The sequence below is a fragment of the Leptodactylus fuscus genome, chromosome 7 (genome assembly GCF_031893055.1).
Source record: "Leptodactylus fuscus isolate aLepFus1 chromosome 7, aLepFus1.hap2, whole genome shotgun sequence".
Classification (NCBI taxonomy): domain Eukaryota; kingdom Metazoa; phylum Chordata; class Amphibia; order Anura; family Leptodactylidae; genus Leptodactylus; species Leptodactylus fuscus.
In genome coordinates, this window is record NC_134271.1 from 76,974,902 (window position 1) to 77,091,810 (window position 116,909).

Here is a 116,909-nt window from a genome sequence, read left to right on the forward strand (position 1 = left end):
GGTTTCCTCCAACATTCAAAAGACATACTGAATGCAGATTGTGAGCCCAACTGACAATGTCTGTAAAATGCTGCGGAATATCTTGGCACTTTAAAAGTAAGCAAAATAAACACATGTATTGTGGACTGCAGAATCAAAACCTCCCTGCATAAGCCCCTCTCTAAATTACAATAAAGATAGGTAGTTTTGCCTTTCAGGAATCTGAGAAAGCTGGATGATTTGCACAAAGTAGATAAAAACAATATACAACATGCATTTAATCTTTATCCTCTGCCTGGTGTAACTCATGCCCTGCACTGTTTCTATTACACTCAATGGTACTGCATTACAGTGAAGGGAGGCAAAGCACTACTGCCTCCTGCAGAACTTCATGTGACAGTCTCCAGGCAGTAATAGCACTGCATAGGGGCAAGAAGCACTATTTGCCCACTGAGTTGCTGTAAAATTTCTGACAGACTGTTCAGGGCAGTTATCCTTAACCCTACAATGTGTGATACTGTCTTCTGAGCTGCCATATCAAAGCCTATCATGCCTGATACTGTCTGCTGATGCTGTTATCTGATCAGACCATTCCATGCAGCCTCTAATAATCTAATGTCATAAATCATCCCCATAATCTGTATATACTGAGACAGGAGGTGACCATGGGTAATTTGCGCCTGTTACACGCCTGTCGGACACACTTTAACACAATGATCGTCCTTTGTATAAGCATTTATTAAAGATAATTGGTCGTTATGACATTATGCCATCCATGCCATGAACATTATCAGTTACGCTAATTTAATACAAGAGAGATCAGTAAAATATTTGTGCCAGCACAGCGGCTCAGTTGTTGCCTTGCAGTCTTGGGTTCGAATCTGACCAAAGACAATATCTGCTTGGAGTTTTTCCCATGTGTCAGATGTATACTGAAAGGTAAATTGGCTTCCCATGAACAACTGACTCTAGGGGATGAGATGTCTGTATGGCAGCCACTGGCTCCCCTATAGCCAACAACAGACTTCAGTCTGCAGAACGAGATCTCTCAGGATACAAAATGATAGCCGTCGCCTGCTGAAGCAACATATTTATGGCGTGATCGTCCAAATTCGACTGATCATTTGTCATGTTGTGTAAGCTCCAGCACTGACTCCCTGATCAGCCACTTTAGTGTCTTCTGTTGCTGGAGGAATCATTCTCATGTGTATGGCGGCCAGTTTAAGAGAGTTAGAAGGTAGAATTTATAAAGGTTTCTCTGCCAGTGTTTTGGTGTAAAAAGATTTACATTTTTTTTGTACAAACCTGTTTTTCACAATTTCCTAACTTTTTACTGTTTTATTTTGTGCTTGACCTAATTGAAAAAATGGTTTGTGAAGAGGGTGACCGTCACAGCCCAACGCATCAGTACACTGGCATAAGTAACAGAAAATATACACCAGCTCCCAGCTGACATACATTTCACTTCTGGCACCTGGACCGCTAAAAAGTCACCTGAATTATCCTTAGAGGCTTGTGTCTCTTAATAATGGTGGTGCACTGTACAGTGGTGCAAATGCTAGCTGCATGGAAAGGAAATCCTTGGCTAGATTGTTCCTGTAGTGATACAAAAGATAGAAAAACACCGAGCACACTTTATAGTGTAGATAGTCGATTCACCTTTTTGGATAATTGTAATGAATGTATCAGACCTGGTGGCCTCTCACCTGGTTTGGTTGTGACAGCGTTCACAACTCCGTACTAAGGTGTATATGATACCAGGTATGGGGAGCAGCACGTCTCAAAGGCACCAGTTGTGTCAACCGGAGAAACAGCAGAGGAAAAGGGCAGAACGGCGCTCACAGGTCCAATAGATTTTATTAATAAGAAGAATTGCACAACGCAAACAATCACAGCGTTTCGGGCTGGACGCCCTTTCTCAAGTGCGTATCTAATTAAAAACACACAAATCCATATATAAGGTAACATATAGAATCTATAACATATAAAATCACAAACAGTTAAAATTGTAATGTTGCCAAACTCAGATATAACACTTCAAAGCTGATATACAACATAAAGATATATTAATTTATATTTATTTTTTTTAAACTGTGATTTTATATGTTATAGATTCTATATGTTACTTTATATATGGATTTGTGTGTTTTTAATTAGATACGCACTTGAGAAAGGGCGTCCAGCCCGAAACGCTGTGATTGTTTGCGTTGTGCAATTCTTCTTATTAATAAAATCTATTGGACCTGTGAGCGCCGTCCTGCCCTTTTCCTCTCCTGTAGTGATAGCGAGGCACAGGACAAGCAGAGTGACATTTGTTATTGTAGTGCATAATGCGAAATGTAGATATTGCATCAGGTATTGTATTATATACCTATATCACTTTAAATTAAAGGGATCTGATCCTGGAACCAAATTGCCCTGTAACAAAGCCATTCGTGCCCACAATAAAAAAAAAAATACCTTTATACTCACCCTGCCGTTGTACTCAACACACCAGCTTGGTCTTTTACAGAAGCCAGAGGAGTACACCTCGGGTTCAGTGTGTATGCCCTGTACCTCCAGCACTTGCGCAGGGAAGCCGGGGTTTACGTCCTTGGCTTCACTGAGGAACTGTGGAGACGTCAGGAGCACCAGAGATGAGTCTGATGAGAGTCATCAAAATTATTTCTAGGTGACCCAACTTTCAAAGGACAGAAAGAGAGATGGCAAATTTACCCCAACCCACTTCTACTTTGGCTCCACCCATTCTTATGTATTTCTCTTTGTGCACCAACACAGTATAATGCCGCTACAGTCACGCTAATTTGATATGCCCCCACATTATAATGTCCTTCTCCTGGTGCCTCCACAATGTAATGTCCCTCTCCAGCTAACCCCCCAGTTTAATGTCTTCCTCCATCTATCCCACAGTTTAATGTCCCCCTCCCTCTGCCCCAGTTTAATGCTCATCTGCCCCCCAGTTTATTGTCCCCTCTGACTGCCCCCACAGTTTAATGACCCCTGTAGATGCCACCAGTTTAATGTCCTCTTCCATCTGCCTCCAAAGTTTAATGTCCCACTCCATTTGCCCCCATTGTTTAATGTCCACCTATAACTTCCCCCACAGTTTAATGACCCCTTCATCTGCCCCTACAGTTTAATTTACCCTTCCATCAACCCCAAGTTTAATGTCCCCCCTCCAGCTTCCCCCACAGCTTAAAGTCCCTCTTCTGGTAACAAACACATAAATAACCTAATACTTAGTAAGCATCATTCCTTGCTGATCTTCTCAGAAGTCTCTTGTTCCCAGAGTCTTTAGAGAGCTGCAGACGAAATGTGAGTGACGTCATCATACCGTTCTTACTACTCCTGGACTAGAGACGGGGACTGAATGGTAAAGCAGGGAGTAGACATCTCTCTGCTTTACCATTCTTGTATTTAAGTCATCTGCGTCCTCCGAAGACGGGACATACCATCCATCAACCGAGACTGTCCTGCTGAATCCGGGATAGTTGGGAAGTATGATATAAAGGTTTATTTTTTTAATTGTGGGACACTAAACCCCAGGTTTTTAAAGACCTGTGGGTGGTTTTATATCCCAAATCAACCTACAAGGTTCTCTTTCATTTTTAAGAGGTGGAAAAAAATTGTGCCTATTGGTTGCACATTGATGCCAGGTGTTGCCCAGGTTACCCAGGGATAGAATGACACATCTCAGAAGCACTTGTGAGTATGAGAGTTGGTACTCTGGTGATAGGCATTGCATATTGGTCACAGAGGCCTGTAATCTTCTCAATGAGGCCTTTTCTTCTACTGTTGCTATTTTATCTGTGTTCTACCAAAGTATTTTATCAGCTATGTCTTCAACATCTACCTCAATACAGGTAACTTCAGTGAGGAGGCTTCAGGAGACTCGGTAATTTTGCTTACTTATTTAGCTCCATATTCCGCAGCGCTTCACAGACATTGTCATTCACTTTCCCATATAGGGTTCACAATCTAAATTCCTTATCAGTATGTCTTTGGAGTCAGTTTCTGGGCGACAGCCAGGCAGAGGACAGTTGGGTGCCACGACACATAGCTGTGGGAGAATGTGGTTCCGGCCACAGTGTAGAGGGGAAATTGCTACCGACCCAGCACTGGCGGCTGCTCCTCTGTGACTGTTTACACCAACAGGCCACAATTTGAGGATAGTCTACAAAATGCAGGTCTTAAGAAATGTCCCCTAGAGTGTTGAAACAAGTATCTCGGGTGAAGCAGATACTGAGCCGCTAATGAGCGCAGTCAGACCATGACACAGCAGAATCGCCATCTCACAGCGCAACACTCGCAGGGTGACAGTTTTTTAAATTAAGTCCTATGGGGTTCATTTCAGGTTTTGTTTTGTTGATTTATCACCAGTTACTGTGTAATAAAGTGCAGAATAAAACAAGGTATCATTTTCTACAATCACTGGTAATTTATCACCATGCCGCAGGTGATGGAGGCCATTGTTATAGAAGGATGGAAGCAGTGAGATGGGAATAACTTAAAAGATCAGGGCTACCAGTATAGACAGCGCAAAACAAAATCACTGTATAGGTTTAGACAATACTGGTACTCGGACAGCTTAGGATACCGTAAAGGACACCTTAAACAGGATACCTTAAAGATCAATAATAATAATCTCCTATGTACAAGAACAAGGCTGTTCCTTACTACAAAGCGATGATGCTAAGCTATGAAGAACGCCCCCAGTACTAGTCTATGGATGAGTACAGTCAGGGGGGGCATTCCTCACAGTTTAGCGTCATCGCTGGGTGGTAAGGAACGCCCCCTCTGACAGTACTGGGCTATGAACGAGTACTGGCGGGGTGGGGGTGGGGGCACTGATATCTCTAGCCCTGGGGCACATATCGGGAAAGCCGACACTGCACTGAATTGAGCGCACTGCCTGCTTTCTAGCGGTATATAAAACCGCATGTGCCTGAGGACATGAAAGGTACTCTTTAAGGTTGATTAGATATTACACTGCTTTTATTGAAATCAATATGCTGTTTGTATTATATGGAATATCTAGGTTTTCCAGTGACTCTCTACCTAATAGATGTAGGATCTACATGGGGGTCCGCTCTAAAACCTCTAGCAGAATATTTAATAATGGGTTTTCTAAGCCACATTGTCCCTTTCACATTATTTTCACACTGTACTGTCTCTTTAAACACATATATTTTCAGGTGATACTGAGGATTATGTTCTGTGTTAGCTTTATGTGGCACATCATTATATCAGATAACAGAACAAAAGATCAGACAGAAACAATGGTTGGTTTCTAACGTTTCTAACTCCTGAGTGTCTGCAGAGATCGACCCAGGATGAAAAAAAATCAGAACAATGGACACAAAAGATAGAGATGCCATCACTTCTTAGAGAAGACAATAAACCCATTGTGAACCATAATGATCACAATTCGAGGATTCTTGTCTGTGTCCTTGAAGTTGGTTGAGCATAGAACCTGCAATATCTGATGGAGGGCACCATAGCAAAAATTGCTATAGAGCTCCTAGTAGAGAATACTATCACACCCATCATCCCCAGGAAGAAGCTGTCACCTCTTCATGTTAATTTAGACTTTTACTATGACATGTTTTCAGCATGAAATCATTGCTAATAGGGGTGACAGGATACCGAATGTGCCTCCCTTCTGGCCACTGAGCTCTTCATCATGAAAGTGGCCCAAGGGTGACATGTTTATTAAACTTTGTAAATCTCTCCCAGAGCCGCTCACTAAAACCTGCACAAAGAAGGATCAAAGAACACTCAACATTTGCATCAGATATTATGAGCGCGCGTCAACTGCCGCTTCCAATTAACTTTATATCTGTAATATGCTCCAAACAATCTATCGCTGTGCGCTTCACAGATAATATGCAAATTGTTGAGGTCATACATATTGATGGCAGCCTCATCTCTATGTATGTTGCAAGGAGAGTCACCCCGCTGTGCTCAGAGTCCGCAGGCCCAAATCTGCTAAACAGTATTGATGGCCACAGTCAGGCTGATGTATAGGGACTGGACTAATCCATAGACAGTGTCCTGACCTACCACCTCTCCCACTATGGATACTATAGATCTGTCATGACTCTGAGTTTCAACCCTTATCTCATACTGACCTTTAGCTATATAATCTCTTATTCTCCAGTCACATCCAGAGATTCCCCCGCAATGTAGTTGGTTTTATGCTCGCTCTCTCGTGGCAGGCGACCTTCACATCTTCTATCTGCCCCTCCGGATTCACTGGCTGTACTCTGCTGGGCCATATAGTGTTTTACCTTTGCTATAGTAGACCAAGTTCTCAGAAATGCCTGCAGTGTATAGAGATGAGCAAGTACTGTTCGGATCAGCCGATCCGAACAACACACTCGCATAGAAATGAATGGATGTAGCTGGCACGTGGGGGGTTAAGCGGCCGGCCGCTGTCAAAGCGGAAGTACCAGGTGCATCCATTCATTTCTATGGAGCGTGCTGTTCGGATCGGTTGATCCGAACAGTACTCGCTCATCTCTAGTAGTGTACTATATTTCTGGGTGGGTTAGAGTATGTTCAGACGGCAGAATTTGAAGTTGATTTTAAGGTGAATTCTACCTAAAAATCAACACGAAATTCCGCCATCATTCTGCCTCCCATTGTTTTCAATGGGTTCCTTTTTCTGCTCCGTGTGAATGGACCCTTAGAATGTTCTTTCTCTTCTCATATAGGAGATTTTCGATGCAGTTTTTAACTTCTTCCTGTCCGTCACTTTTTGTGTTTTCATTTCATTTCATTCTCACTTTCCAAAAGCCGTAACATTTTAGTTTACAAGTTGACATAGATACCTGATGGCTTTTTTTATTTGTATTTTTTAATTATTTCTGGGATGTAATGGGAAAAAGCTTTTTTTGTTTAATTTTTTATGATATTCACTATGTGGTAAAAACTGTTAAAAAAAAGCACTCCAACAAAAACACTTTATCCATCCCTGCACCTCACCCCTGTCTGTCACTCTCCAGGGCTCTTTCATGTATTCTGCCCTCACATTCCTACAATCCAGCTTCTCCTCACTCCTGATCTGACTCCATCTTGACTTTTATATTTTTCTTTGCTATCAATCTGATGATGCCTCAGCACAGTATCAGATGGACAGCTGGAGGATTGTACTATATATACCCGCTGTATGTCAGTGTAATTATCCTTCACAATATATTCTCCTATATATAAGTATATAGTTATGGAGACTGAGCGGTGAACTCCTGTTGTGACAGGATCTCTCTGCTGTTCAGTAGTTAGGAACAGAAGTTTGTGTCTCGCCCTGTGTGGTACAATCCATCAAACAGGCGGTCACTAAGTTATTAATAATCAGACAGACAATGCTTATCATCTGTCAGTATATACAGAATTATATATATGTAGAGAGAGGAGATAATCCCCTGTCCTCCCAAACAGGCAGTGATGATACAGAGTCCACCTGCTGATGAAGTAGTGCTAAGGCATCACCATTGACCATTGGCATCTAAAAATCCTGATGGCAACTGATCTGATCTGCGTCAGGGTTTCCATTTGGGGGGTCCACTTGGGGACTCCCTGAATGGAAACCTAATCTGCTTAATAAAACGGTTACCCTCAGAAATCCGTGGACCCCATAGACTACAATGCATACCACCCAACTTTCAAAGAACAGAAAGAGGGACAAAATATCAGCGCGTCTCGGCAAGTTTAGCTCCACCTACTTCTAAATTGGCCCCGCCCATTCCAATCCCTTTCTCTTTGTGCTCCCCACACAGTATAATGCTCCTATAGTCACGCTAATATTATATGCCCCATATAATAATGTTCTTCTCAAATTCATCCCACAATATAAAGTCTCTCTCCCAGGGCACCCACAGTTTAATGTCCCCCTTCAGCTGCCCCCAGTTAAAACTAGGGGCAACTAGAGGGGGATATTAAACTGAAGAGGGACATTAAACTGAGGCAACTGGAGGAGGGAACATTAAACTGTGGGGGCAGCTGGTTGGAGACTTTAAATGTCCTCCTGCAGTTGCCCTCAGTTTACTGTCCTCCTCCAATTGCCTCCAGTTTAATGTCCTCCTCCATTTGCCCCCAGTTTAATGTCCTTCTTCATCGGTCCCCCAGGTTTAATGTCCTCTTCATATGCCCCTCTAGCTTGTCCCCCCTCCATCTGCCCCCACAGTTTAATGTCCTTCTTCATCTGCCAAATTTTAACATAAAAAACACTGATACTCACCTCTCCTCGTTCCCCTGCTGTGCAATCTGCAGTCTCTTGTCCCAGACTGTTCAGGGAGCTGCAATGATGTTACTCACATCGCACCTAGAGCTCCTGGATCTGAAGCATGCACAGGCACAGTGGTGAGGTGGGATCTGTCTGCTCCTGCTTCACCACTGTATGTCTGGATGCAGATGAGTTGAATCCAGGACATACCTTCCGCTGACACGGACCGCAGGACAGGACCCACAATCTGGGACTGTCCTGCTGAATCCAGGTCGGTTAGGCTATATGTATAATGGGGTGTGCAGGGTTTCCACCCAAACAGGGCATAAAAATGTGGACAGAAAAGCACTGCTTGCAGGACTTTTCTCTCTGCATTTTTAAAGCAAAGTGGGGAACGGAATCCTCCAGCAGAGTCTGGCGCAGGTGTGAACCTAGCCCAAGGCAGGCAGAAAGAGGGACTGCATATGAGTGCAATATACAGAATAGGAGGCAGCTTCTACAGGAGCCACAATGGTAAGGTTATTCCACAGGACTTCTGTCAGCATAGTCACAGCCAGAGCTGCATTAATAATCCTACTAGTTATCCCTTTACAGCTCACCTGAGATCCCATAATGCAATGTGCTCTGCTGCACTGCATTTTGTAATTTTTATTACTATCTACGTCAGTAAATAAGTACATTGTGCTATACATAAGGCAGCTACGAAGATCTGTGTCTATACTGAGCCAGCAGGGGACAGCAGGCCAGGGTGAAGTCCTGCAGTTTGAGAGCAGAACAGAGTGGATTGATCTCTGGATGAGTAAAACAGTTGTTAGAATATAAGGTGCGATTGCTGCTGCCATGTTAACGCACTAAGAACATATATATAGTGTGCTTACATTTCCTTATGGTTATAATGGAGATATCCATGGGATGCTGATTTCAGTGGAGGCTCCATGTTCTGTAGATTTCAGAAAAATCCATTCTAAGGGCAGATATCGTGATCTTCTTCCGTTCTCCTGCCACTCACGTCCTACATCATTAATCCAGTAATGAGCTGTTGCTGGTCTCTTACAGTAATTTTCTCTCTATGGAAATGGAAGACTGGCTGGGTCGATTTAACCGCCATTCAATCACAGTTATGACTTTAATATCTATCCTTAGTATCAGAGGCTTAGAGTTCACAATCTGTGTAAATATGATTACATATAATGTCAGTGTTGGCACACCTCCAGCTGCAACATGTGGTATTATAATAATGTCCACCGACCTCTGGATTTATTATACAATGTACTTTAACTCGGGAAATCTGACCCAAACATTACATAAGTTTGAAGATGTTACAAGAGTTTCCATGTATATTTCTTTTTGCTTCCATTTAACTATAGGAAAACTGCTGGCATTTCCATAGGTATACTTCAAGTGAAGCTATACATCTTCTTACCTGAAGAGCTAGCAGTCTATCCCTGTAGAGTCTGGATTGTCGAGTGTAGGGCCTGTAAGCCCACCATCACCTGCACATAATTATTATTCACAAATAACAATTAACATTCTCCAGTTACACGTTTAACGCTCTGGATGTTTTTCATTTGATTTTTGGCAGATTTTCGGATTTCTCAGAACCATCTGGAATCAGGAGGATGAGAGAAACGTGAGTCAGAGAACAAGAAGAAGCATCTGTGACCAACAGAAATATTTCTTATAATACAGATCAAACTCTATCTATCTAAAATAGGAAAAATTTGTATAACCAGCTAAAAAATACGGGTTCCATCCACTGGGAACAGGCAATAGTCCCACTATATAAAATATCAAAAATGTCAGGCAGCACTCCAGCAGATATGGGTTAATAAAGTGCCGTCACTATCTGCTGGAGAGCTGCCTGTCTATTCTTGCTATTCTATTTATCTATCTAGTGACAAAAAAGTTCAAAGCAGCACAGAAATGTAAACAGCGAGTGCAAATCCAAAGGATGACCGCCACATCCAAAAATATAGAAAAAGAAAAACAGCAGCACTCCAGCACATATCATATATATATATATATATATATATATATATATATAAAATTAAAATGAAAACATTCCCACTTACTATGACTTCATATGCTGCACATGTCGCTTGGTCTACTGAACACACTAGTGTGCATGCGCGGACTTCATAAGAATAGGAAGACTAAATTGCATCAATTGCGCATGCTCACACATGTGCATTGCTGCTAATTGTCATCAGAAGGACATACTCTTTACTAACACACAGTAACGCTAGGTTCACACCTGCATTCAGCTGTCCGTTCTGTGGTTTCCGTCTTCTGCATGCCAGAAGACGGAAACCACAGACCGGGTCCGGCCATGAGCGGCGGTGAGCGTTTTATGCTCTCCGCCGCAAAACCGTTTTTTAAAATCCAGACACAGAGTACTGCATGTCCGATTCTGTGTCCGGATTATAAAACCCAGTTTCGCGGCGGAGAGCATAAAACGCTCACCGCCGCACATCTTTCTCACCCATTCAAATGAATGGGTGAGAGAGAGTCCTGCAGGTTTCTGTCTCCTGCTCTGTTTTATGCAAGAAACGGAAACCTGAAGTACGGAGTGCCGGGCGCAGACGTAAACGAGCCCTAATGCGCATGATTAGGAGACACATCTTCTACTGGCATGCCCCATATAATGATATGTATGTTACCTAGAGCATGTGAGCGTTATTCTGAGCCATAGTTATCTGCACTAATCTGAACAGAGCCATAGCTAAACCATTAGCATTTAATTAAATGAAAAATGACTACAATAATTAAATGAACTCAAAATAATTACAATAATAAATAAATAAATAAATAAATAAAATACAAATAAAAGAAAGAAATATAACAAAACAAATTTAAACAAAGTAAAAAATGAAAAAGAAATAATAAAGGCAGTGGGCATAGGCACACCTCCATATTTAACAAAAAATTACTGACATATCAGCAAACAACGCACACCATATAAATTTAGGTAGGCACACCACAACCATATATCATGGGATACCTAGGTGTAGGTCATGTTCAACCAGGCCATATGACCGGATGTTTCCCTGATTGGGACACATCCTTATCATATAAGTTAACATATGCTACTTGATCCATACATAGCCAAAGAGCACATGTCCACCCATGGTCATTGGGAACAGAATAAACGAAGTTTACTACAAAAATACCCTTGGAAAGCTTTTATCTCAAACCTAAATCTAATAAATTAAATATACTCCAGAAATATAAACATAAAATATCTATCTATCTATCTATCTATCTATCTATCTATCTATCTATCTATCTATCTATCTCCTATCTATCCGTCCGTCCGTCTATCCATCCATCCAGTCAATGAAGCATCTGTCTAATTCATATCTTATATTTATATTGTACATCTCATTCTCGTATATATCTATCTCTTTTGTGCTATAAAACAGACTTCACACCAAGCTTTAAATCATATCTTTATTGAGTAGTCTTTGCACATCATATAAATACTACAGTGAATCTTGAATATTTTAGTTTCTAATATTTTCTGGATTTTTTATTACAGTTTGGCACATAAATAATTAACTAAAGTAATAAGAAAAATAGGGGGAAATTTATCAGTGCACCCATACCAGTTTTTTAGCGTAGATGTGAGATAATGTGACACATCTCTGGCGCAAGGCCCTTTCTTACACCGAAATTTGAGCCACATCTCCCATTCTACACAATGCACGCCTAAGCCCAACATATATATTATAACTCATGCCAGTTTTCTGGAGTGAGTTATACAGGAATTCTATGCCAGTTTCCTGACTGGTGTAAACTTCCATCCTGACGGACCTGTGTACACCTGATTTATTAAGAGGCCAGAATATCTTGATATATCATGAGTGCTTTGAATCCTTTGGAACCTTTATTAAGACAGGTGTATGAAATGCCAGTCTTAAGAAATCTGCCCCAATGTTTAGGGCAGAAATCAACAAGATCTCATAGTCTCACATCAAAGCTACACCCACCACTTGGCCCTTATAAAGTGTTAGTCTGGAAGATTAAGTCTGTCTCCGTACTGCAACACAGCGCAAAGGGGACTGAACTCACTTTTCCTGGCACTTCACTGTGGATGTCATTGAGGCCTTTAGTTTAGGCTTGTTGGGGCCATGTACGAGTGACCTGATCCGAGCGACATACACCATTTTATTTGCAGTATGTATTGTGCAGCTCCACAAACTCAAAGGGTATGTTCACACTGAGTTTTTTGCAGGCTGATTTGACACAGAATCCACCTCAAAATCCGCCTGCAAAAATGGCTTCAAAGGGAGCTGCTCGCTTTTTTTCCGGTAACTATTAGAGGAAAAAAGAAGGAACATGATCTATCTTGCTGCGGATTCCACGGCTGAGTTAACCGCGGCGACCACGGCTCGAGACACGCTCCTGTTTAGGCCCATTCATTCGGGTCTAATCAGGAGCGGGATGTTGTGATGGAATGCTGATGCACTGCATCGGCATCCCGTCGCAGATAGCTGCGCCAAAAAACCACACAGCGGAAAACTTTTTCGCCGTGTGAACGAACCCTGACACTGAGGGATATGCCCCAAGCCACTGGAGCGGCTTTCAGGAGGAGTAATGGATAACCAACTAGGATATCCTGTGAGTAGGACAGCCAAGTGTCCATTACCAGGATACTGCTATTCTGCCCTGGAAACAACATCAATAATGCAGTTTTGAGGCCACAGAGTAAAGCTTGAACCTATCTGAAGTAAGTTCATATAATTTCTGTTCATGTAATTTCCATATAGCAAATATAAGATAACATGGTATCGTATGTTCCTTATCTATAGTCAGGATAGAATCAAGCCACAATTCTGGATCAAATTGCACCAAAAAAATAGTGCACTTTCTGTGCTCCAGGTTTTTTACACATTTTAGACACTCAGGGCTAATGTATTAAATATTTCCATCAGTTTTCTGAAACAAAAATGTAACAAGTCACAACTAAATGTTTGTTCAGATCTAAGAAAAAGATGGTACAGCATTTTTCTATTACTAAGGGCTCGTTCACATCTGCGCCCGGCACTCCGTACTTCAGGTTTCCGTTTCCTGCATAAAACAGAGCAGGATACGAAAACCTGCAGGAGTCTTTCTCACCCATTCATTTGAATGGGTGAGAAAGCTGTCCGGCCATGAGCGTTTTGCGCTCTCCGCCACGAAACCGTTTTTTTTAAATCCAGACACAGAGTCGGCGATGCAGTACTCTGTGTCCGGATTACAAAATCCGGTTTCGCGGCGGAGAGCATAAAACGCTCACCACCGCTCACGGCCGGACCCGGTCTGTGCTTTCTGTCTTCTGGCATGCAGAAGACGGAAACCACAGAACGGAGACCAGAACGCAGGTGTGAACCTAGTGAACCTGGTCTATAGTCTCTCACTCTGCCAAATCAGTATCCCTGAGGATACTGAGGATGGCCCAATAGGCCGAAACAGCGCTGTCCATAGCTGGGAATCTGTTCCTTTTGGGACAGAAATACTGATTTGGCAATTAAATCCACATTATGATTAAAAAGACTTTATAACTGAGTCGTTCATGATGTTAAGGATGCTGCCCTCTATAGGGATCCTGGAGAACAGATTTGCATATTTTTTACCCAGAATCCCTAGTGGAGCAGGAATGAATTGTAAGTCTCCGTACTGCCTATGTAGGCAAACACTCTCCCTGATGTGTACGATTGTCCCCTGACCAAAATAAAATACAGTCACCCTGCACACGAGAGGATAAAACCGCATGGATAGTTCATCCAAAATGCCATAATATGTGGCAAGGGAGAGAAAAGTGACCCCAATGTCACTGGAAATTGCCATATTATACATATTATACAGTGTGGATGACTTTCTGGCCCTATTATACCTATATGGAAAATGCCAGGGTTTCCGTAGGTAGAATTGACATGCTGCATAACAGCTGCAGATATTTTTCTGCAATGTGTGGATGGGATTAGACAGAATCCCATCCAGTTTGCAGGTACTGTAAAATGCCACAGTTTTTGCCAAATCGCAGAGCTGTCTTAGACTAAGGCTCCACGTGGCATCCCGCAGCAAAAAAGCACTGTGGGAAAAACCACGGCGGCAACACATCATGGCTCTTCCTGCAGATCTTTAAACAGAAAGTTCACAGAGGTTTACTCCACGGACTTTCTGTTTCAATTATACATATGGGGAAACTGCTGGCGTTTCTATAGATATAATTGACATGTTGCGATTTCCAAAACCGTGCTGGCTTTGGAAATCACGGCATGTCCGCAGTGCAGTTTTTCTTGCAGCATTTCCGCCGTGAGCAAATTGCTGCATTTACGCCACGTGGGGTCCCGGCCTTAAGTAGGTTCCCTTTAATTGGGCTCACCTGGCAAACTAATTATTACAGGTGTCTGAGACTGAGTTCAGTGATCCAAAGAGCCCTGAGACACAAGACCAGCCAGGAGTTTCATTGAAAAAAAAAAAATTAAACCTTTATGACACTTAAATCTGATTTGAATAATAATTAGGAACACGGTGTGCAAGGTTTACCTAACAGCCTCAGCAGACCTTGTATTGGAGTGCTGCTCTATACTCTATATTACTGGATTTCCTTGAGAGGTTGGTCAGTCCCACTCCAAACCTGCACCCATTTACCAATTGATGTGAGACTGTACTGCCTGGTGTTCATATGTTGAGTTCAGATGTAAATTCCTAAAAGCAAAGAAATCCATATTTGGGAAAGCATTGTGGATAAAAACAATGGACATTTCTTGCTACACAGAACAAGTCCAGTATGTGGTTAGCGCCTAGATTGGTGGCAATCCACATGGGTTCATTGTGGCAAGCACTGGTCCAATGGGAGAAGTGGTCCCCATGCCGAACGCCTGTTCTCCTTTCTGACACATTTGGAAAACAATAGTAGTTTTCCTCATGAGGGAATCCAGGTTAATCCGACAAATCTTATCAAATTACCGAGTTTTCCACACTACATAATACAGTCATTTCACTGCTATTTTTCATCCACCTAGCTACACTATTGGGCATTTTGGATTGACTATCATCCCTTTTTATCCACTAGTAAGCAGGCTGTGGTTTGTGTGTTATTAGGACAGTATTTAGTCTCTTTGCAATAAGAATATGTAGGAGCACGGTATCGTCTTTTTGCCTTGCCTTTTCCTTTCTTCTCTTTTACTCTTTTAGGGGCCCGCGAAACGCAAAAATATTCACAAACTATTTGTGTAAAATAAGTTAGAGAAAAGGGTAGGAAAGTTAGTCTGTCATTTTCAGTATGATGCACCAAATTTACCATACATAATGTGCCACTGTGCTAAATGTAGTACAGATGCTCCCTATCTAGAACTGAGGTCTATGAGAGAGTCTATGATAGAGAAACTATGTAGGGAGGGGAGTAGATAAGTTGTGACATCATCTATTGTCAGTGGTGAATGTAATGATGTCACAATGGGTGTTAGCTGTGACATTCTATTGTGCTCATATCAGTTTTGTGTGTGTGATGTAAATGTCATTGAAATGAAAACCCCCTACAGAATTACCAAGTGTAAGGCTGCTATCAGGCTATAGAGGAAATAGTAGGATATTGTACAATTAAAAAAACAAAAAGATAGGCAGTGGCATGGAAAATGAAAAATACAATCATCAAACATTCTTAAAAAAATATGTTGGTTTAGGCCATTTTGGTGACACATTCATTTTCCCCATAGTGTGTGTGCCTGAATGGACGGTCCACCTCTGACACCAAATAACAGGGCATTACCTTTCTGTACAATACTGACATCCCTGGAACCGTCTGTTCACATTGTCTCCCAGGTGAATCCTGACTTTATCTAGATCTCTTGTTTTCGTGTATAAAATACCACAAGGCAAACACATGAAATAAAATTGCTGTAGCTGGTGTCTGTTATAGTAGCATAAGCCTTTATCCAGTCCGTGGAGTAGGCCGGTGTGGGTCAGAAATGGCTGTCTTAAAGAAGAAACCCCTTCTGCGTATCCAGGGTGCAAAGGGAGCAAGGGATGTATAAGATTACAAGTATCGATGTGTGGTGGGTAGTAGAGTGTATATCAGGGGCCCATTTTCATTTTTCTATATGGGCCCCTGCTCCTTCTTGTACTGCAAAGAATACAAGTCACCCAATGCAGCACTCTTTGGGCTCCAGCTTCAGTTCTTGTGGCCCTAGGCCATGTGTCCCATCCTTTGGAGATTGACAGCCTCTTAGCCAAACTTGACATGGGGTTGCTGGTTGTAGTACCAGACTTGGAAGAGAATGAGCATGTCCAGGCAGATCTGCAGGGCTCCACATAGCCAAAACTGAGCCGGGGTTGCCTTAATAATGAAGTACGAGGTCTTAAAGCAGTCGCCCGCCGTCCACAGCACGACCATCTTCACACTAATGAGAAGAGATACAAGACAGAAAGCATGAGATGAATGTCCATGGACCCACACTGATCTCTAATAAGAGGTAGGCACGACCCATTTCACCCGCTAAATGCCCATCCATCTCCTTGCTTAGGGCAGGTGCTGCCTTTACCATTCACCTTGACAAATAATAGTCCAATTTATTGTCTGTCAGCACCAAGGCTATCCAAGTGTGGGCCCCAGGGCCACTGCACTGCTCATAAGTACTGTAATGATCACTGAATCACAGTGTTCTATTAATAGCTATGGAGGCTGAAGCCATGAAACCTGGGAAAGGAATCAATCTCAGTTAGGCTAGATTCACACAAGTGAACCAGTTATTGAATGGGTGAATCAGGTCCATTTGCACTGCTGCACATACTTGAGAAACACAGTGAAATGAATAGAGCCTTAAAGCTCTCCTCCAGGACTCCACAGATCAGTCCACATTGCTAAGCATATTGTTATATTGTCTCCATGTACTGTATAAATACTGCACTGTAGCAATCCTTCCACCTGGAATGGAACTAAAGAACTGTTCATCCAGGGCTTCTGTTTCATGAATACAATGCAGGAGCTGCACTGAAGACAAACTCTTGTTCATCCTGAGCTGCTTGAATGATGAACAGGGTGAATACCATCACATGCACAATGTTGTCAGCTTATCTGTGCGTTCAGGTATAGACTGAATAAATATGGGATACGGTTCCTCAAGTCACTGTATTATAAAAATATAATAGAAGCTCAAAGCTGTTACTGTGCACACAGTGTTGGCCCAATAACACAAAGCATATGCTGCATCCATGCGGTGAAGAACACAATGTCAGAGCAGTCGCTTCCCGTAGTACGCTAAATCAAAGTGATGGTAATGGGCCTGTGCATATTCAGTGCGGCTCTCGCCCTCCAGAAATCATTAATGACTTTCTAAGTGTTCTGGAAAGACTTTATACTCAAGTTTTTAATGGTGGAGATCTATGATATAGCTGCGAGAGGGGGGTCCTGTAGATATGACTGCCTGTATTGATCACAAAAATTAATGTATAATGGTGTTGGGCAAACTGATCCTCCTGCAGCCTCAGCAGATGGCTGTGTTCTGAGGGGCCCTGGTTCTTAGAGAAGCTCTTCACAGTGTCATTACACCAAGTGACCACTGGGGCCTGTTCCAGAACCCAGGGGATGTGAGAAACGCAGTTTGTTATATTTACTGACATCTCCTCTATTATACTCAGAGAGTCTGAAGAGACCACTGATTCCTACTAGGGAGATATCAGTGTTCAAGTAGAAATCCTTTTCTACTTTTAAAGGAATTCTATCATTAAATCCAATATTTTACTACTAACATTTAGGAATAGCCTTAAGAAAGGCTATTCTTCTGCTACCTTTAGAAGTCTTCTCCATGCCGCTATTCAGTAGATATTTCTGGTTTTCGTTGTTATGCAAATGAGTTTTCTCGCAGCAATGGGGGCGCTCCCCTGTGCCTCTTGAAAACTCTCCATCGCCGCCTCCATCTTCTACTGGCATGCCTCTTCATCGCATCTTCTGCAATGTCTTCTTCTGGCGCTGGTGTCTTTGGGATCTAAATCCCAGGTATGCGCAATCCACTCTGCCATTGGGCAGAGCTGACTGCGCATGTTTGCAGCCATTTTCTTATGGCCGCTTATACGAGCGTATTGTGCATGCAGTATGCTCGAGTAAGCGGCCACAAGAAATTGGCCACACAAACATACGCAGTTGGCTCTGCCCAAAGCCAGATGGCAGAGTGGACTGCGCATATCTGGGATTTAGATCCCGAAGACACCAGCCCCGGAAGAAGACATTGCAGAGGACACGCCATGTGCAGTGTATGGGTCAGTAAAAGTGGCACAATATCCGTGTGTCATCACTGACCCAGACAGAGATTAATGGACCAAGCTGCAAATACAGACAGGTATAGGACCTACTCCATATTTTATGGCTTTTCAAATATGGCCCACAAAAACTACAGCTGTGTGTATAGATCCATGGAAATGAATGATCCGCAATTGCAGATAAAAATTATGGTCGTGCGCATCAGTGGTATGTGTATATACAAAGTGGAGCAGGTCAGGGAAAAATGCTCTCTGTCTGCCGGGAAACATCCAGTTTATGGTTTTATGAAATCTTCGTTGAACAGACAGAGGAAGGGGGTGTGATGACTATGAACTATCTGCAGTGTCCAGTAGAAACACAGCTTTAGGGTGCATTCACACTGAGTAAACGCTACTTGTAAATTTTGCTATCCCATTGACTTCAATGACATTTTACAGGCGTATTTTTACAGGCGTATTTTTTACAGGCGTATTTTTACACTTGTAAAAAAATATCATAGAAGTCAATGGGATAGCAAAATTTACAAGTGTAATTTTACTCTACAAAATAAGCTAGCGTTAACTCAGTTTGAATGCACCCTTACAAGGCAAAAAAAAAAAAGTGATCCCTCTTTCCCAGATAAAGATAAGGCCTGGCTCTCCCACCTCAGAGAGTAAGAGAAGGGGGCACCCTGGCAGAGTGGTGTTGCTAAACACAAGCCTTAAGAGACCATGATACCTTAATAACTGATATTACATTTGCGGATGCCAGCTGAGCGCTGGGTGTGTCCATTTCCATCTGAAGATTCTCCAAGTTATTGGGACAAAAGGCTCTTACGTATTTTTCTGCATTTCTCCAATTTATTTTAAGGCTGTTTGCAATTTTGTGTTATTTTGTTATAGTTTCTGGTGTATGGTTACTTTCTATTGCTCTATGAACCCATTATCCTTTGAAGTGTGTTTGTGTCTGACTGTTGGTGACCAACATGTATATGTGATGGCGGCATGTATTTAGGGTGCATATACTATGTTGAGGTGCAACTTACACTCAGTTTGCAGCCTGAGTGAGGGGTGAGTGCTAGATTGAGTGAGTGGAGTAAGTTGACCTCTGACAGACACATCTGCATCACATGCTAGGACGGCACGTACATGACAGAAACCTTAACCCGAACTTCTGCAATTGGTTAAACTGCTGCAGTGTAATATTTTAGGAGACAGGAGACAAGAAAAAACAATGACAAGATATCACTTTGCAGCAGTTTAACCAGTTGCATAAGTTTGGGTCAATTCTGCTATATCTGTTTGTATACCTGTAATCCTTTTTCTGAACTAATAACTTATAACTAATAGAGATGAGCGAGTACAGTTCGGATCAGCCGATCTGAACAGCACGCTTGCATAGAAATGAATGGACGTAGCCGGCACGCGGGGGGTTAAGCGGCCAGCCGCCATCAAAGCGGAAGTACCAGGTGCATCCATTCATTTCTATGGAACGTGCTGTTCGGATCGGCTGAACCGAACAGTACTCGCTCATCTCTAATAACTAAACTATTTACTCCAAATAGAATTTCTGTAGTACGTTCCTGCTACACTCTTGCCATATTACAGCTATACAAATTAGTTTAAAATCAGCTGCATGAACGCTTCCACATCAGGAGTTTCGGGTCCCTTGTCTATCCGACTTTTGGCAAGTAGGCTACATTCTCAGTGATGTCGCCACTACTCTCTTGTGAATGGTAAGTGCAACTCTCAGTAAGCTCCATTCACAACTACACCATGTGCAGAATTATTAGGCAAGTTGTATTTGAGAGGATTCTTTTTATTATTCTTCAACAACCATGTTCTCAATCAACTCAAAAGACTCATAAATATCAAAGCTTAATATTTTTGGAAGTTGGAGTGTTTTTTTTTTGTTTTTTTTTTAGATTTGGCTATCTTAGGAGGATATCTGTTTGTGTAGGTAACTATTACTGTGCAGAATTATTAGGCAACTTAATAAAAAACAAATCTATACCCATCTCACTTGTTTATAAACCAATATAACACCACAAAATTTAGAAATAAATATTTCTGACATTCAAAAACAAACAAACAAAAAATCAGTGACCAATATAGCCTCCTTTCTTTACGATGACACTCATAAGCCTTCCATCCATAGATTCTGTCAGTTACTTGATCTGTTTACGATCCACGTTGCGTGCAGCAGCCACCACAGCCTCCCAGACACTGTTCCGAGAGGTGGACTGTTTTCCCTCCCTGTAGATCTCACATTTTTTGAGGGACCACAGGTTCTCTATGGGGTTGAGCTCAGGTGAACAAGGGGGCCATGTCATTATTTTTTCTTCTTTTAGACCTTTACTGGCCAGCCATGCTGTGGAGTATTTGGATGCATGTGATGGAGCATTGTCTTGCATGAAAATCATGTTTTTCTTGAACGATACCGACTTCTTCCTGTACCACTGCTTGAAGAAGGTGTCTTCCAGAAACTGGCAGTAGGTCTGGGAGTTGAGCTTCATTCCATCCTCAACCCGAAAAGGTCCCACAAGTTCATCTTTGATGATACCAGCCCATACCAGAACCCCACCTCCACCTTGCTGGCATCTGAGTCAGAGTGGAGCTCTCTGCCCTTTACTGATCCAGCCTCAGGCCCATCCATCTGGCCCATCAAGAGTTACTCTCATTTCATCAGCCCATAAAACCTTAGAAAAATCAGTCTTAAGGGCCACATGGTGGCTCAGTGGTTAGCACTGCAGCTTTGCAGCGCTGGAGTCCTGGTGTTCAAATCCCACCAAGGGCAAAAAACCATCTGCAAGGAGTTTGTATGTTCTCCCCGTGTTTGCATGGATTTCCATCCCATATTCCAAAAAGACATACTGATAGGGAAAAAATGTACTTTGTGGGCTCACAATCTACATTTAAAAAAAAAATAAATCAGTCTTAAGATATTTCTTGGCCCAGTCTTGACGTTTTATCTTATGTTTCTTGTTCAAAAGTGGTCATTTTTCAGCCTTCCTTACCTTGGCCAGGTTCCTGAATATTGTATACCTTGTGTTTTTTGATACTCCAGTAACGTTGCAGCAAAACTGGTTGCAAATGGCATCTTGGCAGCTTCACGCTTGATTTTCCTCAATTCATGGGCAGTTATTTTGTGCCTTTTTTTTTTTTATCAACGCGCTTCTTGCAATCCTGTTGGCTATTTGCCATGAAACGCTTGATTGTTCGGTGATCACGCTTCAAAAGTTTTGTAATTTCAAGACTGCTGCATCCCTCTGCAAGACATCTCACAATTTTTGATTTTTCAGAGTCCGTCAAATCTCTCTTCTGACCCTTTTCGGCAAAGGAAAGGCAGTTGCCTAATAATTAAGCACACCTTATATAGGGTGTTGATGTAATTAAACCACACCCCTCCTTATTACAGAAATGCAAATCACCTGATTTACATAATTGGTAGTTGGCTTTCAAGCCTATACAGCTTGGAGTAGGACAACATGTATAAAAATACATGTGATCAAAATACTCATTTGCCTAATAATTCTGCACACAGTGTACGGGAGTTCCAAAACCGCCAAATATGTGTGCTGGGAGTTGTAGTTTCACAATAGCTGGTGTGCTGACCATTGTTTAGCCCTGCTTTAGTAAATGGACAGGCTGCATTCTCAGTGATGTAACTGCTGCTCTCTAGTCAATGGATAGGCTGCATTCTCGCTACTGTCACAGTCGCTCTCTAGTGAATGGATAGGCTGCATTCTCAGTGATGTCACTGTTGCTCTCTAGTGAATGGATAGGTGGCATTCTCGGTGACGTCACTGCTGCATTCTCGGTAATGTCACTGCCTCTCTCTAGTGAATGGATAGGCTGCATTTTCAGTGATGTCACTACTGCTCTCTAGTGAGTGGATAGGCTGCATTCTCAGTCAGGGCCGCCGATAGGCCAGTACTACTGCTACTGACGTCAGGGGCCCGGAAATTTTAAAATGGGGGGGGCCCGGGCCCCCTGGCGCCGGCAGCAGTCATTATATGTCCTGTTTCCTGTTTCTGAGTTGACGCGGCTGAAGCGAGGAGCTGACACAGGTCAGCTCCTCGCTTCGCCGCTGCCGCCTGTCTCGCTGACACATATGCGGCTGAAGCGAGGAGCTGACCTGTGTCAGCTCCTCACTTCGCCGCTGCCGCCTCTCTCGGTGACACATATGAGGCTGAGCCGGAACCCGGGTTCCGGCTCAGCCTCATATATGTCACCGAGAGAGGCGGCAGCGGCGAAGTGAGGAGCTGACACAGGTCAGCTCCTCGCTTCAGCCGCATACATGTCAGCGTCAGGGAGAGAGGCGGCAGCGGCGAGGCGAGGAGCTGACACATGTCAGCTCCTCGCTTCAGCCGCATATGTGTCAGCGAGAGAGACACCCAGCGGCGAAGCGTGGAGCTGACCCGTGTCAGCTCCTTCCTTCAGCCGCATGTGTCAGCGAGAGAGACGCGCAGAGAGCGGCGAGGGAGCGGAGGAGAAGGTAAGTTTAATGGGGAGGTGGAACGTGAATCTGGGGGCAGATGAAAGAGAGGACGGCATGACACTGTGGGGACATGAATCTGGGGGCAGATGAAAGAGAGGACGGAATGACACTGGGGCAGATGAAGGAGGGGACGGCATGACACTGTGGGGACATGAATCTCGGGGCAGAGATGGAGAGGACATGAATCTGGGGGCAGAGATGTGGGGACATGAATCTGGGGGCAGACATGGAGAGGACATGAATCTTGTGGCAGAGATGGAGGGACATGAATCGGGGCAGAGATGGAGGGGGGACATGAATCTGGGGGGACATGAATCTGGGGGCAGAGATGGAGCGGACATGAATCTGGGGGCAGAGATGTAGGGGGGACATGAATCTGGGGGGACATGAATCTGGGGGCAGAGATGGAGGGAACATAAAACTGGGGGCAGAGATGTGGGGACATGAATCTAGGGGCAGAGATGGAAGGGGGACATGAAACTGGGGGCAGATGAAGGGTGTATATGAAACTGGGGGAGAGATAGAGGGGGGACATATAATTTACAGGTGACTGTAGGAGGATTATACTGTGTGCGGGCACATGAAAAATTAACGAGTGGGCGAAGTCAACACAAAAGTGGGCGGGGCTAAATTTGCTGCGGCGCGCTAAGCGCGCCACACATTTTGTCCCTCTTTTAGTTCTTCAAAAGTTGGGAGGTATGGAGATGGGGGGACATGAATCTGGGGGCAGAGATGGAGGGACATGAATCTGTGGGCAGAAATGTGGGGACATGAATCTGGGGGCAGAGATGGAGGGGACATGAATCTGGGGGCAGAGATGGAGGGGACATGAATCTGGGGGCAGATGAAGCTAGGGGAGAGACGGAGGGGGACATATAATTTACGGGTGACTGTAGGAGGATTATACAGTGTGCGGGCAAATGGAAAATTAATGAGTGGGCGGAGTCAACATAACAGTGGGTGGGGCTAAATTTCCCGCGGCGCGCAAAGCAAAAATGGGAGGGGGGGCCCAGACACTTAGGCTGTATGGGGCCCCAAAATTCCTGATGGCGGCCCTGTTCTCAGTGATGTCATTGCTGCTCTCTAGTTAATGGATAGGCAGCATTCTCAGTGGTGTCACCACTACTCTCTAGTGAATAGACTCTCGTCCACTACAATTTTGAGTTCCCACTTAATACTGCAGAAGAAGTAAATAAAAACTACAGTGCATAGTCTCACGTGTCTTGTTTATCCATGTGGATCATACACAGATAGTCCTAGCGGTCACCATCAGTCACAGTCTAAATATTTCAGATATGTCTCTGAGACTGATAAACTCTGAGGTTAAAGGAGGTTTCCCAGTCTCGCCTTCCACAAAGTTTAATTATCCATGGGCTACATGGTTATACCCCCAGGCAGGGTTACAAATCAATGAGAAGTGCATGCAGCCAACATTAAAGAATGCCATCTGATTTTGTATGCCACATTTATTCCTTATTCATATTTATGTGCTAAAAAATGACATTTATTACTCTTCGCCTCGTAAATGTGTCAGTAGAGATCTGCCTGCAGCGAAAGCATAAAATAAATGATGTCATTTGTGTGTGCTCCCTACACAGTGTTTTGCTTTGGCACAATAGATGGCGAATGCCTGCATGACTTCATACAATTGTGTCCTTAATTCTCCTCGGCTGGTTGGAATAAGCGGCGTCTCATTACCCTAGGGACGACTGACATGAATGGACCCGAGTTCTGTGTTTTCAGGAGACGTTTAGAAGCAATTCACTGAAAATATATGTTTTATGTATGTCTCATTATGACCCTCCTAAAGGAACACGAGAACTAGAACTGAATGCCAAAAGTAAACAAGAAATCTAGTTGCCCTCACTCTTTGAAGGTATGGAGCATTTTCTACATGATCCTGAGATAGTCCTATAGCATGTATATAGGAGGACATGGCTGAGTAACTGGGAAACACAGAGATTTCCTTATATTTTTCTCAGTTTTATATGGTACTAGCAGGAGGACCCAGCTTTACACGGGTATGTTTCATTTTTTGTTTGTGTAGTGGCCCCATAAGAATTGTCCAGTTTTGCACTGGTGTATTTTGCATATTGTTTGTGTGTGTGTGTCCATAAGCATCTCATTTTGAATATCAGTGAAAAACCTGCGATCGGTTGTTATGGAGACCTGGAGTAAAGCTGTGTGTATGTGACCTTGAGTAACAGTGTCATCCACAGCGCCCTGCCCCTTTAATGCTGACATAAAGCACTGAAGAAAAATGGCTGGGTTGCTATGGAAACTTGGAGTAAAAGTCTAATATGTAGTACTCTGTGCAGAGCCGTGTATCTAATCTTCCAGTGTGTGGTATTGTGTGCAGTGGTGCTTATCTAATCCTCTGGCGTGTGGAATTGTGTGAAGGTGCGTGTATCTAATCCTCTGGCACTTGGTAATTTGTGCATAAGCGCGTATCTAATCCTCTGGCTTGTGGTACTGTGTGTAGTCATGCGTATTTAATCCTCTGGTGTGTGGTACTGTGTGCTGACTTGTGTATCTAATCCTCCAGTGTGAGGTATTGCGTGCATATGCGCGTATCTAATCCTCTGGCATGTTGTACTGTGTGCAGACGCGTGTATGTAACCTTCCCTGTGTGGTATTGTGCGCAATAGCATCTATCTAATCCTTTGGCGTGTGGTATTGTGTGCAGTGGCGCGTATCTAATCTTCCATTGTGTAGTATTGTGTAAAGACATACGTATCTAATCCTCCGGCGTGTGGAAGTGTGCACAGATGTGCGTATCTAATCCTCTGGCTTGTGGTACTGTGTGTAGTCATGCGTATTTAATCCTCTGGAGTGTGGTACTGTGTGCTGACTTGTGTATCTAATCCTCCAGTATGAGGTATTGTGTGCATATGTGCGTATCTAATCCTCTGGCATGTGATACTGTGTGCTGACTTACAGTCCTATGAAAAAGTTTGGGCACCCCTATTAATCTTAATCATTTTTAGTTCTAAATATTTTGGTATTTGCAACAGCCATTTCAGTTTGATATATCTAATAACTGATGGACACAGTAATATTTCAGGATTGAAATGAGGTTTATTGTACTAACAGAAAATGCGCAATATGCATTAAACCAAAATTTGACCGGTGCAAAAGTATGGGCACCTCAACAGAAAAGTGACATTAATATTTAGTACATCCTCCTTTTGCAAAGATAACAGCCTCTAGTCGCTTCCTGTAGCTTTTAATCAGTTCCTGGATCCTGGATAAAGGTATTTTGGACAAACAATTCAAGTTCAGTTAAGTTAGATGGTCGCCGAGCATGGACAGCCCGCTTCAAATCATCCCACAGATGTTCAATGATATTCAGGTCTGGGGACTGGGATGGCCATTCCAGAACATTGTAATTGTTCCTCTGCATGAATGCCTGAGGATTTGGAGCGGTGTTTTGGATCATTGTCTTGCTGAAATATCCATCCCCGGCGTAACTTCAACTTCGTCACTGATTCTTGAACATTATTCTCAAGAATCTGCTGATACTGAGTGAAATCCATGCGACCCTCAACTTTAACAAGATTCCCGATGCCGGCATTGGCCACACAGCCCCAAAGCATGATGGAACCTCCACCAAATTTTACAGTGGGTAGCATGTGTTTTTCTTGGAATGCTGTTTCTTTTTGGACGCCATGCATAACGCCTTTTTTTATAACCAAACAACTCAATTTTTGTTTCCAAAATGAAGCTGCCTTGTCCAAATGTGCTTTTTCATACCTCAGGCAACTCTATTTGTGGCGTACGTACAGAAACGGCTTCTTTCTCATCACTCTCCCATACAGCTTCTATTTGTGCAAAGTGCGCTGTATAGTTGACCGATGCACAGTGACACCATCTGCAGCAAGATGATGCTGCAGCTCTTTGGAGGTGGTCTGTGGATTGTCCTTGACTGTTCTCACCATTCTTCTTCTCTGCCTTTCTGATATTTTTCTTGGCCTGCCACTTCTGGGCTTAACAAGAACTGTCCCTGTGGTCTTCCATTTCCTTACTGTGTTCCTCACAGTGGAAACTGACAGGTTAAATCTCTGAGACAGCTTTTTGTATCCTTCCGCTGAACAACTATGTTGAACAATCTTTGTTTTCAGATCATTTGAGAGTTGTTTTGAGTAGCCCATGATGCCACTCTTCAGAGGAGATTCAAATAGTAGAACAACTTGCAATTGGCCACCTTAAATACCTTTTCTCATGATTGGATACACCTGGCTATGAAGTTCAAAGCTCACTGAGGTTACAAAACCAATTTTGTGCTTCAGTAAGTCAGTAAAACGTAGTTAGGAGTATTCAAATCAATAAAATGATAAGGGTGCCCATACTTTTGCACCAGTCAAATTTTGGTTTAATGCATATTGCGCATTTTCTGTTAGTACAATAAACCTCATTTCAATCCTGAAATATTACTGTGTCCATCAGTTATTAGATATATCAAACTGAAATGGCTGTTGCAAACACCAAAATATTTAGAACTAAAAATGATTAAGATTAATAGGGGTGCCCAAACTTTTTCATAGGACTGTATGTATCTAATCCTCCAGCGTGTGTTATTGTGTGCAGACACACGTATCTAATCCTTTGGCGTGTCGTACTGTGTGCAGACGCGTGTATGTAACCTTCCCTGTGTGGTATTGTGCGCAATAGCATCTATCTAATCCTTTGGCGTGTGGTATTGTGTGCAGTGGCGTGTATCTAATCTTCCATTGTGTGGTATTGTGTAAAGACATACGTATCTAATCCTCCGGCGTGTGGAAGTGTGCACAGATGTGCGTATCTAATCCTGCGGCATGTGTAACTGTGTATACACGTACGTATCTAAACCTCCGGCGTGTGGTGCTGTGTGCTGACATGCGTATCTAACGTGTATCTAACCTTCCCCGTGTTGTATTGTGTGCAGTAGTGCGTATCTAATCTTCCACCGTGTGGTATTGTTTACAGTGGCACATATCTAATCCTCCATTGTGTGGTATTGTGTAAAGACGTGTGTATCTAATCCTCCAGCGTGTGGAACTGTGTGCAGACATGTGTATCAAATCCTGCAGCATGTGGTATTGTGTAAAGACGTGCGCATCTAATCCTGTGGCATGTGGTATTGTGTGCAGTGGCGCATATCTAATCGTCTGGCGTGTGGTATTGTGTGCAGATGTGCGTATCTAATCCTCCGGCCGGCGTGTGGTACTGTGTGAAGATGCGCGTATCTAATCCTCTGGTGTGTAATACTATTTGCTGACTTGTGTACCTAATCCTCCAGTGTGTGGTATTTTGTGTAGACGCATGTATCTAATCCTCTGGCATGTGGTACAATGTATTGAGGTGCATATCTAATCTTGTGGCGTGTGTAAATGTGTGCATTGGCACGTATCCAATCCTCCGGCGTGTGATATTGTGTGCAGTAGTGAATATCTAATCCTGTGGCATGTGGAACTGTGTGCAGATGTGCTTATCTAATCCTACTGCATGTGGTATTGTGTGCAGTGGTGCATATCTAATCCTCTGGCATGTGGTATTGTGTAAATATGTGCGTATCTAATTCTCCAGCGTGTGGTGCTGTGTGCATACAAACATATCTAATCCTCTGGTCAGCGTGTGGTACTATGTGCAGACGTGCGTATCTAATTCTCCAGCATGTGGTATTGTGTGCTGTGGCGCGTATCTAATCCTGCGGCGTATGGTATTGTGTGCAGTGGCGCGTATCCAATCCTCCGGCCTGTGGTATTGTGTGCAGATGCACGTATCTAATCCTCCGTCCAGCGTGTGGTACTGTGTGAAGATGCGCATATCTAATCCTCTGGTGTGTAATACAATTTGCTGACTTGTGTATCTAATCCTCCAGTGTGTGGTATTTTGTGTAGATGCATGTATCTAATCCTCTGGCATGTGGAACTATGTGCAGACGCACGTATCTAATCTTTTGGCGCATGGTACTTTGTGCAGACACGTGTATCTAATCCTCTGGCATGTAGAAATGTGAGCAGACGCGCGTATCTAATCCTCTGGCATGTGGAACTGCGCGCAGACGTGTATATCTAATCCTTTGGCTTGTGGAACTGTGTGCAGACACGTGTATCTAATCCTCTGACATATGATATTGTGCGCTGACCTGTGTATCTAATCCTCTGATGCGTGTATCTCAGCTTGGTTATCAGTGTTGGATTGTACATGTACAGTGACTGTGTGTATTGCAGTTGGAATATGAGTGAAAGACTTGCAGGTTTGTTTTGGCTAATGGGGGGTCAGGGTCTTGGGAAAGCTGTATCTCCAGAACAGTACGTCCGAGTGAGTTGGGTTCTCATCTTAAACCTTCCCGGAGTATTCACCTGAAGTATCTGTGTGCCAAATTTGGTGAAGATCGGTCCAGTCGTTTGGTCGCGCATAAAGAACAGACAGACAGAAATTCATTTTTATAAGATAGAGAGATATAAAGCACAAACAGTCCATGGGAAGAGACGAGCTGAAGGACAAAAGAACCCGGAATATACATTTTTTTGCTAATTTTCTGTGTCTAATTTTCCTTTAACCCCTTCCCGACATCTGTTTTACAAATGACTGTTTGATGGTCGTTGCAAAAATGATCGTCACATGGCAGTTTTTGACATTCTTGTCAAAGGCCACTTTCGCACAACCAAGTCTTGCACATGACTCTCAGTGTGTGTGCTGGATTTACTGGCCTCAACAATATACAGAGAGACAAACTACTAGCATTATATTTACCTATGATGTAAGGTGTCTCTGCCTCCCCGTGACATAACATACAGTACATGGATAACAAACGGATGTAAAAATGGACAGGTTTACGGAAAATTGATTCTTCATCTGCTTTTAATGTCCATTTTCTTCAACGTTCATATGCATGAGGCCTAAGGCTCCGTTCCCATGGAGTAACGCGCCGCGCATTCAGACACGTATACACGTGTCAGAGTGTGAGCACTCAAAACAGATCCCATTCACTTCAATGTGTGCCAGCTCACGCGCACTACACATTGAAATTAATAGGTTAAAAAGCCTCCCATTGATTTCAATGAGTAGCGCCCGTAAGCCGGCACACATTGAAGTGAATGGAATCTGTTTTGAGCACTCATACTCTGACACGTGTATACATGTCTGAATGCGCGGCGCATTACTCCGTGGGAATGGAGCCTAAGTCTCCAGGCAGTACGGGAATAGTTTTGGATAGGGTTGAGCCGATCTTGAGATTTCAGGATCGTTTTTAAAATCCGATTTCCAATCATTTTCCATTCGATCCCAATGCAAGTCAATGGAATTTTTTTAATAATCTGAGATCAGAATTTAAAAACGATCCTATTCACTACACAGCATGGAGTCTAAAAATTGAACTCTTTAATTGCTAGAATCCACGCTGTGAATGATTTAAAAAAATCATCTGGCTACTTAGTCCCCCCTGCTGTCCACTTACCTGCACTGATCGCTGGTCCGGTTCCCGCTGTTCTCGGTCCTCCTCTCACCTCGCTGCCCCCGCCTCCCAGGTTACGCTAGGTTCACACTAGCGTTCTCCTGTCCGTTCTGAGCTTTCCGTCTTCTGCATGCCAGAAGTCGGAAAGCTCAGACCGGGTCCAGCCGTGAGCGGCGGTGAGCGTTTTAGGCTCTCCGCCGCGAAACCGGATTTTTTTATCCGGACACAGAGTACTGCATGTCCGACTCTGTGTCTGGATTATAAAACCCGGTTTCACGGCGGAGAGCCTAAAACGCTCACCGCCGCTCACGGCCGGACATCTCTCTCACCCATTCAAATGAATGGGTGAGAGAGAATCCTGCAGGTTTCCATCTCCTGCCTCTGTTTTAGGCAGGAAACGGAAACCTGAACTACGGAGACCCGAACGCTGATGTGAACGAGCCCTGAGTGTTACAGACCTAGGAAATAGGCGGGGCTTATGTCTTAGGAGAATGTGGGCGGGTACAAGGCCCTGCCTTCTTCCTAGGTCTGTAACACTAACCTGGAGGCAAGAAGAGGACTGAGAACAACGGGGACCGGACCAGCAATCTGTGCAGGTAAGTGTTAGCTACTAGAGATGTTAGCTAGTTTCCCATTAGAATGAATGGACGCAGCCGGCGCGCAGGGGGTTAAGCTGTGAAAAGGCTGTGTGCCGGCTGCATACTTTCATTCCTATGGGACCTAGCTAACATCGTTAGCGTTTCCCACAATGCTTGGCCAGTAGCAAAGCATTGTGGGAAATAACCTCCAACCTTGATCCCACCTAAAAAGGGACTGGAATTCCGATCGCGATCGTGAAATTTACTCGATCGCTGATTGGAATCTGATCTTTTCCGATCCCGATCGCTCAATCCTAGTATTGGATTTTCATAAATCTCCTTCTTTCAGGATGAAATTTGCTGGGACCAAATTCAGGACAAATTAAATGCAGCTGGCAGGTGTGGATACAGAGACTGGTTGTCAGCAGAAATAGATGGAAAGGCTATTACTGTAGTGTAAAGTGTGTGGATCTTATGTCTGATCACAGTGTGGTTATATCACTATTATATTCAGTGATGTCAATAACAGAAGGCAGGGCTATTACAACCTCTCAGACATGATATAGAGACAGGTTTTCATGAGTAATAGATGGGATATCCATTACTGCAGTATAAACGGTGTTGATATTAAGTCTAATCACAATGTAATTGTATTAGTATTTATTGATGTCACTAACAGATGGCAGGGCTGTGACAACCGCTCATACATGATATAGAGACTGGTTGTCAGTAGTAATAGACGGAATATCTGTTACTGTAGTATAAGGTGTGTGGATCTCATGTCTGATCCCAATGTAGTTATATCACTATTATAGTAAGTGATCGCAGTAACAGGAATTGGATATATGACCACCTGTCAACAATGATTCAGAGGCTGGTTGTTAGCAGTAATAAATGTAATAATGACATTATTGATAGATTTGACTAATCCATATGAAGAATAGAAAATCCACAGAGGTCGGTTGCCAGACATAAGAATGGTTTCCTTACATTTGCTATGTCTAACTATTAGTCTTAAATATTATGGGTTGGACCCATCACATTCCTGCTAAATCTAAGGTTAAAGAATCCATTTACTAAAAATAGTAATGCAGCAGCTCCCCCTAGTGGCCACTTCTCCATAGAAAAACAAAGGGAAATTTTATGCTGCGGTATTTACAATGAGGTTCAATGCAGATTCTCAGACATAACGTAGCAGTATTTGGACAATGTTTCTTACCTCATCCCCCGTGTGGACTTATTCCTGAGGTTCTGCAGCAGCTGAGGGATTCCTAACATTGCCTCAGTCAGGAGAGCAACTAAACCGAGACCCTCCACAAAGATGGGGAAATCTAGAAGGATGTAAGTGAAGAGAGCCCCTAGGATTGTCAGTGACAGGCAGAATTGCAGATAATCCTCAAAGTGGCTCCACTTCCAGAAGTAAGCAAGATCAAAATCTGTAAAAACAAGTGTGAAGGTTAGAACCTGGACTTGCCTAAGAACTGCTCCTATTTTGGCTATATTACCCCCTACCACACACAATGAGGGTCCTTGCAGCTCTGCACTGCCAAATAGCTGAAGCGATCATTCACAGTAAATAGTAAACGTACTTCCATGTTATTTATTGGCCGCCAGACATAGTGGAATGATTCAATTGCTGGACACAGTTCCTCTCCTAAAAGACCATATAGGAGCTAGCCATGCAAAATAACACAAGTCATGCTCTGTCTGTATCTATTATAGTATAGAATATTTTACTATAATAAAGTTTTTTTTTCCTTTCAGATTGGAGATCATTCTTTGGACCAGTAATTGGCCCATCCCTACAGTAATGGCCTCCCTGCGAGGAGGTAAAGCATGCCGTGTCCAGCAGTCGCTCGCGGGAGATGCAGATTTTGGCCAATTAAACCTGATTTGTGAGAATCATCAGGAAAGTAAAAACACAAAGAGGAAAACTGCTGAAAATATCCTTCACAGCGCAGAAAACTTCACCCCTAGAATATGGAGAGGGATGATCTTCCATGTTTCTAGGCACCTGAGAAAGAGCAGAAGCTGAATCCATATCTGCAAACGATATAACCTAAAACCCTATTGTCCAGTGTAACAGAAGTGCAAAGAAACTACAGCCTATGAAACTAACCGATGGGAACAACTGCACTCAGCAAACCTGCCCATCCAGGTGCAGTACATAGAGGCAGTATGAAAGTAGTACTAGTCTGGTGCATAGGGTGAGTATTATAGTAGCTATAATCTTCTACATAGGAATCCCTACATAGGCCCCACATTGCGGAAACGCAGCTATTTTTGTTGCAGATTTTGCTGGTTCTTTTGAGCCAAAGTCAGGAGTGGATTTAACAGCAGGGAAATGTCTAAGCGATTCCTTTATATTTTCCATTCCTTACACTCTTAACTTTGGCTCAAAACACTGAAGCAAAATTTGAAACAAAAATCTCTGGGCCTTTAGCCTTATAGCAGTTATATTGTTATAGGAAATATAGGAGACAGTATTATACCGTTTTCCTCTGACAATAAGATGGTGTTTCATATTTTTTTCTCCAACAAAAAAAAAAGTTAGGGCTCATTTTCAGGGTGGTCTTATTTTTTAGGCACCAGACAAATTTTGTAAAATGGTCAGGGTTAGTAACCCCAACCCTAATTTACATTCACATTTGATGGTGCAGGGTCAGTGGGTCTTAAACAAACTGGCACTCTCTCTAAACACTTTGTGTGGCAATGGCACCGTGCCGCTCTATCTTCAATCCTTTACGCTCTCCTTTACACTAAGGGGAAGGTGATGTAGTGGAGTGACTGCGTCTGTGGGAGTGAGCAGGGGTGGCACCTGGCAACTGGTCACATAGATAGCCAAGCCCACAATATAGAAGTGTCCAGGAAGCAGGACCCAGGTGGCGGCACTCAGAAGGTGGACTCTGGCGTGAGGTAGAAGGGCACTTGTCCAAGATGGTTGGGCTAATATTTCAAACCTAATCCAAAAACTCAAGTTTATTTTTGGGTACGGCTTATTTTGGAGCAACAAGGTAGTAGCTGGTAATGGTGAATAGTTAGATCACCATCTCTGCATATGTTGTTTTTTGGTTGTATGGTCAATCCCAGCACACATATCATATAAAATGCTGCAGTCAAGCAGGTCAAGAGCAGCTTTATTTGCGTTCAGGAAAAATCCGAACACAATGCAAAATGTTGACACGTTTCAAGTGAACACTGTCTTAGGCTGCGGGAAGAACCACTGCATGAACACATTGCGGTTCTTTCCACAGCGCCTTTAAGAGAAAGTTCACAGATTTTTCTTCTGCGGACTTTCTCTTAACATTATATCTACGGGAAAGCCGCCGGCGTTTCCGTAGAAATAATTGACATGCTGCGATTTGCAAAGCCGCAACGGCTGTGCAATTGCAGCGTGTCCGTGCTGCGATCTTTTCCGCAAAGTGGGGATGGGATTCACATGAATCCCATCCACTTTGCCTGCACTGTACAACGCCATGATTTTTCCCCGCAGCGTCTCCGCTATGGGCAAATCGCTGCGTTTCCGGTCCGTGGGGCCCCGGCCTAACACTGTGTTCAGCAGAATTTTGTGTTGTTATCATTTTATCCTGAAAATAAAATTGGCAAATAAAGCCAAGAGACCTGTTGAATATTTATATTCTTGTACATAGGAAGCAGTATTATAGTAGTTATACAATTGTACATACAGACAGTATTTTAATTGTTATATTGTTGTACATAGGAGGAAATATTATAGTAGTTTTATTCTTCTATATAGGTAGCAGTATTACCGTATATTGGTTATATTCTTGTATATAGGGGAAGGTAATATAGTATTTATATTTCTGTACATAGGAAGCAGTACTATAGTTGTTATATTCTTGAACATATGGAGCAGTATTATAGTAGTTAGATTCCTGTACACAGGGAACAGCAGCATAGCAGGTATATTGTTGTAGCTATCTTGATTTGTGGCAGAATGATGTATGTGTTTATAAATCAGATCATTTATCTTACAATCTTCCTTTTCTGAGTAAGACAAGTTGCAGACTGCACCATTTTCAGCATCCTTGGAATGAGCCTTTTCCTCCCACTGTGTAGCTGGAGCAGTAATTACAGGATCTCTGGACCAGTGCAGTAATGTACATGAAATATGAAAGCTTTAAGAGAGCTGATGGTAGGGAGGCCGAGCACATTGCTGATCTCCAGTGAATACGATTACAGGGAAAGATTTATAGAGCAGGTAAAATACTTCCAGTATCTATTTCTCATCTGGAGTAACTGGCACAAAAGATGAATCATTGTGTCATGAGTGTATAGGCGAGCAGTATATTCTGCAACCAGTTATATCATCAAATTACGAAATAAAGTATTTATGACTTTACATACAACAGAGTCCTGTACAGAATACAATGCCTGTCAGTTACCCAACTTCATTCTTCAGATCTTTTTATATGAATAGAATACCAGAAATCCAGTGAGGACTGACATTCAGGTAGTGTAGAGGGTGGTAGAAGCATAATGTCATAGAAGATTTCTATGACATTTAGGTTATAAGGAAATCTGAACTGAATAATAAAGGGGTTACTTTTGAGGGCAGTTGACTTTGAACACTGTATTTGTGTAAAGACACTGATCCCCCTCCTCAGTATATATTATTTTCACAGTATGACATTGATCAGGATACTTTAATGGTGCTTAATATAGGATGTGATCATTTTGCGGATGTTAATACTGCACAGTAATCCGGACTCATTATAATTCCTCATCTTGAAGGTTATTAAGGATCAGTTCACCTGTCAGTGATACATATGTTTATGTCTGTGACGTGAGAAGGAAGATGCATTTATATACTCCTTCACCCAGGGCTTTAAAATATTATTATTCAGAGATCAAGGTGTCACTATACTGCATGAGGACAGGCATGGGACATGGGATAAATAGAACTTGTATTCATTATCATTTAATATAAAGCTCTCCAGAAGACCGCTCATTTGAGGAGACTACACTCTTAAAGGGATCCTATCACTCACACACAATTTTATCTAGATACCACGTCAGAATAGCCTAAAGAAAGGCTATTCTTCTCCTACCTTTTGTCGACTTCTCCGCACCGCCGTTCACCTACAATCCCGGTTTCTCTTGGTATGCAAATTAGCTCTCTTGCAGCACTAGGGGCGGGCCCCAGAGCTCAAACAGAACTGGGGGCGTCCCCAATGCAGCCAGAGAACTATCTCCAGTGCCGCCTCCATCTTTGTCAGCAGCGTCCTCTTCATCCTCTTCTTCGGCGGTGGTTTGTAACTTCTAGGCCTCAGGCCTTGGGCAGAGCAGACTGCGCATGCCCATAGGCCACGAGAAAATGGTGCTTACAATGCTGTGCAAGCAGCCATTTTCTCGTGGCCTGTGGGCATACGCAGTCTGCTCTGCCTAAGGCCCGAGGCCTAGAAGTTACAAGCCACCACTGGAAGAAGAGGATGAAGAGGACGCTGCTGATGAAGATGGAGGTGGTGAGGGGCCACACGGTGGCTCAGTGTTTATCACTGCAGCCTTGCAGCGCTGGAGTCCTTGCAGCAAGGAGTTTGTATGTTCTCCCCGTATTTGCATAGATTTCCATCCCATATTCCAAAGACATACTGATAGGGAAAAATGTACATTGTGAGCTCTATGTGGGGCTCACAATCTACATAAAAAAAAAAAAAAAGAAAAAGATGGAGGCGGCGCTGGAGAGAGTTCTCTGGCAGCATTGGAGACGCCCCAGTGCTGTTTGAGTGCTGGGGCCCGCCCCCAGTGCTGCGAGAGAGCTAATTTGCATACAGAGAAAAACCGGGATTGTAGAATCTGATCCTCATACATGCACATTCTAGGCACTAAAATGCACTTTATATCTGTGCATACATAGATACAGGTGGGTAACTGGTTCATGCAAATATATATACAGTACCAGTGGTGTAACTAGGAATGGCGGGGCCCCCGTGGCAAACTTTTGACATGGGGGCCCCCCAACCGACACCGAAGAACTCGACCGACCCCTCCTCCGCATTCCTGCGTGCTCTATTATGTCCCTTAGTGGCCCCTGCACTTAGTATTATGTCCCTTAGTGGCCCCTGCACACAGTATTATGTCCCTTAGTGGCCCCTACACACAGTATTATGTCCCTCAGTGGCCCCTGCACACAGTATTATGCCCCTCAGTGGCCCCTGCACACAGTATTATGCCCCTTAGTGGCCCCTGCACACAGTATTATGTCCCTCAGTGGCCCCTGTACACAGTATTATGTCCCTTAGTGGCCCCTGCACACACTATTATGTCCCTTAGAGGCCCCTGCACACAGTATTATCCCCCATAGTGGCCCCTGCACACAGTATTATGTCCCACTGTGGCCAACCACAAACAATTATTATACTCTGGGGTCTTTACAGACCCCAGAGTATAATAATCGGAGACCCGGGGGAATAAAAACATTAAAAAAAACACTGTTGCTTACCTGTCCCCCGGCTCCTATGCTGTCGGCTGCCACTCTCGTCGGACGTCACATGACCCGGGACGCAGGCCGGGATCATGTGGCGTCAAACAACTACTGTAGGCCTGAGGCCTGCACAGATCGTGGAGAGGTAAGTAACACTGTTTGTTACATTCCCTTACCTCTCCCGGGCCTCCGATCATTATACTCGGGGGTCTGAAAAGTAACTTCAGCCAGTAACGGCCTATTAAAAAACAAAACAAAAAAAAAAACGCAGAAGTAGCGGCTGTCACCGGGGCCTCTAATGTCCCGGGCGCTGTGGCAGCTGCTCTGCGGTAGTTACGCCCCTGTACAGTACAGACCAAAAGTTTGGACACTCCTTCTCATTCAAAGAGTTTTCTGTATTTTCATGACTATGAAAATTGTAGATTCACACTGAAGGCTTCAAAACTATGAATTAACACGTGTGGAATTATATACTTGACAAAAAAGTGATAGATTCATTGAAAAAATATATTTAGAAAATAAATACATAAAATGTAACTTTTAGGGCAATACATATAGGTCAGACTATTTAGTTACATGTCTTCTATTAGATAAGCAGACGGTTAACTGCCACTCACTAAGCACCATCAGGCTTGCCAGATCCCGTTGGCGTGGCGTTAGGCCAGTAACCTTGGGGGAGACAAGTGCTGGAGTGCTTTACAGCACATAAGTGAGCTGGACACAACTTTAAACCATGCTGTTTGTCTATTAGGCATGCTTTTTATGGTTGAGGGAGGCAGAAAAGCAATTAGATATTGTGCTTTAGCCAACAATAGTATCGGTATCATACCCCCATGCCTGGTATTCATTATGTCTGACCTATAAAATATATCTCTTTATCACAATTAGTTCTACTAGTGTTTGGTACACATGGCTAAATCATAGTGTGTATTGTGACCAAGAACAGAGATCCACTGTTGTTTCCTGGCAGGAAACATGTCTTGATACTTTTTTAATCTAAGTTATTAATAAAAGTTACATTTTATGTATTTATTTTCTAGATATATTTTTTCAGTGAATCTATCATTTATCTAGATCAGCACATACTTTGCATACAGTGAATGGCTGACAAAAAAGTGAGAAACGATTGAAATTCTGTCTTATATTCTAGGTTCTTCAAAGTAGCCACCTTTTGCTTTGATTCCTGCTTTGCACACTCTTGGCATTCTCTTGATGAGCTTCAAGAGGTAGTCACCGGAAATGGTGTGCCCTGTCAGGTTTAATAAGTTGGATTTCTTGCCTTATAAATGGGGTTGGGACCATCAGTTGTGTTGTGCAGAAGTCAGGTGGATACACAGCTGATAGTCCTACTGAACAGACTGTTAGAATTTGTATTATGGCAAGAAACAAGCAGCTAAGTAAAGAAAAATGAGTGGCCATTATTACTTTAAGATATGAAGGTCAGTCAGTCCAAAAAATTGGGAAAACTCTGCAAGTGTCCCCAAGTGCAGTTGCAAAAACCATCAAGCGCTACAAAGAAACTGGCTCACATGAGGAACACCCCAGGAAAGGAAGACCAAGAGTCACCTCTGCTGCGGAGGATAAATTCATCCGAGTCACCAGCCTCAGAAATCGCAGGTTAACAGCAGCTCAGATTAGAGAACAGGTCAATGCCACCCAGAGTTCTAGCAGCAGACACATCTCTACAACAACTGTTAAGAGGAGACTTTGTGCAGCAGGCCTTCATGGTAAAATAGCTGCTAGAAAACCACTGCTAAGGATAGGCAACAAGCAGAAGAGACGTGTTTGGGCTAAAGAACACAAGGAATGGACATTAGACCAGTGGAAATCTGTGCTTTGGTCTAATGAGTCCAAATTTGAGATCTTTGGTTCCAACCACCATGTCTTTGTGCGACACAGAAAAGGTGAACGGATGGACTATACATGCCTGGTTCCCACCATGAAGCATGGAGGAGATGGTGTGGGGGTGCTTTGCTGGTGACACTGTTGGGGATTTATTCAAAATTGAAGGCATACTGAACCAGCATGGCTACCACAGCATCTTGCAGCGGCATGCTATTTCATCCGGTTTGTGGTTAGTTGGACCATCATTTATTTTTCAACAAAACAATGACCCCAAACACACCTGCAGGCTGTGTAAGGGCTATTTGACCAAGAAGGAGAGTGATGGAGTGCTACGCCAGATGACATGGCCTCCACAGTCACCAGACCTGAACCCAATCGAGATGGTTTGGGGTGAGCTAGACCGCAGAGTGAAGGCAAAAGGGCCAACAAGTGCTAAGCATCTCTGGGAACTCCTTCAAGACTGTTGGAAGGCCATTTCCGGTGACTACCTCTTGAAGCTCATCACAAGAATGCCAAGAGTGTGCGAAGCAGGAATCAAAGCAAAAGGTGGCTACTTTGAAGAACCGAGAATATAAGACAGATTTTCAGTTGTTTCACACTTTTTTGTTAAGTATATAATTCCACATGTGTTACTTCATAGTTTTGAAGCCTTCAGTGTGAATCTACAATTTTTATAGTCATGAAAATACAGAAAACTCTTTGAATGAGAAGGTGTGTCCAAACTTTTGGTCTGTACTATATATATATAGTCTACCTTGTTTTATAAAATAATGGCTGTACAAGACAAGCACTTTTACCTTAGCTTAGTCTCACCCCTATTTCTTCATAGATTGGTAGATTTTGTGTGCATATTGCTATAAATTAAGAATATACACACAAGAATGTACAATATATATATATATCTCCCTATATTATAAAAATGAATTTCTGTCTGTCTGTCTGTCTGTCTGTCTGTCTGTGCTCTAATGCGAACCAAACGACTGGACCGATCTTCACCAAATTTGGTACAGAGATACTTCAGGTATCCGGGAAGGTTTAAGACGAGACTCCAACTCGCTCGGACGCACCGTTGCTGAGATACAGCATTCCAAACACAGTGCCCCCCCTTAGCCAATACAAACCTGCAAGACTTTCACTCATATTCCAACTGCAATACACACGGTCACTCCACATGCACAATACAACACTGATATCCAAACTGAGATACATGCATCAGAGGATTAGATACACAGATCAGCACACAGTATCACACGCCAGAGGATTAGATACACACGTCTGCACACAGTCCCACAAACCAGAGGATTAAATACGCACTTCTGCACACGGTTCCACATGCCGAAGGATTAGATACAGGCGTCTACACACAGTTCCACACTCCAGAGGATTAGATACGCGCATCTGCACAAATTTGTACACACCATAGGATTAGATACACGCGTCTGCACAGAGTACCACATGCCGTAGGATTAGATACACACATCTACACATAGTTCCACACTCCAGAGGATTAGATACGCGCATCTGCACACAGTTGTACACACCATAGGATTAGATACACGTGTCTGCACACAGTACCACATGCAGTAGGATTAGATACACGCGTCTACACATAGTTCCACACGCCGAAGGATTAGATACGCGCCTCTTCACACAATACCACACAAGGGAGGATTAGATACGTGTGTGTGCACACAGTACCACACTTTGGAGGATTAGATACGTGTGTGTGCACACAGTACCACAAGCCAGAGAATTAGATACGCGTCTCAGCACACAGTATCACACGGGGGAGGATTAGATACGCGCGTCTACACACAGTACCACATGCCATAGGATTAGATACACGCGTCTACACATAGTTCCACACACAGAAGGATTAGATATGCGCCTCTTCACACAATACCACACAAGGGAGGATTAGATACGTGTGTGTGCACACAGTACCACACTTTGGAAGATTAGATACATGCCTCTGGACACAGTACCACAAGCCAGAGAATTAGATATGCGTTTCCGCACACAGTATCACACGGGGGAGGATTAGATACGCGTGTCTGCACACAGTACCACACGGGGGAGGATTAGATACGCGCGTCTACACACAGTACCACATGCCGGGGGATTGGATACGCGTGTCTACACACAGTACCACATGCCATAGGATTAGATACGCGCGTCTGCACACAGTACCACATGCCAGGGGATTGGATACGCGCGTCTACACACTGTTCCACACGCCATAGGATTAGATACGCACCTCTTCACACAATACCACACAGGGGAGGATTAGATACACGTGTCTTCACACAGTTGTACACGCCATAGGATTAGATACACACATCTGCACAGAGTACCACATGCCGTAGGATTAGATACACGCATCTACATACAGTTCCACACTCCAGAGGATTAGATACGCACGTCTGCACACAGTTATACACGCCATAAGATTAGATACACACATCTGCACACAGTACCACATGCTGTAGGATTAGATACGCGCATCTACACACAGTTCCACACGCCAAAGGATTAGATACGCGCCTCTTCACACAATACCACACAGGGGAGGATTAGATACATGCATCTGCACACAGTACCACATGCCAAATAATTAGATACGCATCTCAGCACACAGTACCACACGGGGGAGGATTAGATACGCGCATCTGCACACAGTACCTCACGCCAGGGATTAGATACACCTGTCTGCACACAGTACCACACGCCAGAGGATTAGATACACGTGTCTGCACATAGTACCACATGCTGTAAGATTAGATATGCACGTCTGCACACAGTTTCATTTACCGGAGGATTAGATACGTGCCTCTTCACACAATGCCACACGGGGGAGGATTAGATACACACATCTGTACACAGTACCACACCAACAAAGATTAGATACTTGCATCTAAACACAGTACTACACGGGGAAGGATTAGATACAGCTTTACTCCAGGTATCCATAACAACTGATCACAGGTTTTTCACTGATATCCAAAATGAGATACACATAATCACATGACACTTATGGACATACACACAAACCACATACAAAATACACCAGTGCAAAATTGGACAATTCTTATGAGGCCACTACACAAACATAACATGTAATTTACCCGTGCGAAGCCGGGTCATCCCTCTAGTATATATATATATATATATATGTTGGTTTTTTTTACAGTTTGAATTGTTTAATCTGTTACTCTGTAATGTTTGATCTTGCCTGTACATAAACCTTCTGATGTGTAAAATGCTGTGCAGTATGTTAGCACTATATAAATATATAATGCAATATATTTTGCAATACTTTACACATCAGAGGGTATATGTATTATTAATAATAATAATGACCCATGCTGCTAGGATTATGGATATCTAGATGTTCCAGACATTGTACTATCCACAAGAGAAGTCTCAACTGCAGATTCTAGTGCTGCAGTGTTTTTCCCTTAGACAGCCTATTGTCTAGTAATCCACAATATCAAACTAACAGGGTAGTGGTCCCGCATTCATCACTACTACATATAAGCTATCTGTATTCAGTTAATATTTACTCATTGACTTCTGGGGGTTTCAGCAATTAGGGATTAAAGGGGTTGTGGCACTATAGGTGCTAGTGGAATCAGAATGCTGGCGGTTCAACTACTGGGACCCCTGGCGAATGAGAGAATGGGGGATTGAAAGCCACAGGATAAAGAGTAGATGAACATCAATGGAAGTTGCATTTCCGTTTTTTAAACTTTTCAGCAGAGGTACAATAAAGAAGGGTACAATATCAAGATATCAAACGTTGTTTGAGAGCCTCGAGCATACCCTATTCACTGTTCTACCCAGCAAAGCTTAGGGTATGCTCACACGGCGGAATTTGCCACAGATAGTTTTCAAGTGTCCTGTTTGATCTTACCACGGATTCTGTGGCTGATTCAGCTATTGTGTCCAGAGCTCGAGACTCCCTGCTGATTAAGACCATTCATCTGGGTCTAATCAGCAGTGAAAAGCAACTGCACTGCACTGCATCAGCATCCGGTCACGGCCAACTGCAGGTGAAAATGCTGGCAGCAGAAAATGAAGAGGAATTCCTCTTTATTTTCCACCATGTGAACACAGCCTAAGGGCCCCTTCACACTACGGATACGCTGCCTGATTCTGAACGTTAAAACATGGTCAGAATCAGCGCGTATAAAGCAGATCCCATTCATTTCAAAGGGAGCCGGCATACGAGCGCTCCCCATTGAAATGAATGGGCTGCTTTTTACTCTACGAGTGCTCCCATTGAAGTGAATAGGAAGCGCTCGCGTGTACGGCTCGGACTCAGCCGAGCACTGGGCCCCTTCACACGGCGAGCCGACACATGAGCGCTTCCCATTCACTTCAATGGGAGCGCTCGTAGAGTAAAAAGCAGCCCATTCATTTCAATGGGGAGCGCTCGTATGCCGGCTCCCATTGAAATGAATGGGATCTGCTTTATATGTGCTGATTCTGACCGTGTTTTAACGTTCAGAATCAGGCAGCGTATCCGTAGTGTGAAGGGGCCCTTAGAGTGGTTGCTTGTGGCTCCACTTATTTTTAAGATTCCTCCATTTTCTTGTGGCCCGGGCATGCACAGTCAGCTTTGCCCAAGGACTAGAAGACTGAAACCCAGGACGGAAGAAGACACAGGGAGAGGGCATGTCTGGACAGAGTTCTTTATTTATTCATGGCTGTAATCTTACTGGACCCAGAGCCTTGTTCATGGTCAATTTGTTTAGCATGGCTTGGACCATTTCTATGTTTATCCAGTTTCGTATATTGGTTGATGTATTACCAGCTTTGGTAACACCTATATCAACTATTCACCATTCTTAACCAAGCTTAAAGGGATCCTATCATACAAACCCTTTTTTTTCTGAGTAACACGTCCGAATAGCATTAAGGAAGGCTATTCTTCTTCTACCTATCATTGTCTTCTCAGCGCCGCCATTCCGTAGGAATCCCGGTTCTTGTCGGTATGCAAATGAGTTCTCTCGTAGCACTGGGGGCGTGCCCCAGTGCCCAAACAGAACTGGGGGCGTCCCCAATGCTGTGAGAGAACTCTCTCCAGCGCCACCTCCATCTTCATCAGCAGTGTCCTCTTTATCCTCTTCTTCCGGCGGTGGCTTGTAACTTCTAGGCCTCAGGCCTTGGGCAGAGCAGACTGCGCATGCCCACAATACTGTGCAAGTGGCCATTTTCTTGTGGCCTGTGGGCATGCCCAGTCTGCTCTGCCCAAGGCCCGAGGCCTAGAAGTTACAAGCCACCTCTGGAAGAAGAGGATGAAGAGGATGCTGCTGACAAAGATGGAGGTGGAGCAGGAGAGAGTTCTCTCGCAGCATTGGGGGCACCCCCAGTGCTGTTTGAGCACTGGGGCTCGCCCCAGTGCTGTGAGAGAACTCATTTGCATACCGACAAGAACTGTGATTACTACGGAACAGCGGCACAGAGAAGACAACGAAAGGTAGAAGAACAATAGCCTTTCTTAAGGCTATTATGACGTGTTACCAACTTCCCATTACCAATATTAAGGAGACCTACCTGTTCTAAACTTGATTTTTTTATATATTAAAGATTTTTGGGCGTCAGTTTTGCTTTCTTAGGTCATCTACCTTTCATTATGTATTTTAGCTGATTTTATTTCCCTTTTACAGATTTTAGTAAGATGTTTATACTTTTTCCATATAGGTATTCATTTTGCTATATACTTGCTCAATGTAGATGGAAATGTCTCCCACTAAATCTCTGTATCACTATTTGACAATAGCAGCATCTAGTCTATGTCCTGAAGTCCAGCCCTTAACTTGGGATATTGGACTTTTTAAAATTGAGGTATTTCGCCCTCCCAAACTTTCTTTGTTTTTTACAATAGAGGTGTATTCAGATTAAGGTCACTATTACCAAGGTTTTTCCAACAGTGACATTTCCAACAATTTCCACATGTTTACAAATAATCAGATCCTGCAGAGAGTTGGAATTCCACAAAGTGGACCATAAAATTGTCCCGTAATAAGTTGAGAAATTTTCTCCCCTTTGCAGACAATGCAGAACCGTAGATTAATTTCCATATGACTTTTAACTTCACTTTGCTGCAACAGAAAGAATGCAGAGGGACAGAAATGGAAAGGTCTTTATGGACATTTTGGGGTCAGTTTATGGTGGAAAAACTACCTGACAAGATCCCTTTAAAGGTGCCCTCCATAGTGTAAAACAAAAGCTCTGATAAAACTCACCGGTGAAGGCATGACGCCTGGTTGACACCCGGTTCACAGTCTGCACAGCACAGCAGAGATGCAGGATGGATAACATGGTGATGATCATCAGGAAGCTTTGTAGAAGGAGGGGGAACTCAAAAAACTTCCCAAACCTGTAACAGAAAAGCACATCTTATGAGCGGTCATCATTGCCTGGATGTCTTTCTCAGAGAACAATATTACGGGTTCTGGATTCTAGATTTTAAGGACACGTTGATCCAGGGTATTATACTGACTGCCAGGTTGGAGTCGGGAAGGAATTTGTTTTCCCTGTAATGGGGCAATTGGCATAAGCCTCATGTGGTTTTTGCCTTCCTATGGATCAACAATGTAGGGAATTGTAGGATTATATAGATTGGACTTGATGGACTGATGTCTACATCCAACCTCATCTACTAGATAATTATGTAACTGTATCTCTACAGCTGAGAAAGTGATAGACTGTCCATACATGTATGATGGATGGAAAACAACAAGCTTGGACTCTGCAACCATCTCTGCACCTTTGACTGGAGAAGAGCCTTCATTAAGTGGTGAAACACATATGCATATGGAGGATGACTCATTTCGGCACCCTGTGCTAGTGATCTTACCCAGGGCCGCCACCAGGAATTTTGGGGCCCCATACACCCTAAGTGTCTGCCCCCCCCCCTGCCATTTTAACACTACTTTATTTTGTGACATACCAATTATGTATTACCTCCCAACTTTTGAAGAGTAGACAGAGGGAGAAAATGTGCGGCGCGCTCTGCCCCCTTCATCTGCCCCGGTGTCATGCCATTCTCCCCCCTTCATTTGCCCCAGTGTTCATGCCATTCTCTCCCCACCCCCTTCATCTGCCCCAGTGTCATGCCATTCTCCCACTTCATCTGCCCCAGTGTAATGCCATTCTCCCCCTTCATCTGCCCCAGTGTAATGCCATTCTCCCCCCCTCATCTGCCCCAGTGTCATGCCATTCTCTCCCCACCTCCTTCATCTTCCACAGTGTCATGCCGTTCCCCCCCTCCCCTTCATTTGCCCCCCAGTTTCATGGGCCCCCTTCATTATGTTAAACACAAAACAAACACTTATTTACACTCACCCTTCCTTCCATCACTCCCTCGCCGCTCTTCTCTCTGACGCTCCTCTCACTCCACTGACAGGTGTAAGCGCGATGTGACGTCATCACATCGCGCCTACACACGCCAAAGCCGGGCGCAGCATTAAAGCAGGAGCTGAGCTGAGCTCCTGCATTAATCGCCTTTGTATTCAGCTCATCGGCGTCCGACGGACGCCGATGAGCTGAAATCGGGACAGGCAAGTGCCGGGGGCCCCAAGAGGCTCTGTGGGCCCCGGCACTTGCCCGACTGTACTACAGTGACGCCGGCCCAGGGCACAATTGCTGCTGCGGGCGCCAGGGGGCTGGCCAAAACCGCCCCCCCCCCCCCCCATTTTTCAATTTGGCCGGGCCCCTGACACCAGTAGCAGTAATACTGGCCTATCGGCGGCCCTAATCTTACCCTTAAGACATGAATTATGGTGCATTGTGTTATTATAAGTGTATATGGGGGACTACTGCAATCTGTTTGTGTCTGGGATATAATTAGAAGAGGAGGATAATTAATAGCAAAATAATTTTCATCATGATAATATTTTGATACAAGCCACCAGCTGAGGTACCATGTTACCCTTTAACTAGGCAATGTTAATGATACATTGTAACAAGTTCTGCTGCCTTTGCACAGTCATCGCCATGACCTTGCTGAGAAACAATTAGTTACATTGGGTCGAGACATTATCTGTTCATTCACAGATCTGCAGCTTAGTTGAGCCCCGAAGATCAGACACGCTCATTAATATTTGCCCATTAATTCTGCGCACATTTCATGGGCTGAAGTCATTTGGTGAATTCAAATAGAAGCTGAAAGAAACCTGACAATTGCTTGGATCGGATTTAATTGCAGCCCTAAAACAAGGAGGATTCATCTTAACTGATTAGAAATGGAAGATTCCCCAGAGCAAGTGCCTGCCCAAGCCTCCGAAAAATAATGGAGACAGGGTTGTGGGACTCAGTCGGTGGTAATTAAAGGAATGGTGACACTAGTACAAAGTCACCCCAGTGTCGACTTATCTGAGGAGCTGCATTGCTGTAGGCAAAATTGTACACATTAAAGAGGACCTTTCATGTCCTCGGGCACCTATGGTTTTATATACCGCTGAAAACTGACAGTGAGCTGAACTCAGCGCACTATCGGCTTTCCCATTATGTGCCTTGGTGCAAGAAATACAGTCCTATGAAAAAGTTTGGGGACCCCTATTAATCTTAATCATTTTTAGTTCTAAATATTTTGGTGTTTGCAACAGCCATTTCAGTTTGATATATCTAATAACTGATGGACACAGTAATATTTCAGGATTGAAATGAGGTTTATTGTACTAACAGAAAATGCGCAATATGCATTAAACCAAAATTTGACCGGTGCAAAAGTATGGGCACCCTTATCATTTTATTGATTTGAATTCCCCTAACTACTTTTTACTGACTTACTGAAGCACAAAATTGGTTTTGTAACCTCAGTGAGCTTTGAACTTCATAGCCAGGTGTATCCAATCATGAGAAAAGGTATTTAAGGTGGCCAATTGCAAGTTGTTCTACTATTTGAATCTCCTCTGAAGAGTGGCATCATGGGCTACTCAAAACAACTCTCAAATGATCTGAAAACAAAGATTGTTCAACATAGTTGTTCAGCAGAAGGATACAAAAAGCTGTCTCAGAGATTTAACCTGTCAGTTTCCACTGTGAGGAACATAGTAAGGAAATGGAAGACCACAGGGACAGTTCTTGTTAAGCCCAGAAGTGGCAGGCCAAGAAAAATATCAGAAAGGCAGAGAAGAAGAATGGTGAGAACAGTCAAGGACAATCCACAGACCACCTCCAAAGAGCTGCAGCATCATCTTGCTGCAGATGGTGTCACTGTGCATCGGTCAACTATACAGCGCACTTTGCACAAATAGAAGCTGTATGGGAGAGTGATGAGAAAGAAGCCGTTTCTGTACGTACGCCACAAATAGAGTTGCCTGAGGTATGAAAAAGCACATTTGGACAAGGCAGCTTCATTTTGGAAACAAAAATTGAGTTGTTTGGTTATAAAAAAAGGCGTTATGCATGGCGTCCAAAAAGAAACAGCATTCCAAGAAAAACACATGCTACCCACTGTAAAATTTGGTGGAGGTTCCATCATGCTTTGGGGCTGTGTGGCCAATGCCGGCATCGGGAATCTTGTTAAAGTTGAGGGTCGCATGGATTCCACTCAGTATCAGCAGATTCTTGAGAATAATGTTCAAGAATCAGTGACGAAGTTGAAGTTACGCCGGGGATGGATATTTCAGCAAGACAATGATCCAAAACACCGCTCCAAATCCTCAGGCATTCATGCAGAGGAACAATTACAATGTTCTGGAATGGCCATCCCAGTCCCCAGACCTGAATATCATTGAACATCTGTGGGATGATTTGAAGCGGGCTGTCCATGCTCGGCGACCATCTAACTTAACTGAACTTGAATTGTTTGTCCAAAATACCTTTATCCAGGATCCAGGAACTGATTAAAAGCTACAGGAAGCGACTAGAGGCTGTTATCTTTGCAAAAGGAGGATGTACTAAATATTAATGTCACTTTTCTGTTGAGGTGCCCATACTTTTGCACCGGTCAAATTTTGGTTTAATGCATATTGCGCATTTTCTGTTAGTACAATAAACCTCATTTCAATCCTGAAATATTACTGTGTCCATCAGTTATTAGATATATCAAACTGAAATGGCTGTTGCAAATACCAAAATATTTAGAACTAAAAATGATTAAGATTAATAGGGGTGCCCAAACTTTTTCATAGGACTGTATTGGTGCCCTTACCGATATCTCCTCACCATCAGAAGGGCGTTCCTGACCAGGTGGGGGGGGTTCCTCATCACTCAGCGTCATCGCTGGGCAGTAAGGAACGTCCCCTCTGACAGTACAGCGCTATGGACAGTACTGTCAGGAGGAGCATTTCTCACAGCCTGGCTAGACTGTCAGGAACTCCCTTCTGACAGTGAAAAGCTATTGGTAAATGCACAGATATCTCCAGCCCCGGGGCACATAACGGGAAAGCCGACAGTGAGTTGAATTCAGTGTGCTGTCGGCTTTCTAGCGGTATATAAAACCGCAGGTGACCGAGGACATGAAAGGTCCTCTTTAAACAGACCCTTAAAGTGCCAATGGAGTTACAAATGTGGGCAGTCCTGCTCCCAAGACTCCATTTAAACAAATACTTTCCTATTTTCAATTAGTCTGGATGCAAAGAAGTGTCATGTCTCCCTTTCAGCATGCTACATGAGATTTGAGGCATGATAGTGACTTCTACAGATCAACAGCAATGTCAAGTACTGTATTAGTAACCCCAAAGCAGTCATGGTCTTGTGTTCACAGCTCTGATCTTACTCACCAAAATAATATTCTGAGGATATTTGCAATCAGCAGAACAAAACAGACCCAGGTAGAAAATCCTTCCGTGTTAGAAGTCCTCTTAATTTCCTGATATTGAGGAATGTATGGAATCACGCCACCAAACACCATAAAGCAGGAAGACATCCAGGACAAAACTGGCCACGTGTCCACAGAACCTTCTGAAAAATCCATCTTACTCCGTCCTAGTGATCACTATATATAGGCCTGAAAAAACAATGAAAGTCAAAAAAGAAAGAAGAGTAAAGATGTTCACACCTTGTCACTGTACACACTGTTCATATAGAATTTATTGAAATAAACATGTTACATTACCTTTGAGTTATAATTCTGCTGCTGGAAACACTGTGTACATACATTATATTGCTTATCCTTTACTGATCTTGAGTTACATCCTATATTATAATACAGAGCTTCAGATAAGAAATGTAATATATGTAACCTATGCACAGATATAAGAATTGTTCCTGGATTGGGGATTGGGTTTCGTGCGCTCTCATTGTGTCTTCTCTGACTCGGTAAACAATACATCAAATACCTGGACGCACAATCCTGGAATCAGGTCTTTCCATTCACCTCTCAGATACTGTGTCTACTCAGATCAACCTCAAATCTGTCAATTGTGAGCTAGTCAAAATTGTATGTAATGGAGGGCACCACCCAGAGCTGAATCTCCAGGCTGTGGTTATCACCCGCACACAGTGTACTCAGCGTACATACCAATGAATGGAATGAATCCAGAGCTGTGAATATAGGGGCAAGCTGGCCGGAGTCTGTCATATCTTGTCTCATATCCTATTCCAATACCATTTTTATATCTGGCACTGAATTTTATAAATGTGAATGAGTGAATAATGGTTGTTATATAGTGTACTCCATAGCAACTGAATATTAAACTGTAGCAACATGATATCAACTAATAGTGACGTGATGTTCCCCCATCACAGATCACTGTCTCTAAAGCAGCACTCCTTTAGAAACTCTTTCCAGTACAGAAAGTAAGACATAGAAGATATACCGGGCCTGGCGTGACTCATGCTTCTGTCACCATGTATACACAAGGAAAGCATACAGCTAGTGAGGTGGAGGATTTCAACACATGGTTGTGGTAAACAGCATACACACTACAGACAGGAGCTAGTAGGTATAGAAAGTTAATATTAAACACATTACACTGGACTTATAGACATTATAGAGTAAAACATTATTTCTGTACGTTAAAGCGTTATCTTCCTGCAGGGTCGCTTTATACATAGGTATGACCAGATTTACATCATCATCAGATTAGTCACCTTATAGAATTATATGACCCTTTATATCCATATAATGACCTTGCAACAGACAGTCCAACACACATCAAGCCATAGACCGGCTAATGTTCTTCTCTGCAAGTTTGGTCCAGAAACTGGAAAAGACATGACATAATTGTGTATGGGAGACTACTGCATCCATCAGATACATGGCTGGTGATCTTTCAGCTATTGGTTGTTTGGACAAAGGAACGCAACCAATTAACGTCCAATAATTGGGAAAAGTGATCAGAATCATCTGTCATGGATCCGCTATGCCCATTGATGAAGTCACATCTACTCCAATTATATCATCAATCCTGGTATTCCACACCCCCTGCTATTACATTCCTAGATTATTAACACCGGTCGTGAAGACAGAGCTCTGGCAGGAACAGGAACTTGTAATAATAATAATAATAATATAACTATCTCTTTTTCCAATTTATCATTAATGCTGATGCCTGTTGGTCTGTGTATTTCATGTGTGATGGGTCTACTGTATAATGGCTGCAGATGGGCCTACAGATTAAAGAGGACCTTTCATAGTCCGGGGCAAAGGCAGTTCTATATACTGCTAGAAAGCTGACAGTGCGCTGAATTCAGCGCACTGTCGGCTTTCCCGATCAGTGCCCCGGGTGAAAAGCTAGCAGTCCCGGTACCATAGCTCTTTACAGTCAGAAGGGCATTTCTGACACTCCGTCAGGACCGTCCTTCTGTACAAGCAGCGCCAATAGCGCTGTACAGTGTGAGCGGGGAGGAACGCTGAATTCAGCGCACTGTTGGCTTTCCAGCAGTATATAGAACTGCCTGTGTCCCAAACAATGAAAGGTCCTCTTTAAGTTTTAAGGCCTTATTTGTGCCAAATATGCACCACTTCCCTTGGCCAAACATGCCTCGGCCCAACAAATTTACTATAAATCAAGTGAGAAAACTGGTAGGAGTTATACAGGAAATCTATGCCAGTTCCTGACTGGCACAGATATATATTCTGGCACACGAGAATGCGCATAAAGGATAAAGAAGCCAGAGGATCTTGATAATTCAAATGCAGTTAACAATTTTCAGGAACTTCATTAAGCCCGGCGTATGGAATGCAAGTCTTATTAAATTCTGTCCAAAATAAAGTAAAGAACTTACTATAATTGACTTTATTTACCAAATGTGCTTGACCTGCAGATTATTATTATTATTATTATTATTATTATTATTATTATTATTTTCCATCAATTCCATTTTCCAGATAACCACTCTTATCCACAAGAAGTCTGATCTGCAGCGTGTAAAGTTAGGTTCACATCTGCTCAGTGAGCGCTAGGGGATTCTATTCCCTACTCCTCTTGAAAAATGCGGAGAGAAGAACAAAAACCCGAGCGCAATGTGAACCTTAGAGTAAAACAGTTTCTTCCTATTGCAATGATTGTAGCGTGTAAACATCATCTGATAGATGATCTGGCAGACATCTCCATTATAGGGAATAGGAAGGTTTTGTTATAGGCAGACTATCACAGATGACAGACAGTCAGACGCTGCAGCACGTCACTGATACCGCCTGTTTCACATCAAACACAGACGTGTATGTTTTGGGACCAAGGGAAAGGGTTTCAAATATGATGATCTGATGAGGAGATTTGGTAAATTATATTAGAAAGTTATTTTTTTACATTTTATAAAAAATAAACAGTTTTGTTCTCAACTGGACAAACTCTTTAAAACTGTTCACTTCTGTGTTGTGGTTTTTAGTTATAACATAGTGCTAGATTCGATATATGATACAAATCACCATTACCCCACTGATGTCCTGTCACGGGTTCACAAGCAGTTTTATCACTGACTGGGTCTCAAGGCATTAGTTTGGGTCTACTACCACCAGACTGGATACTTTTGGAAGGACTCTTTTCGGGCACAGCAGAGAACATGCACATACTATCCTACATCTAGGCACTGAAACAAGTTGTGACAGAGCTCAGGAGGGAAGGGCCGGGGCTCGCAGCTTCCTGAGTGTGATTATAGAAATCTTAAGACAGCCACATCTCTGTTCACACGACACGCCAGCACTTAAACTAGTGCTGAGATACAGTGAGGGACACCATGCTCACTATAGCAGTATATATATATATATATATATATATATATATATATATATATATATATATTGTATATATACAGTATATACACACAGACAGAGATGTAGCAGAGTTAAGCCGAACGTCTTCAATTGGTTACATTGCTGCAGTGTGATATCTTATCACAGAAGAGAACGAAAAGCAATTAAAAGCCATTGAAAATGTTTATCTAATAGGTTCACATGATAACATCCTGTATATATAGACACAAGACTCAGTGTCACACTCCAGCACAGTTTATATTTATATAGTTGTAGGACTAGGAAATCATTGTCCAGCATCCTGTATACCAATGCAAGACAGAGGGAGGGGTTACACTCCAGCACCCTGTATACAGATATATGTCTGGGGTTACACTCTAGCACCCCTTATACAAATACATGGCTGGGGTTAAACGGTAGCACCCTGAATATATATATATGTATGGGGTTAAGCTCTAGTACCCTGTATATAGATATATATCTGGGGTTACACTCTAACATCCTGTATACATATGTATGTCTGGGGTTACACTGTAGCACCCCTTATACACATATATGTCTGGGGTTACACTCTAGCACCCTGTATACAGATATATGTCTGGGGTTACGCTCTAGCACCCTGTATACAGATATATATCTGGAGTTACACTTTAGCACCCTGTATACAGATATATATCTGGAGTTACACTCTAGCACCCTGTATACAGATATACAGTATGTATGGGGTTACGCTCTAGCACCCTTTATACAGATATATGTCTGGGGTTACACTCTAGCACCCCTTATACACATATATGTCTGGGGTTACACTCTAGCACCCAGTATACAGATATATATGTCTGGGGTTACACTCTAGCACCCTGTATACACATATATGTCTGGGGTTACACTCTAGCACCCTGTTTACAGATATATGTCTGGGGTTTACGCTCTAGCACCCTGTATACACATATATGTCCGGGGTTACACTCTAGCACCCCTTATATACATATATGTCTGGGGTTACGCTCTAGCACCCTGTATACACATATATGTCTGGGGTTACACTCTAGCACCCTGTATACAGATATATGTCTGGGGTTACACTCTAGCACCCAGTATACAGATATATATGTCTGGGGTTACACTCTAGCACCCCTTATACGCATATATGTCTGGGGTTACACTCTAGCACCCTGTATACACATATATGTCTGGGGTTACACTCTAGCACCCTGTTTACAGATATATGTCTGGGGTTTACGCTCTAGCACCCTGTATACACATATATGCTGGGGTTACACTCTAGCACCCAGTATACAGATATATATGTCTGGGGTTACACTCTAGCACCCTGTATACACATATATGTCTGGGGTTACACTCTAGCACCCTGTATACAGATATATGTCTGGGGTTACACTCTAGCGCCCTGTATACACATATATATCTGGGGTTACACTCTAGCGCCCTGTATACACATATATGTCTGGGGTTACGCTCTAGCACCCTGTATACACATATATGTCTGGGGTTACGCTCTAGCACCCTGTATACAGATATATGTCTGTGATTATGATCTAGCACCCTATATACAGATATATATCTGGGGTTACACTCTAGCACCCTGTATACAGATATATGTCTGGGGTTACACTCTAGCACCCTGTTTACAGATATATGTCTGGGGTTTACGCTCTAGCACCCTGTATACACATATATGCTGGGGTTACACTCTAGCACCCAGTATACAGATATATATGTCTGGGGTTACACTCTAGCACCCTGTATACACATATATGTCTGGGGTTACACTCTAGCACCCTGTATACAGATATATGTCTGGGGTTACACTCTAGCACCCTGTATACAGATATATGTCTGGGGTTACGCTCTAGCACCCTGTATACACATATATGTCTGGGGTTACGCTCTAGCACCCTGTATACACATATATGTCTGGGGTTACGCTCTAGCACCCTGTATACAGATATATGTCTGTGATTATGATCTAGCACCCTATATACAGATATATATCTGGGGTTACACTCTAGCGCCCTGTATACACATATATGTCTGGGGTTACGCTCTAGCACCCTGTATACACATATATGTCTGGGGTTACATTCTAGAACCCTGTATACAGATAGCACCCTGTATACAGATACATGTCTGGGGTTACGCTCTAGCACCCTCTATACAGATATATGTCTGGGGTTACACTCTAGCACCCCTTATACACATATATGTCTGGGGTTACACTCTAGCACCCAGTATACAGATATATATGTCTGGGGTTACACTCTAGCACCCCTTATACACATATATGTCTGGGGTTACACTCTAGCACCCTGTATACACATATATGTCTGGGGTTACACTCTAGCACCCTGTTTACAGATATATGTCTGGGGTTTACGCTCTAGCACCCTGTATACACATATATGTCTGGGGTTACACTCTAGCACCCCTTATATACATATATGTCTGGGGTTACGCTCTAGCACCCTGTATACACATATATGTCTGGGGTTACACTCTAGCACCCTGTATACAGATATATGTCTGGGGTTACACTCTAGCGCCCTGTATACACATATATATCTGGGGTTACACTCTAGCGCCCTGTATACACATATATGTCTGGGGTTACGCTCTAGCACCCTGTATACACATATATGTCTGGGGTTACGCTCTAGCACCCTGTATACAGATATATGTCTGTGATTATGATCTAGCACCCTATATACAGATATATATCTGGGGTTACACTCTAGCGCCCTGTATACACATATATGTCTGGGGTTACTCTTTAGCACCCTGTATACACATATATGTCTGGGGTTACACTTTAGCACCCTGAATATACCCTGAATATACAGCCAGCGGTCCCACTCTAGCACCCTGTTTAGAGATACAGGACTTGGGGGTTACATTCTTGTATTTATAGATGCAGAATTAAGATGAAACCTCTTCATGAAACATTCATAAGAACCGCAGCAAGATAACACTGTGCTCAGATGATTTCTAAGAGGAAGTATTATTTACAAAGACGCCACTATGCTCCATAAGAAGCCAGTAACATAATGTACCATATACACCACAGCAGCTCAAGACCAGCGCCTGCCCAAGTAAAGGGGTATATTAAACTTGTATCCTATATCTACAGTGTGTGTGAGTCTGTTGTTCCCTGTTATCAGCCACACCAGACTTGGAAGACTCTGGTGAGAACATCTATGGTTCCCTGTTATCAGCCATTTCAGTCTGGGGAGTGACTGGCCACAGTGTTCCTCAATTGGAGGAGTTTATGTGAAACATCTCCATTTGTGAGAACCTCCAGAGACCTTTACCCTGCATGTGAGACTGGTATCAGTTTCTTCAAGGCTTTCCCCCAACTACTGATAGTCAGTCAGCTGGTGACATCAGAAGGATGACAGGTGTGACGTCATGGCCACCTCAGCTGTGCAGGCTGGATATATAGTGTATTCCCTATAAGCACTCTGCTTGCTGTCAGTGGAGGGTAGGCTGACTCTCTGTGGGGAGGGGGTACTCACCGCAGAGCTGCCTCCTGCAGGGTGCCGGGGTGGAGATGTTGGACAGGTCTGAGCTGGAGACAAGGAGGAGGAGGAGAAGGCTGCACTGAATATGTAAACAGCTGGAGAGAACTTCCTGCACAGGATGGAATTACCGGCTCCTGTACCGAACGGACTGCAGCTGGAGGACACGACTGCAACTCCTGCCCCCTGGGGACAGCCCATTGTACAGCAGGAGACAGTGGGGCAGAAATGAGTAGTGCAGAGGGTACAGACCACCATGTGGTATTATAGGGGATGTGAATGATGTCATAAGTGTGTGATAATGTAATTAGACTGAGCACAGCTATTACATTAGTGACTACATCATTATCACTCTGATCCTGAGGAGGCAGTAAGGTAACAGCCCCTGCGACCCCATTATACTTCCCACCTGTCTATGTAGAAGGGTCCAGCCTCAGAGCCAAGTGCGCTAGGTTCACACTAGCATTCAGGTTTCCCTCCTTTGGATCCACTTTACCCCAAAAGACAGAAATCCTGTCCACCAAGGCTTCGTTCACACTTGCGCCTGGTATCCGTCTGTCGTGAATCTGCCTTAAGATCAGAAAAACAGCTTGTTTAAAAACCCATTCATTTCAATAGGGCTCACAATGTACATTTTTTTTCCTATCAGTATGTCTTTGTAGTATGGGAGGAAATACACGCAAGCACAGGGAGAACATACAAACTCCTTGCAGATGTTGCTCCTGGCGGGATTCAAACCCAGGACCCTAGCGCTGCTAACCACTGAGCTACCATGCTGCCCCATTTCAATGGGTTTTTCAAACAATCCACAGGTGTACGTTTTGAGCCTTTCCACCATGTCTCTGCTCTTTTGAGCGGAGACCAAAGTCAGACTTGCAGGACTTTGTGTCTGTACAAAAAATAAGGATACACGATGGACCGCCTCAAAACCGTTTTTTTAAATAGTGCGGTCTATGGAAGGAGAACTACAAACGGATTACAACGGATAGTCAAATGTTTGAATGCATTTTGCAATCTATTTTTCCTTCTGAGCATGCTCAGAATGAAGAAGGAAAAAGAAGAAAAAACCGGATTGGTCAAAAACAGACAAAAACTGAACAAAACTAACAGCAAACTGACACAAACACTCCGTTTTTAGGATGGGCACCTAAAAAATACAGATTTGTGTATTCGCTGATTTGTGTACTGAACCATTTTTTATTTTTTATACTTAAACGGGTTTTATTAAAGATTTTTCAATAAAATACAGAACAAACTAAAGAAATACAGTCGAGCAATAATGCAGGAGCATACAAATCAGCGGGCAGGGAAGCCAAAAAGACCCCCCTCCGTACATACCAAATACTGCCCAACAAGAGAAAGAAGAGGGGAATAAGAGAGGGACACAAAACAAGCAAACAAACACAAGACAAGGACGGAGAGACCACAAATAAGACAAGAAAAGCAAGGAGAAGAAGGAAAAAGAAAAGAAACGGCCAAGCGTCACTCATGAGAAGGCAGTAGAGAAGGCAGACGATTCCCGGAACATAACCCAGGGACGCCATCGAAGTTCAAACTTGGGATAAGCGGGAGAGTCCTCCGCCACCAAAGTCTCTATCCGCTGAATAAGAAGGAACTCCTGGAGGAAATCAAGCATGGAAGGGGGAGTAGGGCTGCGCCAGCGTCTAGGAATAACAGCCCTGGCGGCCGTGAGAAAGTGCCCCAGAAGGTCCTTCTTAATCTCCGACAGGCGGCCAGGGATGACCGACAGAAGTGCCAGCTGAGGAGAGACAGCCACCGAACGCCCACTGACCCTGGAATATAAAGAAAACACCGCACCGCGTCACAATCCCACCAAATGTGCAGCATAGTACCCCTAGCGGAACCACAGCGCCAACATGAGTCCGAAACAGCAGGAAAGATCCTATGAAGAAGCACTGGACACCTATACCACCGGGACAGAATTTTATAGTTCCTCTCCTGAGCGCTACACGGGAGGGCCATCTTATGAGAGAGCAGGAAGGACCTGTCCCAATCCGCAGATGACAGACTCGCAGGAAGATCGGCATTCCAGGCGGCAACGTATGAAGGGAGTTCCGCAGTAACATCTGAGAGGAGAACGTCATACAACAGTGAAAGGGCACGAGGAGGAGAGGTTCGTCGCCTGACATGGGATTCTAAAGCCAAGGCAGGAGAAGAGAGGCGAGAGGTGAGCGAGAACCGCTGCAGAAAGGACTGAAGTTGGGCGTACTCCAACCAGGAGAGGCGCAAATCAGGGTGAGAGCTACATAGCTGGGCAAAAGGAAGAAGCAGGGAATCGCCCGCCACCTCCTGAAGACAGGTACAATCCAATCTGTTCCAACAAAGGAACCGATCAGCCGAACAGCCAGGGGGGAACATAGGATTGTCAAAGAGGGGAGTCAACGGGCCCGGGACACGGGCCAAGCGGCCAGATGAACAAACCAGATCCCACACTTTCAGGAAATGCGAAGGGAGAATGTAAAGACCAGGGGATTTAGGACGAAAGTGCGGTGGAATCCACGGCCAAGAGGACAGCGAGGACGAGATCAGATCGAATTCAATGGAGACCCACTGCTTATCACGGCGACGGAACTGCCAATCAAACAAACGAAGCAAGACCGAGGCCCGATAGTAAAGGCGCACATCCGGGAGGCCAACGCCTCCCCTGCACTTACGCCGGACCAGGGTACTAAACCCAAGTCTGCTCCGGGAGGAACCCCACACAAACTTCCCAAACAGAGATTGTACCCGAGCTAAAAAAGCGCGTGGGAGAGGGATGGGAAGGGCCTGGAATAAATACAGGAACCGAGGGAGGACATCCATCTTAAGGGCATGAATTCGGCTAAACCAGGAGGGGAGACGGGCGCCATAAGAACGTAGATCAGCAGCAATGGTATCCAAAAGCGGAATATAATTAAGTTGGAACAGGGAAGAAGGATCAGGGGAAATGCGAATCCCTAAGTATGTGAAGGAGGAAGGTTGCCACCTGAAAGGGAAAGACTGTGCCAAGAATTCAGCCTCGGGAGAGGGAAGCGAAACATTAAGGGCCTCACTCTTAGATAAGTTGACCTTAAAGTTACTAAGGGCACCAAAACGGGAAAATTCACGCAAGACCGCCGGAAACGATACCCGCGGTTCCGAGACGTACAGCAAAAGGTCGTCCGCATACAGGGCCGCTTTAACCATGCGGGATCCTAGCTGTATACCATGAACATCGGGGCAACGGCGCAGTGCAACCGCCAGATGTTCCATCACCAAAGCAAAAAGCAACGGCGAGAGGGGGCAACCTTGGCGGGTACCGTTACGAACCGGAAAGGGATCTGAAATAACGCCATTCACCCAAACACGCGCCGACGCAGTCCCATAGAGAGCCAAGATCTTGCCCAAAAAACCCGAGCCAACCCCGATCTGTGCGAGGGTCTCCCTAAGAAATCCCCAGTGGATGCGATCGAACGCCTTTTTGGCATCAAGCGAAAGCAGACAAAGAGGAACCCCAGAGGAGCGGGCGACCGAAATGGCCAAAACAGTTTTGCACACATTATCGCGCGCCTCCCGACCCGGGATGAAGCCAACCTGATCACTGTGAACCAAAGCGGGCATGAAGGGAGAAAGACGATTTGCCAACAATTTCGCATATAATTTCACATCAATGTTAATTAAGGAGATAGGCCGGTAACTCCCCGGACATACAGGATCCTTACCAGGCTTAGGGATCACAGTGATCAGAGCAGACAGGGATTGTGCGGAGAACGGAGATGAGTCCCCCACACTATTGAACACCCGCGTCAGATCCGGGGAAAGGAGAGAACTGAAGCATTTAAAAAAACGAGCGGTGAACCCGTCGGGACCCGGCGCCTTACCCGCAGGTGTGGACTGGATTACCGCGGCAACTTCCTTCAACGAAAATGGTGTCTCAAGAGCCTCCGCGTCAGAACAAGAGAGGGAAGGGAGAGCAGTGTCAGAAACATATTGACGGATCTTATCTCTAAGCACGGACGGATCCAGATCGGCGTAATGGCCACGAATATTATACAAGTCCGAATAAAACAAGCGGAACCCCGCGGCAATGTCAGAGGGATTATGAACAAGACCACCCGAATCCGCACGCAAACGCGGAACGTACGCAGGGGAATCTCGCGGATGAAGACGACGAGCCAACGACCGACCACATTTATCAGCAAACTCATAATAATGTTTTTTAACACGGTCCCGGAAGCGCAGATATTTCCCGTCTAAGAGGGCGCGAAGTTCCTCCCTAGCATTAAGAAGCTCCGTATAGGTGGAGCGGGAGCCGGACTGTTTATGAGACAACTCCAGATCATGGATCCGGTTCAGAAGGGTGGCAACCCCAACGGCTCGCTCTCTCTTGAGACGAGCGCCATGCTGGATAAGAACCCCCCTCACCACGCACTTCAAAGCTTCCCATTGCATAGGGAGGGAAGTAGGATCAGAAGCATGATCCAGCCAAAAATTCCGGATGGTCTCCCCGACAGCCTCCTTACAAGGGATATCTTTCAACAGGCCCTCGTTCAAGCGCCAGTTGAAAGGGCGCCGCAACAAACCAGGGATGTCCAAAGTTAAATGGACAGGGGCGTGGTCTGACCAAAGAGCCGAGTCAATACGGACTGTCGGGGACCAAGACAGGGCGTGATGGCTGGTCAAAAAAAAGTCAATGCGACTATGCGAGTTATGAGCCGGGGAAAAGTAAGTATAATCCCGACCCTGAGGGTGTAGGATACGCCAAACATCAACCAATTGGGAATTATGAAGGGCCGACAATAAGCGGCGCAATTGTGAGGGAGCGTGGGAGGGACGCGGGGGGGAGGAGTCAACCTGAGGGTCCAGGACGAAGTTAAAATCACCACCCAAAACCACAACCCCTTCACTGAAGTCTGCCAATCTGCGGATAAGGGATCTACAAAACGCCAGCTGACCCTGATTCGGGAGATAACAACCGGCCACGGAGAGAACCGTACCGCCCGTACGCAATTTCAAGAAGAGGAACCTACCCTCGGGGTCAATACAGGTGTCCAGGACCTCGCGCTGCAAGGAACGGTGGATAGCAATCGAGACTCCCTTGGACTTAGCAACTGGATTGACGCTGTGGAACCACTTAGGGAAGTGATGACTGCGGATATCCGGGACGTGATCCTTCTTAAAATGGGTCTCTTGTAAAATAAGGACATGTGAGCGCTGTTTATGCAACTGATACAAAATCTGATTACGCTTCTGGGGGACATTTAGGCCCCTAGCATTAAGGGTGCAAAAGTTGACTGAGGACATGGCCAAGAGAAAGGAGAAGAAAGAGGAGAGGGACGAGACAACCAGAAGACCAACAGAGAACAATCAAGGGGTACAAACAAGAAAGGAAAAGGGGGAAAAGAAGCAAACTGGAGGGAGACACAAAAGAAAGAAAAACAAGAAAGACAAAACCAACTAAGTGGGGTGGAGGGAAGAACTCCACACAAAAAGGTGGGGAGACGGCAAAGAAAAGAGTTGCCAAAGACCACGCAACAGAAAGCGTGGAGACCCCGGTGGGAAACGGGCTTTTCCAAATAAAGAAGCCGGCACCCCATCCCGGGCCCCCAGGTGAAAACTCCAGTACCATGAACAATCTAACACAAAATAAAATGCTGACCAACAAAATATCACATCAGGGGTCCGCACAACGCCGCCCAGGGCATCTTAGCAAAAAGGAGAGAAAAATGCAGGCGGACCAAACAAAACAACTAATCCTTAGAGAGGGTAGGAACCCACAAGCGAAACATGTCCCGGAACCCTCCCACAAATGTCCCAAAAGGAAGAGAGTCCACTTCAGGCAAACAGGAATGACAGCGGACACTGCGGCAATCAGGTGGGGGTGCCAGAAGCAGCCAGAGACAGGTCCGCCCCCTCCGGGGAGCGGATCTTACGACGCCTCCCAGGGCGCCTTTGAGGACGAGCAGGAGGAGCCGACAGAAGATCACCCGGGAACGGAGGCCAAGAAAGAGCAGGAACCGACGGCAGGCCCAAAGCAGAAGCAAAATGGTAGAGTTCATCCGGATGAGACATGGAAACGACACGACCGCCATGGCGAACCTGCAGACGGAAGGGGAAGCCCCAGGTATACGGTACTTGATGCTGGTTGAGAACTTCCAAGAGGGGCTTCAATGCCCTCCGCTTAGCAAGAGTGAGGCGAGACAAGTCCGGAAGTAGCTGAATCTCAGTGTCCTGAAACAGAACCTTCGGGATTCCCGGATTTTGCGCATAATTGCCTCCTTCAGCTGATAGCGGTGGACCCTGCAAATGACATCTCGAGGCCTATTGTCATCCGGGGGGCGCGCACCCAGAGAACGGTGTGCGCGGTCAAGTTCAATGGGTGAATCCGGGGGGGCCCCCAGAACGGAATTGAAAATGGTGCGCAGGGTAGTATCCAGGTGTTGCGACTCAACGGATTCAGGAAGGCCCCGCACTCTAATGTTATTACGTCGGTTCCGATTCTCCAGATCATCCAACATATCGGACAGGAACCGCAGCTGTCGAGTGTGAGAAGCAATGGTCGCCTCATGAGTGGAAAGCTGAGAAACGTGGGAAGCAGAGGCCGCCTCAAGGGAATCCACTTTAGTTTTCAGTTGTTGCACAGAAGACCGGACAGCGGAGAGGTCCGACTTGTAAGACTGCTCCAACCGCACCACATAGTCCTCCATATCCGATTTAGTGGGAACTGCTGACAAGTGGGTGATAAGGCGGCGTAGCTCAATAAGGGTATCAGCAATGGAGGCAGAGGAAGCGCCAGCAAAGTCATTAGCAATACAAAAACGGGGCCCACAATCCACCACAGCAGGAGACAAACCAGGAGGGACCGGCACGGAGGCACCAGAAGCATCATGACCCTGGAGAGGCCGGGAGGGATCAACAGAAGAGGGGCCAGAACCCCTAGGCTCAGCAAGCAGGGGGGATAGTCCACAGTCCTTAACAGGGGCACAGTCCGGGGCCAAATGAGGCAGGGGTACCGTCCCAGGATCCAGGGACACAACAGCAGGACCCAGTAGGGAAGCAGGGGCCAAATGCGGGGGGGAGGATCCAGCAGAAAGCCAAGCAGGCCTTTCTTCACCCCAAGCCTGAGCCCCAGGGGCGACTATCATAGGCTCTAGAGAGGGGGATAGCAGGGGAGCTGCAGGAGAGGGCGGCAGAGACGGCCAGGAGATGTCCGATCCTTGTGTAGGCAGGAGGGAGGGTAGGGGAGAGACACGGCCTACCTGACCCGCAACAGACACTCCAGGGGAGAGGAGGGCAGAGCTGCTGGGAAGAAGCACCGGAGGGCTGGACTCAGGCAGAGGCGAGGCAACCATGTCTGCGCAGGAGGCAGGAGAGCGGCCGCCAGCAGCATCGGAGGCACCCGGTGAGCGAGTCGGCGATGCGGAAGGCCGGCCGCGTGGAGCAGCTGCAGTGACGGGCACCATTTTGGATCCGGCCGAGGAAGAGGCCTCTTCACCGCGCGGCACCCGGAGGAAGCGGGCAAGGGACGAGGGTCCAGGAGAGGTAGAAGAGGACCGCTGGGAAGGCCTTCGGTTCTTCCCCATCTCCAGGTAAGTGAAATCCGTGTAGGTCAGCAGAAAGACGGCGTTTCACCGAGGGCCAGGGACGGAGCAGAGGCAACACGCGTCCTCACTCCTCCATGGCCAAGCCACGCCCCCCCATTTTTTATTTTTAAATGTGTTCTGTCCCTACATGAAGGCGAATGAAGGTGTAACTGATAGTGGCCGTGTGACTTTCGAGCAGATTGGACAGGCAGGAGCTCAGAGTAGATGGATTCAAATGTAGACATAATGATATGATGAACCAACGTGGGTTTATTTGACCCAAGAACAGCGACAAGCGATAGCACGATACTGTAATAGCCTTGGTAGTAGTGGTATTGAATGCAGTCCTGTTGGTGTCTTTCGTGAGGCTAACTGCTGGTCAAAAACTGAAGCCTTCACAAGCCCAAGTATAAGCGAGTCCTGTCGCACAGCTATGAAAAACTAAAATGGCTGCAGGGAGTGACATGGACCAGGGCTTGCCTAAAACCACGCCCAGAGAGAAAAACTTTATTAATAAGAACAAGGGCGTGCAGCATGCAAATTCTGGTCAGCAATTGGCAGCAACAACAATACATAGAAATAACCTGAGAAGGACATTAATAATACAGGACATTTAACTAATAAATATGAGGAGAACAGCACAAAACGGTTTGCAAGCAGGCGGATACCAGGCGCAAGTGTGAATGAAGCATTCATTTGCGGTTACCACCAATAGTTTCCGCCAATTTTATACTGAAACCGAATATGGGACGGAGTCTCAGAGACTCGAATATTAGTGTGTACCTAGCATAAGACTGCTGGGACCTACAACTAAATACCTTAACTTAACCAGATGTAGAAAACCCGCCCCCCACCATAAAGAAATGGACGGACACCGTCATATTGGGTTAGTGGGGATTGGCCACAGCTTTATTATGAAAAATAACAATAAAGGGAAAACACATACTCCATGTCCCGAAACACCGATCTTCGTCGTTATGACAACGGCTGACCATCCGTTGCCATGTAATACCCTTGGATGACTTCCTGGGACATGGACCATACCCCCGCCAAGGAGGGGGCAGTGTACCCCTACACTTGACCCCGACCAACCCCACCCACCAGCACCAAAGCACGCTCCAACCCATCATGAAGGCCAGACAAAAATATATCAAGACCAATGGGATTCAGGTGAACCCCATCAGCAAGAAGAAGATCCCTGTTATCATCCTCCAATTCAGTGTGCCTAACGGTCACACCACCCAGAGACCGAACAAATCTAGACACACGGACATTCAAAACGCGCCGGGCCCGCTCAATGGCCGCCGGCACACGGGCGCCCCTCCAACGCACCCGGGGGATCATCTCAGACCACACCACGACAACCTTTTGGAAGAACTCAGGAAAACGAGCAAAATCCTGCTTAATGATGGAAATGAGGTCAGCAAGTTTAACCTTGCCAAGGTCGTTCCCACCGGCATGTATCAGCAAAACAACCGCGCCAGAAACCGACCTGCTAAATTTCGCCACTTCAGCAAGAACCCGATTCCACCGCAGTCCTCTAATACCGAGCCAATGCACGTCCACGCCGGAGAAACCCAAAGACACCCCACCCGGGCGCACAGCCGCTCTCCTTTCTGCCCAGAAAACGTACGAGTGACCGAGAATCCAGACGGACACAACCGAACCTGCAAGAAAACAAGAACAACAAGAAACAAAATAACACTCAACAAGTAAGCAAATCAGGGCGAATATAGGAACGGTAACTATCAGACTTCCAACGCCCAAGACGCTTAACCCCCTCATCACCCAAACCCGCCGTGTGCGCAGTAGTCGCGGCGCCAATTCGGAAAGAATGAGTCCCAAAATCCCTGGGCTCCAAGCCCACGCTCAACAAACACAAACGAAAGACCGAATTAAACTGGTAACGAGTAAGGGGCAGACCTGACCTATGCAGCAAAAAATGAACCCCAGCAGGGCGAGAACGAACAAAATCTCCAACAACCTTCACCGGACAAAAGGGGGAATCAGTAGGGCGGACCACCAACCAGGACCCACGGCCGTACAAATCGGTCTTAGACTTGCGCACGCAAACCCTGATCTCAGCTTCCGACCACAACACATCACGCTCCCCTAGACCACCACCACCCCCCCCCCCCACCCCCCGAACACTGGACGGGACCAACTCACCGATGCGAAGGGCACAGAAAAAGGCGAGGGAAAAAGCAGCACGAAACAAACAAACTTCACTTTCATCCGTACACACAACAGGTAAAATAAACAACAAACGATCCAACAACACAAGGGACACTGGGCGACGCATATCCTGACGGGCACTACCCTTTTTCCAGCCCTTCAAAATCTGACGAACCACAAAACGCTTGGTAACGTCCGGACGACCATTCAATTTCAACATGAAAGCGACCCCAGAAAGATCTTTAGAAACCGCCGATGCTTACAAACCCCTGCTCCGAAGCCGATCCAGATAAGTCAACGTAACGTCAAGCAACGCGTCATCCTCTGCGGGTACACTTCCGCCAGAGCAGGACAACCAACTCTCCCAAGCCTTGGAATGACGTCTCCAAGTAGCCGGCGCAACAGACTGTCGTAGAAGGGCCCTCAGCTCCTCTCTATCAGGTCCCACAAGAAACTCGGGCAAGGATAGCCCTCCTCCTCCGCTGTCGGATGCAGAGACCTGAATAACTGAAATTGGGAACGGGACAAAGCATCAGCAATAGTATTCTCTACGCCCGGAACGTGCCTAGCGCGAAACCATATATTCGCCTGCAAGCAGCGCAAAACCAAATGACGCAATAAGGACAGAACCTCCAGTGAAGAGGAAGACTGACTATTTATCGCTTGCACTACCGCCATATTATCTGTCCAAAAACAAATCCTGCTATTGCTGAAACGTTGCCCCCACAACTCAACCGCAACTATGATGGGAAATAGCTCCAGGAGGGCCAAATTCTTAACTAAACCCGAAAGAAACCACTCAGCAGGCCAACTCGCCCTGCACCAAGCATTACCAAAAACGGCCCCAAAACCATCGCTGCCAGCCGCATCGGTATACAACGACCACTCGGCACTGGATACCTCCGCAGACTGACAAACCGCCTTCCCATTAAAAGAGGACAAGAAACACCGCCAGACCCGAAGGTCCTCCCGCAGTGCCCTCATGACCCTAATAAAATGGTGCGGCAGAAGAACCCCTTTGGTGGCTAAAGAAAGACGCCTACAAAAAACACGACCCATAGGGATGACCCTGCAGGCGAAATTAAGCAACCCGAGAAGCACCTGCATCTGATGCAGGGTGACCTTCCGTGCCCGAAAAACCTCCTCAACAGCCCCAACCAAGCGCTCCAACTTATCACTAGGCAAACGGCAAACCATATCCGCCGAATCAATCTCAATACCCAGAAAAGACAGGCGGGTCAATGGACCCACCGTCTTTTCTGCAGAGAGGGGAACCCCAAAACGCTCCATCAATAACTGAAAAGAACGCAAAACATAACTGCAAACCGGGGAGTCGGCCGGACCGACGATCAGGAAATCGTCCAAGTAATGCAAAATCGCCTGATGGCCGGTCTCAAAACGAACAACCCATTCTAAAAAGGAACTAAAAACCTCAAAATAATAACAGGAAATTGAACACCCCATTGGCAAACACATGTCGACAAAAAACTTGCCGTCAAAAGCGCAGCCAAGGAGGTGAAAACAATCCGGATGAATCGGCAGTAAACGAAAAGCCGATTCGACATCGGATTTGGCCAGGAGAGCCCCGGGACCCGCCCGACGAACCGCGTCCACTGCCCTATCAAAAGAGGTGTAGGATACCGCCGCCACCTCCTTTGATATGCCATCGTTGACGGATTCCCCTCTGGGAAAGGACAAGTGATGTATCAAACGAAATTTACCTGCCTCCTTCTTGGGAACCAAACCCAAAGGAGACACACGCAAATTGGGATAGGGCGGCTCGTCAAAAGGGCCAGCCATCCTACCCAACTCAACCTCTTTCATCACCTTATCCCAAGCCAGAGCCGGATCGTCAACGACCGATTTCAAATTACCCGAAATAACCGAAACTGGAGACTCAACAAATGGAATGCGAAAACCTACCCTGAAACCTTCCTCAATTAGCCTTGCCTCCTGCTTCCGCGGATAGAACTCTAGCCACGGACGAAGGAGGTCCCCTCTCACCGGCGTTCTCAGTGCCGCCGGCCGTACCCACTCTGGGCTGTTGCTTACCCTTTCTGGAACACTTGAGCGCGGGATGCGTCCCCCCGCAAATTGAGCAATTGTGCCTAAATTTGCAGGAGGAAAAGAACCTACAATGGCCCTCGTTGTAGAGCCAGCAAGAGCCTGTAGGTTTGTGAGGACCGGAGGACAAAGAGGGAGCTCCTCCCCCAACGCTGGTAGGAAAAGGCCTCTGAGGCCTCTGTGACAAGATAAGCTGTGTCCAGACGTCCAAAGCCTTGGTTGCCCAGCTAACCGCCGGAGCCAAAGCCAAGCGACGCCTGAACTCCTCGTCATAGCGCCACCAAGCCGCACCTCCGTGCAGCTTGGAGGCGCTATAAATGGTGTCCAGGTATACAAAAAGTTCCGGACCCCGAGAAGGACAATGTTGGCAAAGAATATGCACCAACACCGAAAATGCCTGAACCCAATTGCCGAACGTTTTAGCCATTTTCGGCTTGCGATCGGCCCCACGCTCAAAAGTCCGCTCCTTGTCCACCGACACCTGGTCAGGAGACAGGAGGGACCAAATATCTACATATTCCCCTTTAACAATTTTTTCCCGGGTCTCTCCCGGCACGTGCGTGCCCAAAGGAGCGACCCCGCAAAAAATCGAATCCCTAAAGGCTAAACCCTGAATGGGGGCAGAGGGGGGGAGGGAACCTCCCGCCTCAACAGCCCCAGAGGAAGAAAGAACGGACCTATTCTCTACCTGCGCAAGCGCACGCCTAAGGACAGCAGCAAAATCTTCGCCAGGGAGCGGGTTACAAAGGGCAGCCCAAGAGGGGAAACAAGTCAACTCACCGGCTCTCGTGCTCCCGGTATCCGTTCCCGGCAGTGCAGGTGGAGGGACTTCAGGCGGTGGGTCATCCAAGGGGCGCCGATCCGCTCCCGGAGCATCCGCGACTTGGCTTTGAGACGTCGAGCGACGTAGGTCCCGGACTGAAGAACGGCTTGACTCGCGACGAGGCGAAGAGGTGGCTCCACGGTGAGACGACTGGGAGGGAGAGCGCGGTCGACCAGCCGCTCTGGAGGAATGGCGGCTAACAGCACGAGAGGGCTCCCGATGACCATGACGATGGCGATGACAGCGACGGACCCCGCGAGGGGACCGATCGCGATGGTCTCTCCGGCTACGGCAGTGACGACCTCGATGGCAGCTCCGACCTGAGGAGGAAGGAGAATCGGACAAGTACCGCATTCTTGAAGAACGGGGTGACAGCACCGGGGACCCCCCGGCCCGGTGACCCAACCTCCCATCCCTCCTGGCAGACCGGACAGTGGCGGAAACCCGAGTGCTAGATGAAGAAGCCCGACTTCCCCTCGAGCGGTACCGGCCATCGCGGGCTCCCGAAGACGGGCGGGAAGACAGGGAAGGACCCCGCGAAATGAAATCCCTACCGGTCCCAGCTGCCCCGACGGCATGTGCGGCAAGAGATTGACCCTGCGGGAGATTACTGAACAGGGAGGCGCTAGTCGCCGGGGAAACTGGGAGTGGGGCATCCCTAACGTTGCCAACTGAAACAGAACCCCTACCAGCTACCTGGGGACTAGCTCCACCCACCCGAGGGCTGGTACCGCCCACCCGAGGCCTAGCTCCACCCCCACTCCCCCCCCCCAACAGGAGGCAACACCATCTGCTGAGATAACCCGCTCCCCCCCTCCACTATACCACCAACATCCCCCCCCTCCCCCCCACAGACAGGCAAAGCTGCCCTGACCTCCCCACCCCCCGCTACGGTCCCCACAAAAGAAGAAGAGCCCCGTGCTGGAAGCGGGGGAGCGAACCCACCCGCCCCAGGTGCGAGGCACTCACCGCTGGGACCGCAGGCACCGCGTCCATCTTCACCTCCCGCTCCGGCGGGAGGCCCGGCGGCCATCTTGGGCGCGTGGTGAGCCGCGCGCGCGCTCCTCCCGGCAGATGCGCGCCGGCTGCTGCACGCCGGGCTGCTCCCCTCAGACGCCCGGCTCCGGCCTCCAGGCCGGCTCACACGTCCGGCAGAAGATCCCTCGGCCTGCGTCCCTCCCGAAATCCTCCTCTTCATCCCCCTGGCCGGGGGACTCGGGCTAAGGCGCCGGGGAGGCCTGCTGACGCGCTGCGGCCTGCAGGCAGCCCGACCTCCATCCTCCTGCTCCCAGGGACCGTGGACAGCTTCCTCCGGCACAGTCTTCAGCAAGTCCTCCAGCCAGCGACAGCCTCCAGCACGGACCCGCTCCAGAATCTGCCTCTCCAGGTTCGCCATAATGCGGTCACAGGGAGCGTACTTTCAGTCACTTCAGGACCAAAGGTATGAGACCCTGACTACGTGCCCCTAAATTTATAACTTAGTAAAATTGCTACATTACTTAGAAATGGGGGGCGGGCTTAGATTTGAAACATCACAGACCCTGGCAACCGTGCAACCTGTAAACCCAGGCCCAACAGTCCTAGCCCTTTTCCCTAAACGGTGCAAGGGCCACATGACTGTGTGTGGTGCTCTTTTACCTAGCATAAGACTGGCACAGAAGATATAGCAATATTAGGGTAAGTTCACACAGGGTTTTTTGGGCTTTTGGGACGGAGGCTGCCTCAGAATCCAGTCCAATAAACGGCTAGCCGCGACTGGATGCCAATGCTGTGTACCGGCATCCAGTCGCGGCATTCTGCTCTGGATTACGCCCAAATGAATGGACCTAATCGGGAGGTGTCGTGCTGCGGATGCAGTGGCAGTTTCCGCAGCAAAAAGGGCAGGTCGATTTTTTTTCCATGAGCGGCACAAAACCGCTAGTGGAAAAAAGAAGTGAACGGCTCCCATTGAAGCCAAAGGAAGGCGTTAATTGTACCCGGATTCTGACGCAGATTCCGCATAAAATCTGGCCCAAAATTCCTGTGTGAACTTACCCTAAATTAATTGGTGGAGGTTGGGAGTAGACCATGGCCATGTGTTACATATCTTAGAATTGTGTCCATATAGTTATAAAGACTGATCAGTTGTGTAGGTTCCACAAACCTGACATCGTAAATGAATGAAAAGTTGTGTGCCTTATTTTTCATCAATTTGTTGGTCTTTTTTTTTCTTACCAAACTCACTCGTCTGTTATTTAAAGTCCATCCAAAAATCAGATGCTAATAATTGACCCATAGACTTGTATCAGTCCGAAAAAAATGGACAAAGATTGGACTTGCCCTATTTTTCAGTGACCTTTTTCATTGCCAGAAAAAAACCCAAAAAACTTCTATTTGTGTATTTGCACATTGTCTTCCATTTTTCTAAAAACAGATATGTAACAGATGTTAAAAAATGAGTTTTTCCGTTATGAACCTTATTGGTACTGAATAAGACCTCTAGCTGAGAAGAGAAACAGCCGTGCAGCTGCAGGAACAGTGACAGGGTTAGGGCAGCACAGATTTGGGTGATGTACTTAAAGAGGACCTTTCACCACTTTTGGGCACATGCAGTGTTATATACTGCTGGAAAGCTGACAGTGCGCTGAATTCAGCGCACTGTCGGCTTTCCCGATCTGTGCCCGGTGTAAAGAGCTTACGGTGCCGGTACCGTAGTGCTCTATGGTCAGAAGGGCGTTTCTGACCATTAGCCAGGAATGTCCTTCTGCCTCGCGGCGCCTATCACGCTGTGCTGTGGAGCGGGGAGGAACTCCCCCCTCCCGCTCCTGATAATGCTCGTCTATGTACGAGCTGTGTGAGCAGAGGGAGGGGGCGTTCCTCCCGGCTCCACAGCACAGCGCAATAGGCGCCGCGAGGCAGAAGGACGTCTCTGGCTAATGGTCAGAAACGCCCTTCTGACCATAGAAGAGCTACGGTACCGGCACCGTAAGCTCTTTACACCGGGCACAGATCGGGAAAGCCGACAGTGCGCTGAATTCAGCGCACTGTCAGCTTTCCAGCAGTATATAACACTGCATGTGCCCAAAAGTGGTGAAAGGTCCTCTTTAAAGGGATATTCCCACGTCACATACTCACCAGTCTTCACTGCTGTAAAATCTTCTTTCTTCCTGGTTTCTTGCATCATTTGGTGGGCGGGGTTTCACAGGCAGGAGCAACTCCATTCTGTGTTACATATGGAGACTGCCTGTCTCTGCCATAATGAACACAATTGAATTAGCTAGCCTGATAACTGGGAGAACAGAATACGAGCTCAGAAATGCAAGCGACTCCTCTCCCCTATCTGATAGCAGGAAGCTAGGTCACGTGTGTAGACACAGGATTAGCTAGATACACAGGCTCGCTCCCTGCACTTAGCCCCTCCTCCCTCCCCCCTGAGAGCAGCAGATACATCACTTGACTTTTGAGCAGATAAGTCAAGGGATGTATCAACAAAGAATTGAATAAAGTAAGATAGTGGACAAACAAAGCAGTTTTTCTGAAGCAGTGTATTTAGGAAAAGTCTTACATCCACATTAACAAGCAGTATAGATAGGATCCTTGTGATGGGACAACCCCTTAAACCTCTCACAGCAATCCATATGTCGGTGGAGTATTTTATGCTTCCATGGTTTAGTTCTTGTATGACTGTGCTGTTTTAGTACATTTTTCTTGTCTGTCGAAGGACAAGAAGAATGGAAAAACGAACAAAAACTGATGTGTTCTATGATAGACACACAGAGCCCAAGGTACAACATAGACTATAATGAGGTCTGTCGGGTTTCAATTTTTTTAAAACTGAATTTGCCCGATGATAAAATACAGCACTTTTCATCTGAAGATTTATGAAGCATCTACAGAAGATGGACAATCGACAGAGATGTATACTAAGCCCCAAGCAGTAAGGGTAAAGATACACAATTTATCAATCCCTCCACACCATATTACTGGCATGGATGAGTGATATAGATATTATTATGCCAAACAATCACCACATCTGCCATTCTACGCGTCACTCCCCACTCCTGAGTCCAACATTTATGTACCTGGATGTAGTTATACCTGCAGTCAGTTTTAGGGTCACAGGAAACATCACTAATAAGTAAGTGACACAATGATTAATTCCAGGCTATTTCTCATTATTGAGGATGTGACACACTATGTACCTGGATGTAGTTATAACTGCGCTCAGAAATGAGGTCACAGAGGCCATCACTAATAAGTAAGTGACACTGATTACTTACAGGTTATTTCTCATTACTGAGGAGGTGACATACTATGTACCTGGATATAGTTATAACTGCACTCAGTTCTGGGGTCACAGATGATGTCACTAATAAGTAAGTGCCTTATTTTTCATCAATTTGTTGGTCTTTTTTTTCTTACCAAACTCACCCGTCCATTATTTAAAGTCCATCCAAAAAACAGATGCTAATAATTGACCCATAAACTTGTATGAGTCTGAAAAAATGGATAAAGATTGGACATGCCCTATTTTTCAGTGACCTTTTTCATTGTCAGGGAAAAAAAACAACTTCCATTTGTGTATTTACACATTGTCTTCCATTTTTCTAAAAACGGATATGTAACAGATGTTAAAAAAATGTCAGTTTTTCAGTTGTGTGCATGGAGCCTTATTGGTACTGAATAAGACATGGACAAACATACTATTGGTGCAACCTATGCAGTTTCACAGGGGCTGAGTAAGTCAGGGGCCCTATCACCTTGCCAGCAACTTTCTAGCTGAGAAGAGAAACAGCCGTGCAGCTGCAGGAACAGTGACAGGGTTAGCACAGATTTGGGTGATGTACTTAACCTCTCACAGCAGTCTGTATGTTAGTGGAGTATTTTATACTTCCATGGTTTAGTTCTTGTATGACTGTGCTGTTTAGTACATTTTATTTGTCTGTTGAAGGACATACTAAGTACCTGGATGTAGGACACACTATGTACCTGGATGTAGTTATAACTGCACTCAGTCCCGGGGTCACAGATGACGTCACTAATAAGTAAGTGACATACTGATTAATTCCAGGCTATTTCTTATTAATGAGGAGGTGACACACTATGTACCTGTATGTAGTTATAACTGCTCTCAGTTCTGGGGTCACAGATGATGTCATAAATAAGTAAGTGACACACAGATAATTCCAAGCTATTTCTCTCCCTAGTCAGTTCATATGAATATTAGAAATAAAAAGTGCAAGTGGCTTGATAAATGTGCCCCATAGTGTGTCACTTCCCTGGGATGTGATGACAGGTGATGTCATCTACAGGCATGTTGCAGGTCAGGTGTAACATCTGCACCAGCGTAAGGAACTCTTGCTCATTTGTGTTGACATGTCATGCTGGAAATATCCTGCAACCATGGAGGATTACACTAGGTTCACATTAGTGTTTGTGTTTCCGATGTTTGGGGTCCGAAAGACAGAGACCCTGTCCTCTTAAAAAGAAGTTACCCATGGAAATCCTTGCAGGACTTTTCTCCATCGATCTAAGGTGGATGCTGTGGCAGAGCTCAACGCAGATGTGAATCCAGCCTAACTCAACTATTTCTTAGCATTTGCTTAAGAAAACAAGATGTTTACTTGGCCTATCCTTTCCCATGTTTATGAAAGGATCTCAGGAAGAATAATCATAAAGAAGCCACCTCCACCCATGAATGAAATTATAATGCCACTACCCATTAATCTCGGGGGGTCAGGGCAGACAGATGGGGACATCACAAATCAGATCTGTGTTTGCAAACTAAAACAGGATCCGGATCTTCTCTCCGTTCTGGATTAAAGGATTAAATTCTGTGAAATACAGTTCATCCTGCTGTGTAGTTTGCTTTAGTCTGTGGATAAATCACAATGAGACAGAGAGTGCTCATTACCCCGAGCAACATAAGGCAAGTGGGCGATATCATAGGGTCACAGCATGACCCAAGACACAAGAACACTTCCAGATATTAAACAGCTTGTCCAGTCATCCAAGCATTGTATAGTAAAAAATCAAACCTCCTGGAACTGTCCCGTATCAGCAGCCAAACGTTATCCCTTGTGCTGAACTGTATGATGACAGCAGATATCTAAACTGATACATTGTGACAAGTCTTCAGCTGTATGAGAAGCTCATATCAGGAGAGGACAGGCAGAGATCTTGAAAATGGTGAGACATTGGAGTCTCAGGGCAATTGGAGAGCTTTATTTGCAGGCCTGACCCTTAGTAAGAGTTTCTTATTGTCAGGGTTATGTGGTCATTTTCAACAATTTATTGCATTTAGTGGTTTCAGCAATTTATACATTCCTTTTTGACACTTCTCTGGCCTTGACCTCCACAGACATTCCCAAGTGGCAAATCTGTTGCAAACTAAAAAGGAATTTCATTCATTTAAATAGGGTTGATTGTGCAAAGCATATATGAAAACCCTATTAAGATTAATAAGGCGCTTGCAGATACTTAAGCAAAAATGAGCCATACATGAATACTAAATGGTGTCACTAAAGATTGCATGTGCCGCAACGCAAGAAACTTCCTTCCTCGCTCTTCCGCTGCCACCCAGTGGTTGTTATTTTGCTGCCTCTGATGCCGCATAATCAAACCACACTGCTGCCATCTAGTGTCCACTATGTGTATAGCAGGAACATGAGTACAGAATCAGCTTGTGACCCCTAGACCACAACTTTCTGGCTGAACCCATACTACAGCAAACAGAACCATTTTTACAATTCATGTTCATACAAACAGTGAGGCACATAGTCATGTATTTCCCTATCATCTGTCCAGCATTTTATCTCAGTTACTTCAATGGAAATAGCATAGCACCTGAAAAGGGCTTACAGAGATCCAAGTGCTTCTCACCAAAATAACTCCTTTCAGAGGACTGGAGCTAATGTTTAGTGTCAGAAATTTCTCCAATGAAATCTGCTATGTGTGACGGCACCTTAAAGGGGTTGTCCCATAACAAGGATCCTATCTATACTGCTAGTTTATGTGGATATAAGACTTTTCCTAAATACATTGGTTTATCAAAACTGCTTTGTTTGGCCGCTATCTTAATTTATTCACTTCATTGTTGATACTGGCCCTTAGGATTATCTGCTCATTTATCAAGTGACTAGCTGCCTGCTCTCAGGGGGGGGGAGGGGCTGACAAGCAATGGAGCTCCTCATATAGGGGAGGGGGGAGGTGAGAGCTCCGGGATTACTGTGCTGTCTATCTTCAGCTTTTCCACTTATTAGTCGGTTTAATTGAATTTGGCTGATAAGGTCTGAGATAAGGAGTCCATTACCTCTGTATGTAATGCAAGCTGACTCAAATCCAGCTCTGCTACATCAGTTTCCACATCAGTGTCATACTGTGGATCATAGCAGATAGAGCAAGTGAAACCCTGCCCACCAATGTGCGATAAATCCAGGAAGTGAAGAGAGTACAGAGCCTTCAGGCTGCAGAACAAGAGTTATGGGAATACCCCATTAAGGCTGAGGCCCCACGTTGCAGAAAAGCCGTTTAGTCTGTTGCAGATTTTGTGGCTTTTTTTTTCAGCCAAAGCCAGAAGTGGATTAAACAAAAGTTAGAAGTGTAAGTATTTCCTATATATTTCCCATTCCTTTTTGTAGCCTGGGTTTGGCTCAATAAATCGCAACAAAATCTGCAACCAAACAAGCAGCTTTTCCGTAACGTAGGGCCTTAGCCTACAAGTACTTAACAGTCTGTGGACATTGCTGTCATGAATTATTAATGAGTTGTCCACCCTGATGGGACATATTTTTTTAATTAGGTCCTCAGCGCTAAGGCCCCTGTCTAGGATAATGTGTGGGTGCAGGGTACACTGTATGTCAATGGTCGTGGTAATATAAATCTGCTATTTACAAGTCGCTTATTTATGAAGTGCTTGAAAATTTACAGAGGATTATACTGAGAGAGTCAACCCTGCAGCAGCCTGAGCTATCCGTGGGCGTCAAAGAATTTAATGGTCGCCTTAATTGGGTACAGGCAGCAGAGATGTGTAATACACAATATGGAGGACGGGATGTACTCCACAGTACTTGGAGCTGTTGACACATCCCAGTGAAGAGGTAAAAGCTACGATTTGTAAAAGAGCAACGCGTGGGATGAAAGAACGAGTGGCTCAGACTCGAGGGTGGGGGTGAGGCTGTGCTATAAAGAAGGAATGAACTTGAGCCCCCAGTACACATGCAGGTAAACCAGAAAAGGTGGTATACAGAAGTTTCAGGCTGAACACAGCTCCCCCTGTAACTACCCATACATGTTTCCTTAAAGTACACCTCCACTTTACAACGTCACTCTACAGTACACATCTCCAAAATCAGCAAATCATTAATTCTTAGTCTGCAGAAGTTCAGATACCAATGTTACCCCCTGTTATCACCCTGTCGGTAACGTCTATGGTTGTGGTGTATTAAGAAACATTTAGGGTCCAGTAAAGTACTGCAGAGAAAACACTTCTGCCACAATGCAATGAGAGTGCAGTGCATTATGGGATTTCAGCTGTTAAACAAGGTCATATATACTACAATTTAGTAATTCTAGTAATAAACATGGAACTTTCAAAGTCTGAAGGCTATCTACACCCTCACCTGCTAGCATAGCAGCTATAAGGGTCTACAAACTAATTCCTAATAGAATTTTATTATCTCAGTTTCTTTGCTTCTGCACTTTTTCGTAGATAGTCCAGACTGCTGGGTTCCAGTCAGTGAAGCTACGACAAATGGAATATCAGACAGTCCAGTGATTTTACTAAAAGGATGGCGATCTTTCGCAGGTGCCCCATTCCCACGGAGTAATGCGCCGCTCATTCTGACACGTAAACACGTGTCAGAGTGAGCGCTTCAAAACAGAATCCCATTCACTTCAATGGGTTCCGTTTATCGCGTATAACACATTGAAATCAATGGGTTAAAAAGCCTCCCATTGATTTCAATGTGTAGCGCGCGTAAGACGGCACCCATTGAAGTCAATGTTTACGTGTCAGAATGAGCGGCGTGTTACTCCATGGGAACGGGGCCTTAATGGCATTTTAACTATTACATCGTACCTATTAGAGTACCAATTGATGGTCATCTGGTAGGACATAAGTAAAGTACTTCCAAATAATGTTCCAAAGTAGTCCATGATCCAATAACAGGTTTTTATTTGGTCATAATAGGGACCGCGCTTCTGAGTAAAACCCTGCTCATCTCTTAGACAGCTGGGATGCTAGGACGACTTTCAGGGATGGATGAATGGTCTTTTATTGCTGTATATGTTTCATGTGACTATTCTCTCTTTTGTTATTATCTCTCATCCTGTTTGCTCAAACTGATTATTGATATAGCCATTTACAGTTATCATCATATTGATCTATGAGACAGACTTATTGGCCTATGTTCTACCGTGGCAGTGATTGTATTGAAATTTACTGCCCATTCCCGAGCTATTTGTAAGGCTGGTTGTTACTGAGCTGGTATTATATATTATAAGCTGTAGAAGTGACAGTTGTTTTGTGTTTCCCACACTAGTAAGTGACCTACCATAATATCATATCATATTTGTGTGAATATTGATCTTTCATATGGTAATATATAATAATTAATATGACCCAATGAAGCATCCCTTTTTTCAACTGAGTACTGTTATCTAGATCACTAGTTGAGTGATACCGAGTATTGTTATGAACACATTTCCTTTTATTTGCTGGATATTGTCTCCTGATGAGAAATAAAGGTGTCAAGTTATATTATTTTTCTAGTAATATATATATATATATATATATATATATATATATATATATATATATTACACTTGGGAGCGTTTTTGTTACTAATATTTGGTTAGCACTAGTGCCTATATTTTATATTATGTATTAAAGGTTATCTTTTAAAGAGAACTTTATCATTTGTAAATAGGCCCTGTTCCACTGATTCCAGTGAAGTTGGAATTTTTTCTCTAGCTTCCACTATTCCTGAGCAACAAGTGCAGGTAGTTTTGATGCCTGATGTGCTACTTAATCTTTGTAACGTCAAAAGGGTGGTGTCAGGCAGGGGGTGTGATTTAGAGCTCCAATCAGAGGCAGCCAGTGTCCTGCCTGCCTCTACCTGACACCACCCTCCGAACAGTACAGACACGAAATAGCATATCAGACATTAAAACTAACAGCATTGATTGCTCAGGATCAGTGAGAACTAGAGAAAAAAATGTTTAACTGCATCAGTCTTTTCCAGCTATTAATTGCTGAAAAGATCTGAACTTTTTGGTAAACAAAAAAACCTCATTAAAGGGAGGTATTCTGTGAATTAGCAGCCCATGAAACAGTGTTACAAAAAATGACTAGCCCTAATGTACCCACCCACTGCCTATTTTTGAAGAAGTTGGTTTTCCTACTTTGCATGGGTTGGATGGACATATCCCAGACAATTAAGGGTTGTTTTGGACTATCCACCTGTTTTCTCGAGCAGTCATCTTCCCCAACTTCCCCATCGTTTAACCATCTTGTATCCCCTTGATTGATCTCTGCCACATCCCTTGCTATTTTCTGTACTAGAGGTGGTTCTCCGGCAGTGGCTAAGGTCTCCATGACCTCTCCCCTCTCCAATCGCACTTAGCTACTAATAAAATGTGGTCTTATTGTTATCTAAATCACATTTATAGGTAAACTGAATCTAATTAACTGATGACACACAGAAAACTAGACCTATTAAAGCAGTTTATATAATATAATTAAAGGGGTTGTTCAGGAATTAGAGGAACTACCAAAATGGCCCAGGGCAGGTATAACATAAAACAAACACATAGTCACCTGTCCCTTGCTCCACATTGTATGTCGCTGCAGTCTGTTCGGTCATGGGCTGTCCCTTGGTACACAGAAACACTGCACCCCACATGACCATTGAGACCAGTGACCACAGCGGTCACAGGATATGTGACCACTAAGGACACTAGGGCACTGATGGTGAACCTCTGACATGTGTGTTAAAGGTGACATGCCAAGACATTTTGGGTAACACACACTGTTCAAAGTAAGTGGCAGCTGTATGGGCACACCTTTTATGAGGAAGGGGCGGCCATAACTGTCCACACTCCTGTCCTGGCCGCCCTCCACTTCCACCTTTAGGCGGCGCTACACTTACTTCATGACGCTGATGAAAGCTGGTACGCTATGTACAGCGTCTTGGCATTCTTTAGCATCGGCTACAGCGCACCCTAGAGGTAGCAGTGGATGGCGTCCTAAACAGCTTGACATGAGCGTGAAAAGGTGAATAAAAATTATTGTCCACAACTCTGTGTGGGGTTGGGGGGAAAAAAGGGGGTCATATACTGCAGGTGAGATTCAAGAAAGGGGTTGTATACTGTTTGTGTGAGTTTTAAAAGGGGGTCATAAACTGTGTGGAACCCATGAATAGGGGACTCATATGTTGTGGGAGGAGGAGGTGTAAAAAAAATGGGATCATATACTGTGTGGGGTCCATAAAAAGGGTTCAGATACTCGGTGGGGGCCATAAAAAGATGTGACTAGGATGCAGTGATATCCAGAGATTGTTCTGGAGACCACACGGGCAATGTCCTGAAAAGGCCAAGCAAACATTACACTGGACCTACTCCTGGGATTATGGTGTGGGGTGGTATAATGGTAGCCAGACATCTTTAGTCTTCATTACAGGTACACTGACAGCTAGACGTTACATAGATTTGATATTGAAGCCAATGGCGCAGCCATTTCTCCAAAGTGTCCCATATTATTATGATAACAATATTTTATTTCTATTTTTATTATTTATTTATTCTTATTAATTTTGTTTAATCCATTTTCATATCATTAATATGTCTAGCAGTCCTTTGATTCCAAGACTTCTCCTTCTTGGTGTTGCAATTTCAGAGTTAAGGATTATATTTACGACTCATGCAGACGATAGGTCATCAATATTAAATCAGTTTGGGTCGGATGCTTGTGATACCCATCTATTTAAAGTGGCAGCCTTGCTTCAGTAAGTGTTACTTCCACTTCACAGGTGACGTCATGTTATAAGTCACTTGTTCAGCTCTCAGGCTTTGACCCATCTACCATTATCGCCATAGCGAACCCATTGAGAAAAGTCAGGGTGACCAAAACGTTTGGGAACTAATTCTACTAATATTTAAGCTTAAAGTATATCTCATTTACAGCCAGATAAATATGAAGTGTCAACTGGATAAAAATTCTCACTAAAATCAATACAAAAAACACAAAGGTAAGGAAAAAAAAACCCTCTAGTGTTGTGTTTTTCAAACCTATCCAGCATTAATTCTTAAAGGGCTTGTCACCTTCATTCACCCTATATGATTATATAGCTAGACAGATTTATCATTCAGTCTGAAAAGGTTAGGTATCATCCAATATGACTATTGTGCAGGTTGTATCACTGATGTTGTCACAAAGTTTCCTGAGATTCATGAATAACAAATCTACCTAATTATACATGGTCAAGACCTTGCACAAGATCCTATTACAAGTCAGGGCTATAGGTGCAAGTTGTTGCTCCCGGGAATCTGCCCTTAGGCCTAGTTCACATTTGCCTTTGGTATTCCATTTGGGGAGTCTGCTTGGGGACCCCCTGAACGGAATACCGAATTCATTAAAAAGCGATGAGCAATGAAACCACACAGACCCCATAGACTATAATGGGGGTCCATGTGCTTTCAACACGGTTTCCACATGAATCACATGGAGAGAAAAGTGCTGCTTGAAGTACTTTTCGCTCCGCATGTTTCATGCAGACACTGCGTGGAAAACACACAGACCCCATTATAGTCTATGGGGTCTGTGTGGTTTCATTGCTCACCGCTTTTTAATGCGTTCGATATTCTGTTCAGGGGGTCCTCAAGCGGACTCCTCAAACGCAGATGTGAACCAGACCTTAGCTTTCGGTCCTAACATTTATTGTTACTGATAAAGCTGCCATAACTCACATTCGCTGCAGACAACAATCATCGCCCGTCCATCTTCTCCACTGTAACCTATTTCTAGGACATAACACCCTGCAAGAAAACAGAATGAGAAGTGGGAGGAAGACTCGTAGCTAAATATAGTAATAAAGACGGATCAGGACAGGTGACTACAAGACGCAACTTTATTACAGGATACATGACATATGTTTAATATGGGAACCAGTGGAGGTCACAGGAGTACGGTACTGGCATCTTCTCAGAAGAACCACAAGCAGTCAGTGGATCCTCAGATGTAATGCCTTGCTGGACATCTGCCAAATAACAAGACAGAGTCAGGGGGAAGCAGCATGCTAATAACAAGCAGTGGCCATGACTATGCTGTTCTGTTAATTCTGAGACTGCAGCAGGGCTGGTACCTTGGGTAGTTGACAGTCTAGGGCACCACTTTGCCACAGATGACTGGGGGGGTGCATTTTTGTTCATACAAATCTAATGAATTGTAACTAATGAGTGGACGACCTATTCCTCTATATTACTCAACCTTGTGCTACCTCCCTGTCGATCCTGAATGAGTTCTGAAGCTTCAGCTATACGAGCAATTTTAAGGTGAACCTTTCTACAGTGAGGATCTTAATGTAACCCTGTCCCCGGCTGAGGCTGCACACCTCGCTGCTCAATTTCCCTTTAAACGGCAATTCGATTAAGTACTTAGGGATACATATTCCCTCTGGTTCGGCTGGCCTCTTCCACTGTACTTTTCTCCCCTTATTGGAGAAGACTGCAGCGGACTTGAGGAGACACAGTGTCATAAATTTGTCCTGGTTTAGCTGTGTTAGTGTCTTGAAAATAGACATTGTTCCCTGCCTTCTTGTCTTCTCTCTGTCTTTCAGACCCTGCCCATTTATATTCTGCACTACTTCTTCTTTCGCTTACAGTGAGCTTTTGGTCAGTTTGTATGGGAGTCGGCCCGTAGCAGGCTGAAGTTTTGCACACTTACGCATCATAAATATGATGGGGGGTCAAGACCCTTACCTGTACTATAAATGTGCAGTCCTCCTGCGTTTATCTGATTGGTGTTATGGGTGCTTAATCAAACAATTGGTTTCTAGTGAGGAGGAATTGCTTTCGGTCCATCTGCCTTCCTTACTATGGATCCCAACCCAATTTCATCCAAAATTAATTTGGCACACATTCCTGACTATCTGGGGGTGTGCCAGGGTTTGGTAGGCAGGGCTCCGGGACTCTTAAGCCCACTCTTTCAGAACCCTATTTTGGATGGACTGTGACAATGTTAGGTTGGGTAGAGTTGCTGGGACCGTAACCCTTTCCCTGCCTTGATCAGTTGTGTGCTTCCAATCCAGACCATCCCTTATCCTGGGTAGGATACCAGCTTCTCTGCTTCCTCTGTATAGGCTCCCTGCTACCACTTTTCTTTTCTAGCCCTAGTGTATTGGAAAGCATCTTCCTACTGTACATGCAGAGGCCCCCCTGTGTGCTCTCTCTCTACTCTATGCATGCTCCTTGGGTTGACGACACCAGGTATTTCCCCTTATATCAGGTCTTGAGAGAATGATCTCCACCTCCACCTTTCTTCTGATGATTGGTTTAGGACCTTTTTGTTTGCCCACAAATCACCATTATTGTGCAGTGCTTAGGAGAAAAATTGTATGATACTAACCCATTGGTATCTCTGTCCAGACCTCTTCCATAAGTTGTATCCTAGTGTCCCTGATCACTACTGGCACTGTGGTTCTGAGAGAGGATCCCTCTATCATATATGGTAGGATTGTAAGGAGATATGAGCCTTCTGAGCCTCTGTGTTTGCCTTGTACTCCAATGTTAGCGGTTGCTTGCTTGTGCCTTCTCTCCAGCTTGTTTTCCTCTTGGTTATCCCTGGAAGGATCTCAAACGTGAAGGGCGACCACCTGCCTCACTTCCTCACGGCTGCCAAAGAGGATTTCCTAGACACTAGTGTAGTGTGAGTACTCCTTCGTTAATTGCAGAAGACTCTGTTGATTCCTCCAAGTTTGGCACCCTCTGGCATCCATGGGTGTTGTACCGGGAGTCTGTGGAATTTTGCAACCTCTTCTCTTGAGCTTCAATGCCCTGGTCGTGACCCCCTCACTCTTTGTGCACTTCACTGATACCCTGTTCCTCTTCCTCCCTCCTACTGTTACCTGCCTCTCCTCATTCTGTGTTGTTGTTCTTATTTGTCATCTTACCTTTTGATTATACTGTTCCCTGATTTCTCCAGTGAGGTCATTGTTGACAGTCACTTCCCTATTTTTGTTTTTCTGTATGCTTTCTGCCGAGACTTGAGCATGATCTTTGAATACTGTTACGCGGTGACACCTCAGTGGTTTTATATTATGAGGATGTACTATGGGCTGTTTCCTTCTTGTAGCTGCGTCCTGGTACCTGATTATTTAAGCCTTTTGCCACTAATATACCTTACTCACCTTTTTGGGCTGATTGGTCTACAATTTTTCAATTGTTCTTTTTGTTATGTTTGTTGTATCTGTTACATGAAAATCTTCTCATAAACATTGATTAAAGATAACTAATGAGTGGTTCCATTAGTACATGGGGGATCGGGGTACTCATTGATATCAGAGGGACAGGGGCAGATACAGGCAAAACTGCAAATGGGCTGAATTCACTGCACTGTCAGCTTTGCAACAGTATGTAACACTTTCAATTTTAGAGGCTATGAAAGATCCTCTTTAACGCCCATAGAGATAAATAGGAGGGTTTTTTTCATTGACGTACATCAAGAGCCATAAATTTTTTGACTATTACAGTTAAATTAGTTTTTTTTGGTGGTAGAAATATAATTTTTGACAGCACCATTAAAAGGGGCTACACATATTAATTTTGGTTAACTTCTTCTTGGGGGCACAGAAAAAAAACCCTGTAATTTTGCCATTGCCTTTTTCAAACTTTTCATCCTTCACCAAGTGACATAAATGACATGAAAACTTTATTCTTTGGGACGAAACCATTACAGCAATACAATTTTTGTTTAATGCATTTATTGTGCACAATAAATATTGTCGTGGGTGCATAGGTTGGGTTATTACAGATATCAGTGTATGTTTCATGACAAAATATTTTTTGGAGGAAAAGTTCAGTTTTAACGTTATGAAGCATCAAACAGATTACATAGGGAGCAAGCATCTTTAGATTACAACGACCATTGTAATACAATGGCTTTTTTAGGGCCCAAAAACCTGTGATATGTTGTTTTTATCACTACTTCATGCACTGCAAATAGCTGATTGACTAAGGTGCCTGATGCCTGTTCCACACCCATCTGACTACTATATACAGGAGATAAACTGCCTAGGGTACCTAAATACCTTGTTCTGGCCCTGGGCTGTAGACAATCACTGCAGATGTGTAACTTGAGGGGGTGCAGGGATTGCTGTTGCAGTCAGGCCCAGGAGCCTAAGGGGTCCTAAAGTGTCTCTTCCCAATATGAGAATACCAACACTATAAATGATACATCATATTTGGGGGCCAGAAGAGATCCCAGTCCTTCAGAAAAGATCCTTTAAACGCCATGGAAACAAAAGGACTCAGGTTATCAGGCTTAGGGCGGGTTCACACCTGCGCCTTCAGCTGAGAGAAACTGAACAGGAGACGGAAATCCGGCAGTCAGTTTTCAAACCCATTCACTAGAATAGGTTTGCAAAGTGACTGCACATGAGAGTCTTCTGGTCTCCGCGGCGAAACCATTTTTTTTTATCGGACACAAAGTCAGACATGCAGGACTTTGTGTCTGGTTAAAAAAAACAGTTTTGCTACGGAGAATCAGAAGATGCTCATAGGTGGTCACCTTGCAAACCGATTCTAGTGAATGTGTTTGAAAACTGACCACCGGGTTTCCGTCTCCCGTCCAGTTTCTCTTGGCAGAAACGAAAACCCGAAAGCGGAGACCGGGCGCACGTGTGAACCCAACTTTACTGTTTTCTCCTTTTATTTTAAAAAACTGTTTTGCTTCTTGTTATCTCTTGTCTTTTTCATTTACAGCAATGAACCCTTCCGGCATTAAATCATTAAATTTGATGGCATATTGTTTGTGCTCTAAGAACCCGTTACCTTTATCAAGTATATCAGGGACGTAACTACTGGGTTAGCAGCTGCCACAGGGCTCGGGACATTAAGGGTCCGGCGACAGCCACTACTGTTGTTTTTTAGGGTTTTTTTTAATAAGCCGTTACCGGCTGGAGTTACTCTAGATGGTTACGGGCCCTATTCACTTATTGATCCTGGCAGGGACTGCGATCGGTAAGACACACACAGACACTATTATTATACTCGGGTGGTTTTTTAGAGCCGAGAGTATAATGATCGGAGCTCTAGGAGAGGTAACAGAACATAAAAAACACTGTTTCTTATCTCTCCGGGCTCAAGACAGGCTTCGGGTCTACTTGTGTGATGTCCCTTACGTCACATGACCAGGACCTGCTTTCCGGGTCATGTGACATCCCAGACGTCATTGAAGGTGGCCGACACCACCAAGGAGTGCAGCTGAGCCAGGGAGAGGTAAGTAACAGTAGTTTTTATGTTGGTATCCCCCTCAGTCTCTGATTATTATATTCTGGGGTCTGAAAAGACCCCAGAGTATAATAATTGTTCATTTGTGTCCACAGTGGGACATAATACTGTGTGCAGGGGCCACTATGGGGCATAAAACTGTGTGTAGGGGCAACTATGATGCATAATACTGTGTGCAGGGGTCACTATGGGACATAATACTGTGTGCAGGGGCCACTATGGGGCATAATACTGTGTGCAGGGGACACTATGGGGCATAAAACTGTGTGTAGGGGCAACTATGATGCATAATACTGTGTGCAGGGGCCACTATGGGGGATAATACTGTGTGCAGGGGCCACTATGGGGCATAATACTGTGTGCAGGGGCCACTATGGGGGATAATACTGTGTGCAGGGGTCACTATGGGGGATAATACTGTGTGCAGGGGTCACTATGGGGCATAATACTGTGTGCAGGGGCCACTATGGGGCATAATACTGTGTGCAGGGGCCACTATGGGGCATAATACTGTGTGCAGAGGCCACTATGGGGGATAATATTGTGTGCAGAGGCCACTATGGGGGATAAAACTGTGTGCAGGGGCCACTATGGGGCATAATACTGTGTGCAGGGGCCACTATGGGGCATAATACTGTGTGCAGGGGCCACTATGGGGCATAATACTGTGTGCAGGGGCCACTATGGGGCATAATACTGTGTGCAGGGGTCACTATGGGGCATAATACTGTGTGCAGGGTCCACTATGGGACATAATACTGTGTGCAGGGGTCACTATGGGGCATAATACTGTGTGCAGGGACCTCTATGGGGGATAATACTGTGTGTAGGGGCAACTATGATGCATAATACTGTATGCAGGGGCCACTATGGGGCATAATACTGTGTGCAGGGGCCACTATGGGGCATAATACTGTGTGCAGAGGCCACTATGGGGGATAATATTGTGTGCAGAGGCCACTATGGGGGATAAAACTGTGTGCAGGGGCCACTATGGGGCATAATACTGTGTGCAGGGGCCACTATGGGGCATAATACTGTGTGCAGGGGCCACTATGGGGCATAATACTGTGTGCAGGGGCCACTATGGGGCATAATACTGTGTGCAGGGGTCACTATGGGGCATAATACTGTGTGCAGGGTCCACTATGGGACATAATACTGTGTGCAGGGGTCACTATGGGGCATAATACTGTGTGCAGGGACCTCTATGGGGGATAATACTGTGTGTAGGGGCAACTATGATGCATAATACTGTATGCAGGGGCCACTATGGGGCATAATACTGTGTGCAGGGGCCACTATGGGGCATAATACTGTGTGCAGGGGCCACTATGGGGCATAATACTGTGTGCAGGGGTCACTATGGGGCATAATACTGTGTGCAGGGGCCACTATGGGGCATAATACTGTGTGCAGGGGCCACTATGGGGCATAATACTGTGTGCAGGGGTCACTATGGGGCATAATACTGTGTGCAGGGTCCACTATGGGACATAATACTGTGTGCAGGGGTCACTATGGGGCATAATACTGTGTGCAGGGACCTCTATGGGGGATAATACTGTGTGTAGGGGCAACTATGATGCATAATACTGTATGCAGGGGCCACTATGGGGCATAATACTGTGTGCAGGGGCCACTATGGGGCATAATACTGTGTGCAGGGGCCACTATGGGGCATAATACTGTGTGCAGGGGCCACTATGGGGCATAATACTGTGTGTAGGGGCAACTATGATGCATAATACTGTGTGCAGGGGTCACTATGGGGGATAATAGTGTGCACAGGAATGTGGAGGGGGAGGGCGGTCAGTTGGGGTCTTTGGCGTCGGTCAGGGGGGGCCCATGTCAAAAGTTTGCCACGGGGCCCCGCCATTCCTAGTGGCAAAAATCTGTAGTTCCTGGACAACCCCCTTTAATGAACTTGTATTTATAGTGATGGCTAAATAAAAATGTAACCAATAAAATATGGAATGACATATATTTAGTTGTGCCACTTTTTCCATTCGCGAGTCATCCTGTGACGGGGTCTCCAAGGTTGTTGTCTCTGACACACAGATTTCCTTTTGTACCTATATTTCTAGGATTTTACACATTGCTCTTATTTGAGCGTTTTCTTACAAAGACGCTGCTGTATGAATATAGCTAAAGACACTAAGAACTAAGACGATGAAACCCGGCATAGGACCCCCCTTCATGTTCATACATCTGGATCTTCAGTGATCGGTTTATAACAACACCGTTTGTATACAGCAAACTCCATAGCAATGACGGTTGTCGCCAATCGCTATGACAGAGTTCTGTCTCCATGGCAACTAAAGAGTCGTTTCCACGCAAGGAAATCAGTTTGCGTTTCTGGCCTCTTCCTAGAGCCGCCGCCTCCGCTGATTGGTGGAGCTGTCGGGGCCTGTGGGCGAGGTCTGCAGCGGCGCTTCCGGTGAGATTTCTGTGAGGCAGCGGCCGAGGAGGCGGTGTCGTTATTACCGGAGGTGACCGGAGATTCGCGATGTCAGAGACCGACCCGAAAACCGTGCAGGACCTCACAGAGGTGGTGAGTGCGCCAACTAGCGGCCACAGAGGGCGGGGCGCCGAGGAACCTAACACCGGTGTCTCCTCATAACCTCAGCTTCGAGCTTTCAGGTCACATCCACATTATTGCACCTCCCCCCCCCCCATTTTCTCCTGTTTACAGCCACATATCTCTTTTCTGTTGCAGGGGCTTCTTCCCCTCCTGTCTTCTGTTATTGTGGGACCGCCTGGCTCCACCAATCCCCTCAATTTGGGATCACACGTTATGGGGGTTGTGTAGGGATTCACTTCATTGTGTAATCCTGCCTACTGTATAGATGGTGGTCTATGGGTGACTAGATTATTTGCTTTGCAGATGGTGGAGACTCCCCTGCTGCTGCTCTGGCTCCCTGTCATGTCACCAGCTCTGCTTTACGTCCTTATAGTAGAGTGATGTGGGTCATGTGACCAGGAGTCAGTGTAAGGGGGAGGGAGACTTCTGACCCACTACTGTGGGTAAGGCTCTGGTCACACTAGTGTTTGGGGACTTAAAATACTTTTCTCTCTGCCGATTTCAGGCTCTTTTTAAGCAGATAGGGTTTCTGTTTTTTTTTTTTCGGGTTCCCAAGCAGACCCAATGAACGCAAACCCGAAAGCTAGTGTACACATAATTATACAGCGCTCTGGAAAAAGTTTTGTATCCCCATACAATGACTTTCACTGCAGGCCCAGGTCAGGGGAGGGTCACACTATTGTTGCGTATCATAATTTAGGCTTAGTGTGTCCTGTTCTGTAATTCTGTGATTATTGGATCGGTTCTCTGTATAATCCCTTTATTTTCTGTGTGATTTGTGGACATTAAAGGTAACATTAATATGAGGGGAATTTCAGTTTTTTCTTGAGTCTATATTGGTGTAGTGTGACTCAAGTTTATCCAATATTTCATGTTTGAGACATTTGGTTTATCTATAAGTCTAACACCTCTGCCCTGAGATGTAACTCCACTTTCTATGCCACTTCCTTACTGGAGTGAGATTGCAATATATTTTGCACATTTTTAAAAGCTTGCATTTGATAAATGTGCCGTGCAGACCAGCAATGCCTCTGGTGTCTGATATCCATTATCTTTCCTGATGGCATAGAGGCTTCTCACAATCAGTCACATCATAGTGATGTTATAATCCTCTGACCATGCTGTACTGGCACTGCTGATCATAGTCAGTGGAAGACTTCTGATTTTTACTTTTATGTCTCTTCAGGTCCAGAATCTGCTGCAACAAATGCAGGACAAGTTCCAGACCATGTCTGATCAGATCATCGGGAGAAATATCCTGGAAGGAAGTATGGTGGACAGAGGTCTAGAGGGTGACCTACATGTAGCAGAGGGTTAAAGGGAGTGCAGGTGCAAGAAGTTCAAATGTATCCCCTCCATTTGAACATTAGCCTGTGTGTAATGTAATGTTAATATCTTTCCAACGGCTTTATTGTACAGTTATGTGCTCTCCTGCAGAGCACTTACATTCTCTCTACTTCTCTGAAGCGTAGATACAGTGACGTGTTGACTCAGTACAGTGTTTCCTGCATGCACGTCTATTAGAGCCTCTATCTGACTCCTGACCCACATTGATAGTTTAACCTCCTGCTCATACATGGAACACTGTGTGCACTAGAGGAGCACATAACTTCACAATGGAGCTGTCAGTAAGTCAATCAATAACATTACACTGCACCACTCCAACTTCCATCACACGCCATTTACTTCTATGGGTACCTTCAGGAAGAGTAGAGTGAGTAGGCATGTTACGGCTTGCGTTCCCACAACAGTTGGAGCAGCCAAGGTTGCCTGCCCCTCTAACAAATGGAGGGGACAAAATAATAATTTGGTCAATGAAAAGTTCTTGCTGACAGTGAATTTGGGAGTATATTGTATGTATGTGTATGTACATACATAATTTTTTATTTCCAACTTTCCATGAATTAACAGTGCAAGTGAACATATGAAACATTTATACTAAAGAAATGTTTCCTCCTCAATATATCAAGCTGAGCTACTTTTTACATATTAGTCTATGCAGAAAAGATGGAGAGGAGGCGGCGCATGCACATTACTGCCGCTGCTACTCTGTGAGTGGTGGATCTGCCCTAAGTATAACTCTCTGTCACAGTTATAGTTCTATAAAAAAAAATTTAACTTATTTATCCTGTTCAGTGTATTAATTAATGTATTCTCCTAAAAATTGACGTAACGCTAAACCCACCCCAAAAGAGTACAGATGAAAACTACCTCTTTTTTTTTTTTTTTTTTGTTATTCCCCCACACACCACCCTCACAACTAAAAAAAAAAATTAAAAAAAAAATATTTTAATGCATTATATGCACTCCAAAATTATTCCATGTAAAAATACAACTTATCTTGGCAAAATCAAACTGTTATGTGGATACATTATTCTGAAAACAAGATATTTATGGCTCTCAGAAGACAGGGATGAAGAAGAGAAGGGGGGGGGGGGGGCAAAATGTATTCCGAAATAGCCTGTGTCACTAAGGGGGTAAAGGTCAGAGCAAATTTTCTGGAAGTAAATATGAACGGTCCTATTCACTGTTCACAAGGTGAGGTCTTGACAATGGTGATGAGCAGAAAAAAAGTCTTAAAGGGGTTGTGCCTCTGTGGCCATTTATCATTTATATAAGTGTCCGATCACTGAATCACCCAGGGTTCAGGAGGATGGGGAAACAAAATTTCCCCTAAGGCCTCCTTATGAATGGAGCACAGGTGCGGGCATGGGGCTGTCACTATTGTAATGCGGGCATTTAACAGAATGCTTGCTCTGAGTCTGCTTAACTTTCATGAGAATTCACCTTCATGATAAGTTTTCAGGTGTTGCGGTTATATCACAGGAAGTAAGTGTTCTGACTTTTGTTACTATAGTAACTTCAGAGCAAGCTTATCCTTTCTGCAACCATGAGGAGAAGAATATGACCAGTTCAATGTGAAAAAGATATGGAGTGGGGGCAACATGGTGGCTCTTTGGTTAGCACTGCAGTCTTGCAGCGCTGGAGTCCTGAGTTCAAATCCTGCCCGGAACAACATCTGCAAGGAGTTTGTATGTTCTCTCTGTGTTTGCGTGACTTACTGTTAGGGAAAAATGTACATTGTGATCCCTATATGGGGCTCACAATCTACATAAGAAAAAAGATATGGAATGATACTTCTCTGGCACTATTAGGTATGCACTTTAACTACTCTTCACTTTCATGTCTTGTCTTGCTGTATGTGAATTGTTAATTTTTCTTTAACTGACTCCATCACTTGATGACATGAGCACTCGCATTGATGATCTGGAGAAAAATATTGCCGACCTCATGACACAAGCGGGTGTAGAGGAAGAGGACTGTGCTAACAAGGTTTGTGTGCATTGTGGTGTAATAATGTACTACAGTGTAAGGGAAAAGGGGATAAATTACAATATAGACTGCACACGATATTGTGCATCTTGTCTTAAATCTATAGCTGCATGCACTGTTCTGGTGGTTTCTTGTTCCAGATTGCAGTACATTATACGGTCACAGTTATGCATTCATAGCTAAGTCTGACGGTCAAACAGTTAACAGCTGTTTTACACAGTCAGCATCATTATGAATGCAGCTCTGGCAGTAACTGGTAGAGTTCTTATGACTGACATTTTTTCTTACCTTTTATTAGCAGGCTGCCAAACACTGAGCGGAGTGTCTCGGATTTTCTACCAGCAGCGCACAGGAAGACCAGATCATTGTCCTCAGTGTTTTGTGTCATTTCTTAGCCGTGTTGTATATTTAGATGGTTCGTTTTGTATTTTATCCTTTTTTGTGAATTTTTCTTATTTTTTGTTTTCACATCTGCAGGAAAATAAATTGGAAAATGTCACTGTTCTTTCTGTTTCCTCTGCAGCAGTAGCTCACTGTTATGGGGTTTGGAGGTTCTTTTGGGACATCACAGTATCAGGGGCTATGTCATATTAAATGGGTTTTTCCTGAACTACAGTAAAACTAAATCCTATGAGAACAGAAACAGACTGATCATATGACATCACTACAATGTCAGATTACTTATATATACCGTAACTTATATATGACATATATTATTATTGTTACAAATGGAATCGCATCTAGGGGTGTTTGCGTCTTTATTATATTACATTGTTAACAAGGCCCTGGAAACCCCTGTATGATTTAACCCCTAATGGTAATCGCCATGTTTGTCAATTCTGTTGCATCCTCCGGATTGTTCATGATCATTATTAGTAATTATGTCAGTATCTTTAAAGGAACTGTCTGGTTTCCAACCAATATTAAGAGACAAATGTTATCATTTGTATAATGAAAAGTTATACAATTTTCTTGTATACTCGCAGTTTTCTAGGTCTCTTCAAAGTCATCCATTCTGCTTATTCCCAGTGGATAACCATCAGTCCATGGTCATGTGATTCACACACAGATGCCCGGCTCGTGATATTTACAGCTGAGTAATGAGACATCTGCCTGATTACTGTATAACGTTTCATTATATAAACAGCTACGTTTCACTCTCAATATTGGTTGGAAACTGGACATCCCCTGTAAGAGGAGATTCGTGAGGTGATGTTGGGGCATTGTGTATGCCTCTGCTCTTGTCCTGGGTGTGACACCTGTAACAACACTTTTGGTACTCGCTGTTATATTGTCCTGTATGTAGCCTCTGGATTATCCCATAGATGTGGCTTCCATGGTGCTGATTTCTAGGGCAGACTAAAGGTGACCTGTACTATCTGTATCAGCTGGACACCCCTTGGGTGGTTAACTAGACAGTAGTATACTACAATGTGCTAGTTGATGTTTAACAGGCAGCTACATCGCTATCTCACCTTTACTATGTTCCTGTCAATGTACCCAATGCTGTAAACCTGCCATAACCGGGCATTTATATTATGGGATGTATGAGTAGAGCTGTGGAGTCTGGGTTGTGTTTCTGCAGCAGCTAAAAAACACTGTTCTGTGTTTCCTGACCTATGTTTCTGGCACTGTTTCTCTACATTGTCAATCATTTCTGAATAGTTTCCTGATCTAAGTTAAAAGGATTCTTTGGCCCCAAATCTAATTTTCATGCTGTTGACCTGTCCACAGGGTGCTGGAAACTGATAGTGGACAGGCATGAAATGCAGCACCACTCCCTTATAAGTAATAGGAGTGGTACTGCAGTTCACTGGAATCTGCTATGCAGCTGAGCAACTGCTGCACTGCTCCTATTGCTTGGATAGGAACAATGCTGCATAGACCACTTGTCCACAAGCAACTTCCAGCACCCGGAGTTGAACTGTGTGTGGTCGGTGTTGTAGACCTTGTCATGTGGGTCTAAACATCCATCACACACGTTTCTGCTGTCTGTTCAGCAAATCCTTTGATCGAATATGCTTTTTTTTAATAGTAAAAATGGATCCAAATATACGTCTTTTTGGTTGAACAGGGCCATGGATATGTGACCGCTGAGGCATAATCACAGGTCTCTGGTGACCAGGGGCCGGGATTGCGGTTTATTTTCACTCACCTTTCCTGGGCCTCCACTTAATATACTCTGGGGTTTTAGCAGATGCAATGGATTATAATGTCATAGAGGTAAAACTTTTGACATCTGTTTATATAAAAAGAAGTCTATGGAGATCTTGGACAACATATTTTAACACGTTTTTTTCTGTGTCTAAAGGTGTCTGCTCAAAGGAAATAAAATTTTTTGATGTGAACAGCCCCTAACTGGCACAATTCTTTCTCATTTTTAACCACTTTGACAAGAATAGATTGGTGGGAAGTCTTCTTGCTTTGCTGTAGATGAGAATTTATCAGAAAAAGTTAGCCATTTATGAAATAGTTGGAGTTTGAGGCAAAAATAATGGAGCCTAATGATGGGTTCATACCCCCGAACAGAAACCTAAACTGCTAAGGGCCACACGGTGGCTCAGTGGTTAGCACAGCAGCCTTGCAGCGTTGGAGTCCTGGTGGTCAAATCCCAGCAAGGGCAAAAAAAAACATCTGCAAGGAGTTTGTATGTTCTCCCCGTATTTTCATGGATTTCCATCCCATATTCCAAAGACATACTGATAGGGAAAAATTTACATTGTGCTGTGGGGCTCACAATCTACATAAAAACAAACAAGCAAAAAAACCTAAACTGCTTTAAATAAGCGTTTAACCGCAGAAACCCACAGACCCCATAGCCTATAATGGAGTCTGCTGGGTTTCCACCGGAAAAGGGCGGAAAATGCAGAGAGAAAAGTCATGCATACAGCGCTTTTCTCTCTGCGGTTTTTTAAGCAGGTTCGGGAAGGAAACCCAAACTGAGTTCAAGCACTGGTACAAACCTAGTCTTAGTGATTTTGCTTACTAACTTAAAGAGGACCTTTCACCATTTTGCCCACAGGCAGTTCTATGTACTGCCGGAAAGCTGAGTTCAGCACACTGTCGGCTTTCCCAACCTGGGCCCGATGTGAAGAGCTTACGGTCCGGTACCATAGCTCTTCTATGGTCAGAAGAGCGTTTCTGACAGTTAGCCAGAGACGTCCTTCTTCACAGCACAGCCAGTCGCGCTGTGCTGTGAGAGCCGGGAGGAACGCCTCCTCCATCTGCTCACAGTACTCGTCCATAGACGAGCATTATCAGGGAGGGAGGGGGGCGCTCCTCCCCGCTCCACAGTACAGCGCGATTGGCTGTGCTGTGAAGAAGGACGTCTCTGACCGACTGTCAGAAACGCCCTTCTGAGCATAGAAGAGCTACGGTACCGGACCGTAAGCTCTTCACACCGGGCCCAGATCGGGAAAGCCGACAGTGCGCTGAACTCAGCGCACTGTCAGCTTTCCGGCAGTATATAGAACTGCCTATGGGCAAAATGGTGAAAGGTCCTCTTTAAGAACTCTGGTTATATAGACCAGGGGTCCCCAACTGCCGGTCTGCAGACCAGTACCGGGATGCGGAGCATGTTGTACTGGCGGCAAGGAGTCAGCAACTGCCACAACACTGACACTTGGTTGTTGCTCATTGGGATAAGGTGAGCAAAGTGCAGGGTTGAGCCGGGACCTGCTGTATGTCCGGGATTCTACTAATATGCAGGGTTTTCTGCAATGACGGCAACCAAAACGAGATTACAGAGTAGACTGAACATAAGGAACACAATTCGTGTGTCATTGTCTCCTATATGGGACCATCTCGTTGCAGGGAAACAAGCTCAGTGCTCCCACTGATTCTGCCTTATGGTGTCTTGAGTCACATTAAATATAATAAAAATTATATAGTTTGCACTTTCTCTTGTATTTTCATATGTACATGATTCTAATCTACACCCCCATGTTTAACCCCGCCCCCATCCACACCCCTTCCTGCCCCCACCGGGCCATAGAAAAATTGTTTTGCTGAAACTGGTCCCTGGTGGGAAAAAGGTTGGGGACCACTGATATGTCTGGATGTCTCTACTTAAAATATGACATTGGGGTCATATTTTTCAATTTCCAGCCACCACTGTTATATACTACTTATGTGACACCAGCACTAGCAGCATTGATTGAGAGTAGTGGGAACTAGAGAAAATATCCTAACTGTGACAGAATCAGGGGAGTAGCAGCTATTAATTGATGTAATGAGCTGGACTTGCTGGAGCTGGTAACATTAATTGTCCTGAAAAGTCAGGCATGTCACTCTGGTCTCCTACAACTGTATCTAACCCCTTTCAAGCTCTTTAATGTGAAGACATGTTTTTTAACTGAGATGAACGAATTTATTCATGTAGAATTCGACCCAAAGGTACACACATACTGAATAAAATGGTAGCATCCCTGTGAATCATATGGCCTCGAAGACCACATAGATTTTTCCATAATGCCTTACATGGTAGACCCTCGCCCAATCATGAGGCATAGATGCATAGGAGTTATAAAACCCAAGCAGGAGGATGAAGTGTCCTTTTTCTGCAGATTAGAAAGTAGTAGTAGTTAGTAGTATCCTATTTTGCGACCCTGCTTCCGTTGTTCCTTTTCATTTAACAAAAGGGGCCACAGAAACACAGGCAGCACCTGAGACATCCACTTGTCCTCTGTGCACTACCCGTGCCGATAATTCACAGTCGTCTGCAAGCGGCCTAAGCCAGTGTTTAGCAACCTCAGTCCATTGCTCCAATGCCCCTGCCTCCGTAAATTTTCATAGCAGCATTTTTGTTTCACTGTCTCCTACTTTACGGACCCCTAGAGAAGGGCTTTTCATTCCACCCCTCAGAATAGACAGCAAGATACAGTAGATGAAAGAAGGAGGGTCAGCCAAAGATGGATGGCCATGACTGTTGCTGGTAGTATTGGTGTTTGGGCTCCTAACAATACCACTACCACGGTTACATTCTTCATCTGCGACTCATAAACTCAATGGAATTCCACTTTGTTTATGCTGGACCATATGTACAAGCTTCAGAATGGGGTTAATGAAACTGTAAGAAACAGACAACAGCGACAATATGTTTGAGGTCCTTCGAGGAGACAACTGCATTAGTGATGGCATCCTGCTGATAGTTGTTAGAGGAAGCACTTACACTCCTAAAAGAAGGGAATGAGGAAGAACATCTTTTGCATTTTACCACCTTAGGGCTGTTGGATGAGTAACTGGGTTTGGACTTGAGGAAGAGTCAGATGTAGAGGAGGAATTTTCTTATGGCAATAATGACTCTGGCCAAGGCCATCCATGGCAGCGCTGGACAGAGAACCAAACAACTGGGTCTTTGGACAAACTGGTGAGTACAATTCACACTCTATTGCTTATGTTGGTACCAAGCATAGGGATGACTATTTGATAACCATTAGACCCTTGCTATAAAGAAAAAAAGGGCAATTTTTCCTGCTTTTGAAAGGGAGGCAAAGCTGACGTATAACAAGGAAATCCTAGAGTTGTGGCGAAAGGTTTTGAGACTGATGTGAATTTTGGTTTTCACAATTTTCTGCTGTATTTACATCTTTCAGTGAGATGTTTCCATTAAATATGGAAGAACAGTTCTAAGTATATGATACCTACATAAATACGTCAAGTTTATTCAAAGATTCAATATTTACAGTGTTGAGCCTGATTTTTCTCCCTGCCATGCTGGATATCAACTTCTGGGCCAAATCCTGACTGATAACTCACTTTTGCTTGATCAGTGTTTGGAGTTTATCACAATTTCTATATTTCTATTTGTTTACTAGCTGTTTGAAGATTGCCTACAGGTTCTTAATGGGATTGAGATCTGGGACATATCCTGCCCATGGACCTAACATTTCAATGCTCTGTTTGCCGAGCCACTTTTGCCTTGTGACTTGGTGCTCCATCATGCTGGCAAAATAATAATTCATCACCAAACTACTCCAGGTTAAGAGGATGGGGTCAGTAACGCTTACTCAGGAAAGGAATAGCAGCAAAGCAGGTGTCAGTGCATCTGCAAGCAAAGGCAAAGATTTATGGAGGCTGGACTGGTGTCAAGAAGCAAAGAATCCACTTTTCTTCTAGAAAAATATTAAGGGTAGACTGACATTCTGCATGAAGTACAAGGATTGGACTGCAGAGGAGTGGGGTGAAGTTATGTTCTCTGATGAAGCCCCCTTCAGACTGTACGGGACATCTGGAAGAATGATTGTCAAGAACAGAAAAGGTGAGCGCTAAGTCATGTCATACCAATAGTGAGACATCCTGAGACCATTAATGTATGGGGTTGCTTGTCATCCAAGGAACTGGGCTCACTCATAGTTTTCCTTTAAAACACTGCTGTGTATATAGAATGGTATCTGGACATCCGGTAAGAGCAACTTCTTCCAATGATCCAGATGCGATTTGGTGATGAACAATGTTTTTTCCAGCATCATGGAGCACCATGAACTAAACGCTGTCAGGAAATGTCACAGATCTCAATCCCACTGAGAACCTCTGGTAAAAACCTCAAACAACGTATAGAGAAATTTCAAGGTTATTAACTCAGTTTTTGCAGGATGCAGCCAGGCCTTGTTATGTTGATGTAGGGAAAATGGAGTGCTGGTACTAGGGGTGTAAATATATAGGTGCTGGGCAGACCATGTCATCTAAAAGTATGGGTGTTGTAATAAATTGTTGATTATGTAGATAGTCCTAACAGCAGCACAATATGTGGTATTTCTGCCCCTGTGTGCTGGCAGGACAGAATATGAATATGCATGAATACAACCCTATAAGAGGGTACAGAGACCTGCGTGTTTTTTCTGCCCTGTGTGGTAAGAACTATCGCAGGATTAGGGAACATTTTCAGGTCCTGGTGTTCGGACCATGGCATGGATTCCTCTGATCCCCACCACCTACCCCCACCCACCCCTACCCCCACCTATCTTCAGGATGGTCTAGACTAAGGGTTGTCCCCTGCCACCTTGAGGGTGCATGTTGCCACTTTGTCCGCCTGTCTGTGGAGGCATCTGTCTCAACTCTCTCTGGTGAGTAATTTTTTTCAACTTTTCTCATTCCCCTGCCCCATATTTTATATCTTAAATACCTGAAACTAGTTGTTGGTGCCCCCTGACAACTAGCACATGCCCCAGTTGCCCTCTTCCCCAGCTATACCCCTGGTTTACCAATATGGCGCAGTGTGTAACCCCTTTAATGTTATCATTCTCACTGATTCAATATCTTGTTATTTATATGTTGCATAAAGCGATGAGTTTGGTTTTTTAGTCATTTTGCTTCTAAGGATGTATATATGTGTGCAGCCACTAGAGGGAGGCAGTGTCACATAAAAACTTATTAAGCAGTAAGATGCTTAGAGATGCTAAAAGTGAAGTCCTACTGTGCAGTCTCTATACAGTAACATGACAGGAGAAGTGGTATACGTGAACAGGAGAAGTCATATAGTACAGTGCCGATGCGTACAGGAATGGAGAGGTGATGCTGCGTGGTGCCCAAATATACAGGACTGAAAAAGTCGTAATATAAGGTGCTCATAGGTTCAGAAATGGAGAAAAAGTGCTTTGCGATGTGCATACATACACCTGGCTCCAGTTAGTTTTTAATTTTTCCATAAACCACTTTGATATTAAAAAATCACTTGGGTTATTATGGTTGTTCATACCAAACTGTCCCAGTGCCTTCATTTTTAGGATCAATTCAACTTGTTTGTGAAAAAGCATTTCCCTCCCAGCTGGGGTTGTTTCAGAAAATTGCATGGTATATGTATTGTTTTAATGTCATTTGAGTATATGGACAATTCCTGTACCAACACACCTCTAAATCATGTGTCCATTACAGTCTGTATTCAACAGATATGAAAATGACAATACAGTAATCCCATTTCCATGCAGTTTGCTTGATTTATAACTATAAACCATCCAGCACTGCACAGCTTCCCCAGTCTTGTAGGTATGGGCACCAGTGTAGGATTGGGATGTCTAGGACTCACCAGTGGAATTGTTTCTAGGGGCCCGCCGCCAGGACACCTGCAGATCAGCTGTACTAAGACAGCTCAGCTACAGTTAATAACATCGGGAGCCATGCTGATCACTCACCATACAGACCCCTGTAATACTGGTGGCTTGTTCTTAGGAGAGACCATCAATGTTAGAAAGATGCATAAATCCTTTAAAGAGGACCTTTCATCACTTGGGGCACATGCGGTTTTATAAACCGCTAGAAAGCCGACTGCGCTGAATTAAACCCACTATCGGCTTTCACGATCTGTGCCCCAGGTGAAGAGCTATCGGTGCCGGTACAGTAGTTCTTCACTGTCAGAAGGGCGTTCCTGACAGTCAAACTCTTCACCTGGGGCACAGATCGTGAAAGCCGATAGTGCGCTGAATTTAAAACTGCATGTGCCCCAAGTGATGAAAGGTCCTCTTTAAAGAGGTTGTCCAGGAATTGGAGCAACTCGTGTGGTGGGCAGGAGGTATAAAAATTTAAAAAAGCATACTCTCTTGTGCCTAAACTCTGTTGTCCACTGTCAGTATCCATTCACTCGTGACCGCTAAGACCAATTAGGTACAAGAGGTACAGGATTTCCAGAAATGAGGAACCGCCATAAGACCGAACATACACTGGTGAAGGAGAACAGGGTAATGGGGACAGTTTTTTTTTAATTTTTTAAATCTTTACACATCACTGGCCACCTCAGTGGTCACTCCAATTTATGATAACCTCTTTAAAGAAGCTAAAGTGTGTGGGGCATTAGGGTAAGTATTAAAGGGGTTGTCAGACTCAATTTTTTTATGGTCAATCTTAAGGATAGGCCATAAATACCTGATCAGTAGGGGCCGATATCCAGCCCCATCAGCTGTACGGAGCCACATCCAATGCCCAAACCGTATACAATACAGTAGCACCTTCACTGGTCCTCCATATAGCAATATTAGGTCATTACCAGTCCACTCCCTGGTCCTGCTCTTTCTTGCTCTGGGCACACTGTTGTGACATCAAGTGCACCCATTGTAGGAAGGAGCGGGAGTGGCCGGAGAGCAGGCAGGTAAGTACTGGCACTCAGCTTGTTGGGAAGTGGTAGAGCAGGAAGCCTGTGGCCTGAAGCCCGATAAACACCACGTAGCATGTTTAGACTAGGTTCACACTAGTGATGAGCATTCTGACGTTCGGTTCTGCTGGGGGGCCAGAACGACAAGAGTAAAACATGAAAAGTCCTCCATGCAGGAGACTCTGACACAGATGTGAACCTAGTCAGTGGCGTAACTACCACCATAGCAGCAGAGGCAGCTGCCAAAGGGCCTGGGACATTAGGGGCCTGGGACATTAGGGGCCTGGGACATTAGGGGCCTGGGACATTAGGGGCCCGGCGACAGCTACCCCCGCTCTTATCACAGACAAACTGTTCTAACTGCGATAAGAGCGGGGAAAGCTTGTAGGACCTGTTGCTGAAGGATCTTGTGTGACGTCAGCCGTCACATGACTAGGTGGGCGTGTCTTTATAGCCCGTGCAGTCAGTCCTGGAAGAGATGAAGAGAAGGAGAGATGTGCTGCTAGGTACTGAAGGGAAATGGAATGTGAGATGCAGGATGGAGTGTATGTGTGTATGGTCTGGAGGAGGGGAGAGGACAGTGTCCTGATATCTGTGTATGAGGAGGGGGGGAGAGGACAGTGTCCTGATATCTGTGTATTAGGAGGAGGGGAAGGTCAGTGTCAGTAGATGGATCAGTAATCTACACATTGTTTGTATTCAGACTTGCTTGCAATTGCTGTTACTAGTGACTGTCTAATAGTAGTCAGGGGGCGCTCTGTGTATTGTATTGTATTGTACTGAAGGGGAGGGGGATGTGAGATGCAGAATGGAGAGTGTGTGTCTGTGCGTATGTGTGTATGTATGTGTGGTGTGGAGCAATTGAGGAGCAACAGTAACCTAGGGGCAGAGATGGAGGGGAGGACATGAAAATGGGGGTAGAGATGAGGGGTGCATGAAACTGGGGGCAGATGGAAGGAGGGCATGAAATGTCATGTGACATCTGTGCGTTATTAAAGATGGCCAACACCACCAAAGACTGCAGCGGAGCCGGAGACAGGTGAGTAACTTTTTTTTATGTCTGAATCTCCCCTCGGTCTCCGATTATTATACTCTGGGGTCTGAAAATACCCCAGAGTATAATAATTGTTCATGGGTGTTCATTATGGGGCATAATCCCGTGTGCAGGGGCCACAATGGGGTGTAATACTGTGTGCAGGGGCCACTGAGGGACATAATAGAGCGCGAAGGAATGTGTGTGTGTGTGTGTGGGGGGGGGGGGTCGGTTGGTCAAGGTCTTCGCTGTTGGTCAGGAAGGGGGGGGGGGGGCATGTCAAAAGTTCGCCACGGGGCCCCGCCATTCCTAGTTACGCCACTGAACCTAGTCTTACTGTGCTGTATATTTGAGCACTCCATTTTATCCTGGAAAACCCCTCCAAGCTATAGCACTGACCATGCTGTTGAATGTGCCTTAGTTTTCCCGAAACATTTTCTTTAATATTAATTGTGATGTTTTTTGCTCAATAAAGCTTCATATACCTTATGTATTAGGGACAGGACCTGTAGCAGTGGCGTAACTACCGGGGTAGCAGCTGCCACAGCGCCTGGGATATTAGGGGCCCAGCGACAGCCTCTACCGCTGCAGGTTTTTTTTTTCTTAATAGGCCATTAACGGCCTCCTCCTCTTTTTAGACCCCCGAGTATAATGATCGGAGGCCCAGAAGAGGTAAGGGAACATAAAAAAAACACTGTTCCTTACCTCTCCGTGCTCCATACAGGCATCGGGCCTAGTTGTGTGATGTCCCTGATGTCACTTGGCTGGGATCTGCGGCCCATGTCATGTGACGTTCGGACGTCATTGAAAATGGCTGACACCACCGAGGACTGCAGAGGAGCCGGGGATAGGTAAGTGACAGTTTTTTATTATCAAATCAAAAAAGAAAAAGTCCCAGCTTTTCATGCGGTGAATAAATTAAAATGTCATAGTAACTCACTGTCTTGGAGAAAACAATGTGGGTAATAAACTGCCGTGGATACTCTTACATGCCCGGAAAGTCTTCACCGGCTAACGCTAGGTTCACACCTGCGTTCAGCTGTCCGTTCTGTGGTTTCCATCATCTGCATGCCAGAAGACGGAAACCACAGACGGTGCGGCCGTGAGCGTTTTATGCTCTCCGCCGTGAAACCGTTTTTTTAAATTTTAGACCCGGTTTCGCAGCGGAGAGCATAAAACGCTCACCGCCGCTCACGGCCGGACATCTTTCTCACCCATTCAAATGAATGGCTGAGAAAGACTCCTGCAGGTTTCCATCTCCTGCTCTGTCTTATGCAGGAAACGGAAACCTGAAGTACGGAGTGCCGGGCGCAGATGTGAACGAACCCTAAGACGTATAATTGATGAAAAGAAATGCGGGAATCCAGCACTGCTTCCACTGGCTAGTAGATTAAAACTTAATGCTTTATTTAGGAGTCATGCTCCAGATTAAAATACATGTTCATATATATATGTGATCCCAAGTGCAGATGCTGGTAAGACATAAGCCTACGCATTTCAAGGAATTCACTTGATCTGCTATGTACTACATCAGTCTATATATACAATTAAAAACAACATTAAAAGCATGGCCCTTTCCGTCTGCACTTGGACGGAAGGCCATTTACCTGCTCATTATACATCAGATGTTGGATGCAATGACTTCATATTATGCCCGAGTAAAACAGGAGACAAAAGGTTGAAATATACATCGTAACACTAGGTAAGTATCCATATACATTTGTCAATTAACAAAAATTGATCCAAATAATATAATTAAAAAGATTACAAGTCCAATACTATTGTCGTCTGAGTCTTTTTATTATCGCTCCGTTTTAATCTGGAGCATGACTCCTAAACAAAGCATGACGTTTTATTCTACTAGCCAGTGGAAGCAGTGCTGGATTCCTGCATTTCTTTTCAACAGTGTTTTTAATGTTAGTATCCCCTTCAGTCTCCGATTATTATACTTTGGGGTCTGAAAAGACCCCAGAATAGAATAATTGTTCATGGGTGTTCATTATGGGGCATAATACATTGTGAAATGAAGAAAAGGGAAAGGTTTGCGACACTCCTTGGGTCTTTAAAAATCCATTTTAATTCAATCCATTAAAACCATAGGGTAAACAATAGAAAAAAGTGCAAGAAAAACACAACAGGGAGGTGCATAAAGGAAGAAAGCGCTAACGCGTTTCAGGGACATCACTGCCCCTTAGACATAGCCTGTTTCTCTCAAGTCAAAACTACACTTAATATAGATCGTGGGGTGTAACCCCCTACTCATTAATCAATTACTCACATTGGCTACAACTCGTGTTGTTAAGAAAGCATCATAGCAAATAAAGTTATTTAAACATAATCTCCAAAAAATGCAAAACAGAAATAATACAATGTGCAGTGGCCAATATGGGGCATTATATTGTGTACAGGGGCCAGTATAATGCATAATACTGTGTGTAGGGGCCACTATGGGGCATAATACTGTGTACAGGGGCCACTATGGAGCATAATACTGTGTGCAGGGGCCACTATGGGGAATAATACTGTGTGCAGGGGCCACTATGGGACATAATACTGTGTGTAGGGGCCACTATGGGGCATAATACTGTGTGCAGGGTCCACTATGGAGCGTAATACTGTGTACAGGGGCCACTATGGGATATAATAGTGTATGCAGGGGCCACTATGGGATATAATACTGTGTGCAGGGGCCACTATAGGGCATAATACTGTGTGCAGGGTCCACTATGGGACATAATACTGTGTGCAGGGGCCACTATGGGGGATAATACTGTGTGCAGGGGCCACTATGGGATATAATATTGTATGCAGGGGCCACTATGGAGCGTAATACTGTGTGCAGGGACCTCTATGGGGCATAATACTGTGTGCAGGGGCCACTATAGGGCATAATACTGTGTGCAGGGTCCACTATGGGACATAATACTGTGTGCAGGGGCCACTATGGGGGATAATACTGTGTGCAGGGGCCACTATGGGATATAATATTGTATGCAGGGGCCACTATGGAGCGTAATACTGTGTGCAGGGACCTCTATGGGGCATAATACTGTGTGCAGGGGCCACTATAGGGCATAATACTGTGTGCAGGGGCCACTATGGGACATAATACTGTGTACAGGGTCCACTATGGAGCGTAATACTGTGTGCAGGGGCCACTATGGAGCGTAATACTGTGTGCAGGGGCCACTGTGGGATATAATAGTGTATGCAGGGGCCACTATGGGATATAATAGTGTGTGCAGGGGCCACTGTGGGATATAATACTGTGTACAGGGACCACTATGGGGCATAATACTGTGTGCAGGAATGCGGGGGATCGGTCGGTGAAGGTCTTCGGTGTCGGTCAGGAAATATTTAAGTCACTGAGATTTTGTTAATCCTATGTATACAATTTTTCCAGTATGAAATAGGTTTTAAAATCTGAAGTATGCCAGTTCTTTGAGCAGATTTTCACTACATGTTTCTCCAACTTCAATGAGAGGAGTAAAATTAGCACTAAATTACATAACAAATCCATGTCAAAATCTGCATGTGTATTTTTGTGCTAAAAACTTAAAGCAGGCGCTTTTCCAAGTACATGTATCCTTATGATGCTACTCAGAAATCCATTCCCTAACTTCTCTGTATCCAGAGTGAGACACACTACTAAATCTTTCTTATACAATTGTATGGCACCCTGTATAACAACAGCTACTCCATATAGTGAGTCAGTATGTGAAGTCTATTACTGTAATTTTAGCAATGACCACTAGATGGTGACATATAATGACACAACAGTATCTGGTACTTGTAATGGATGATTTGGGACATTTATTCCCCACTTATTCATCATAATCTACTTTATTAACATTCATTTACATGGAGTAGTAATGATGGGATGGAGAGCAGCGCCAAACTGTATACGATACAAGTGTGAAAATGTGGTCATATATCAGCTGTCTGAAAGCATGAGGGGAATCTCACTTTAACAGTAGGATTGAAAATGTGGATGCAGATTTTTTTTCACAGGGAATAAACAAGCTAGTGTATTGAATGGTTCTCCTGTGTGCAATGTGATGGTTGCACTAGCTCCATTCATTTCTGTCTTTGGAGCCTGTGATGTGCTTTGTTTCAGACCTTTCCTGCATTGTGAACTGTGTAGGTGAGTATGTTATCTCACTGATGTATCTCTCTCTCTCTCTCTCTCTCTCTCTCTCTCTCTATCTTATAAAAAGGAATTCTTGTCCATTTGTCCGTCTGTTCTTTATGTGCGACCAAACGACTGAACCAATCTTCACGAAATTTGGTACAGAGATACTTCAGGTATCCTGGAAGGTTTAAGACTTGACCCCAACTCGCTCGGAAGTACCGTTGCTGAGATACAGCATTCCCAACACAATCCCCCCCCCCCCCCAGCCAATAAAAAACCTGCAAGTCTTTCACTCATATTCCAACTGCAATACACACGGTCATTCCACATGCACAATCCAACACTGAAATCCAAACTGAGATACACGCATCAGAGGATTAGATACACAGATTAGCACACAGTATCACACACCAGAGGATTAGATACAAGTGTTTGCACACAGTTCCACACACTGAAGGATTAGATACGTGCGTCTGCACACAGTTCCACATGCCGAAGGATTAGATACATGTCTGCACACAGTTTCACACGGTGAAGGATTAGATACGTCTGTCTGCACAAAGTACCACACGGGGGAGGATTAGATACGCACCTCTTCACACAATACCACACGGAAGGATTAGATAGGCACATCTGCACAGAGTTCAATACGCCGGAGGATCAGATACGCATGTCTCCACACAGTACCAAATACCGTAAGATTAGATACGCGCGTCTGCACACAGTTGTATACGCCATAGGATTAGATACAAGCGTCTGCACGCAATACCACAAAGGGTAGGATTACATACGTACGTCTGCACAAAGTTCAACACACCGGAGGATTAGATACGCATGTCTTCACACAGTACCACACACTGTAGGATTAGATATGCGCGTCTGCATACAGTTCTACACGCCATAGAATTAGATACACGCATCTGCACACAGTACCACATGCCACAGGATTAGATACGCGCGTTTACACACAGTTCCACACGCCGTTAGATACGCGACTCTTCACACAAAACCACACAGGAGAGGATTACATACGTACATCTGCACACAGTAACACACTTTGGAGGATTAGATACATGCCTCTGCACACAGTACCACTCGCCAGAGAATTAGATACGCGTCTCAGCACACAGTACCACACGGGGGAGAATTAGATACGCGTGTCCACACACAGTACCACATTCCAGAGGATGAGATACGCGTGTCTGCACACAGTTCTACACGCCGTAGGATTAGAAACACGCGTCTATACACAGTACCACATGCCGTAGTATTAGATACACGCGTCTGCACACAGTTTCACACGGCGGAGGATTAGATACGGGTGTCTGCACACAGTTCTACACGCTGGGGGATTGGATACATGCATCTGCACATAGTACCACATGCCAGAGGATTGGATACGCGCATCTGCACACAGTTCCACACACCAGAGGATTAGATACGCATGTCTGCACACAGTACCACAAGCCGTAGGATTAGATACACGCATCTGCACACATTTCCACATGCCAGAGGATTAAATACATGCGTCTGCACACAGTTGTACACGCCATAGGATTAGATACACGCGTCTGCACTCAGTACCACATGCCATAGGATTAGATACACGCAACTACACACAGTTCCACATGCCGTAGGATTAGATACGTGTATCTTTAAACAATACCACACGCCGGAAGATTAGATATGCACGTCTTCAGACAGTACCACGCGCCAGAGGATTAGATACGTGCGTTTACATACAGTACTACATAGGAGAGGATTAGATACGCACATCTGCACACAGTTCCACACACTGGAGGATTAGATACGCATCTCTTCACACAATACCACACAGGGAGGATTAGATAGATGGCTCTGCACAGAGTACCACACATTAGAGTTTTACTCCAGGTTTCCATAGCAACCCAGCCATTTTTCTTCACTGCTCTATGTCAGCTTTAAAGAAGCAGGGCACTGTGGTTGACATTGTTATACAAGGTCACATACACACAGCTTTACTCCAGGTATCCATAACAACTGATCACAGGTTTTTTACTGATATCCAAAATGAGATACATATGATCATGTGACGCTTATGGACACACACAAACGACATACAAAATACATCAGTGCAAAATTGGACAATTCTTATGGGGCCACTACACAAACAAAAAATGTAATATACCCGTGCAAAGCCGGGTCCTCCTGCTAGTATAAAATATAAGGTATTCTGCAGCAGTGTTCTGGAAGGCACAGCATCCTATAAAAAGCTATATATACGGCATATTGTAAAATATATCTCAGCTGCTGTCTTGAGCTCACATAGGTATTTCTTCACTGATCCACTGGTTCGACCCTACAGGGGTTAATTTCTGTAGGCTTGTATTTAGTTTTCTTTAAAGTTACAGGTTGACTCTGTCCATTTTTAGACCATGAGATTTGGGGTTTTTATCCTGATATATGGCGCAGCGCCATCCTCATTGTTCTTGTTTTGTGTTTTATAGTTTCGCTGCTAATAAATTGGAAATATAATTGTTGCATCCCCACAAATCGAGTCCTCCCCCCCTCCCCGCACTAAAACTGGCAAGTTTAATGTACAGACTGTAATAAAAGAAGGTGGGAATAAATATAAGGAATGAATGTTTCCTGGCAACCAGGGACATGGCTGCTCTTTACAGAAAATGGCTCTGAGGCGCTGCGCTCAAAGAAAGGATTCCCGCCATGCACTGCCTGAATAGTCAAGGATTAAATGTGCGTCTCCTGCAGTGACAAATCTTCAGCATCATCAGAGAAATGGCTCAGATGCAAATCGCTACAATATTACCAAAATTACTGACTTATACCAGACGAAAGCTGCCTCAAAGATGTGTACTGATAGAACTGGGTCTATCCCTGATACTTCTGCCGAGTATCATCCTTTACACCCCTGACCCCTAGACGTACAATGTAACAGAAAATCACAAAATTACAAACCAACAGAACAATACAAAGAAAATCAAACACAACAGAACAAAATAATTGTCATAATTAGAGATGAGCGAGTACTGTTCGGATCAGCCGGATCATAGAAATGAATGGATGCACCTGGTACTTCCGCTTTGACGGCGGCCGGCCGCTTAACCCCCCGCGTGCCGGCTACGTCCATTCATTTCTATGCAAGCGTGCTGTTCGGATCGGCTGATGTCTGACTTGGCTGTATTAAAACAAAAATCTATCCTAACCACTCACATCAACCCAAAAATCTGCCAAAATACACTAAGCTCAAGTGACAAAATAATAAAACACTTATCACTACAACCTAACATGCACACCTCCATACTACATACACAATATTGCAACTATAACATATACAAAGCTACATTCAATCTGACAGAATGGTGGATGAAATGCAGCATCTGTCATCATTCACTGCAATGTTAAAGATCTTAGGGCTAATACATACAGAGGCAGAAAACCGCCTCAAAATCTGCTGGCAAAAACGGCTCCCATTGACTTCAATGGGAGCCACTTGCTTCTTTTTTCCGCTAGCTAGTAGCAGAAAAAAAAGCGACATGTCCTATCCTGCTGCAGATTCTGTGGCTGAATCAGCCGAGGCATCCGTGGCTCGAGACACGCTCCAGTGTAGGCCTATTCACTCAGGCCTACACAGGAGCAGGATGTCACGACGGAATGCCGATGCATCAGCATTCCGTTGCGGCGAGTGGCACGGAATGTTCACTAGCCTAAAGCTTATACAGGTTTAAAAAAAAAAAAAAATCTACATTTCGACATTTATCAATGAACAGTTAATCCCAAATTCAGTACCTGTACAGTAAGCCTGAGATCTGCTATATTCTAAAAACAGAAAAAAAAAACTAGGTTTTCAGTGCCACTAGAGATGAGCAAACCAGTTTAGATCAAACCAAATTTAATCCAAATTTCCAAAAGTTTTGAGGGTTTGTTACCTGTGAATCACAATAAGTGAGTAAGGGACAGGTGTCCCGAAACGCGTAGGCTAGCTCCTAATGCCGTATACACACATGCCGTAAGTTTTTTTTTTTTGTTTTTTTTCTTTTTCCTGTGTCACCACTTATTTAGTTTTGTGTCTGGTGCTATACCAAAGGCATTTTTGGATGTTTTAATATTTGAAAATAAAAGTTATTTTTTAAGAAAATAAGAAAACAAGATATCGGTTCTGTTGTGCTGAAGAATTTTTTATTGTGATTCTGTATTGTGACCCTAACCGGAGGAGGTTTTTTCGGGCACACAGAACCGCAACTGAATACAATGAGATAAGACGTATTGAGCTGTGGACTTTTGTTTTGTGTTTGTTACCTGTGAACCAGACGCAGAGCCGACGTTATGGGGGTGGGGGGTCCGGCAAACTGGGCAATTGCCCAGGCCCCTATCCCCAAAGGGGCCTCCGGGATCCAGAGCATAAGGCTTTTAGCCTGATAGCTTGAATCCTGGGGGCTCCACAACTCAACAAGCTACTTGCTCACTTGACAATTATCAAATTGCCTCCACTTAGAAGGCAACTTGGATTTGCATTTCTTCCTTGGCTCCTCTGCCCCTTCACCTCTACAAGTGCCTTCCACAACTGGAGCAACAGCTCAACTTTCACTGGACATGCATCTACATTGGCAAAAGAGCAACTTGGTAACTAGGATCACCACAAAGGTTATGGCAATATGATCTATCCCCCTGCACAACACACACTTTTCCCAAACTCTGCCTATGGTATAGGGCCAAGGCATCACAAAGTTTCTGATTCTTCTGAAACTGGACCAAGTTTGTAGTATGACATGCCATGGTTAGTGAGACACTGGCCAGAACACACAATGTAGAGCGCCCTTAACCATTTTACATATTCACACACATGTCCATGCATCTTAAAGGGGTTGCCTAACTTTTTAATGGATGATTTATCCTTAGGAACCCATGGATAAGCTGCATGGAGCAGCAATGGTGTCCTGAGGTCCAAATGTACAGCGCTGAGCTTGACAAGTAATGCAGGGTTCAGTGAGTGCTGCAGCCTCTTCAAATGGCCGATCCGTGGGGGACCTGGGTATGAGACTCCTGCTAATTTTTAATTGATGACCTGTGTTAAATACAGAGTACTGCCCGAGTACTGGTTACCGGTTAAATATCACCCTAACAAGCCACTATAACAATCTACTTCTTCAATATTACAATATGGTGAAGGTCATTTAGCAGTGCTTACTCTACATGTACTAAGCTATCAGCAGGTCCTGAAGGCACTTCAAGTTGATCTGCAAGAAGAGAAGAATAAGGCTAGGTTCACACTTGCATCGGGCTGTCAATCGTTTGGCTCTCCCGAAAGACAGAGACTGTCCACTAAAACAGTGGTTACCCCATAGACTATAATGGAGTCCACAAGGTTTCCACTGGTTTTATACTGACACTGGCAGATTTTTCTCTCCACTGATTGTCCATGGGTGACTCTAATGCAGGTGTGAAACTAGCCTAAGGTGGAGATTTATTAAAACTGGTATAGCAGAGATGCAAACCTCAGGTATGTAATTTTTTGTTGTCCCCTACATGACCTCCACCATACCTGTACAGCATACCTGTGATCCATTGTATAGCCTATTGAAGAAGCTACCAGGAATGTCATTACTAAGACTCCCAAACAAAATGGAATAAAAAGCAAAATGACAATCCCTAAAACTGTATAAATAAAAAGTACAACTTACTCAACACAAAAGACACTTTACATCTCCATACATGAAAACATAAAAAGTTACAGGTGTTAGAATGCGGCAGGTCAAAGATAGGTTTTCATTGTTTTCGATTGTTGTAGAGAGATTGAAAAAGCAAAAATGTCATAAATTTGGTATGGCCATGATAACACTGACCCATCGTATATAGGCAAGGCTAGGTTCACATCTATGTTGGAGTCTAAAATCAGTTTCATTTTCAGTATAAAACTGTCAGAAACTTGCTGGATACCGAACAGACCCAATTGCAGTCTACGGGGTCCATGGATAAGTTTGTTTTTTTTTTGTTTGTTTTTTTAAATCAGACCGTGCTCCATCCAATGGAGAGACCAATGCTAATGTGAACAAAGCGTAATATGTTATTTTGATGCACAATTTTTTTTCTAATAACATTCCATTCCGAATTTTTCGTAATACATCATATAAAACAGGGATACTCAACTGGCTGATAGTCCTGCTATCTTAATTGTCCAATATGCTATTTAGGCTCTATACTGTCAGAAGGGCAGTGTCAGGCAAGAGGTGTGATTCTGAGCCCTTAAACTGTCTGCCTCTGACTGGCGCTCTGAATCACACCCCCTGCCTGACACTGCCCTTCTGACATTACAGAGCTTAAACAGGACCTCTCTCCACTTTCACCAATTCTAGTTCTTAGCATCTGTTAATAGCAGCTACTCCACTAATTACAGCACAGTTGGCATTTTCTCTCTAGCCTTCACTGTTCTTGAGTAACAAGCACAGTTAGTTTTGGTGTCTGATGTGCTATTTAGGCTCTGTAATGTCAGAAGGGCAGTGTCAGAGGGGGTAGTTGTGTGATTCAGAGCTCCTATCACAGGCAGCCAGTGTCAGAGCTCAAAAACACACCCGTTGTCTATTCCTGCCTGACACCACCCTCTTGACAGTACAGAGACTAAACAGCATATGAAGCACCAAAACTACCTGCACTGATTGTATGGAAACAGTGGGGGCTAAATAAAAAAAAATTCCAGCTGTGCCAGGATCAGCAGAGCAGCAGATATCTACAGATGCTAAAAGCTGGAGTTGGTTGAGGTGGTGAAAGGTCCTCTAAATTGCACATCAGGCGTCAAAATTAACTGTACTTGTTGCTTGGGAACAGCAGAGACTAGAGAAAATATTCCACTGCACTGGAATCAGTGGAGCAGTGGCTATTAACCCCTTCCTGCCAAAATAATTTTTTGATTTAGATTTTGACTCCCAGGTATGAACGTATTATTCTGTACTCTGTACTGTGAAGCTGGAAAAAAATTCATGCATTGGGTCAGCGATTGCGGGCATTGGCACCCGTCACTGCTGCATAATACTGCAGAGACCCAGCAGCATATGTTAATGGGGGAATTGGTTGAGAGAGGCCAAGAACTTGAAGGGAGGGATGAAAAGTTCTCTTTAAGGGGCTAATTGACCATGATTGGATCGGTCTCCAGTTCCTCCTGTGTAAACCAGCAAAGAACCAGTGGCTCTGGCGCAAAAAACCATTCAAACATTTAAGGCCTCTTAGTTAAGGACATACATATACACACACTTAGTGTGGTCCTTAAACGGGTTGTGCCATTATGGACACTGATCCCCTATCCACAGAACATGAGATAAGTGTCTGATCACTGGGGGCCCAATTGCTGTAGCTCCCCCATTGATCATTCGGACAGGGGGCCTAAATTCACCCTTAGGCTTCCATGTGAATAGAGTGCCAGTGCAGTTGTGCGTCCGGCGCTACATTCACTTCTATGGGGCTGCGTCCTTCTAATTACTGGTGGACCCAGAGATCGTGTTCCCACTGATTGGACAATTATCCCCAGTCCTGCAGATAGAGCCCCTTTAAGTAATGAAAGGAATTCAACTATAGTAGTAACCACAACTCATTATCATGAATACAGTTAGTGAGCAGCACAGCGTCCAGATTGTTAATGCTGGGAGCTGCATGCTCTGTGGAACAGCTGATCTGCAGAGGTCCTAACAATCGGACCTGTGCCGATTTAAAATTGATGGCCTATTTTTTTTTTTAAAAAAGGAGGCTACGCCCTTTTAAAGGGGTATTCCAGTTCCTTTTTATTGATGACCTATCCTAGACACAATTTTTCAAAAGTTTGGGTTCATCACCTAAAAAACACTATTATGCTCTGCAGTTACTCATCTTTCCTTGGCATCTGGTCTCCTGGCATCTTCTTCAGACCTCTAGCTGATGTCACGCACCCTGGGGATCACCGCTGAGGTCTGTGATTAAGCTTGTGGGGCGCACTGACGTCATGATGCTGGGTCGTGACCTATTCACACCACACTTGGTCGCAATCGTTACACTCCTGGGTCTAATAACGGCTAGATCATCAATATAGTAAGCCCCAGAAAAACCCCTTAATATACAATGAAGGCAAATGGAGGTCACTGCTGAATGACTACCCATCCAAGACACCTGCAGGAAATTGTGACTGGCGGCTAATGGACCTCCATGACACCCCCAGACCTGATCCCCCTCAGCTCAGAACATGAGCCAAGGAAGCATCTGTAACATCCAGCTACCGAAGGGTAAAACAGGAAATGACTCACCTGGCAGCCATGACTGGGCTTAGACAGCAGCTGTGAGTGTGAAAATGACTGTAATGGGGGGGGGGGGGGGGGGTGCATTTACACATTCAGGTTTTTGCATGCAGTTTTCAAGCTACAACCAGGTGTGGTTAATAGGAGACAAAGTTTCACTCCTGGTTTTTGTCTTCAAAACCCTGAATGTGTAAATGAACTCTTGAGTTTGTCTAAGACACCAGACTCACAAACCCCATATGCCCTTATGCTTTCTCACTGGGACACAATCATGCTGAGAAAAGGGCAGCCACCCAAACTGTTCCCACAAAGTTGAAAGCACACAATTGTCCAACAATACTTCTGTTCACTAGAACCAAGGGGTCTAGACCCCCCTCCCTTAGCATACATCCCCATAACATTAAACCTCTGCCACCAGAATATACAGTTGGCTCAATGCAGTCAAGACAAGTAACATTCTACTGGCAGTCGTCAAACCCAGACGCGTCCATCAGAAGCCCAGATAGAGGAGTGGGATTGGTCACTCCACAGAACACATTTCCACCACTCTGTCCAGTGCTGGCATTGTGCTATACACTACTCTAATAGATGCTTGGTGATGTAATGCTTGCATGCAACTGGTCAGCCATGAAAATCCATGCCAACCCATGCCTAGAAGCTCCCAGTGATAAAGAATATATATCCCACATGTCCACACCTCGGTCAACGTTTCAAAAAAAAAAAATATATAAGCCAGCGCTCAAAGTATATGACGCTAGGTTCATTTTTAGTATCACCTCTCCGTTGTTCAGGTCCATTGGGGATCCCCAACAAAGCAGAGGTAGACCACTAACACTAAGTTCACACTTGGGGACCCCAAAAACAGAGACCTTGGCAGCTTAAAAGGCTGTTACCCGCAGACCCCATAGTCTCCTTCCAGGACTTTTGGCTCAACTGATTTTAGGCGGAATCTGCGGCAGAGTCTCCTTCATAGACACCAAAGCAGATGTGAATCCAGCCTAAAACACCCATGACACAAGGAGTCAAGGATCCCATTGACTAATTGGGTCTGTCGTTATAAAACTGAAACCAGTGGAGGAAAAAATTCTTTGTGCAGGACTTTTTTTCTCTGGTAATTTTCGGCAGACACTGCAAAACAATACAAATGTGAACATACCCTGAAAAAATAAAAATACATATTAAGTCTTCAATACAAAATATATACTCCGAGGTATACAGATGTCGCGAGAGATCATACTATGATTATATAATGTCCGCTGCTCTTATCCATCACAGGACATTAAAAGACTGATGTAGACAGAGCTCCGTCCATCAGATGTCTGTCTGCATTGAACACCCTATGTAAAAAAAAAACCAACCTCTTTTCTGTTACAAAAGTAAAGAAGATAGCAACCATCATGAAGTTTATATTATAGTCAATGAGAATGATGGATGACAACAACAGACTGTAATAGCGGTAGTGTGAA

At 44.6% G+C, this 116,909-nt stretch overlaps 2 protein-coding genes across 4 annotated transcripts; one reads left to right on the plus strand and one right to left on the minus strand.

Moving 5' to 3' along the window:
* Positions 1-13,666: 13,666 nt before the first annotated feature.
* Positions 13,667-82,570, minus strand: LOC142213734 (solute carrier family 66 member 2-like). Of its 2 annotated transcripts, XM_075282191.1 has the most exons (6): positions 82,489-82,536; positions 57,329-57,489; positions 49,968-50,194; positions 45,483-45,616; positions 32,161-32,377; positions 13,667-16,590 (listed from the first exon to the last, which is right to left on the minus strand). In XM_075282191.1, exons 3-6 carry the CDS (start codon positions 50,159-50,161, stop codon positions 16,416-16,418), a joined length of 720 nt encoding a protein of 239 aa, XP_075138292.1. In that variant the 5' UTR covers positions 50,162-50,194; positions 57,329-57,489; positions 82,489-82,536; the 3' UTR covers positions 13,667-16,415. The 2 variants fall into 2 exon arrangements, with proteins under 2 accessions (XP_075138292.1, XP_075138293.1); XM_075282192.1 differs by lacking the exon at positions 57,329-57,489 and having other exon boundaries at positions 82,489-82,570.
* A 6,852-nt stretch (positions 82,571-89,422) lies between these two features.
* Positions 89,423-93,448, plus strand: HSBP1 (heat shock factor binding protein 1). 2 transcript variants are annotated; one of them, XM_075282177.1, is made up of 4 exons: positions 89,423-89,581; positions 90,798-90,864; positions 92,850-92,944; positions 93,243-93,448. In XM_075282177.1, exons 1-4 carry the CDS (start codon positions 89,537-89,539, stop codon positions 93,258-93,260), a joined length of 225 nt encoding a protein of 74 aa, XP_075138278.1. In that variant the 5' UTR covers positions 89,423-89,536; the 3' UTR covers positions 93,261-93,448. The 2 variants fall into 2 exon arrangements, with proteins under 2 accessions (XP_075138278.1, XP_075138279.1); XM_075282178.1 differs by having other exon boundaries at positions 93,246-93,448.
* The last annotated feature ends 23,461 nt before the right edge of the window (positions 93,449-116,909 follow it).

Coding starts and splice junctions, on each gene's coding strand:
- HSBP1 (XM_075282177.1), top strand. CDS start 89,537: ATGTCAGAGACCGACCCGAAAACCGTGCAGGACCTCACAGAGGTG. Junction 89,582..90,797: donor TGCAGGACCTCACAGAGGTG/GTGAGTGCGCCA, acceptor ATGTCTCTTCAG/GTCCAGAATCTGCTGCAACA. Junction 90,865..92,849: donor TGATCAGATCATCGGGAGAA/ATATCCTGGAAG, acceptor TGACTCCATCAC/TTGATGACATGAGCACTCGC.
- LOC142213734 (XM_075282192.1), bottom strand. CDS start 50,161: ATGGATTTTTCAGAAGGTTCTGTGGACACGTGGCCAGTTTTGTCCTGG. Junction 32,378..45,482: donor CAGGCGTCATGCCTTCACCG/GTGAGTTTTATC, acceptor TTGTTTTTACAG/ATTTTGATCTTGCTTACTTC. Junction 16,591..32,160: donor AAGTCCACACGGGGGATGAG/GTAAGAAACATT, acceptor TCTTCTCATTAG/TGTGAAGATGGTCGTGCTGT.